General features: G+C 43.4%; 2 protein-coding genes across 3 annotated transcripts in view; both read left to right on the top strand.

Annotated features, from left to right (window-relative positions):
* The first annotated feature begins 932 nt into the window (after positions 1-932).
* Positions 933-75,429, top strand: gramd2ab (GRAM domain containing 2Ab). 2 transcript variants are annotated; one of them, XM_014123957.2, is made up of 13 exons: positions 933-1,285; positions 16,121-16,236; positions 18,017-18,130; positions 45,369-45,426; positions 47,164-47,236; positions 48,492-48,595; positions 57,159-57,257; positions 60,967-61,038; positions 61,738-61,800; positions 63,480-63,660; positions 70,319-70,412; positions 71,113-71,220; positions 73,804-75,429. In XM_014123957.2, the coding sequence occupies exons 2-13, from the start codon at positions 16,205-16,207 to the stop codon at positions 73,805-73,807; spliced, it is 1,002 nt and encodes a 333-aa protein (XP_013979432.1). In that variant the 5' UTR covers positions 933-1,285; positions 16,121-16,204; the 3' UTR covers positions 73,808-75,429. The 2 variants fall into 2 exon arrangements, with proteins under 2 accessions (XP_013979432.1, XP_013979433.1); XM_014123958.2 differs by lacking the exon at positions 16,121-16,236 and having other exon boundaries at positions 934-1,285.
* A 52,965-nt stretch (positions 75,430-128,394) lies between these two features.
* myo9ab (myosin IXAb) overlaps positions 128,395-144,179 on the top strand; it is a 236,284-nt gene continuing 220,499 nt past the window's right edge. Inside the window, exon 1 of the mRNA XM_014123951.2 lies at positions 128,395-128,751. The gene's annotated coding sequence lies outside the window, so the exon portion shown is untranslated. The remainder of the gene's footprint in view (positions 128,752-144,179) is intronic.

The following is a 144,179-nucleotide window of genomic DNA, read 5'->3' on the forward strand; positions in this document are numbered from 1 at the left end:
AAGAAAGTAATACTAAGTGTATGTTGTGTAGTAATCTGTTATTAGCCCATGTGCCTCACCCTAATAATTTGGTCCCTTTCCCCCCTCATAACTTAGCCTACTGTTCTGACTTGGTGGTGCACATGTAGCCTATAGCCTGTTTTAGAGAAATCTAATCATCACATTTATTTATCCTACAGTTTTGACTTGGTGTACAGGGGAAATACTGTAAGAACGGCCCATGTTCTGAATTCTGTCACTGTACATTTCAAAAGTGCTGAACCAATAGTTATATTGAATACGTCCGTCCTAGCTTGGATTGCCTCTTATCCGCTCATTTTTCCCTTATACCATAGTTTGCACATCTCAATTGTCAGTAGAAACCCCATTTGTTTAAGCAAGTCAGCAATATCAGCTATGTTTTTTAAAAAGGCAGTAAATGAGGCTGAATGAACTGTTTCGCTGTTAGACAAGGCTCCACTGATAGCCAGGTGTAGCAGTGGTAAGGATTAACTCCATGGTGCTGAAAGGAAAGCTCTGCTGTTGGGACGACAATTTGTGGGCACCGTTTGTCACCATTACAGTGCAATTAATGTATTGTTTTAGTGTTGTGTAGTGCCTTTGCTGGCATGCATCAAATATATATATATATTCTGCCCCACCAAGATGTACATGCTAAAATTGCCCTAATGTGTTTTACTATCTCCTGCCTTAGTATTCAGTAGGCTCTGAGATTAAATATGCTATGATGTCGGCTCCTATCACAAAGCAATACTGTAACCAACGGTAAATGCATCTGTTAGGCCTACATTTGAATGTTTTTATTAGCCTAACATGATTATAACTCCCGTGCATTAAAACACCTCAATTTTCCCCCAAAGAACAATATTTGCTTGCAGTACAGTTGATCAACCACTAGAAGTTATGTGTTCCGCGTTCTCTGCACGAGTGCACGTAGTAGATGGACCGTAGAGATCACAGTAGTAAGGCACAAAAAAATGCAGGAGGCGGGAACAGTAAATAAATAAGCCAGTGCCCATTGCCACAGCGCTCGTGGATGCTCAGCGCAACAAGTTAGCTTTTTAGTCAGACGAAATTTAATCTACTCGGTGCTCCTGCCTTTGTGTTGACAGCTCGACAACTCTGACAACCGCTTTCCCCACTTCCAATCTTGTCTACCATTTTCCCTTTACCCACGGACTTCTTACTTTAGATTACGATTATGTGGACGTTCGACCCTTATTTCTCCTCTCTGAGTCCGCCGCGGAAATGATATACTCGACAGCATATCTACCCAGTTTCCACGGTAGGTTTTTATCCATGTCGAGACCGCAGACATTGTCAACGAGAGGCAGATTTATTTCTGCTTCGCGGTCCTGGTACTGTATTTACCCGTTATTTTACGAGATAGACACGTTAATTGGAAATATGACACGACAGCTGAAGGTAATGAACAGATGATTCAAGTCGGACAGTGACATTATTATTATTATTATTATGTTATTACATAACGGATAGGTTAGTGCTTGGTAATTGAATTATCCATTTGAATTACATAATGCAAATCTTCGACACTCGTGCCATTGTGCTGTGGTAGTCTGCACTCATCCTGCCCATTTAGCTATACATAATTACAAAGGAAACTAAAAACTGATAAGTCATTCTTCTGTGCCAACTTTGTGCAGTATTCTTCTAGAACAATGAAAGAGGTGTGCAGAGAGATTTCCAGTGTGCTGACAATATGAAATCATGGCTGCTAAAATAGACTGCAAGGATCTCAGTAGTTTCTACTTTGGGAATGGAAACTTGTCACCCAGCACATGATGTTCCACTCATGGGTATGTCAGATATGTAGTTGGGGTATTATGATTAGTTTAGCCAACAGGCCCATGTACATTTAGTGTCTGTCTGAAAGGTAATGACATGCATTTTCTAATTGTTAGTATCAAACGGGTCATACATTCCAGAGAGTGGTTAATAATTAGACACGAGTGTGTTTGAATCCATTTGGCCTACTTTTGTATATATAGTGTAGCTTCCTCTCTGATCTCCATGTAACCACTCATCGACTGAACCACAAGATTATTATTTGTCCCATCTGACACAATGTATTATCCAGCAGCAACATCTTGCCTAGTGCTCCCTTGGGCTTGCATATTATGTAAAAACTTCAAATAAATCATTTTGACGGTATTGAAAAACCATCCTGTGGCTTTTTCCAAATACCGCGGTGTACGGTATATACTGTATATCGCCCAAGCCTATCACACAATACCAATTACAGCCATCAGAATTGTGAAGCCCTCTTTATTGAAAGGTTGGACCATGTTAACATTGCATATGGCCCAACCTCTATTGTGAGTGTTTGAAAGAGATGGATCAATTATTATGTCCTATTATAATGAGGAATAGTCAGTTTTATTAGACTTGTGTTGGAAATGAAAGGTGCTAATTCAGCACTGCCCGGCTATGTTTGGCCAGGCTAATATTCTAAAGTGAAGTAGGTTGGGAGCTTCAAAGAGAACCCATTCATAAAACTGTGGACACAGCTCTCGGCGGCGAGGTAATTTACATCTCAAGGTTCTGTATCTGTTTGTGTTGTAGATAATAACGGCTGTCTGAAAGTCAAGTTGGACAGATCAGCCTCAACTAAACCAAACAGTAAAATGGACTTCGTAGGCGAAGATATTACTTTACTAGTAAACTATTGAATTCATTACTTCTGATATTGGATAATGTGGATACATTCTTTATTGGTTGTCATGCAACTTCCTAAGACCTATCCACCACACATGCCCCCTGTCTATTGGTATGCATCTCCCATAATGACTGATTTACTGTGTGGCCTGGTGTGATGTTGTTTACAAGTTTCCGGTCCACTAGGCTTAAGCCAAAATCTTTTTCTAGTGGGAAATGGTTCCCCTCCACAGAGTTGAGACAGGCACAATGTGGTCGTTTCCCCTAGCGTTGTTTCGGATTGGACTCCTCGTTTGGGGACAGGGAACAACTGAAGGGATGAGATCACTCAAGGACACTTAAACAAGAGACCCATTGAGGAGGTTTAGAAGCATTTTGGCTCTGATTTGGAGTCAGTAGCAGCACTACACAATATAACTGTTTGTGTTTGTTTAGTTGTAAAACCGCCGCCCCTTGAATGTCTTTTGGACTCAAAGTTACTACTCATTAGAACTCCCGAAGAGCAGCCATTATCTATCATTCTATCGTCTGTCAAATAACAGTGAACAGGACTCAAAGATCAAATCAATTTAATTTCAGTGCATGTAGATGGGTGTTGATTCCAGCGAGAGGGGAATATTATTTTCGGAACCATTTTGCATAGTCACTTATTAGCAGTTCAGCACATCAGCGTTTGTCGTACTGTTACGCAAAATCAAGATAAACCTTTACCATCATAGAAGACATTAAACATCCATAACCAAACTGGCTAAAACTCTGTTGTTGGCCGATGGTAGCTATATCTGCACATGTTAACTTGAGTTCTAACGTCACCAACATTACTAGCAGCAGTAACAGTAAATCCAGGTATAATGGCTAACACAAAAATTGACCACATTTACATACGGATAGTATTCCGGATAGTAGCTCATATCCAGATTAAGGTCTTATTCAGGATAAGCTGTTTACATGCACCTTTTGATATCCCACTCACGAGTATCCCTTTAACCATGAATAAACAGAATATTTCTAATTTAAGTTCATATGGGTTAAATAGAATAACTCAAATCTGGACACTGACTGTAGGGCCTATAACCTCTCACATGTAGTCGGATATAATATTAACTCCATCAGAATTATGCATTTCTTGCAGTAAAACGATAGAACAAATGTTAATTTTGTCTCAGGAACAGGATTGGAGAAATATTATTTATTTGTTTCGGCATCTCTTCAGAAAATGCGCGTGTAATGTATTATCTTTGACACTGTTATGCAAGCAGACAGTATTTCAACCACATAAATGATGCACCCAAGATGAACTGAAGTCTTATCAGAAGCGCGTTTCATCGTTTTCTCAGCGTTCCATTTCCTTAAAACCGGTCAAACTGATGACATTTGGACATTTTTCAGAGGACCCAGTCTTTCCACTGTTTTGGAGTTATTGCATTTTTGCCGGTCCCAAAACGCCAACCTAAACGAAACAGACAACTTTACCGGTGTTAACTAGATTACTAATGCATTAATTCTATCAATGTAAGACATTCTTCAGGTGAGCACTACTTTATTTTGTCTTCTGGGGCAACAAGTTATGACAGAAGAGAAGCTGCATGTATCTAACTATAGCTGACAAACAAATGGCCTACCAAGTGTTGGAAATTTGGTATATAGCCTCGTTGTTGTTTTTTTATTGTGTTCCTTTTTCTTGTTTTACTTTAATGTATTTGGTAAATATTTTCTTAACTCTTCTTGAACTGCGCTGTAGGTTAAGTGCTTGTAAGTAAGCATTTCACTGTAATGTCAACACTTGTTGTTTTATAATATGGCCTACCAAATGTCGGAAATTATAAGCAGAAACGTTTCTAAAATAGGGGTGAAAGTAGCCAGCAGGCTTTACAGTCCAGTACGGAGTATCAGCAAAATAAATTATTATGGAATTATTATGGTGGATTTAACTGCGCAGGTGCCCTACTTTTCAAAGTGATTTGTTTGACAATCAGATGAAACATCACACAACAACCATGATATGTGAAACTGAGCCTGCACAGACCACAAAAAACAACAGTAAATGCGATAAGTTGTTTACATGCAACAGTATCCCGTCTAAGACCAGGCATCTTATCCGGGTTTCTCATAACCGGGATACAAGCTTTTTTGGGTTATTGTAAATGGGATATGTTATTGTAAATGGGATATGTTATTGTAAATGGGATATGTTATTGTAAATGGGATATGATGTTTATATGCATCAACTCAAAAACAGAATACTTGAGTATCCCGAATAATAATGGGATATTGGTGTGCATGTAAGTGGCTACCATAATATCCTGCAAGTTATATCAGCCAATAAAGATCAGGCAGTTGAGCAAAAATAAAGACATATCTTGAAATAAACATTGACATTAATCCAATTGGTATTTGACCGTTAATTTCTGCAAAACTTGCAGTGTTGATGGAGTTGTTGTAGCTTACTTGCTAGCTAGCTAGCTAGCTTATTCCATCCCCATACGCCATGCTAAATCCGAGTGGGCCAGTTTGTTTTGCATGGCACGTTTTCTTTAATCATCCACTAGCAACATAACATGACAAAACTCTTTGGGCACTTTAGTACCTACTTCCCTGATTCGCCTCCATCACCGAAGCCACCAGCAGGCTGTTCCTTTCTTGACTTCAAAGCTGCAGTGTATTGTTGGTATGCGAGTTTTTGATAAATGTAATTCAAATTGCGAAAACAGACGTATTTTTTTAATAAACTTTTGCGTAAAGACCGTTTTGAAGGAATATAATCAGTCAACGTTGTTTTAGATTTGTGGAATATATATTGTGCAACCTTTCCTTTCACAGCACGAGTGAGGCTGGATTATTGATAAAGTCTCTGAATGAAATATACTTTTGAACATCCAGTGGTTGTTTTTAATATTGTATCTAGATCATTTTTAACCATCATCTCAATGCTAGCCTGGTCCTAGATGTCTTTCGATCTCTGTGTGACAGTGACGATGGGAGTTGGCAAGACAGCACACACAGATCTGGGACCAGGACATCTCAGTGCATGTCACTCTGGTCCTGGCGGAGCTAGGACGCCAGACAGCCAGTCAGTCACCAAGGGGCTAACTGAACTTCAGAGAACATGACGCTTTGAATAAAAGTGGGAAGAGAAGAGCATGTTTCGCAGATGAAACCAGGAGATACCTGGTCTGGGGAGTAACCGGGCATTCACCTACACTGACCTCAGATCCAGTTCTTCCTACCTGACTACCTGACTGGCAAATTAGGAGAAAGTTCTAGAAAGGAAAGATGGAGAGAGCAAGGTTGTGTAACTAATAAAAGGAAAGTCTTACTAAGCACAGCATATACACAGAGTGTACAAAACATTAGGAACACCTTCCTAATATTGAGTTGCACCCCTTTTGCTCTCAGAACAGCCTCAATTAGTCGGGGCATGGACCCTAGAACGTGTCAAGCGTTCAACAGGGATGCTGGCCCATGTTGACACCAATGCTTCCCACAGTTGTGTCAATTTGGCTGGATGTCCTTTGGGTGATGGACCATTCTTGATACATACAGGAAACTGTTGAGCATGAAAAACCCAGCAGTGTTGCTGTTCTTGACACACTCAAACCAGTGCACCTGTCACCTACTACCATACCCTATTCAAAGGCACTTAAATCTTTTGTCTTGCCCATTCACCTTCTGAATTGCACACACATAATCCACATCTCAATTGTCATAAGTCTTGAAAAGGATTCTTAACCTGTCTCCTCCCCTTCATCTTCACTGATTAAAGTGGATGTAACAAGTGACATCAATAAGAGATCATAGCTATCACCTGGATTCACCTGGTCAGTCTATGTCATGGAAAGAGTTCCTAATGTTTTGTCCACTCAGTGTATCCAGGACCTCTACACCAGGCGGTGTCAGAGGAAGGCCCCAAAATTTGTCAAAGACCCCAGCCACCCCAGTCATAGACTGTTCTCTCTACTACTGCATGGCAAGCGGTACCGGAGTGCCAAGTCTAGGACAAAAAAGGTTCTCAACAGTTTTTACCCCCAAGCCATAAGACTCCTGAACAGGTAATCAAATGGCTACCCGGACTATTTGCATTGTGTGCCCCCCCCAAGCCCTCTTTTACGCTGCTGCTACTCTCTGTTTATCATATATGCAAAGTCACTTTAACTATACATTCATGTACTTACTACCTCAATTGGCCCAACCAACCAGTGCCCCCGCACATTGATTAACCGGGCTATCTGCATTGTGTCCCGCCACCCACCACCCGCCAACCCCTCTTTTACGCTACTGCTACTCTCTGTTCATCATATATGCATAGTCACTTTAACCATATCTACATGTACATACTACCTCAATTAGCCCGACTAACCGGTGCCTGTATGTAGCCTCGCTACTGTTATAGCCTTGCTACTGTATATAGCCTCGCTACTGTTATTTTTCACTGTCTTTTTACTGTTTTATTTCTTTACTTACCTATTGTTCACCTAATACTTTTTTTCCACTGTTGGTTAGAGCCTGTAACTAAGCATTTCACTGTAAGGTCTACACCTGTTGTATTCGGCGCACGTGACAAGTAAACTTTGATTTGATTTCTCAAAGGGGAATGCGTTGCTGTAAGCCGTGTATCCTGATTAAATCCGAAGGGAACAGACAGGTGCAGGCACAGACAAGCTGAATGATAGGTTGTTAATGCTAGGGATGTAACAAATTAAAATGTTTAAACCACCATTTTTTTAAAAATCGGTTTTCCACATTAATTCACAATGCAGCTGCGCTTCTGCCAGCAACAGTTTGGGCCTCACGGTGCGTCCCTTTCAGGTGGTTAAGCATTGAACCTGTGCTACCATTACTATACCTCAATTCCACCTTGCAAAGTTTGCATTTCTTTCTCATTTACCTTCTCAAAGTATTGTCATACAGGACTTCACCGCTGTCCCTTGCCTTTTTCTGCCATTTTTCCAACTGTTAACGACGATGACGTAGTGGTGGAGAGTCGACTCCAATTTAATTGATTTCTCGACTCCTTTTGTGCTGACTCCCGGTGTAAACTCTCATTTCTGAGTTTCAAGATTCGATTCCGCTAGGACTCCACTTCTAAGATTCAGTATTTTTGGAACGGAGGAGACTGATCACATTGCCGTACTTCCGAAAACAGAAACACTTGCATCTTTCATAGCGAGCTAGCGAGGGACGAAGAGGGAGAGGGGAGGGACACAGTATAGGCAGGTAGACCACCAGGCAGACTGAGTCAGAACTGTGCACTAGGCCCATCTATGGACAATCAAAAGCTGGTTCTCGCAATGGACAGCTGTATCTCTTTTTGGCTTGCAATGTCCCGCAACTTCAGTCAAGCAGGGCCTATCATCAATGAATAGGCTAGGATATTGAGATGCAACACTTCGCTCTCCCAGTCACACACAGTGTCTGCGCAAGTGCACGGGTTCGCTTCATGCTGTTCACAGCGTGGTAGCCAGGACACCAGAGCCTCATGCTTCGACACTCTTAGTTGCTGCGGAAATTGACCCACTATACTGTTTACTTTCTGCATCTTCTTTAATCACAGTGGCGTAGGGTGAAGGTGGTTTATTGGTTGATTTGGCCTTGAGTGCGGAGACCTAGGACAGTGTCTAAGCACGGCTTTATCGATCGCAGCTTCCACAGTCATGCTGCTGGTGATGCAGGTTAACTGACTTGCCTAGTTAAATATAAACAATAAATAAATAAATAAATAATGATTTAATATCGCTGAGTCTATATTTAAATTACGCATCTTTCCCTTTATAGCCTATCGTCTAGTTAGGCTAAAGAAATAATAATAATATGTTTTGTGATAACGGCACTGTGTTTTTCGTTTAGGGATTTTTCTTAACGTTAAGGATCCCAATTTCGTTTCAAAGTTTTAATGTTTACACCCCTAGTTCCTGTATCATAGCGATCACACTTCAGTGGTCACACGTCAACCTGCATCACCAGCAGCATGACTGTGGAAGCTGCGATCGATAAAGCCGTGCTTAGACACTCTCCTAGATCTCCGCACTCAAGGCCAAATCAACCAATAAACCACCTTCACCCTACTCCACTGTGATTAGAGAAGATAAATGGGGATGAGACTAATTAGATCTATTTATGTTCCCAGCCACATCACAGGAAATGGGTTTCCAAGAATCAGGGAGCCATGGAAACCGTTGTCATGGTTTGTCTCGATGGAGCTTGTACCTGTCTTCTCAGGCAGTGTGTGTGATGTCCGCAGCTGTTGCAGATAGGATCAGATCAGGAGATGGGTGAAAAGGGTGGACTGGAGAGAAAGGAAAGGAAGGGACAGAGAGGCGTCAACTCTTCTTAAAGATGCTGTCCGGGACCTTAACTTACTTCATAACATATTGTACGGAACATTTCATACGAAATGGATGACGTAGTACACGGTCGTGCACAATTTTCGAGGGACCTGTTTTCGCCTTTGAGCACTACTTCCAAAACTACTGGGTGACAACATACAAAAGCTCTGGAGAATCACTTTAATGACAGCTGAAGCCGACAGGAACAGGAAACCAGATACAGTTATATAGTACGACAACAGACTGACTTATATATTTTTCACATCTTATCCCATGTTTTTACTCTGAAATACATTTCGGCATATTCACTCTACTATTTCTATCCACTATTTCAACACTATCAGAATTCTGTTCCTATGTATTTATTTTTAGAAGTGGGTCTTTGTTCTGTTTAGCACAATTTTTATTGTGACTCCCTTTTGAAGGCATTCATGTTTGTCTAAGGGAACGGAAAGGCTACACTTGCTCACAGATGATTTGTTTCGCAACACTCCCAAGGTCCTCTGTTTTGCGTGCTACCTGACCTTTCGTGAGTTAACCTGCGCTCTTCATATAGCCCAGGTTGTGTTTGCACTGGGTTTCTATCGGTTGACCATTAAACAAGGTGTCTCCTCATGTCCACTTTGGAACTCGGTAACAAGAAGAAGAAAATGCCCGCCTCGAATGGCCTTTTCTCAGGCTGTTGCCATGGCGACTGAGAGAGGAAAATACCTGCATGCATAGCGACCGTACGTGACTGTGTGGCAGAGTGAAATTTTGCAAGCACTGGGGACAAAAGAAAGCCCACTGACAATATGTGCAAAATATGTGCATCACTGTCACAGAACTGCCAAGAGCTTTTTTGTGGTGATGCGTTTGGTCTTTGTCGAGTAAGGAAGCCTTTGTCGATCCATTGTGCAGGGCCACTGGACAGAGAATAATGAGCCAGGCTTGGCATGCAGTAGAGAGGAAGTTCCTTATATTGCTCCATTCTCTTTTCACTGCCATTATTAAAAAACATCATCCCCCGGAACGTCAACTCCTGTAATATTTCCCTCAAACAATAAGATCACTATTCCGTCTCATTTTACCGTTTCTCTATTTTTGAGGTCATGGTGGGGATATAAAACTCCCTTTGTGTCCGGACAGTCCGGGCAGGCAGTGTCTGGTGCCAACTCTATCCCATGGCAGTCCCAACTCCAGTCACATCGCAACTAAAGAAAACACAATGCCAGCTAGTCCCCCGGACCAGCCCTGAGCTTTTCCCTGTGCTGCATTTTGGACATCCTCCAAAAGCACAATTATCTCCTCTTCAGTGTCCTTGGGTGAGGTAGCATTGGTGAGGATTGGGAACCTGGCAAGATATAATTGACTAAATACAGAATACAGAATCTGGGGTTGATAGACCAAGAGCTGTGAATGCCTCGTCTCCCTAGTTAAAGTAGGGCTGATTCAGCCCTTTGAATTCGAATGTGAGCGTAGTTACTTACTTTTCACATTGAATCGTGTGTGTGTGTGTGTGTGTGTGTGTGTGTGTGTGTGTGTGTGTGTGTGCGCATTTCTCATTCTCCCATCTCATAAGGCTCACACGTACAGACTCATCAACCTAGTTACTTTTGGCACTCATTGTGTCTCTGCTGCTTCTCCGTTTGCTGCCACCACGCTATTTACACTCTGCATTACTACCTATCACAGTGTTTGTCATCTCTCGTTGTCAACTAGCTGTCATGCCATGTAATCCTCTGTAGGCCTATCTGTCTCAATGTAAACTCATCGCTGCCTGGCATCCCCGGTTGAACCTTCAGTGTTAACTGTTGACCTTTGAATGCTTGAAAGAATATCTCGAGAATGGGTGTTTATCATGTACACCAATGAAGAATGTGGGGTCTTCAGCATCTTCAGAGGAACCAAGTTGAAGTCCTTGAAAGGCTTTAGGGTGATATGGGATTTTACAGCAGGGGGAGGTTGAAAGACCTTGTTCTTGGTGTGCGTCAAGCATGTATGAAACATGGGATGGAATGGAGACAGGTCAAGCTCAGTGGTGGTCTTATCTCAGATTCACTTCCATCTTATCAGCCTTCCTTGTCTGTTTGAACTGCATCTGCTCAGCAAACCGGCTCTGTTTTATTCCCTTCAGAACACTGAAGGGAAGTTGAAACAATGGTATTTTGTTTGATGCGCCCGCTAATTACTGTTTCTAAATGTGTTCATTGTTCACCCAGTCGAAGGAGTCTACGTGCTTTGCCAAGCTAACGGTTCTGAAACTGTGAGAGCGCCCACGCCTCAACCTTTCTCTCTGCAGCCTTTTAACGATGGTCCAACCTCTATATTTAGTCATTATCTCCCACACTCCCTCCCTCCCTCCTTCCCCTTCCCACCTTTTCAATAAGCTGGGCTGTTAGCTGAACTGACAGCCTGATCATCATGTCACTTCTCCGCCCGTCTTGTCAGTTGTCACCTACCTTGTCTCTCCGTTCCCAGCCAACCAATCAACTGTCACCTACCTTGTCTCTCCATTCCATGCTAGCCAATCAACTGTTAGCGTGCCTGTCTTCCCTCAGACAGCCACCTAGTCTGCTGTGGTTATTCTCATTAGTGACTTTCTACTCTCTTGGAGAATGGTATTAGCTAATGAAAGAGGGCTTTGTTGTTTCAGGTCAGGGCCAGTTTAGTGGATGACAGGAAACCACTAATGACAAGCAGAAAACCACACGTTGTTGCAGTTGTCTCAACTCGTGAGCAGAACAACTGGAATCCTACAGTTATTAGCGCGTGGATACCCAAAGCTGTTCAGCCAAACCAATTCATTAGGGGTCCATCAAGGTGTGACTCTCACTAACCAAACGTTTGGTTTGGAGGTGACAAAGCTGAATACATGTCTGTTCTACGAAATATATTCCCAAATAAATGTATTCTCAAAAATTGCTTTCTCTGTTACGCTGTGTAAACTGAACTGAACTGAACTGAACTGAACTGACACATACTACCATTCAACGTTTGGGGTCACTTAGAAATGTCCTTGATTTTGAAAGAAAAGCTCATTTTTTGTCCATTTAAAATAACATCAAATTGATCAGAAATACAGTGTAGACATTGTTCATGTTGTAAATGACTATTGTAGCTGTAAACTGCTGATTTTGTTATGGAATATCTGCATAGGCATACAGAAGCCGATTATCAGCAACCATCACTCCTGTGTTCCAATGGCACGTTGTGTTAGCTAATCCAAGTATATCATTTTAAAAGGCTATTTGATCATTAGAAACCCCTTTTGCAATTATGTTAGCACAGCTGAAAACTGTTGTTCTGATTAAAGAAGCAATACAACTGGCCTTCTTTAGACTAGTTGAGTATCTGGATCATCAGCATTTGTGGGTATGATTACAGGCTCAAAATGGCCTGAAACAAAGAACTTTCTCCTGAAACTCATCAGTCTATTCTTGTTCTGAGAAATGAAGGCTATTCCATGTGAGAAATTGTCAAGAAAATGAAGATCTTGTACAACACTATGTACTACTCCCTTCATAGAAAAGCGCAAACTGGCTCTAAGCAGAGTAGAAAGAGGAATGGGAGGCCCCAGTGTACAAATGAGCAAGAGGACAAGTACATTAGTGTCTAGTTCGAGAAACAGACGCCTCACAAGTCCTCAACTGGCAGCTTCATTAAATAGTACCCGCAAAACACCAGTCTCAACGTCAACAGTGAAGAGGCGACTCCGGGATGCTGGCCTTCTAGGCAGAGTTCCTCTGTCCAGTGTCTGTCTTCTTTTGCCCAACTGAATCTTTTCTTTTTATTGGCCAGTCTGAGATATGGCTTTTTCTTTGCAACTCTTCCTAATTTGTAAATTTAAGTAGGGGTAAAGTGACTATGTATAGATAATAAACAGGGAGTAGGGGTGTTAATGTAAATAGTGCCGGTGGCCATTTTATTAATTGTTCAGCAGTCTTATGGCTTGGGGGTAGAAGCTGTTAAGGAGCCTTTTGGTCCTAGACTTTGGCGCTCCGGTACCACTTGCTGTGCTGTACCAGAGAGAACAGTCTATGACTTGGGTGACTGTAGTCCTTGACAATTTTTTGAGCTTTCCTCTGACACCGCCTAGTATATAGGTCCTGGATGGCAGAAAGCTTGGCCCCAGTGATGTACTGGGCCGTATGCACTACCCTCTGTAGCGCCTTACGGTCAGATGCCGACCATTTGCCATACCAGGCGGTGATGCAACCGGTCAGGATGGTCTCGATGGTGCAGCTGTAGAACTTTTTGAGAATCTGGGGACCCATTTCAAATCTTTTCAGTCTCCTGAGGTGTTGTCGTGCCCTTTTCACGACTGCCTTGGTGTGTTTTGACCATGATAGTTCGTTGGTAATGTGGACACCAAGGAACTTGAAACTCTCGACACGCTCCACTTTAGCCCCGTCAATGTTAATGGGGGCCTGTTCGGTCCTCCTTTTCCTATTGTCCAAGATTAGCTCCTTTGTCTTGCTCTGCCAGGTCTCTGATCTCCTCCCTATAGGCTGTCTCATCGTTGTCGATAATCAGGCCTACCACTGTTGTGTCGTCAGCTAAATAAATGATGGTGTTGGAGTCGTGTTTGGCCATGCAGTTGTGGGTGAACAGGGAGTACAGGAGGGGACTAAGCACGCACCCCTGAGGGGCCCCAGTGTTGAGGATCAGCGTGGCAGACGTGTTTTTTGCTACCCTTAACACCTGGGGCGGCCCGTCAGGAAGTCCAGGATCCAGTTGCAGAGGGAGGTGTTTAATCCCAGGGTCCTTAGCTTAGTGATGAGTTTTGTGGGCACTATGGAGTTGAACGCTGAGCTGTAGTCAATGAACAGCATTCTCACATAGGCGTTCCTTTTGTCCAGGTGGGAAAGGGCAGTGTGGAGGGCGATTGAGATTGCGTCATCTGAGGATCTGTTGGGGCGATATGTGAATTGGAGTGGGTCTAGGGTATCCGGGATGATGCTGTTGATGTGAGGCATGACCAGCCTTTCAAAGCACTTCATGGCTACCGATGTGAGTGCTACGGGGCGGTAATCATTTAAGCAGGTTACCTTCACTTCCTTGGGAACAGGGACTTTGGTTGTCTGCTTGAAACATGTAGGTATTACAGACTCGGTCAGAGAGAGGTTGAAAATGTCAGTGAAAACACTTGGCAGTTTGTCCAAAGTAATTCAAAGCCTGTACTGTATCACTTAGGATGCAACTTTCCAGTGATACAATTTTTTCCATGTAATGTTGTTATTAAAACAAAATCAGGCAACTCCATAGTAGAGTAGTTTAACTATTTACCTAGTCGGCCTGTTGTTGTGTGCTGTATGCGAGAAAAATGTTCCTCGAGGCGCATTCAAGTTGCGAGAGCCATAGATATGGAGGGAAACATGTAGTCTTTTTAGACAAGCAGTCTTGGCTAAACAATTCATAATACAATCGCTTGAAAACAGTTTTGAAAGCAGTTTTTGCAAATGTATTTTGAAAGCAAAATGATCTCATCATTTTACAATTAGGGCTGGAGATTTCCAGGGATCTCACAATATGATATTATCACAATAATTCTATATGTATTGCAATTCCAATACATATAGAATTATTGTGATTTTATTGTGATTCGATGTTCCAATCATATTGCTCACCATATGCCTACTGCAGAGGGACGAGAGAGAGACAAAATAAAACGAGTTTTGATCAGTCATGGGAATGAAAGTGCTGAAAACAAACTGGCTCCCGATTTAAAAAGAAGATGGAGAACAAGCTATGAAGGCAAGATACTGGACTTTAGGCACAGGTACAGCCAACTAGCAGAAAAATAATATTGTGATGTTGTCAAAACGATACGATATATTGTTAAAATGAATATCCCGATATGTAACTGATTACCCCCCCCACCCCCTTCACTAGTAGTCTTTTGCACAGTGCGACATTTGTCACTGACTTCAGATCTGCTAAGAGTACAGAGAGTACTAAGCCTTTGCAACTGTTTATGAAAGGAAAGGTCCAGGGACAGCAAGGGAAATGCACAAGTGGGAAATTGTGTCTGGGTAAAATTGCATTACCCACACATATTAAGGAGAGTGGGTGTCACTAGCTCTTCCTCAGAAGTGCTTTTCTCGCATTTTTAGCACCCTTCCCACTTTCTAAATAGTTATTGGCATCCTTGATAAAGATGAGCATATTAAACAAGTCAACCGTTTCTTTGTGGATTTTGATTAGTGCTTGGGGTTATCCACTTGCGGCCAAATGTCAGCATCCTGACAGAGGCAACCAAAACATAGACTCTATGGTTGCAAAAATGGTAAGAGACCTATCCATGCTCTGCTTTCTTGACATTTCTGTCGACCAGACAGGTCCTACAGGCCTGGTCATGTGCGGTCAAGAGGGACATAGGTCAATTGCAGTTGGTCCAGAACAGGGTAGCACATATTGCACTTAGATGTTGATGTGTTGAAGGTATCAAACTGTCTGTTCAAGCAGTTGGCACACAGTTCGGACACTCATCGGCAATCAGAAGTCTCTTCACAGTCTCCAGGTTCAGAACAGAGGCTGGGAAACGCACAGTAAAAAATAGAGCCATGTCTACATGGAACTCTCTGCCACCCCAGGTAACTCATGCTGGCAATAAAACCAGATTCAAAAACCAGATAAAATAACACCTTATGGCACGAAAGGGACTTTAAATAGACACGGACGTTTGTATATATTTTTGTATTGTAATTTACACTGTATTATGTATTGTATTATGTAGGTGGGTGGCCTTGCACAAATCCTTGGCTTATGCGAGCCCGAACGGCTCATAGGGCAGGACCCATCTCCTGTTTCTGAAGAGTGAGGCAGAGTCAGGAGATTAAGTATTATTATGTATTTTATTTGTTGTGTTTTATTTCCTGTTTGGACCCCAGGAAGAGTAGCTGCTGCCTTGGTAGCGGCTAATTGGGGAACCCAATAAATACTACTACCTGTTTTTTTGGCTAAAATGTCCTGGTACTTGGTAAATTTCACGTTGACCTTAACATGGGCCCCAGGACCAGTGGAAGCAAAATAGCCTCATAACATCAAAAATCCACCACCATATTTTACCGTAGATATGAGGTACTTTTCTGCATATGCTTCTGTTTTTCAACGCCATACCCACCGTAAACATTTTGCAGTATTCATCTCAGTCTCCGGATTTGAACCCCATTGAAAACCTGTGGTTTGAATTGAAGAGGGCAGTCCATAAGCGCAGACGAAGGATGTCAAGGACCTGGAACGATTATGTATGGAGGTACGGTCTAAGATCCCTCCCAGCGTGTTCTCCAATATCATAAAACATTTTAGAAAAAGGCTCAGTGTCGTTATCAAAGGGTAGGGTGCTGGAGTACTGAAAACGGGTGTTGATAATTTTGTCCCCTATCTTAAAAACAAATATATATACATATATATATATATATATATATATATATACACTGCTCAAAAAAATAAAGTGAACACTAAAATAACACATCCTAGATCTGAATGAATGAAATAATCTTATTAAATACTTTTTTCTTTACATAGTTGAATGTGCTGACAACAAAATCACACAAAAATAATCAATGGAAATCCAATTTATCAACCCATGGAGGTCTGGATTTGGAGTCACACTCAAAATTAAAGTGGAAAACCACACTACAGGCTGATCCAACTTTGATGTAATGTCCTTAAAACAAGTCAAAATGAGGCTCAGTAGTGTGTGTGGCCTCCACGTGCCTGTATGACCTCCCTACAACGCCTGGGCATGCTCCTGATGAGGTGGCGGATGGTCTCCTGAGGGATCTCCTCCCAGACCTGGACTAAAGCATCTGCCAACTCCTGGACAGTCTGTGGTGCAAAATGGCGTTGGTTGATGGAGCGAGACATGATGTCCCAGATGTGCTCAATTGGATTCAGGTCTGGGGAATGGGCGGGCCAGTCCATAGCATCAATGCCTTCCTCTTGCAGGAACTGCTGACACACTCCAGCCACATGAGGTCTAGCATTGTCTTGCATTAGGAGGAACCCAGGGCCATCCGCACCAGCATATGGTCTCACAAGAGGTCTGAGGATCTCATCTCGGTACCTAATGGCAGTCAGGCTACATCTGGCGAGCACATGGAGGGCTGTGCGGCCCCCCAAAGAAATGCCACCCCACACCATGACTGACCCATCGCCAAACCGGTCATGCTGGAGGATGTTGCAGGCAGCAGAACTTTCTCCACGGCGTCTCCAGACTCTGTCATGTCTGTCACGTGCTCAGTGTGAACCTGCTTTCATCTGTGAAGAGCACAGGGCGCCAGTGGTCTCATGCTACCACTAGAGTGAAAGCACCGCCAGCATTCAAAAGTGACCAAAACATCAGCCAGCACGCATAGGAACTGAGAAGTGGTCTGTGGTCCCCACCTGCAGAACCACTCCTTTATTGGGGGTGTCTTGCTAATTGCCTATAATTTCCACCTGTTGTCTATTCCATTTGCACAACAGCATGTGAAATTTATTGTCAATCAGTGTTGCTTCCTAAGTGGACAGTTTGATTTCACAGAAGTGTGATTGACTTGGAGTTACATTGTGTTGTTTAAGTGTTCCCTTTATTTTTTTGAGCAGTGTATATATATTACTTGTTAAAGACAATCTCTTTCTCTGAGCAATTGTATTAATATAAAATACATTTCAAATTGTTTAGAGCATGCAATATATTATTTATTTTATACAGCTTATTTTATATAGTCTTTTTTGCTCATCTTTATCAAGGGTGCCAATAATTATGCACCTAGCTGAAGCTGTGGACAATATCCTGGGAAAGTGGGTTTATAGGCCCTTTCACACCACTGAGCAGAGTGAAACCAAGCTGTACCGAGCTGGCCCTGTAACACATCCACCATTGTAGCTGAAAAAGACAATGTGAAAGGAAAATATCATCTGCCAGCACAGTTTGTCTCCAGTCAGCACTATAGTTAGAAAAGGGTATGTGTATGTACTTGAGTGAAGTGTTTCTGTTGATCATTTAGTCAGTGTGTGAATGGGTTTTGTGTTTTGTTCTGTCCCCTCAGGCTGAAGATGATGGAACACCAGGAGCAGAGTGATGACATCAGTGTCCTGAGCCCGCTGGAGTTGCTGGCAGAGGCCGCCAAGGAGGATGATGGACACTGCCAACCACAGTTCAGGTGAGGCATCTCCACTACCTATGGCACAGATTTAGGATCTGCTAACCCCCTACCCTCTCAATCCTAATCTTAATTGTTGGGTTATAAAACTGAACTAGGGTCACTTCAACCTACTCCCTTCCCATACACGGCTCCTGAGTGGCACAGCGGTCTAAGGCACTGCATCTCATTGCTAGAGGCGTCACTACAGACCCTGGTTCAATTCCAGGCTGTATCACAAACAGCCGGGATTGAGAGTCCCATAGGGCGACTCGCAATTGGCCCAGAGTCTTCCGGGTTAGGGTTTGACCTGGGTAGGCCGTCATCGTAAATACGAATTTGTTCTTAACTGACTTGCCTAGTTAAATAAAGGTTAAAAATAAAATACAGTACACTTATAAGGATCCTGGATATGATATAGTCCATTGCCTTTGAGTGGTCAAGAAAATGTCTGTCCGCCCCTGTTCTTTTAGCAGTTGTTAGGGCAAATAGAAGAGACATCTGACTGTTAGTGTGAAAGTTGCCAGCCTCCCTGCAGACTCCAGAATGATAAACAGATGCATAATGTCACCTCATGCTGTCATGATGTACACACTCTGTCAGTCATGGTTAATGTGGCTACTCTGGTCACACCGCACCCCCAGCGAGCAAAACTAGTTGCAATGACGTCATTATCATGGTTGTATACTGGTTGCATAAGGACATTTCGTTAACATCTTTTTAGCAACCAGAAAATCACATTGTAATCTGTTTATATGACATCTTCTGAATCAGAAAAGCAATTCTCAACCAGAAAAGAATGTAATTAAGATGCCGTGTGCCATTGCCGTCTGCCGCCGTTGCTTTGCCGCGCTGACTAAGGACAGGGAGGCAAATGAGCAACTAGCAGTATGATGTGCAGTGATATGGTCCCGTGTGGCTCAGTTGGTAGAGCATGGTGTTTGCAACGCCAGGGTTGTGGGTTCGATTCCCACGGGGGGCCAGTACGGAAACAAAAAATACAAAAAGAAATATGTATGAAATGTATGCATTCACTACTGTAAGTCGCTCTGGATAAGAGTGTCTGCTAAATGACTAAAATGTAAATGTAAAATATCTCCACCTCTTGTCACCATATTCAACAACACTGTCTTCTTCTCTTCAGTAGCCTACACGTCCCCACTTGCATTCTGCCCCACCTTGCAGTCTCCTCTGCATACAGGAGTGGTATAATTGCCAATGGCTTAGGACACAATAAAAGTCTGGAAAACGCCGGCAGCCTGGCATACAAAGACAGTTAAAGGTCTCTATGGTCTATTTAGTTTTACATTGGTATCGAGCAGAATAGAATCACACCTCGTAATTCAACGTTGATGACTAGGTGCGAATGCTGTCTTGAGGTCTGGGACCCACCCTTTTCCCAAAGTGTAATTATAGTGACATTTTCCTTGACTCAGGATGAGGATTAGCTTTCACATGCTATCCTAGCAATTATTATATAGTATTTCTGGAAAATCTCATTGTTATATTCTACCCATCTGTCAACATGCCGTTTACATCATAGTCTTTTGATACAGTATAGTTGAACTTGTCTATGGGTGTGACAAATCTCAAGTGCACAGAAAAAACACAGACAGACAGACAGACAGACAGACAGACAGACAGACAGACAGACAGACAGACAGACAGACAGACAGACAGACACACACACACACACACACACACACACACACACACACACACACACACACACACAGAGAGACTGTTACGGAGTAATGTCCTGACATAGACCCGTACCTACCCTGGTTTGTGACTCCCAGTCACTGTCAGACCTGGGATAACCTCTCACTGGCAGAGACGAACAGACAGACAGTCACATTCTCTCTGTCAGGAACACAGCCAACAGAGTCAGAGATCACATCAGGCCTTTTAACACAGTGTCCTGGTTTTAACTGTCGGTCCAATAATACTGTACATTGCTAAGCTATGCTATACAATACAACACAATATAATACAATAGAAATCAATGACAATATAACTTAATAAATCCCTCCAGGAGCAATTTTGAAGGCATCAGTGAGAGTACAAATTCGCAATGACATAAATTGTTGGAACTGTCGGAACTAGAAGCACAAGCATTTCGCTACACTCGCATTAACATCTGCTAACCATGTGTATGTGACCAATACAATTGGATTTGATTTGAATTACATCTTGAGCATACAATACAACGCGATAGTCCTAAAATTCATCCATACCATCAGACTATCATATCATATAGTATACACAGCTTGGAGAACTTGGGCTATAGTATGTATAACCAATAATGAACCTTGTTTTTAACAGCTATGTTATTATATGAATTATGAAACATCAGCTCTTTTGCCCCAGTGTTGTTTTGGTTCAGATTCAGTTCATTTCAGCGAGTTGAGGCAGAATTTATAATACCAGCTAGACTCTATTGAGTTTCCTTACAGATAACTATCCACTTAGCACCTTAATGTTAGTAAGTGATGCTATAGGGCTCATTTACCCTTCAGGTGATTGGAGATCTGTCTGAAGCGCTCATAATAACAGCACTAACGGTGAGGCAGCAGTAGTCTGTGCTGTTCTGGGAGTGTGACTGATAAACAGGCTCTCTGGCAGCACATGAAAGCCTAGAAGGGTGCGTGCTGAGGGAGAAAATACAGAGGGAGTTAGGATCATTAGATATGAAAATGGAACCCCCCCCCTCCGCCCCATACACACACACACACATCACACAAACAGAAAAGGCACACACACTCAAAACGCATGCACGCTATCATACACACACACACACACACACACACACACACACACACACACACACACACACACACACACACACACACACAAAGGCGTTGTGTCTCTGCTCACTCAGAGAGTCTCACGTGTAAAGATACTCCCTGTGGTGATACTGTCTGCTCACTGCACTGAGCCAAAGAGGGAAAACCAGACCTGGTCAGAGAGACGAGCTAGCTCTTTAAGAGGGAAAATAAGTGGGCAAAACCATTGTCTATGTTGTCTATGTTGTCTATTGTCTATGTCTAGGTAAATATGTTGTCTATGTCTATGTAGTCTATTGTCTATGATGTCTATTGACTTTGTTGTCCATTGTCTATGTTGTCTAGGTAAATATGTTGTCTATGTTGCACCTCCGTCACTCGGTCGCATCGTTGCCATTGTTATTCGCTTGCTGCAGCTTATTGATGTGTGACTGATGGTTAATACCAAGTCTTTCTGAACGGGGGCTAATGGCTGTTTCGTAAAATGTACACTATTGTGGCCTGGAAATATGATCATTGCTAACATAGACAAATAAAGAGTAGAAAACAACGTTGCCATCATTGTGATGTCGTCAAGTTTAATTTAGAGGAGTGGCAATGTTGCTTTGAGCTAGCAAAGTTAGTCAGAAATAGCTAGCAATGCTAACGTTAGCGAGCTGACATTTCAGCGCTCTCCCCTCAATCTTAGCTAGCTAGCTAAAGTTATACTGCATCTAAAGTCAGTTGTTTGGAGATATCGCAATGATCACAAAAGCTTGCCCTACAAATTATTTGCCTCCTTTTGAAATGTCATCGTGTTTCCAAGCCACAGTAATGCACTTTAGACTAGCACCCATTGAGACTGCATTGAGTAGAATGCTCAGCTGGACATCAGGCCTAAAACGAACGTTCAAAACAATATTGTGATGTAATGTGCAACCCATGAAAATGTTGGCTATGTAAATACAGGTTACTGCCAAAATAAAGGAAACACCAACATAAAGTGTCTTAATAGGGTATTGCGACACCACGAGCCAGAACAGCTTCAATGCACTTTTTACAAGTGTCTGGAACTCTTGGAGGGATGCGACACTAATCTTCCACAAGAAATTCCATAATTTGGTGTTTTGTTGATGGTGGTGGAAAAACACTGTCTCAAGCGCTCCAGAATCTCCCATAAGTGTTCAATTGGGTTGAGATCTATTGACTGAGATGGCAATGGCATATGGTTTACATTGTTTTCATGCTTATCAAACCATTCAGTGACCACTGAAGTGTTTCCATTATTTTGGCAGTTACCTGTATGTACAGTGCATTCAGAAAGTATTCAGACCCCTGGACTTTTTCCACATTCTGTTACGTTACAGCCTTATTCTAAAATTGATAAAATCATTTTTTCCCCCATTTCATCAATCTACACACAATACCCCATAATGACAGAGCAAAAAATACATTTTTGCAAATGTATAAAAAGTAAACTGAAACATCATATTTGAACAAGAATTCAGACCCTTTATTCAGTACATTGTTGAAGCAACTTTTGCAGCGATTACAGCCTCAAGTCTTCTTAGCTATGACGCTACAAGCTTGGCACACCTGTATTGGGGGGAGTTTCTCCCATTCTTCTCTGCAGATCCTCTCAAGCTCTGTCAGGTTGGATGGGGAGAGTCGCTGCACAGCTATTTTCAGGTCTCCAGAGATGTTCGATCGGGTTCAAGTCTAGGCTCTGGCTGGAATACTCAAGGACATTCAGAGACTTGTCCCGAAGCCACTCCTGTGTTGTCTTGGCTGTGTACTTAGGGTCGTTGTCCTGTTGGAAGATGAACCTTTGCCTCAGGTCCTGAGCGCTCTGGAGCAGGTTTTCATCATGGATCTATCTGTGCTTTGCTCCGTTCATCTTTCCCTCGATCCTGACTAGTCTCCCAGTCGCTGCCGCTGAAAAACATCCTCACAGCATGATGCTGCCACCACCATGCTTCAATGTAGGGATGGTGTCAGGTTTCCTCCAGACGTGATACTTGGCATTCAGTCCAAAGTCTTCAATCTTGTTTCAGCAGACCAGAGAATCTTGTTTCTCATGGTCTGAGTCCTTTTTCCAAACTCCAAGTGGGCTGTCGTGCATTTTACTGAGGAGTGGCTTCCATCTGGCCACTCTACCATAAAGGCCTGATAAAGGCCATCGGGTTCTTGGTCACCTCCCAGACCAAGGCCCTTCTCCAATTCCTCAACTTGGCTGGGTGGCCAACTTTAGGAAGAATCTTGGTGGTTCCAAACATTTAAGAATGATGGAGGCCACTGTGTTCTTGGGGACCTTCCATATTGCAGACATTTTTTGGTACCCTTCCCCAGATCTGTGCCTCGACACAATCCTGTGCTCTACGGACAATTCTTTCGACCTCATGGCTTGGTTTTTGCTCTGACATGCACTGTCAACTGTGGGATCTGCCTTTCCAAATCATGTCCAATCAAATAAATTTACCACAGGTGGACTCCAATCAAGTTGTAGAAACATCTCAAGGATGATCAATGGAAACAGGATGCACCTGAGAAAAATTTCAAGACTCATAGCAAAGGATCTGAATACTTATGTAAATAATTTTTTTTTATAAATTAGCAAAAAATGTTAAAAAACCAGTTTTTGCTTTGTCATTATGGGGTATTGTGTGTAGATTGATGAGGAATAAAAATATTTTGTATGGATTTGACAATAAGGCTGTAATGTTGTCTATGTTGTCTACATCTATTTAAATGTGTATATGTTGTCTGTTGTCTATGTAAATTAGCTAGTAGTTATTGAAATAGATGTTTGCATGTGTGTGCATGCAAGCATATTAGCAGGGCTGAAAGTGTGTGCATACATGCACACTGCACACATCTCCTAAAAAATGTGCAGACAGGAGCCATGTCATCTTCGAGCTGCTTGCACACTTAAACGCCATATCAGTGCGGCTGTGGTGTGATCTGAACTGGGCCCCAGCAGAGCTCAAAAACACCTCCCTAAGATAGATCCTACCCCTACAAACACACCACACACACACTCCTCACCCTCTTCTCCTCTCACGCAGCACCCAAGAGGCTGCAGGAGATGCAGAGTGCTGGGAGAGGCAGAGCGAGAGGATCACAGGAGGAGATGGAGAGAGACAGAGAGTGCTGCAGCCCAGCGCACGTGCAGCCTGCACATGTTTACTAGAGAAGAGCGGAGACCCCGTTATGTAACACATATCTAGGGGGAGGGGGGAGGATAAGAGGAAGAGTTAGATGAAAGAGGAAGTGTGAGATGGATAGAAGGGGATTGAGGGAGAAATAGATGGGAAAGAGAGGGGGAGGAGAGATAAATAATGGAAAGAGAGGGGAAAGGGAGAGACATTTATGGAAAAGAGGGGCTAGGAGGGAGAAAGATATATGGCAAAATAGGGAGAAGGAGTGAGAAATACACAAGTATTCACACCCCTTGACTTTTTCCACATTTTGCTGTGTTACAGCACGAATTTAAAATGGATTAAATTGAGATTTTGTGTCACTGGCCTACACACAATATCCCAGTGGAATTATGTTTTTCAAATTTTTTACAAATGAATTCAAATAAAAATCGGAAATGTCAATAAGTATTCAACCCCTTTGTTATGGTAAGCCTAAATAAGTTCAGGAGTAGGAATTTGCTTAACAAGTCACTTAATAAGTTCAATGGACTCACTCTGTGTGCAATAATAGTGTTTAACATGATTTGTGAATGACTACCTCATTTCCGTATCCTAAACATACAATTATTTGTATGGTCCCTAAGTCAAGCAGTGAATTTCAAACACAGATTCAACCAGAAAGACCAAGGAGGTTTTCCAATGCCTCTCAAAGAAGGGCCCCTATTGGTAGATGGGTCAAAAAAAAACTGACATCAAATATCTCTTTGAGCATGATGAAGTTATTAATTACACTTTGGATGGTGTATCAATACACCCAGTCACTACAAAGATACATGCGTCTTTCCTAACTCAGTTGCCGGAGAGGAGGGAAACTGCTCAGGAATTGAGGCCAATGGTGACTTTAACCTGTTAGGGCTAGGGGGCAGTATTGACACGGCCGGATAAAAAAACGTACCCGATTTAATCTGGTTACTACTCCTGCCCAGTAACTAGAATATGCATATAATTATTGGCTTTGGATAGAAAACACCCTAAAGTTTCTAAAACTGTTTGAATGGTGTCTGTGAGTATAACAGAACTCATATGGCAGGCCAAAACCTGAGAAGATTCCATGCAGGAAGTGGCCTGTCTGACAAGTTGTTGTTCATCTTGGCTCTTTTTATTGAAGACTGAGGATCTTTGCTATAACGTGACACTTCCTACGGCTCCCATAGGCTCTCAGAGCCCGGGAAAAAGCGGAATGATATCGAGGCAGCCTCTGGCTGAAACACATTATCGCGTTTGGCAAGTGGCCGATCAGAGTACTATGGGCTTAGGCGCGTGCCCGAGTCGACCCCATGCTTTATTTTCTTTCGTCTGTTTACCTAAACGCAGATTCCCGGTCGGAATATTATCGCTTTTTTACGAGAAAAATGGCATAAAAATTGATTTTAAACAGCGGTTGACATGCTTCGAAGTACGGTAATGGAATATTTAGAATTTTTTGGTCACGAAATGCGCCATGCTCGTCACCCTTATTTACCCTTTCGGATAGTGTCTTGAACGCACGAACAAAACGCCACTATTTGGATATAACAATGGATTATTTGGGACCAAACCAACATTTGTTATTGAAGTAGAAGTCCTGGGAGTGCATTCTGACGAAGAACAGCAAAGGTAATAACATTTTTCTTATAGTAAATCTGACTTTGGTGAGTGCTAAACTTGCTGGGTGTCTAAATAGCTAGCAATGTGATGCCGGGCTATCTACTGAGAATATTGCAAAATGTGCTTTCACCGAAAAGCTATTTTAAAATCGGACATATCGAGTGCATAGAGGCGTTTTGTATCTATAATTCTTAAAATAATTGTTATGTTTTTTGTGAACGTTTATCGTGAGTAATTTAGTAAATTCACCGGCAGTGTTCGGTGGGAATGCTAGTCACATGCTAGTCACATGCTAATGTAAAAAGCTGGTTTTTGATATAAATATGAACTTGATTGAACAAAACATGCATGTATTGTATAACATAATGTCCTAGGGTTGTCATCTGATGAAGATCATCAAAGGTTAGTGCTGCATTTAGCTGTGGTTTGGGTTTATGTGACATTATATGCTAGCTTGAGAAATGGGTGTCGGATTATTTCTGGCTGGGTACTCTGCTGACATAATCTAATGTTTTGCTTTCGTTGTAAAGCCTTTTTGAAATCGGACAGTGTGGTTAGATTAACGAGAGTCTTGTCTTTAAAATGGTGTAAAATAGTCATATGTTTGAAAAATTGAAGTTTTTGCATTTTTGAGGTATTTGAATAACGCACCACGGGATTACACTGGCTGTTGAGTAGGTGGGACGCAAGCGTCCCACCTAGCCCATAGAGGTTAAAACATTTACAGAGTTTAATGGCTGTGATAGGGGAAATCTGAAGATGGATCAACAACATTGTAGTTACTCCACAATACTAACCTATGTTGTGACTTTACTTTCATTAATCTGATGACTGTTATTTATCTAATCAACTAACTCTTTAAAAGTCAATCGATTAAATACATATTGTAACTATTAACTCATTAGGATTTTATGGCAAAACGAGAGTGTTTTTTTAAGAGTTACCATCTCCCGATTAAACTAAAGGTCTTTACCTTTTAAATCCATAAACAGTCAACTCATTAATTGTAACCTCATATCATATCATCCTTCTGAACGGTCGTAACCTCCTGCATCTGCATAAACCCCAGCCTTACTTATGATTCAGTACTACACAAATTGGTTAAATTATTTATTTACTAGCGAACTAAATGATAACACAGGATAAACATACACATTTAATACATTAAAACAGGTCCCTAGCGGACTGACACAATATGGCATTTTGTTACAAAGGAGATGAAGAGTGCGAGAGAGAGAGAGGGGCAGAGACATAATACTTTGGTACATTTAGAAACTACTCCCACTGTAATCATATACTTTGCACACGAACCGCTGCCCATTTGGAGTAATAAATCATGAATGTACACTGCTCAAAAAAATAAAGGGAACACTTAAACAACACAATGTAACTCCAAGTCAATCACACTTCTGTGAAATCAAACTGTCCACTTAGGAAGCAACACTGATTGACAATAGATTTCGCATGCTGTTGTGCAAATGGAATAGACAACAGGTGGAAATTATAGGCAACTAGCAAGACACCCCCAATAAAGGAGTGGTTCTGCAGGTGGGGACCACAGAGCACTTCTCAGTTCCTATGCTTCCTGGCTGATGTTTTGGTCACTTTTGAATGCTGGCGGTGCGTTCACTCTAGTGGTAGCATGAGACGGAGTCTACAACCCACACAAGTGGCTCAGGTAGTGCAGCTCATCCAGGATGGCACATCAATGCGAGCTGTGGCAAGAAGGTTTGCTGTGTCTGTCAGCGTAGTGTCCAGAGCATGGCGGCGCTACCAGGAGACAGGCCAGTACATCAGGAGACGTGAAGGAGGCCGTAGGAGGGCAACAACCCAGCAGCAGGACCGCTACCTCCGCCTTTGTGCAAGGAGGAGCAGGAGAAGCACTGCCAGAGCCCTGCAAAATGTCCTCCAGGAGGCCACAAATGTGCATGTGTCTGCTCAAACGGTCAGAAACAGACTCCATGAGGGTGGTATGAGGGCCCGACGTCCACAGGTGGGGGTTGTGCTTACAGCCCAACACAGTGCAGGACGTTTGGCATTTGCCAGAGAACACCAAGATTGGCAAATTCGCCACTGGTGCCCTGTGCTCTTCACAGATGAAAGCAGGTTCACACTGAGCACGTGACAGACGTGACAGAGTCTGGAGACGCCGTGGAGAACGTTCTGCTGCCTGCAACATCCTCCAGCATGACCGGTTTGGCGGTGGGTCAGTCATGGTGTGGGGTGGCATTTCTTTGGGGGTACGCACAGCCCTCCATGTGCTCGCCAGATGTAGCCTGACTGCCATTAGGTACCGAGATGAGATCCTCAGACCCCTTGTGAGACCATATGCTGGTGTGGTTGGCCCAGGGTTCCTCCTAATGCAAGACAATGCTAGACCTCATGTGGCTGGAGGGTGTCAGCAGTTCCTGCAAGAGGTAGGCATTGATGCTGTGGACTGGCCCGCCCGTTCCCCAGACCTGAATCCAATTGAGCACATCTGGGACATCATGTCTCGCTCCATCCACCTACGCCACGTTGCACCACAGACTGTCCAGGAGTTGGCGGATGCTTTAGTCCAGGTCTGGGAGGAGATCCCTCAGGAGACCATCTGCCACCTCATCAGGAGCATGCCCAGGCGTTGTAGGGAGGTCATACAGGCACGTGGAGGCCACACACACTACTGAGCCTCATTTTGACTTGTTTTAAGGACATTACATCAAAGTTGGATCAGCCTGTAGTGTGGTTTTTCACTTTAATTTTGAGTGTGACTCCAAATCCAGACCTCCATGGGTTGATAAATTGGATTTCCATTGATTATTTTTGTGTGATTTTGTTGTCAGCACATTCAACTATGTAAAGGAAAAATAATTTAATAAGATTATTTCTTTCATTCAGATCTAGGATGTGTTGTTTAACTGTTCCCTTTGTTTTTTTGAGCAGTATATTTACATGTAAATGCCTTGGTTCGCCGGGTATCTCTATCGGGAACCAAGCCTTCTTTGAAAGGTGTTTGGTTGGGCCTTTCCGCGGCACGCTTGTAATGCTCTGATTGTCCAAAAGGGGTCCCCACCCATCTCTTAGGCATTTTTTGCTTTCCTCTGCCGTCGCCCGGCATCCGGCGATCCATCGTGTAGTCCTGAACAGAACAACAGAGCTCACTCTGCTTCCACTCGCTCTGGAAGATGATTCTTTGAAGATAGGCTAGCCAGCCATATCGATGGTTCTCAGTGGGGTGATGAGAGTAGTAGAATACATACGGTGGTTTGAATAGTAGAATGATCCCAGCTAATCAGTCATACCAGTGATTGTCCGAGAGGTGACATTATCGTTTCTACCTCGTGTTGAGATTTCTAACCACTTTGGACGTGAGCTGCAGCTCAACGCCTCTCTGGCCTGGTATGTTAATTCTTAACCCACTGTTTTATACAGTTCATTCAAAAACGCTCTCTGACCTCACTCAAGGGGCGGTGACTACTCACTTGTCCAAAGTTATAGAAACAATTTCCTCTTGTAGTTTCTAAGATCATATCCCTCTCTTAACAAAAACACTTTCATAATTGTTCATATTTTGTACACAATGTTGAAGATACAGACTTCATACATGTAGTGTGTATACTTTTCAAGTTACAGTATTTCCTTTATAACATTTTTAATGACATCACAAAATAACAACCGAAATGACATTATTATTCTTTAGATCGCTTCTGACCATTCTCCACGTTCTATGTTAGAAATATTGTTCCAGTATTCGCTTTAGAATGTGTTACAGTTTCGGCGGGAAAACGTCTGTGAAACAAATTTCATTACATTTCTGTGTGAATTTGGAGAGGGAGATAGCTGAAAGTTCTAATCCTTGATTAAAAAAACATGCATTGTGTTTGCAATAAGGCACTAAAGTCAAACTACAAAAAAATGTGTCAAAGAAATTCACTTTATATCCTGGATAGAAAGTGTTATGTTTGGGGCAAATCCAACCCAACACATCACTTAGTACTACTCTTCATATTTTCAAGCATGGTGTTGGCTGCATTATGTTATGGGTATGCTTGTCATCAGCAACTGTTTTTTATTTATTTTATTAACGGAATATGGCTAAGCACAGACAAAATCCTAGAGGAAAACCTGGTTCAGTCTGCTTTCCACCAGACACATGGGAGACAAATTCACCTTTCAGCAGGACAATAACCAAAAACACAAGGCCAAATATACACAACATTGAATGTTCCTGACTGGTTTTGACTTAAATTGGCCTGACTTAAATTGGCTTGACAATCTATGGCAAGACTTGAAAATGTCCGTCTAGCTATGATCAACAACCAACTTGACAGAGTTTGAGGAATTTAAAAAAGAATAATGCGCAAATATTGTACAATCCAGCTCTTAGCGACTTACCCAGAAAGACTCTGTAATCGCTGCCTAAGGTGATACTAAAATATATTGACTCAGGGGTGTAAATACTTATTTCATTTTCAATACATTTGCTAAAAATGTCTAAAAACATGTTTTCACTTTGCCAATATGGGGTATAGTATGTAGATGGGAGAAAGAAAAAATATATTTAATCCTTTTTGAATTCAGGCTGTGACACAACAGCATGTGGAATAAGTCAAGAGGTATGAATACTTTCTGAAGGCACTGTATATGGGAAAGAGAGAGAATGAGTCTCACACTCACACACACACACACACACACACACACACACACACACACACACACACACACACACACACACACACACACACACACACACACACACACACATACCTTTCAAATACAAAGCAAAGAGCCTCCACTCACCGGCTGGTTAGATCTCAGTCAGTGAGAGCTGAGAGCCTGGAGCCATGCCATTGGAGGTAATGATAGCCCTGTCACACACACACACATTCACACACAGAGACATTAGACACCACAAACACACTGAGATTAGACACCATACACCTGCTTCTAATCCACTGCCAGGGAACACAGAGAACTGCCAGCTTTTGACTCGAGAAGCATGGCTCAGCATCTATATCAGGGGTGCTGGGAAAGCATGGGAACCAAGTACCTTAAGGAAAATCACTTTGACACGTAAAACAGTTTTTTTTCACAGTGAATTCTATAGGACTATTCTATTTTGCATTGGGGAGTTCCCAAAAGTGTCATTTTCCAATTCCACATCTTTTTTTGTACTAGCTACTGAATTCTATCAGAGATGGTATTACTAGTGAACAACGTTGGCTTTGATGTAGGTAAACACTGATTTTCCTGCCAGAATGATGAGAAAAAGACAACCATTGGCTGTGTGCGTTTCTCTAATGTTTACCCACACCTGATTTGGTATATCAGTGGCATTTTGAATGGGGGACTCAAATCCTGGTAGCACGCTATCTATTGTACACCATTCCTAGCATAGTTGACAGTAGCATGGGTGCAGAGAAACATTTGGTACGCTGGCCCAGGTTGTGTTGGTTGTGCCGAGTCTTAATTAAAAGCTGTTTAATAATGGAGGACGATGCAGCTCACTCGTCCCCACGGAGCGCCAGTGTTTTTCTATTAGTGGCCTCGGTGCTGCCTGGGTACTGGCAAGGGACCTAGCACTGCCTGTTTACAGCACGGAAGAAATGGAGGCACAAGTGCGCACAGAACACACGCAGGCACAGACCCATTGCGTCAGCGGCAGTGGTCCCTTAGCAGTTGAGGATTACATCAGTCAGGCTGACACACACACACATACACACACACACACACACACACACACACACACACACACACACACACACACACACACACACACACACACACACACACATGCTACTTACAAACCATTTTCTTTCTTTCTTTTGCTACTTACAAACCATTTTCTTTCTTTCGCTCTCCCTCCCTCTTTCACTCTCACACACACAAACCACTCATATGTCCCACACACCCGCACATACATGCCACTGACTCTCTCACACGTCATATATTGGCATTTAAATGTCTCTATCTACCCTCAAGACTGATTCAGTGCCCGTCTCAAAGTAAGCCACTCTAGATAATGCTTTTAACATGTTCCCAAATTGATTGAAACAAATACATTAGAATGACTTTAATAATGACTCATCGATTTCCCTCCCCTTCCTATTTATAGCCCAGGGGAGAACGACTGCCCCCTCTCATTGAAGCCACAGAAGTTCAAGGCCGACCGCGGTATTGCAGGCATTGTTAGCAGAAAACAGGATCCCCCATTATAGTGAATGGAATATCAAATCCCCAAAATATATATACAGTATATACAACTATGAAATAACACATATGGAATCATGTAGTAACCAAAAAAGTGTTAAACAAATCAAAATATATTTTATATTTGAGATTCTTCAGAGTAGCAGGCTACGAGGTAATTGAGGTAGAGATGTATATACTGTCTAGGAAGAGATAAAGTGACTAAGCAACGGGATAGATAATCAAAATGGCAATCTTCGTACCAATAATTGCTTCTATTACACCAGTTGTATGTCCTTGAACCAATTATAAAAAATTGCATACAGAAGAAGTTATAAGCATAATTTAGTTGCTATTCAGCCTGCAGTACCCCGGCCGGCCTTCAGCTGGAGTTACTTAATAACCTTTCTGGGACATGTGGGACGCTAGCGTACACGGTACACGCGGTACACACTATTCAACAGCCAGTGAAATAGCAGGGCGGCAAATTCAAAACAACAGAAATCTCATAATTCAAATTTCTCAAACATACAACTATTATATCCCATTTTAAAGATACATTTCTCATTAATCCAACCACATTGTCCGATTTCAAAAAGGCTTTTCGGCGAAAGCATAACATTAGATTATGTTAGGACAGCGCCTAAACAAGAAAAACCACACAGCCATTTTCCAAGCAAGGAGAGGCGTCACAAAAACCAGAAATACAGCTAAAATTAATCACTAACCTTTGATGATCTTCATCAGATGACACTCCCAGGAATCAATGTTACACAATACATGTATGTTTTGTTCAATAAACTTCATATTTATATCCATAAACCACATTTTACATTGGCGCATGATGTTCAGAAAATGTAATGCCTCCAAAACTTCCGGTGAATGAGCACATCAATTTACAAAAATACTCATCATAAACGTTGATAAAATTTACAACAGTTATTGAAAGAATTATAGATACACTTCTCCTGAATGCAACCGCTGTGTCAGATTTCAAAATAGCTTTACGGCGAAAACACATTGTTCAATATTCTGAGTACAGAGCTCAGCCATCAAAGCAAGCTATACAGTTACCCGCCAAGTTCTGGAGTCAACTAAACTCAGAAATAGTATTATAAATCTTCACTTACCTTTGCTTATCTTCGTCGGAATGCACTCCCAGGACTCCCACTTCCACAAGAAATGTTCGTTTTGTTTGATAAACTCCATATTTATGTCCAAATACCTCCGTTTTGTTCGCGCGTTCAGATCACTAATCCAAAGGCATAATGCATGAGCGCAAAACCCAAGACGAAAAGTCAAATAGTTCCATTACCGTTCGTAGAAACATGTCAAACGATGTTTACAATCAATCATTAGGGTCTTTTTAACATAAATCTTCGATAATTTTCCAACCGGACAATAGCATATTCATTACAGAGGAAAAAGAAGGAACGGCGGCGCGCCTGTGTGCCCGCGCAGTAAACAATTCGTTGGTCTCAGGCTTGAGACAGCTCTTATTCTCTTCCCAGTAACAGTAGAAGCATGAAACAAGGTTCTGAAGACTGTTGACATCTAGTGGAAGCCTTAGGAAGTGCAAAATGACCCCACAGACACTGTAGTTTGGAAAGGCAATCAGTTGAAAAACTACAAACCACTTCCTGGTTGGATTTTTTCTCAGGTTTTTGCCAGCCATATGAGTTCTGTTATACTCACAGACATCATTCAAACAGTTTTAGAAACTTCAGAGTGTTTTCTATCCAAATCTACTATGTAGATATCTTAGCTTCTGGGACTGAGTAGCAGGCAGTTTAATTTGGGCACGTTATTCATCTGAATTTCCGAATACTGCCCCCTGTCACCAAGAAGTTAATGGGAGGGGACAGCACTGAGCTAGCCTGCAACGTCACTTCCTGGAGTAGCTCAAACTGCGCATGTTATGTCTCCATGAGACGCCATCTTAACCGACTTCATTTTGCTTCAAATGCGCTGTTGAGTCTTCACATAGGAATGAATGGTGTTACGTGATCGATGGCTTTGTCCATTCATATATACCCATTGCTATACCCCCCCTCTCCCTCTCCTTTTGACTCTCATCCCCCTCCCTATACCTCCCTTTCTCTCCTTTTTTCCTTCCTTTCTATTTCTTTCGCTTTCTCTGTAGCTGTGTGTGGCTGGGTGTCTGTTGGTGTAGTGTCTTTGTACTAAAGTGTCTTTGTACTACCAGGGAGCCAGAGGGCACACTGCTGCAACAGCCACTCTCTCCCTTTCCCTCTAATGAGAGTGTGCCATAGAGATGCCCACGTGAGGCTGGGTTACACACGCGCCTGCCTGAGCGCGCGTGCACACACACACGCCCTCCACACATACATCAAATAAAATGTTATTAGTCACATACTTCGTAAAACAACAAGTGTAGACTAACAGTGAAACACTTACTTATATACAGTGCCTTGGGAAAGTATTCAGACCCCTTGACTATTTCCACATTTTGTTACTTTACAGCCTTATTCTAAAATGGATTAAATAAAAACATTTCCTCAGCACACTACCGCGTAATGACAAAGCAAAAACAGGTTTTTAGACATTTTTGCACATTTATTACAAGTAAAAATAGAAATTCCTTATTTACATAAGTATTCTTACCCTTTCCTATGAGACTCGAAATTGAGCTCAGGTGTATCCTGTTTCCATTGATAATCCTTGAGATGTTTCTACAACTTGATTGGAGTCCACCTGTGGTAAATTCAATTAATTGGACATGATTTGGAAAAGCACACACCTGTCTATATAAGGTCCCACAGTTGACAGTGCATGTCAGAGCAAAAACCAAGCCACGAGGTCGAAGGAGTACTTATGTAAATGTAATATTTCAGGTTTTATTTGTATAAATGAGTAAACCTTTCTAAAAACCTTTTTTTGCTTTGTCATTATGAGGTATTGTGTGTATATTGATGAGGAAATCAATTTTAGAATAAGGCTGTAACATAACAAAATGTGGAAAAAGTCAAGGGGTCTGAATACTTTCCGAATGCACTGTATATAGAAATAGTGACATGAGGAATGAAGAAATGCACTCACACACACTTGCACGTGCCCATACACACAGACAAACACACACTCTCCATACACACATACACACACACACACACACATATACACATAGAGCCATCTCTGTCTCAGTGGGACTTCTGTACTGGGCCACAGGGCTAGAGTACAGCCAGTCTCTGTTTGTCTTGGGCCGGCCTGATGCCACTGCCTGCAGAAATATCTTCTCTTCTCTTCCTCTGCTGTCTGTCTGCTACTCCCTCATTATAGAAGCCAGCGGGTTGCAGAACGGGTGGACAAACAAACAGTTTGGGATTAACTGGCTCCCTCTCATCTCTTTCACTAGACCAGTGGTTTTCAAACCTCTCCTCGGGAACCCTTAGACATTTCACCATTTTGTCGTAGCCCTTAACTAGCTCACCCGATTCACCTATTCAAGCGCTTGACGATTAGTTGACAAGTTGAATCAGGTGTGCCCGCTGTCGAATTGTTCAAACACATGGAACTGCCGAGGGTGCCTGAGGAGAGGTTTGAAAACCCTTGGACTAGACAAGAGGACCACAGTACTGCAGCTTGTATCCTAGCTAGGTTGTGCAGAGCCGTGGTTTAGTGGGTAACTCTACCGGCCCAATCTGCATATGCCTCCCCACTGGAGACTGGGGTTCCATCCCTGTTTCCTCTTATGTCTCCCTTCTCACTATATCCCCTACTACCGGTATATACAGTATACCTGTCTATTAAACCAGGAAAAAAATACTAGGCTGAGTGAAATTCAGTCTTCCATTACCATAATTGAATGGCTCGTTTTCGCTCTGTTATTCTTAGAACGAAAGTTCGACAACCTGGAAATCGAGGTCCGCCGTGTGCTACCAACAAGAAAAAAAATCATATGAAATGTGCAAATGCTTGCTATTCCTGTCCGCCGGTTCAATTTAAGGCCCCTCTGTTATGTGTCGTTAATTTGTGGTGGAATTCCAACTGAAAGTATACACAGATAACGGTACACAGCAGTTTACTGGAAGTGAGTTGTTAATTGCAGGAATTACAGGAGGGACAGTTAGTCTGTGAAGGGCAGTGTGAGTGAATGACCTCTCAGTACTCAGGGCTATAGAGCCTCAGTGAATAGGCAGTAGAACAGCTCTAGGGCGTGTGTGTGTGTGTGTGTGTGTGTGTGTGTGTGTGTGTGTGTGTGTGTGTGTGTGTGTGTGTGTGTGTGTGTGTACCAGAAATTGTCTCCTGTGAGAACAACATGTAGGCCACCCAAAAGTTCCTGAGGACAACAAATGCCGCATTCACCACTACGGACAAACTGACGCCGCTTACTCACCCACACTCAGGCTGTGGCCTACACACACACACGCACGCAGGCACGCACGCACACACACACACACACACACACACACACGACAGATAGGCACACACAGACTGACACGCAAACACACATATACACACAAAAACACACACTTTTACCCCTTCACACCTCTCACAAACACAGAAAAGCAAACACAGAAAAGCACCCTTGCAACAACAGAAAAGAGGAGAGTAAATAATTCCCTGTCATACTGAACACAGTTCTATGTTGTGGGAACTAACCTCATTATGCAATGCAGTTTACATCTTGTATAACCCACATAAGAACTGGAGACTGGAGTCTATCTCTCAGACCACCTGACATCAATTCCTTACCTGAGGGTCTGTGTCCAATAACTTTGTTAGTCTGTGCACTCCTCCTGTTGACAGTGTCTGAGAACTCTGATCGCACACACACACAGTGTCTGGGAACTCTAAAGCTGACTATCTATTTATCCTCTGGTGTTTAGTATTGTTCTACTTTGATTTTCTCCTGGTCTCTGTTTGCACTAGATTAGAATATTAACAATGGTTTCTGTGTATGAATAAGAGTGTGCTTAGGTGGAGGTGTGTGTTTGTGTGTGTGTGTGTGTGTGTGTGTGTGTGTGTGTGTGTGTGTGTGTGTGTGTGTGTGTGTGTGTGTGTGTGTGTGTGTGTGTTAGAGAGAGAGAGAGAACTTCTCTGTTGTGTATATATACTGTATGTACGGTGCATTCGGAAAGTATTCAGACCTCTTGACTTTTCCCACATTTTGTTACGTTACAGCCATATTTTAAAATGTATTAAATATTTTTTTTCCTCATCAATCTACACACAATACCCCATAATGACAAAGTGAAAACATTTTAATGTTTTATTTTAGCACATTTATTAAAAATAAAAAACAGAAATGCCTTATTTCCATAAGTATTCTGACCCTTTGCTATGAGACTCGAAATTGAGCTCAGGTGGATCCTGTTTCCATTAATCATCCTTGAGATGTTTCTACAACTTGATTGGAGTCCACCTGTGGTAAATTCAATTGATTGGACATGATTTGGAAAGGCACACACCTGTCTATATAAGGTCCCACAGTTGACAGTGCATGTCAGAGCAGAAACCAAGACATGAGGTTGAAGATATTGTCCGTAGAGCGCCGAGACAGGATTGTGTCGAGGCACAGATCTGGAGAAGGGTACCAAAAAATGTCTGCAGCATTGAAGGTCCCCAAGAACACAGTGGCCTCCATCATTCTTAAATAGAAGAAGTTTGGAACCCCCAAGTCTCTTCCTAGAGCTGGCCACCCGCCCAAACTGAGCAATCGGAGGAGAAGGGCCTTGGTCTGGGAGGTCTCTCTGACAGAGCTCCAGAGTGCCTCTGTGGAGATGGGAGAATCTTCCAGAAGGACAACCATCTCTACAGCACTCCACCAACCACTCTGGTAGAGTAGCCAGACGGAAGCAACTCCTCAGTAAAAAGCCCATGACAGCCTGCTTGGAGTTTGCCAAAAGCCCCCTAAAGGAGTCAGACCATGATGAAACCAAGATTGAACTCGTTGAGCTGACTGCCAAGTATCAGGTCTGGAGGAAACCTGTCACCATACCTACGTTGAAGCATGGTGGTGGCAGCATCATGCTGTGGGGATGTTTTTCAGCGGCAGGGACTGATAGACTAGCCATGATTAAGGGAAAGATTAACGGAGCAAAGTACAGAGATATTCTTGATGAAACCTGCTCCAGAGCGCTCAAGAAGGTTCACCTTCCATCAGGACAATGACCCTAAGCACACAGCCAAGACAATGCAGGAGTGTCTTCGGGACAAGTCTCTGAATGTCCTTGAGTGGCCCAGCCACAGCCCGGACTTTAACCCCATCGAACATCTCTGGAGAGACCTGAAAATAGCTGTGCAGCAATGCTCCCCATCTAACCTGACAGAGAGGGTCTGCAGAGCAGAATGGGAGAAACTCCCCAAATACAGGTGTGCCAAGCTTGTACCGTCATACCCAAGAAGACTCAAGGCTGCCAAAGGTGCTTCAACAAAGTACTGCGTAAAGGGTCTGATTACTTATGTAAATGTGATATTGCGGTCCTTTACTTTGACTACATTTGCTAACATTTCTAAAAACCAGTTTTTGCTTTGTCATTATGGGGTATTGTGTGTTGATTGATGAGGGAAAAAAACAATTTATTCCATTTTAGAATAAGTGTCACGTCCTGACCAGTATAGGGGTTATTTTGTTATTGTAGTTTGGTCAGGACGTGGCAGGGGGTATTTGTTTTATATGGTTCGGGTTGTATGTGTATGTAGAGGGGTGTTTGGTTTATGTATTCCGGGGTTTTTTGTATTGTTCTATGTTAGTATAGTTCTATGTTCTGTCTAGTCTATTGTAGTTCTATGTTTAGTTTATTGGGGTTGGACCTTCAATTGGAAGCAGCTGGTAATCGTTGCTTCTGATTGAAGGTCCTATAATTAGGAGTTTGTTTTCATGGGAGTTTTGTGGGAGGTTGTTCTTGTTTTGCTGTATGTTGCCTTCAAGACAGTTTTTTCATCGTTTTTGTTGTTTTTGTTTGTTAATAAGTGTTCACGTTAAAAGTTCATTTTGAGCACTCAACCCGCTGCGCCTTGGTCCATTCCTCACAACGAATGTTACAATAAGACTGTAGCGTAACAAAATGTGGATAAAGTCAAGGGTTGTGAATACTTTCCGAATGCACCGTGTATATACAGTAGTGTGTCTCATAAATGGAGTACATTACAGAGGACTGTGGTGAAAGGAAGCCGTTTAATACTTGTTTCAGTTTAGATCAGCCTTCTCTTTTCCCTGAAGGCAGGGAGTGGGGGGAGGTCTGGTCTGGCAATGTTGGCACGGCCCAAAGTGGTGTCATCATACCTACCTAGCCTCGTGATCCACGGTTGGCATTTCTTTAAAGGAAGGCATCTCCGCAAGCAACAAGCAAACTGTGGTTGGCCTCAGAAATCCAGGGAATATAGAGGCTTTCTGTTACACTTTATAATAATAGCGTTCACAAATAATCCATTTAAAAGCTCATGAACGTTTAAATGCTTATGAATTGTAATGATTATAAAAAGTATAAATGCCTTTACGTGTATATTAATGTTTATAAATAATAAAATACTTAAAGGGAGGCTGAACTTCCTGATATAGCCTCTGTTTCAATTCTCCTCATTAGGAAATGCGCCTGAGAACAAGATTTGGGTCTTGGAGGTGTGCTTTGATGTGGGGATCTTTTGTGTGTGTGTGTTCGAACGTGGGAAGCGTTTGAACTTTCACTCTGCCAAAACAGTACACAGTTAGTCACTCACCCTTCTAGATAAACTGAAACAGTCTAACCAGGTCTTGTGTCTGGAAGTAGCCTATACTAGCTAGCAAGCTAGCCAACTAATTTTGCCAATTAGCTTCAGTGTGCGACTGTGGCAAAGTTGGTTTTTACTTTGGATAGCCTATCTGTGGGGCTAGTTAGGGACAGTCAATAAATTACACAATGTAAATGGGACAATATGGGTAATTAGCTCACATTATCTCAAATTCTTTATTTCATATGACAGTACACCTACTTTAATATAAATATGGTATCAAAGCAAGTACTGTTGTTATGACACACAGTACAATACTGTAAAATTGACTGTATTATACTGTAAAAATGTAAATGCTACCGTAATCTGAATGAGTGACTGGATGAATGAATTAAATTCATTGAGGGGAGGGGTTTAAATTCATTGAGGGGAGGGGTTTGAATTTCACAGTATTTAACTGTAATTACGAGGGATTGGTGCAAGCAGGTTAGCAGATAGGTAAACTGCTTATACATTAAAGCATATTAATTCATATTTGGTGTTTTATATTGCTTGCACTTTAGAGGCCATAACATAGACTTCCAAACTGGCAGCTACTACAGGGCAAAACAGACCAAAAGGACATGGCAAAATGCCCAATCATTTAAGGTTTAAGACTTGCTGCCACTCCAATCTGTATACATTTTAAATTGATGGTGCACTATAACCACATAGGGGTTAAATTGGTACAGCATTCTCACTCACGGGGGCAAAAAATATAGTGTCTTACAAGGTAGGGCTGGGAATTGCCAGGGACCTCACGATACGATATTATCACAATACTTAGGTGCCGATACAATATGTATTGCTATTCTCATGATTCTATATGTATTGTGATTCGATACTGGGATTTTATTGCAATTCAATGTTCCAAACATATTGCCCACTATGTGTCTGCTGCAGAGGGACAAGAGAGACACATGAGAAAACTATTTTTGATCAGGGTCTGATATACCACGATATACAACATATTGACTCACTGTTTAAAAAAATACCTGCGTTTTGGAACAGGTATAGCCAACTAGCGCAAAAATGATATTGTGACGTTGTAAAGAAGAATGTTGCGATATATCCTCAAAAATAATATCCCGTTATGTAACTGTGTCGATTTTGTCCCCCATCACTATTACAAGGCACACTTCTAAATATGTTAATGAGACAGAAACAACAATCAGCCAGGTCACCAGTGATACAAGTCAGTACTCGACAACCATCCATGCCTGAGGACGTCTGGAGATGGCGTATTTTTCTGTTGAGAATACCCCAAATTACAGTATAAATTACAGTTTTCTGTTGCATTTCAGTTTTCTGTTGCATAACATCAACATGGACAACCCCAAAAACTGTAAAAATATCCACATTGGATTGGAGCGCTATTTTTAGGTCACTTTTAGGAGTCAGTATGTAATTCAAACCCTGGCAGTTATCAAATCGGTTATATAGGGCTTGAACCGAGACCTTGCACGTGACTATGCCTTACAGATATGATTTGATTGGATAATTAATATAAATAAACAAAAAAGCTGTTCCAATTGAGGACAGACACACATTTTAAAACCATTTAGGATCAAATTCAAAATGATTATTTACACAGTATTATTATACAGAATCATGTGACCCTGCCTGCACCTTGCTGGTACCAGAGTCAAATCTTTTCGAATATATTTTTTTATTTTCTGCATTCTTAGATACAGTGTTCTTGGTTTCAGTCAGAGACAGACTCAACCTGTCACCTTGACTATGTTGTCAATCAGCTACTGTTGACCCCCCTGTTAGACAGCCCCTGCTGTCCTCTCTGGTCCTTGGCTCCTGTCCTCATTTCTTTCTCTCCGCTCTCCTCTGAAAATAATACTGTATATGCGATTTAGCAAACGCTTTTAGCCAAAGTCACTTACAACAGTGACTCACTTACAACATACGTTGTCTCATTGGTGGTAGAGGGGGCCTCACCTCACCTCCTGGCTGACAGAGACACAGATGGAGAGAATGACCCCCGACTGGGTACATGTGGCCTGACACCAGCTGACTGGCAGGTATCCGATGGCACGTGACAGACAGGATTGTCCCAACATGGGGTTAAACACTGTCACTGCTCTTTAGAAGATGCTATTTTGGGGACCGCTTCAGTTGTTGCGGTGGTGAAGGGGAGTGACAGAATCAGACCACAACACTAGCCATATAGGGAAAGGAAAGCTGGACACGCAGAGATCTAGGTATAGTATAGTGCTGCTGTTTCCTTAATAGAATATATATTATATTATAAACTGGGTGGTTCGAGCCCTGAATGCTGATTGGCTGACAGCCGTGGTATATCAGACCGTATACTATGGGTATGACAAAACTTTTATTTTTACTGCTCTAATTATGTTAGTAACCAGTTTATAATAGCAAAAAGGCACCGCGTTGCGTTGTGCATATGAACAGTCTTTAGCCGTGGTATATTAGCAGTGGTATATTATATTAGCCATATACCACGCCCCTTCGGGCCTTATTGTTTGTTTCTATAGCAGCCTACATCTAGTGAAAACCAATTATTGTGCAGTTTGTTTTGGTATCATGTTGTCACGTCCTGACCAGCAGAGGGCGTAATTGTGTTAGTCTTGGTCAGGATGTGGCAGGTGGTTTGTGTTTGTTAAATGTTGGGTTGATGATTGGGACTTCCAATTGAAGGCAGGTGTGTATAGTTGCCTTTGATTGGAAGTCCTATATAGGTGTGTGTGTTTTTCTTTGGGGTTGTGGGTGGTTGTTTTGCACTGCGTTTATTAGCCTGCAAACTGTTGCTGCTGTCGTGTTTATTGTTTCCTGTGGATGCTTTACTCCTTTTGTTGGTTAATTAAATATGAGTATTCACATACCTGCTGCGCCTTGGTTCATTTCTGAAGACAGCCGTTACAGAACCACCCACCAAACCAGGACCAAGCAGCAGAAGAGGAGGAAGCCACAGGAGAAGAAAATGGAGGAATGGACCTGGCAGGACGAAAGACAATTCTGGGAGGACAAGTTAAGGGAGCTAAGGAAACCCGAGAGGCACCCCCAATAATTTTTTTGGGGGGGGCACATGGGTAGCTTGGCCAGGCCAGGGAAGAGCCGTAAGCCAGCTACCCGTGACTACAGGGAGGTGCGTATGAGGTGGAGGGCGCCATGTTACGCTGAGGTACGCACCATCTCGCCTATACGGACGCACAGCCCAGTTCGCCCAGTACCAGCGCCCCGCAGGTGCCAGGGCAAGGTGAGCATCGAGCCGGAAGGGGTGATGCCAACCCTGCAATCAAGACCGCCAGTGCGCCCTTTCGGTCCGGTGTTTCCCGCTAGACGCACTAGCATGGAGGTGCGTGTCTCCAGGCTGGCACGTCCAATACCAGCCCCACGCATCAGGAGTCTAGTGTGTCAGCCCAGCCTCGCCAGTCGCCAGAGCTGCCCGCCAGTCGTAAGTCGCCAGAGCTGCCCGCCAGTCGTAAGTCGCCAGAGCTGCCCGCCAGTCGTAAGTCGCCAGAGCTGCCCGCCAGTCGTAAGTCGCCAGAGCTGCCCGCCAGTCGTAAGTCGCCAGAGCTGCCCGCCAGTCGTAAGTCGCCAGAGCTGCCCGCCAGTCGTAAGTCGCCAGAGCTGCCCGCCAGTCGTAAGTCGCCAGAGCGGCCAGACTGCTCGGCGCTGCCAGGGCGGCCAGACTGCCCGGCGCTGCCAGGGCGGCCAGACTGCCCGGCGCTGCCAGGGCGGCCAGACTGCCCAGAGCGGCCAGACTGCCCGGAGCTGCCAGAGCGGCCAGATTGCCCGGCCCTGCCAAGCCCGAGTGTCCCTCCTGCCCGGCCCTGCCAAGCCCGAGTGGCCCTCCTGCCCGGCCCTGCCAAGCCCGAGTGGCCCTCCTGCCCTCCGGCCCAGCCCGAGTGGCCCTCCGTCCCAGCCCGAGTGGCCCTCCTGCCCTCCGGCCCAGCCCGAGTGACCCTCCTGCCCTCCGACCCAGCCCGAGTGGCCTGCATGCCCTCCGACCTAGCCCGAGTGATCCGTCTGCCAGGGTCAGCCCGAGTGGCCCGTCTGCCCGGCGCAGCTATCAGCGCCACCAAAGTGGGCGACGCCGAAGGTGGAGCAAGGTCCACGTCCTGCACCTGAGCCACCTCCAGGATAGGTGGCTTGGGGAGGGAGGGTGTAGCACAATGACGGCAACCACCCTCCCTTCCCTCCCTTATTGTTTAGGGGTTATTGTTTGTTGGTTTTGTTGGGGTATTGGGGATTTTCTTGTGTTTTCTTTTTTTAGGTCCATCCCGGGGTCTGTACCTTGAGGGGGGGTACTGTCACGTCCTGACCAGCAGAGGGCGTAATTGTGTTAGTCTTGGTCAGGATGTGGCAGGTGGTTTGTGTTTGTTAAATGTTGGGTTGATGATTGGGACTTCCAATTGAAGGCAGGTGTGTATAGTTGCCTTTGATTGGAAGTCCTATATAGGTGTGTGTGTTTTTCTTTGGGGTTGTGGGTGGTTGTTTTGCACTGCGTTTATTAGCCTGCAAACTGTTGCTGCTGTTGTGTTTATTGTTTCCTGTGGATGCTTTACTCCTTTTGTTGGGTAATTAAATATGAGTATTCACATACCTGCTGCGCCTTGGTTCATTTCTGAAGACAGCCGTTACACATGTAGAAACCATTCAGAATGTTCTCTGTTTGCATATACAGTAGGTGGTTCCCTGTCACATTAGACTGTCACTATGACGTTCTAGTCTAGCCCCTGAACCACAATAGAATACCTGGAGAGAGTGATAATGACACAGTGGCCTATCAATGAAAACCAGTCACAACCTGTCTGAAGGCTTTATTCTCCCTCATTGACCACCGTCCAAAATCTATAGAGCTGAAATTATTATTATGGTTTAGGAGTAGTTCTGTTTTTACAACCAAATCTCTGTTTTTGATTTAAATGGCATGTTATAGAAGGGTCCAGACACCTTTTGTGTGATTTCATGTTTTTGAAAAACTTACCCGAACAGCAAATTACTTGCTCGTCTTCATTGTGTAGTATTGTGGCCCCGAAGACACAAACAGTACAATATGCCAGGCTTGAGCTGTGAATGGGAAGTAGCCTCTCCAAGCTATAATAGGCCCTTAGGGATATTAGAGGGAGTCTACTTTGGGCTCTAGTGGTCAGTATCAATCACTTTAGGTGTGTGTGTGTGCGTGTCCGTCCGTCTGTCTGTGTGTGTCTGTCTGTGTGTGTGTGTGTGTGTGTGTGCGCGCATGCGGGTGTGTGCGTGTGTGTGTCGGGTCAGGACTTGGCCAATAGAGACATCTGCTAAACTGTTTGTCTTTTACTTGACTTTCACAATCTGACTTTACATAAACACACTTTTCATATTACCTAAGCATTTACATTCACACCGATGACCTGTTTGAGGTGTGTGTGTGTGTGTGTGTGTGTGTGTTTGTCTGTGTGTGTCCATTTGCATGTCCCTGTCTTTTATTAATGGTTGTAATGATTGTTTAGGTGGTGTGTGTGTGTGTGTGTGTGTGTGTGTGTGCGTGCCACTCAAATATAAGGCTCATTTTGTCCATCATCGGCAGTTCAACAGTACATGCTATCATAGTCGTCCTCTGCTTAAAGACTATATGGAGGATACATTTAAGAACAAATGCATCATCATCATCATCATCATCACAGCTTTTGCTCTGTACTGAAAGTCCTGTATCTTGTAGACTTGGGGGAGATTGTAACCATCCGGACTGAGCTGAACATGGCACAACAGTCAGATTATTCTTTTTTTTCCTACATATTTCTTTTTCTGACAGTGACAAACCATAGAAACTGTGTCACCACTCCTAAAACTTCTCGGTGTTTCTCTCCTCTACAGGCTGCAACTGATTGATGACCTGACCTATGAAGATGTCAAGAAATGCTACAGGGGCTCGGTGAGTCATTATTCCCGTGTCTGGATTCCCACTGTTTGTCATCGTTTACACGGTATTGTCAGCATAAAGAAGTAATGGAGCGCTTCATTCATGTGTAAGAAAATATATAGGAGAGACAAAGTAAGGACGCATGTAGTTGTACTTGAACTATCACACAGAAATACTGTCTTTACCCGATTGTAAGCAAGACATGGTATTTTGTCATAACAAAGGAATGAGTTTATGGCAAGTTATTTAGCATGGTAATAGTAAGTTCACCAGTCCACAGAATATTGTATATGCATAGTATAAGTGTCAGCTAATACATTTGAAATCTTATGAAGTATTTATTTTCAATGATTTTAGCACGCTCACAAGTCCACGTAATATTGTACGCATACAGTATGAGTTTCAGGGATTTGCATTTGAAACGATTTCAAATGTTTATTATTGTCCAAGGTTTTCTAGTGCAAGCTTCACATACAGGTTTAAAAAGTATGTGAGGGTTAAATTAAGCTCTGAATGGATCAGACCATATGTCTTCTGATTTAAATACCCATTTCTCCAGTCTTATACGCACACAGACCCACGCCGACACACGCACACCTGCAATCGAACTGATTCAAACAATCACTCCCCTTCAGAATGGCTGATGAAAATGATCCCTTGGAAATAACCCACAGATGTTTCCAGCACAGATGTTTCCGTCTTTATCTATTATTGTGACATGGTGAGGTTGGACCCAGGTGCAGAGAAGAGACCAAATGAGGAATCAGTGGTTAAGGAGGAACATAATATTTTACTGAGAAACGGTAACAGAAGGATCACAGTAACGCTGGGGAAACCAACACACTAAGTCTCGAAAACTCACTCAGGCGACAAACACACACGGCACATAACTCAAGCTTCAGCAAAGGACAATAGAAAACACGCCTCTTTTAAACAGGGAAATCATAACGAGTAAATAGGACACACCTGAGTGTTGTTAATGTCTCTAGGACGATCTCTGCCGCCCTCTGCTGACAGGTGGAACCATGACAATTATAAGTTATAACCCAGGTTGAGGCAAAGAGGAGAAGGGATTGTCTGTGGCACCACTACAGAGGAACAGAGAAGGGAAGGGAACACTGTTAGATGTTACGCAGGATAAACAATTGGGTCAGAACACATTGTGACATAGGAAGTGTGTCTGAGTTATGAAACAACTCAGTGTAACAGAGAGGGTGTGGGACTAGTGTATAGTGATCGACCAGCACCAGGGGAACAGGTGTGTGTGTTTTTGTGCGCTTGCCTGCTTTTGTGCGTGCACGTGTGTGTGAATGGGTGTGCGGAAGAGTGCATTTTTTATGTGTGTGTGTGTGTGTGTGTGTGTGTGTGTGTGTGTGTGTGTGTGTGTGTGTGTGTGTGTGTGTGTGTGTGTATGATCCTGTAGGGTAGCATGCCAAAGCTCCAGCCCCCATAGGGAAAGGACAGGGCAGGATCACGTGGCTGAGAGGAACCTAATTGATTGGAAAGGGTTTTATGCACTTCCAAAATAATAACAGGAGCTGAATCATAATCTGTTAAAAAAGCTTAGGTGATATAGTCACATGGCCATCAACTTTATTACAAGATTCCGTTTGGGAGAAGTAAAACAGTGAGTGGACATTTTCTGAAAGGAACCTCCCCCGTCTCCCCCTTGTCTCCCCTTGTCTCACCCCTGTCTATCCCCTGTCTATCCCCGTCTATCCCCGTCTCACCCCTGTCTCCCCCTTACAGACCGTCAGCAAGTACAATTCCCAGTACCACAAGCTGTTCCAGACCGTGCCCAAGGAGGAGATCCTCATGAAAGGTAAGTCAGGGGAAATTGAACACTGTCTATACATCATATACTCTGTCTATAATACTAGAATACTCCTGTAGTTAGAATGCATGCCCAGTACATTGCTTCATACAAGGTGGTATGCCATCTGATGGCTTGGGATGAATGTGTGCATGACATTTGTGGGAAGATCAAATACAGTGCAAGAAAATACCATTTGAATTGGGAGTGCTGAACTGCACTTTGTTTGAATAGGGTTTGCATCACTCTAATGTGCAAGGGTTGACTTGACACTAAACTAGATATGGCTGTGCAGCTACAGTACCACAGTTGAGATGTAGGCTATTCATATAACTTGCAATGCCTTACTTCTTCTGCCGCATATGGACATTCACACTATCATAAACCACGCCAAACCCGCTAGTCGCTAAAAAGCCGGCAAAGTGGTATTTTTAGGTTACCAATTCATTTGGGATTATGTGACTTGAGCCAAAGTCAATCAATTCCTTTTTCATTGCAAATCACTGTCAGCTGGCTGTTAGAATCACGTCCTCATCTCCTTACAGCAGGCTTCACAGTGCTTCCTAGCCAGCTGCTTTCCACTCCACAGAGTGTCTTCCTCTCCCTTCTCTTTCATTACTGTTCTCTCTTTCCATCTCTCTCTCTCTCTCTTTTGACCACTCTCCCTTTTCTCCTCTCTGTGAGGAACCCTGTACCAGCCTGCTGCATTCAGCTGGAAATGGAAGTTGGACAACTGAATGCATTGAACCGCATTTAAGCCAAAAGCCCTCTGAATCAGAGAGGTGCGGGGGCCATAATGAGGCCATGATCAAAAGCCTCTCCAATCACACATTGCCATTTTGGACTGTTTGTTTGTGTTTTGGTCATGAGTCATATTTTGTGACGTTAGTTCATAATCTGTGTTAGAACAGAAGTGAGTTTATTTTTGGTTCTTTCGTAATTTGTGGTATGGGCGTCTACAGATTGACGTGTTAGTATGCATGCCCTAAATGACATAATGATATTTCAAGTTGAGTTGTGTTTCTATACTAAAGGGAATCATCACTAGCCAACGGTGGTCCACAATCCCATACACTTCAGCTGTATCCCACTGCCACAATGTGTAGGTTTGAAGCCAACTCGTATATATCCCACGCTAGTCTCCAGCTCTGTGCATTCTCCCTCTGGGGTGTGTATTCCCCACAGAATGAAATAGAACATTATTATACTGTATCTCTATGGTATTCCTGGTCTTATTTGTGGTTCTTTTCCCTCCCATTTCCAGTGTATTCCTGCGCTCTTCTCCGAGACATCCTACTTCAGGGCCGCCTCTACATCTCCCGCAACTGGCTGTGTTTCTATGCCAACCTCTTTGGGAAGGACATCAAGGTGAGTGTCAAACAGCCATGGTGATGTGGTGGTTCATTGGCTCCAGTGGGTCTTCCCTGGTTAGCAGTTACGCTGATGCTGCCTGGTTCACAATGGGAAGGAATTGCAACTGCCCTCAGCCTTGACACAAAATGGCTTCTCTCTTCTAACAATGGGTGCGTTCGTAAATTCACTCTGGCTATCTACTCCGATTTCAGAGCACTCTCGTTTGAGTGTGCCAGAGCGCAAAATAACTGATGAATTTATGAACGCTCAACACCTGTTGTTTATGGCCCGTGTCAGTAAACGTCGGTAAAAAAGTGTCATTAAATTGTTGCCAGCAGCACAGTTACAGTCACCAATGCTCTAGATAACATGAAAACAGCCTAACCAGCTCTGCTAGGGTGAGTAAAATGGTCAGAGTGAGGTGTTCTCTCATTTGAGTCTGGAAGTAGCTAGCGAGCTAGCCAACATTAGCTTGCTAGCGCACTCTGGCAGATTTAATTTACAAACACACCAAATATGAAGACCTGTGTTGAAAATAAATAATAGACTTATCATCATCATACCTATCAATGCTTATATAGCATTGTTGGTATGATCATTCCCGTTGATAACAGGTTCTCATTTTTACCTCCACACTTTCCATTGACTAGAGATCATTCAACATAAATGGATGTTTCTCTGTTCAATTGCTGAAGGTTTCTCTCTTTGAAATAGAGAATTAGGATGTCTGATAGAGACTTTTATCCTCTGCACTTAACAACCTGAACACAAAAGACATTCAAATGAATCGCACTGCATGCAGGTTTCCCTCTATTATGTCCATCGTTGAAACTGCTTATTCGCTCACGTTTCCTAGTTCAGATAATTGAGCTTGAAAAATGAAATGTTACAAGAGTAACGTTCAACATGAGATATGGCCTGTTTGATGTAGGTATTGAAATAAGTACAATAAAGTGACATGATAGTCAGGTTATTTATTGAACAGCAAACAGTTTTACAAGATGTTGAGTCCATTTACAGTAAAGGAAATTAAGTTGAGCACCAATTTCCTTATTTACAAATCATTACTTTCCATGACATCACGGAATACAACATAAAATGTAGTTGTGAAAGGGATAATAAGTTCTGAATAATACAATTGTTGGTCAGTCAAGTGTAAAAATGTTTTCAAGAGGAAAGGGTATTTGGCACCAATTCTAGAATATTTGTATTGTATTTCTATGAAATAACAGAATTCTATTGAACTGATAAAGCATAAACCTAACAAGGCTATTTTAAGCTCAAAGACCCATTAACCAGCCAGTCATTTGAAGTGACTGAAGATTAAGCACGGTGTCAACTCACCCTGAACCCAACTATCAAGCACTCACTGTGTGTACACTCCCGCTGGAATAGACCTTTATTTGTTCCTTTTCTCACACTGTTTGTTTTGACCCGTTCTACTCCCCCTTTCTTTAAATGGGCACAAAGTCCCAAGATTGGGGTGCATAGTTATGTAGCGTAAAGGTCACACAGCTCATTTTTGTCATGTGCCGTATGTCTACTCTTAACTAACCTAATGGCATCCCAAACACTGTTCTGTACAGAATAAAATGCTTGTTCGAAATGTTTGCAAGTCATCCGGCTCAGATTTCCCATGTATGAATGGATTGGGTAGAATATAATGTCCATGTTAGTGGCTCTCAATATGCAACAATAATGCTATTGCAATGAGAATGTGCAAATAACAATGTTACCTTAATGTGTCCTTGTTGACTGACTGATCACTAAGGGAGTGAAGGGATGCTACGCTTAACACTAGAAAAGCCTGGCCCCATTGGTCCCCCCTCCGGGCCAATGACGTGTCTTTTGAACGTCAACATTCTAGTAAATACATTTCATATACAGTACCAGTCAAAAGTTCAGACACACCTACTCATGCAAGAGTTTCTTTATTTTTACTATTTTCTACATTGTAGAATAATAGTGAAGTCATCAAAACTATGAAACAACACATATGGAATTATGTAGTAACCAAAAAAGTGTTAAACAAATTAAAATATATTTTCTATTTGAGATACTTCAAAGTAGCCACCCTTTGCCTTGATGACAGCTTTGCACACTTGGCATTCTCTCAACCAGCTTCATGAGGTAGTCACCTGGAATGCATTTCAATTAACCGGTGTGCCTTGTTAAAAGTTAATTTGTGGAATTTATTTTGTTCTTAATGAGTTTTAGCCAATCAGTTGTGTTGTGACAAGGTAGGGGTGGTATACAGAAGATAGCACTATTTGGTAAAAGACCTATTCCATATAATGGCAAGAACAGCTCAAATAAGCAAAGAGAAGTGACAGTCCATTATTACTTTAAGACATGAAGGTCAGTAAATGGAGAAAATGAACTTTGAACGTTTTTTCAAGTGCAGTCGCTGAAACAATCAAGCGCTATGATGAAACTGGCTCACATGAGGACCGCCACAGGAAAGGAAGACCCAGAGTTAACTCTGCTGCAGAGGATAAGTTAATTAGAGTTAACTGCACCTCAGATTGCAGCCCAAATAAATGCTTCACAGAGTTCAAGTAACAGACACATCTCAACATCAACTTTTCAGAGGAGACCTTCATGGTCGAATTGCTCCAAAGAAACCACTACTAAAGGACACCAATAAGAGGAAGAGACTTGCCTGGGCCAAGAAACACGAGCAATGGACAAATATTTTTTTATTTCAGTTTATTTTAGTAAATACTTTTAAAAAAAATTCTTAACTGCATTGTTGGTTAAGGACCCATAAGGACCCATAAGTATTCAGCGCATTCACGTCTGTAGCGATGAAATGCTTTGAAAGGCTGGTCATGGCTCACATCAACACCATTATCCCAGAAACTCTAGACCCACTCAATTTGCATACCGCCCCAACAGATCCACAGATGATGCAATCTCTATTGCACTCCACACACTGCCCTTTCACACCTGGAGAAAATGAACACCTATGTGAGAATGCTATTCATTGACTACAGCTCAGCGCTCAACGCCATAGTGCCCTCAAAGCTCATCACTAACCTAAGGACCCTGGGACTAAACACCTCCCTCTGCAACTGGATCCTGGACTTCTTGACGGGCCGCCCCCAGGTGGTAAGGGTAGGTAACAACACATCTGCCACGCTGATCCTCCACACGGGGGCCCCTCATGGGTGCGTGCTCAGTCCCCTCCTGTACTCCCTGTTCACTCATGACTGCACGGCCAGGCACGACTCCAACACCATCATTAAGTTTGCCGATGACACAACAATGGTAGGCCTGATCACCAACAACGATGAGACAGCCTATAGGGAAGAGGTCAGAGACCTGACCGTTTGGTGCAAGGACAATAACCTCTCCCTCAACGTGATCAAGACAAAGGAGCTACAGGAAAAAGAGGACTGAGCACGCCCCCATTCTCATCGACGTTACACCACGACAGTCGTGAAGAGGGTACGACAAAACCTATTCCCCCTTAGGAGACTGAAAAGATTTGGCATGGGTTTTACAGCTGCACCTTCCTGACTGGTTGCATCCCTGCCTGGTATGGCAACTGCTCGGCCTCCGACCGCAAGGCACTACAGAGGGTAGTGCGTACGGCCCAGTACATCACCGGGGCCAAGCTTCCTGCCATCCAGGACCTCTATACCAGGCGGTGTCAGAGGAAGGAAGGCCCTAAAAATTGTCAGACTCCAGCCACCCAAGTCATAGACTGTTCTCTCTGCTACTTCATGGCAAGGGTTACCGGAGGGCCAAGTCTAGGTCCAAGAGGCTTCTAAACAACTTCTACCCCCAAGCCTTAAGACTCCTGAAAATCTAATCAAATTGCTACCCAGACTATTTGCATTGCCCCCCAACCCCCCTTCTACGCTGCTGCTACTCTCTGTTATTATCTATGCATAGTAACTTTAAGAACTCTACCTACATGTACATATTACCTCAATTACCTCGACACCGGTGCCCTGCACATTAACTCTGTATCGGTACCCCTTGTATATAGCCTCGCTATTGTTATTTTACTGCTGCTCATTAATTATTTGTTATTTTTTTTATTGCTTACTTTTTTTTAGGTATTTTCTTAAAACTGCATTGTTGGTTAAGGGCTTGTAAGTAAGCATTTCACAGTAAGGTCTACACCTGTTGTATTCAGTGCATGTGACAAATACAATTTGATTTGACAAATATGATTTGATTTGATTAGACAGGTGGAAATCTGTCCTTTGGTCTGATGAGATTTTTGGTTCCAACTGCCGTGTCTTTGTGAGACACAGAGTAGGTAAACGGATGATCTCCGCATGTGTTGTTGCCACCGTGAAGCATGGAGGAGGTTGTGTGATGGTGTGGGGGTGCTTTGCTGGTGGCACTGTCTGAGATTTATTTAGAATTCAAGGTACACTTAACCAGCATGGCTACCACAGCATTCTGCAGCGATATGCCATCCCATCTGGTTTGCACTTAGTGGGACTAGCATTTGTTTTTCAACAGGACAATGACCCAACACACCTCCAGGTTGTGTAAGAGCTATTTGACCAAGAAGCAGAGTGATGGAGTGACGCATCAGACCTGGCCTCCACATTCACCCAACCTCAAACCGATTGAAATGGTTTGGGATGAGTTGGACCGCAGAGTGAAGGAAAAGCAGCCAATAAGTGCTCAGCATATGTGGGAACTCCTTCAAGACTGTTGGGAAAGAGAATGCCAAGAGTTTGCAAAGCTGTCATCAAGGCAAAGGGTGGCTACTTTGAAGAATCTCAAATATAAAATATATTTTGATTTGTTTAACAATTATTTGGTTACTACATGATTCCATGTGTTGTTTCATAGTTTTGTTGTCTTCACTATTATTCTACAATGTAGAAAATAATAAAAAGAAAGAAAAACTGTTGAATGAGTAGGTGTGTCCAAACTTTTGGGCGTTGTCGTGCACTTGTCAGCACCCTTTTACATTTCACAGGGTTGTTAACCCCTTTGACGCTCCACAAAATGTACTTGATGGTATTATTTTGGCCACCCTGAGCAATAATTTGTCTGAGTAATAATGCGTGGTGTAAAATACTTGGGAAAAGTACAGAAAAAAACTACAGAATGACATTAGAACTAAACAATTCACTCTGTGATGAAGCTGAGACTTGTAGGCCGGCTTTTCCCAAAGTCGGATTTTTGGTCTTATGTTCGTTGTCATGCTGAAATTTTGAAATAAAGTAGTCTTGGGTACTTCAGAAAGGGATCACCAAAAATTCACATCAATGTAACACTTAAGAACCCATAGTGGCCACCAGCCGTCTTTCTTCAAATTACTATAGCGTTGTTTTTCTAACAATAATATCTGTGTCAATATCGCAAAATTAACTTTCGAACAACCTGTTGTCGTATTCGCGTGGCTGTTGTCATCAACCGGAAACAGAGTATGCTGTCATTTGACTTTTTATAGGGGGAAAAAATCACTTAATTACTCAAAATTACGGTACTGAAGTGGCCACGACTTTTCACTGTGGAAGAGGCTGTATCTATGTTGGTTGGTGATAAGGATTCGGACACGTCTTTGCACTTTGAAAGTGATGATGTCGAGGTGAGTGAAATAAGTAAACAGCAGATGTATGTTTGGTGTTGTTGACGTTTGATGCTATGAAACTTGGGGAATAGCTCTCATATTAGCAAATCCTGTCATGATCACTTGCTTGGTACAGTCGAGTACATCAGCGGCGGAGCAGGAGCTTGAATGATTGCTCTCTCATGGAAATAGTTGCGGTGTTTGAATGGAATTTATTTTGGGCAACAGACATATACAGCGAAATGAGGATATCACTTGAAAGTATTCATTGAAACGCTTGTTTCCAATGTGGTCCTCGATTTTCAAGAACAACACAAATGATTAAAAGACAAGACAAAATTACAAACAACTATAAATACAGTAATTTATATTGACATCCTAAAAAGTGGCACTATTCACAGCACTTCTCCCTAACCTTAAAAAATCAACCATGTTAATTTCACATTTAAACAATCTTTTAATTGCACATCATACCGATCCTTCAAATAAATACACCTGGCCAGCAGTAGGGGGCACAAGGGGCAGCGGAGTGGTTTATCTGTATATAGTCAGCTAACTAATTTGTTGTTATGTCTTGTTTCTACTGATGTAATTGATATGGAAACGGCTCAAGCGGCTTGCTATAGCTAGCTAGCCAGCTAGTTTGTCAGGCAAGAAAAGTTGTGTGTGGCGGTAAATTTGGAAAGCGTCAACCTCAGCTGTCACTTTCACTAGCTAGCCTTACAGACAACCAGCTAACTAGCCATCGAAATTAGAGTAATTCGCATTTATCTGTTGGGTTTAAGTCATGGTTTGTCGTGTTTGCTAGATACAGATATTCATAGGCCATACATTGCCTAGTTTTCCTACTATTTCACAGCTTACGTGTCGCGTTAAGGTAGATGCCCGTGCAGTTTAGCTCATATGATATTGAGTTGCAGTGATATTTGTTTACATAGCCAGCTAGCAAGTTGCTTGTTTTGTTGTTGTGTTTCTACCGATGCAATTAATCTGGAATCTGTCACAGCTCCGTAACTAATCAGCTAACATTGGCGAACTCTGTACCACATACTTTGACCTCTTACCATCTATGAAAGTAATCTGACCATGGGTATTGAAGTGTGTACCCTATATAGCCTTTATGTTTATAACCTGACCCATCTATGAACATATTCATGAACGTCTTTTTCGTGTACTCTCTCCTGTCTGATTATCCATCCGTCTGATAGACATTGTATCCCAGTTCATAATCTGGCCACTAAGGGCTTCATTAAAAAAATATATTATATATAGTATAGTGTCATGATGATGATGTGTGTTTGTGTGTGTGTGACCCCAATACAATTCTATAATGCTGCTGTAGATTATTGAGAATTTTCAAAATAATGCACATTTTCTCACACATTTCAAACAAACAGACACAGCTCAAAAACAAAGAACAAATGACAATTACAAATGATCTTAGTTTTAAAGAGCACAACATCTTATTTGATATTACACTACATTCATGTCAATAGGAAAAAGACAGATTTTGTCAATTGTGTAAAGACACTCACTATCAAAAAACGATTAACACGCAACCCAACAAAAATCCCTAGAGTATTTACATTGTAGTAAATTTGTAGTAAAAATGCTAACAACTATTCAGAGACTATTTCAAAATGCAGATAACCTCTCTCAATAAGATTTAGTACAGACCAGGCTGGACACAAAATGTAGAAATAGTAGCCTACTTTGACAACAATTCAGTGAATGCAATAAGTATTAGGTAGAGACAAGAAACAAAACAACTGTTCAGAGACAATTTTAAAAAGTAAAAAGCCCTTCAAACTTCACCTGCTTTTAAATTATGAGTTACAACTCGGTCCACACGCCCTGGTGCCACCCTCTTGGGTCCCCTCTTCCTTCCACTGTAGTCATATCACAAAGTGAATACACAGCTGCATTTTGAATGCCTTCAGGGACCAGCACCTGCGGTTTCTGGGAAGGGGCCTTTGCAGGGTCCCGCAAACAATGTACGCATTTATGATGGACATTTTGAGCGTCCCCAAAACATATTCTTCCACCATTTTTTGCCTGTGGATCCAACACTGTAATTGCTCCTCAGTTGGTCAAGATGGTCAACCACACTCCTCATTTTCTTGTTGTAATCCATTACAAGGTCTGGAAGAGATAGAAGTTTCTACCACTTTTAAAAACAACTCCAAACCCCCTGCCTTTCACTTTAGGCACATGTTGTGTGGTAAAAGGGTGAATGTTGTGACTTGGGGCAGACAAACTCCATGGAAACGTAGGCTCCCCTCTCGGGTGTGCTCTCCCTCTTCCTCCTTCTCTCACTCTGGTTCCTCCTCTCCTCCTGTCCCTTTTCCACTTCCTCTTCCTCCATGTTCCTCTTCAAGACAAAACAGCCAACTAGTTAGCTGACTACACTATACACAGCTAAACACTGTAACTATTTCAGAGACAGAGAGCAATCATTCGAGCTCCACCGCTGATGCTCTCACCTGTACCAACCAAGTTATCGTGACATGACTTGCTAATCTGAGAACGAATCCACAAGTTTCACAGCATTAAACATCGACAACACCAAAAATGTATCTGCTGTTTACTTATGTCAATCATCTCGACATCATCGCTCTTCTGCCCCAAATATATAAAAATTAAATGACAGAATACCCTGTTTCCGGTTTCTGCTTGATGACAATAGCCACGCGAATATGACAACAGGTTTATTAGTAAGTAAATTTTGCGGTACTGACAGAAATATTATTGTTAGATAAGAAAGGCCATTGACGGCCGCTATGGTTTTTGAGTTAAATATATTACTGTGCTTTGAGTGTTGCGAATTCAAGTATTTTTTGGGGGAAAGTATTTTTTAGGAATTGTCAAGGATGGGGGGGAGACTTTAACAATGGCAGAGTCATTTAAAAAGTTAACTTGTTTTTAGTCAACATGACACTCTTGGCTCTCCTAGTGCTGCGGGAGTAAAGGGATGCTATGCTATTATGCTATGAAGTGCAGGTGCTAACCATGTTTGCTTTTCCTCTACAGGTGGCCATTCCGGTGGTGTCAGTACGGCTGGTGAAGAAACACAGGACAGCGGGCCTAGTACCTAACGGGTTGGCCATCACTGTGGACACCAGCCAGAAGGTATGGCTCAGCATAGTACAGCAGCACAATGCAATATGGCTCTACCACTCACAGACAGCTAGCATTATCTAGGTGTTAACCCTAACACTTTAAGAGTTTTTTCTGCATAGAAGAGTATTGAGCAGGCCAGGTAAGTGTTTTTTCGGGACGCCTATGTCCAAACAGTATAAAAAATATTTTTTTAAATATATATACTGTATATACACTACCGTTCAAAAGTTTGGGGTCACTTAGAAATGTCCTTGTTTTTTAAAGAAAAGCACATTTTCTGTCCATTTAAAATAACATCAAATTGATCAGAAATACAGTGTAGAAATTGTTAATGTTGTAAATGACTATTGTAGCTAGAAACGGCAGATTTTTTTCAATGGAATATCTACATAGGTGTATAGAGGCCCATTATCAGCAACCATCACTCCTGTGTTCCAATGGCACGTTGTTAGCTAATCCAAGTTTATCAATTTAAAAGGCTAATTGATAATTATTAAACCCTTTTGCAATTATGTTAGCACAGCTGAAAACTGTTGTCCTGATTAAAGAAGCAATAAAACTGGCCTTCTTTAGACTAGTTGAGTAACTGGAGCATCAACATTTGTGGGTTCGATTACAGGCTCAAAATGGCCAGAAACAAAGAACTTTCTTCTGAAACTCGTCAGTCTATTCTTGTTCTGAGAAATGAAGGCTATTCCATGCGAGAAATTGCCAAGAAACTGAAGATCTCGTACAACGCTGTGTACTACTCCCTTCACAGAACAGCGCAAACTGTCTCTAGCCAGAATAGAAAGAGGAGTGGGAGGTCCCGGTGCACAACTGAGAAAGAGGACAAGTACATTAGTGTCTAGTTCGAGAAACAGACGGCTCACAAGTCCTCAACTGGCAGCTTCATTAAATAGTACCCGCAAAACACCAGTCTCAACGTCAACAGTGAAGAGGCGACTCCAGGAAGCTGTTTTAAGAAGGTCATACCGAGGATCATTTAGCTATTTGATTTTGAATTTGAAGACCCCTTGAAGTATCAAAATAAATATATAAAAAAATTATTTGATGGAAAAATTGTATTTGGCCCTATCTGGTAAAGACCAAATCCATATTATAGCAAGAACAGCTCAAATAAGCAAAGAGAAATAACAGTCCATCATTACTTTAAGACATGAAGGTCAGTCAATGCGGAACATTTCAAGAACTTTGAAATTTCTTCAAGTGCAGTCGCAAAAAACATCAAGAGCTATGATGGAACTGGCTCTCATGAGGACCGCCACATGAAAGGAAGACCCAGAGTTACCTCTGCTGCAGAGGATAAGTTCATTAGAGTTACCAGCCCAAATAAATTCTTCAGAGTTCAAGCAACAGACACATCTCAACATCAACTGTTCAGAGGAGACTGCATGAATCAGGCCTTCATGGTCAAATTGCTTCTCTTTGCTTATTTGAGCTGTTCTTGCCATAATATGGACTTGGTCTTTCACCAAATAGGGCTATCTTCTCTATACCAACCCTACCTTGTCACAACACAACTGACTGGTTGAAACGCATTAAGAAAGGAAAGAAACTCCACAAATGTACTTTTAACAAAGCACACCTGTTAATTGAAATGCATTCCAGGTGACTACCTCATAAAGCTGGTTGAGAGCATGCCAAGAGTTTGCAAAGCTGTCATCAAGGCAAAGGGTGGCTACTATGAAGAATCTAAAATCTGAAATATATTTGATTTTTTTAACACTTTTTTGTTTACTGCGTGAGTCCATATGTGTTATTGCATAGTGTTGATGTCTTCACTATTATTGTACAATGTAGAAATTACCCTTGAATGAGTAGGGGTGTCCAAACTTTTGACTTGTACTGTATTTCCATAATTTTATTTTACTGGTACTGGGTGACCTTCAGACGAGTCTTGTGAGGCCTGTGGGCATCCTAGAGCCAAATAAACTAGGGGTCATAGTGTGTAGGTCAAACTGTTCGGACGCTGCAGACAGAAGTTGGCAGATCGGCTGCGCCGACTTCAGACGAATCCCAAAACGCTTGTGGGAGTCGTAGAGCAAAATGGAGAGCACCATCATGTTCATGAGTCTCACCATAATAGTCTGGAGGCCTAACCGTTCAGAAACTACAGACGATTTTGTGAGAAGTCCGATTTTCAGGATGTCTCATGGTCTGACAAACACCGCTCTAGGTCTGTCACCTTTCACCGCAGATGCGGAAGTGTGACATCGGCGGATGCGGTGGATTGAGACGCGTCCAATGCAAATATCAGATATCTTTAGCTTAAACCAACATATTTTTATGTAGATTTTTTTTTTTTCCACTCAAGGTGGTTAAGACACTTTATGTTGATGTGTCCTTTATTTTGGTAGTTACTGTACCTGTAGTTTGTTCTCAACAGACACTGCTCTGATTTGAGAACATACAACATATCAGGTTAAAGACCCAGTTCAGTCAAAAACGTGATTTACCTGATTTTCCACACTATGAGGTAGGAATAATAATGTAAAATTGTGAACATTTGTGTGAAAAGACCACCTGAAATTTCAGCCTGTTTTTGTAGGATGGAGTTTTGGTGACCAGGCATTAAATGTGTTAATATACCAATAAGAAAGAGTTCCAAACCTCTCTGCCAATAATAGCTAGGTTTCCCCTCCCGAACTCTGACCACTCCCAGACAGTCCTAGCAAAATTCTTGCTTGAAAAATTGCTCTTTGCTCATAGCTATTTTTGTTCCTTTTTTACTATTTTAATGGAAAACAATCACAGTAAGGTACTTAATTGTTACTCAGAAATGATTTGATATTGAGATAAAAATGGTGCTATTGGACCTTGAAAGGTCAAAGGTCACATCCATGTTCACCTTATTGACAATATACAGTTCTTCAGAGGTGTTTGCTTTGAGGATATGAGTAGTTTATTTGTAAAGTAATGAACAGCTGTTTCTGTACTTAATTTATCTCTGTGTCAGAAGCCCATTCTTCTTGCTGTATGATGGAAGCCTCCACACTGAATGAATCTTAATATTTTTGGATGTGATTTATATGGAGTAGTCTACAGCTCGCATTCACAGAGCTTAAAGAAGACACGTTGACCCAATGGCTTCTTGCTACTTAATCACTTTGGGATGTATTGCTTTTGAGTTTTTTGGTTTTGTTTGTTTTTCTTTATTTAATTAGATCCATTGGGTCCTCAATGGGGTGGGATTGGGTTGGGGGGTTGTAACTTCATTCTGTGTATCTGTATTCTTGTTTTCTAACAGTTATTATTATAAATAAAAACATTTGATTATAAAAAGGAATGTACAGCGATCAGGGTGCTTGTGTTTTGTTTCAAACGGTAACTTAATAGTCTGTTCTTGTTCTTGTACAAGTTAGTGGTGTGATGTAACAGGGCTCCTGACACAGCAAACACCTTTTATGGGGTTTTATGGTCCTTAGTGATGATGGCTAAAGCTGCTGGCTGCCACCTGGCTTTGTTTTGTCTTTCATGAATTAGTGAAACTGAGTGGCAGAGACAGCTCTCAGATAACTGTTTCATTTATCTAGTGCACAGCTGGATTGGCTGAAGCTACTCAGGCGTTGCATGTCATACAAATGTCAGTTGACAAGTGAGAAATCTAACTTTGTTGATAACCTGTGCATCTTCACATCTGCTGTAATAGATTATCAAAGATAGTGGAGCTAAAGTTTTTTTTTTTTTTACCCAAGTGTCTTGTTCTGTCTTGCAGTATGTGTTTGTGTCCTTGCTGTCCCGAGACAGTGTCTACGATGTCCTCAGGAGGATCTGTACACACCTTCAGGTACGAAATAACCTCATAATATGCCATTGGCAAAGGTATACCAATAGATGTGGTAAAAAGGTCAATGGAACGCAGACCTTGGGGGAGAGAAGAAGTTTGCCGGATTGGCGCACACTAACCAGGTTGATATTTGCCAAATCCATCATGGTTGCTGTATTGTAACGGGCCCACAATGTGGTTACTAAAGTCCCATTTGGATACATTTGGCTGTTTTCAGTGCATAACATTTAGAAAGTTGTGCCTTTTCAGGTTTAGAAAAAGTGGTTGCTAAATGCTAGCTCCCGTTCGTATAAGCTGATGGCATAGCTAGCATACAGAAATTGTTGGTGGCAGTCAAATGTTTTTTACTGAAATGTAGATGATTGGTGATGATGATATGTACATGTATTGGGGTTGACATCCACACAAGCATTATACACCGATTTCTACCTCAACATAGTGTGAAATACACATAAACAATAGCTTAAATGGGCTAATTTTGCTTGGGGGCAATGAGGCAATTCTGGATCTTTCCCCCACCCGTTTCCATGGCATTTCCATTGTTTTGGTCGAGTTCCATTGACCTCTTTACCTCATCTATGGTCTGTAAGATTGAGCAGATATCGTGGATATCAATACTGTTGTGTAGTTACATTGTAGTTACACAATAGAGAACTAATAATTACTGCAGTTACAATGTAACCTTATTTTCCTCCTTAGGTGAATGGGAAGAAAAGCCTTAGCCTGAAGCAGTACATGGAGGAGCCTAGCTCACTATCTATGGTAAGCCCAGCCAGTACACTAAACTACACTACTCTGGGTGCAGTACAGTAGGATAGATATGGTAGCCTGGGTGACAGGCAGTTCTGCTCTCTTACCAACTCTTCATGGAATGAGTGACAAGGAGTTAGCAAGAGATCAAACACAGACCCGCACCCAGGATACAGTTGTGGTGCAACCCACCCTGCTTTACACAACAGTCTAGATCCATCTGCTACTGTTTGTTGACCAGCTGCCAAGGACCATAAATTGAACTTGGCAATGTGCAATTTACAGCATCCCTGTACTTTATAGTAAGTGTGTGTAGGGTCAAAGAGATAGATGGGGTAATGTAGTGTAGCATTAGCGTTATGCAAGTCAGAGTTAGGCATTTGTTAAAGATGTCTATTTTTTTACTTTTAGTGTTGAAAAGCAATATCCCAAGTATGAGCACAGTAAAGTACACACACTATGGTAAAAAAAAATGTTTGAGCAAAATGGTTTTTTTTAGACACTACTGCAAGGAGACTGGAGTGCTAACTTTAAGTGTTTTGAATATGCCCCTACACATTACTCAACGTGACTCTCATAGTAGTAAATTGCACTACTATACTGAACAAAAATATAAATGCAACATTCAATCATTTCTAAGATTTTACTGAGTTACAGTTCATACTGTATAAGGAAATCAGTCAATTGAAATAAATTCATTAGGACCTAATCTATGGATTTCGACGATGGAGGCGGTTTATGGTAGAGAGATTAACATTAAATTCTCTGGCAACAGCTCTAGTGGACATTCATGCAGTCAGCATGCCAGTTGCATGCTCCCTCAAAACTTGAGACACCTGTGGCCTTTTATTTTCCCCAGCACAAGGTGCACCTGTGTAATGATCATGCTGTTTAATCAGATTCTTTATATGCCACACCTGTCAAGTGGATGGATTATCTTGGCAAATGCTCACTAACAGGGATGTAAACAAATTTGTGCTGAAAAATTTCGATCGATGAGCTTTTTGTGCATATGGAAAATGTCTGGGATTTTTTATTTCAGCTCATGAAACATGGGACCAACACTTTAATATTTTTGTTCGGTGTATATACACTGAAGCATGCTTCTGGCCTTCCTTGTCAATTGTAAGTCCTATTAAGAATAAGATAAGCGGAGTGCCTCAAACTTCTGTTTTTTGCATCTGTTTTTAATCCTTTAGTAGACCCTTTTGTGATTGACGTCATCATGGGTTAAGGGCATCATGGGTTAAGACGCTTAGCATGCTGGTATTTTACTCAGGCGAAAGTCAAATGTTTTTTAGAGCTACTAAAGCAATAATAATCCACTCAGTGATGTGAGTGCTTAAAAGGGACCTCATACTCAAACTGCCCTTCCAGCCTTTTCTCCTCTTGATCTTTTTACTCACTGGCATAATGGTAGGTTCCAATTCGGTTTTTTTAAAGCATATCCAAATTAATAACAGCCGCTGGGGAAAAAATAAGGCCAATGTATAGAAAAAGAGAATGCCCACTCACTGTTTCGCTTATCCCAAATGTCATAATTTAATAAAGCTTAGGCAATACAATCCCTAACGTGTCAACCAAAACATTGTGATTATATCACCTAAACTTAATTAAAGATACCTTTTCCTTTCAACCTCTCTCAACTCCATCTCCTCTCTTCCTCTGCTGGCCTCTCCTCTCTCATTCAGGATGAGTTCCCTGTGGTCAATGACTTCCCTCCAGTGTTGAAGTGGAGGAGAAAGCCGTCCATTCCGTCCGTGTCCTCATCTCTCCCAGACCTCCTGGGGAACTCCACCAGCAGCCTGAGTGCAGTGGACACCCCCTACCTACCCACTGAGGTTCCACTGACATTGAAGAGTAAGATCAAAGGTAAGCCCCGCTCGATCATTAATCATCATGGGGCGACAGGTAGTAATTTTTGGGGTGGGAAAGGATTATTTTGGATAAAACAATTACTGCAGGCTGCACATAAACGTCTAAAACCTGATAGAAAGTATGTAGAAATTATAATGGACCTATATATTTGGAAATAACTGCCCTTTTTCCAGCCCACAAATAGATTTTGACAAACAAATCAGTCCAAACAAAAGTATTCACAACCTTCCTTTTGTCTTTTTCAATCCTTATGTGGCCCTCAAACCCTCGATGTTGCTTGCCCCTAGAGGTTAGAGAGGTAAACCGACTACAAGAGGGTTGCCAGTTCGAAACTTTGAATCCCGGGTCTTATGGGGAAAATCTAAAAGGAAGTGAGCAGGCAACTGGAGGGTTGCTGTTGTCAAGTCCTACAAATGGTGTACATGTTTTAGGACCTCTGTCAGGTCTGAGTTCAAAGCCTAAATCATACAGCAGGTATCCTAAAACAGTGGACAATAACCTAACCACTGGTCCAAGGTCAGATATTTTCCAGCCCTTTTATGGCCTAGGTTAGGAATGGGATGATGGTAATCTGATCCATGGAGGCAACCTTTCATCCATCACACTGTCAGGACTTTCACAAACAGCCTGTCATGTTTCTTTCCCTCTCACTTCCCACACACACACACAGCGGTGGCAGGCTCTGAATAGACTCAGCTCAGTGGTAGCTTGCATGGGTGCCTGACTAACTGATTTGTTTTATTTATCCAACAAAATACCCTTGGCAAGATGGGCAACGACAAGCTAACTAAAACAGAAACAGGCAAACTTAGCTAAAGGACTAAATTATACATACTTAATGACTAACATTTAAATGTAAGTTAGGCTCTGTTTTGGTTCTCTATGCCTGACGTAGTCTCTCATGACAGACGGGTACCGAGATAATTCTTGACAGAAAAGAGGACTATTAGCCGATATCTCTTCCTTCCTCCACACGCAAGCTGATTTGCTAATGTAGCCATTGGAGTCACCTTTTGGGCCAAAAGTCACACGCTATTGACTCACACACTGATAAGTAGGGATCTATGGCTACTAATTACCCAGCTGATAGTCTTTTTTTTTAACCAGCGTGCATAGAGCCATGTACGTTCTCCAATAAACTACCTGAACTCTTGATTTTTGTATGAGCCCAATTTTTTTTTCTTCTCCCCTTCTACTGGCTAGAGCAGGGATGGGCAACTGGTGCCCCTCCACCCCTTTTTTTTAGGCCCGCGGACCAATTAATAAGAGGAAAATATTTTTTTTTTAAATTTGAACTCAACATACTTTTCCTTGAGAGTTAGAGTAGTAGAGTACATAAGGTGCAATTTCGAAATTTGGTTGTGCATCAGCAGATTGGTAAATTAGTCTAGTGGCCAGCTATCTAAACTTCTAATAAGCAGTTTACATTTACATTTAAGTCATTTAGCAGACGCTCTTATCCAGAGCGACTTACAAATTGGTGCATTCACCTTATGATATCCAGTGGAACAACCACTTTACAATAGTGCATCTAAATCTTTTAAGGGGGGGGGTTAGAAGGATTACTTTATCCTATCCTAGGTATTGCTTAAAGAGGTGGGGTTTCAGGTGTCTCCGGAAGGTGGTGATTGACTCCGCTGTCCTGGCGTCGTGAGGGAGCTTGTTCCACCATTGGGGTGCCAGAGCAGCGAACAGTTTTGACTGGGCTGAGCGGGAACTGTGCTTCCTCAGAGGTAGGGGGGCCAGCAGGCCAGAGGTGGATGAACGCAGTGCCCTTGTTTGGGTGTAGGGCCTGATCAGAGCCTGAAGGTATGGAGGTGCCGATCCCTTCACAGCTCCATAGGCAATCACCATGGTCTTGTAGCGGATGCGAGCTTCAACTGGAAGCCAGTGGAGAGAGCAGAGGAGCGGGGTGACGTGAGAGAACTTGGGAAGGTTGAACACCAGACGGGCTGCGGCGTTCTGGATGAGTTGTAGGGGTTTAATGGCACAGGCAGTGAGCCCAGCCAACAGCGAGTTGCAGTAATCCAGACGGGAGATGACAAGTGCCTGGATTAGGACCTGCGCCGCTTCCTGTGTGAGGCAGGGTTGTACTCTGCGAATGTTGTAGAGCATGAACCTACAGGATCGGGTCACCGCCTTGATGTTAGTGGAGAACGACAGGGTGTTGTCCAGGATCACGCCAAGGTTCTTAGCACTCTGGGAGGAGGACACAAGGGAGTTGTCAACCGTGATGGCGAGATCATGGAACGGGCAGTCCTTCCCCGGGAGGAAGAGCAGCTCCGTCTTGCCGAGGTTCAGCTTGAGGTGGTGATCCGTCATCCACACTGATATGTCTGACAGACATGCAGAGATGCGATTCGCCGCCTGGTTATCAGAAGGGGGAAAGGAGAAGATTAATTGTGTGTCGTCTGCATAGCAATGATAGGAGAGACCATGTGAGGATATGACAGAGCCAAGTGACTTGGTGTATAGCGAGAATAGGAGAGGGCCTAGAACAGAGCCCTGGGGGACACCAGTGGTGAGAGCGCATGGTGCGGAGACAGATTCTCGCCACGCCACCTGGTAGGAGCGACCTGTCAGGTAGGACGCAATCCAAGCGTGGGCCGCGGCGGAGATGCCCAACTCGGAGAGGCTGGAGAGGAGGATCTGATGGTTCACAGTATCAAAGGTAGCAGATAGGTCTAGAAGGATGAGAGCAGAGGAGAGAGAGTTAGCTTTAGCAGTGCGGAGAGCCTCCGTGACACAGAGAAGAGCAGTCTCAGTTGAATGCCCAGTCTTGAAACCTGACTGATTAGGATCAAGAAGGTCATTCTGAGAGAGATAGCAGGAGAGCTGGCCAAGGACGGCACGTTCAAGAGTTTTGGAGAGAAAAGAAAGAAGGGATACTGGTCTGTAGTTGTTGACATCGGAGGGATCGAGTGTAGGTTTTTTCAGAAGGGGTGCAACTCTCGCTCTCTTGAAGACGGAAGGGACGTAGCCAGCGGTCAAGGATGAGTTGATGAGCGAGGTGAGGTAGGGGAGAAGGTCTACGGAAATGGTCTGGAGAAGAGAGGAGGGGATAGGGTCAAGTGGGCAGGTTGTTGGGCGGCCGGCCGTCACAAGACGCGAGATTTCATCTGGAGAGAGAGGGGAGAAAGAGGTCAAAGCACAGGGTAGGGCAGTGTGAGCAGGACCAGCGGTGTCGTTTGACTTAGCAAACGAGGATCGGATATCGTCAACCTTCTTTTCAAAATGGTTGACGAAGTCATCCGCAGAGAGGGAGGAGGGGGGGGGGAGGGGGAGGAGGATTCAGGAGAGAGGAGAAGGTAGCAAAGAGCTTCCTAGGGTTAGAGGCAGATGCTTGGAATTTAGAGTGGTAGAAAGTGGCTTTAGCAGCAGAGACAGAAGAGGAGAATGTAGAGAGGAGGGAGTGAAAGGATGCCAGGTCCGCAGGGGGGCGAGTTTTCCTCCATTTCCGCTCGGCTGCCCGAAGCCCTGTTCTGTGAGCTCGTAGTGAGTCGTCGAGCCACGGAGCAGGAGGGGAGGACCGAGCCGGCCTGGAGGATAGGGGACATAGAAAATCAAAGGATGCAGAAAGGGAGGAGAGGAGGGTTGAGGAGGCAGAATCAGGAGATAGGTTGGAGAAGGTTTGAACAGAGGGAAGAGATGATAGGATGGAAGAGGAGAGAGTAGCGGGAGAGAGAGAGCGAAGGTTGGGACGGCGCAATACCATCCGAGTAGGGGCAGAGTGAGAAGTGTTGTATGAGAGCAAGAGGGAAAAGGATACAAGGTAGTGGTCGGAGATTTGGAGGGGAGTTGCAATGAGATTAGTGGAAGAACAGCATCTAGTAAAGATGAGGTCAAACGTATTGCCTGCCTTGTGAGTAGGGGGGGAAGGTGAGAGGGTGAGGTCAAAAGAGGAGAGGAGTGGAAAGAAGGAGGCAGAGAGGAATGAGTCAAAGGTAGACGTGGGGAGGTTAAAGTCACCCAGAACTGTGAGAGGTGAGCCATCTTCAGGAAAGGAACTTATCAAGGCGTCAAGCTCATTGATGAACTCTCCAAGGGAACCTGGAGGGCGATAAATGATAAGGATGTTAAGCTTGAAAGGGCTGGTAACTGTGACAGCATGGAATTCAAATGAGGAGATAGACAGATGGGTCAGGGGAGAAAGAGAGAATGTCCACTTGGGAGAGATGAGGATTCCAGTGCCACCACCCCGCTGGCTCGATGCTCTAGGGGTATGCGAGAACACGTGGGCAGACGAAGAGAGAGCAGTAGAGGAGTAGCAGTGTTATCTGTGGTAATCCATGTTTCCGTCAGCGCCAGGAAGTCTAGGGACTGGAGGGTAGCATAGGCTGAGATGAACTCAGCCTTGTTGGCTGCAGACCGGCAGTTCCAGAGGCTGCCGGAGACCTGGAACTCCACGTGGGTCGTGCGCGCTGGGACCACCAGGTTAGAGTGGCAGCGGCCACGCGGTGTGAAGCGCTTGTATGGCCTGTGCAGAGGGGAGAGAACAGGGATAGACAGACACATAGTTGACAAGCTACAGAAGTGTTGTTTCTTGTATTATTGTCTCTTGTGTCTTTAGAGAACTGTTTCACTTTGATATCCTTTTTCTTCTGTCCTGATTTTCTCTTTCTTTTCTTCTGTTAACTAGATATTCTTTGTTGTTCTTCGTTAGCTAGCTAGCTTCTTCCAAAAGACTCCCTAGCAACTGCTTAGCAACTGGTAAACAATTCAGCTAGCTAAGATAACTACAATTTTATGAAAAATAGTTATTTTTCAAAAGCCTATCTTCTTTGTTTGTTGCTTGTTTTTTCTCCTCTTCAGTCTTGCAGTTTTCTTTTGCTTTTTCCGATGTTTAGATAGTTAAAACTGCAAACGTTTGCCTCCACCCTATGGCAAAATGTGTAGAATTGCAGCAAATTAGCTGTAAAACTGAAGAAAAAAAATTCTCCGCCCCGTGGCAAAATGAGAAGAATTGCTTGAAATGAGTTATAAAATAGCAAAGTCTTCTCTCCGCCCCATGGCAAAATGTGTAGGGTAGCAGGATTATAGCATTAATTATTAAGCCAGTGAGGAGTTTTTGTATGGGGGGCAATGAGAGTGTCGAATTTAGTCAAGATAAACTTTTATTGCTATTTTGATACGCAAGGCATATTTACTGTTATAGAAGGAACATAATGCTTAGGTTGTTACGAGTGTACTGATATAAGTGTGATGCACGTGACATCCCGGGAACTTTGAGAAGAAAAAAAAACACTTGACATCGGAGTTGTCCCTGTTGAAATTCGAGACGTTCTGTACATATTCATGAGGCTAGCTTAGCATCTCACTCTCCATTGAATACAGGCGGTTGACGTCAACACCCCTCATCGAAGAGTTCCAAAAAGTATTCAAATAACGAGATGTATCCACCAATCCAAAGACAGGAATAGGCGGGAGATTGACATCCCGCTGTTCCGCTCTGTGGACAACAAATCCCATTGTTACGGCGAAGACACAAGCATCTCGTCATTATTTCCAGTATCTCTGGTTGTACTTAAGGCATGCCTGTAGTTCTAGAAGTATGAGAGGTGCCCTCAGAGTGGCGGGAAAAACACAGAACACTCCTTTCATACATAATTGTACCTTCTCTCAGATCATTAAAAGCTCCGCTGTGTGGAGTTTTTAGCAGGGTCCTGTTCATTAGGCACCAAATGGAAGAAAGTGGACTGAAAAATGGAGGGACTACGTTTTTTGTTTGCCGTTGCAAAACATTTTGAAACAATTTCCATAGCGTGACATAATGAACAAGACCCTGTAGAGGCCAACCCCAGCCCTGTTAAAAAAGATGGGTAGAATGAAACGTTAGCACAATCAACACATACAAATGTACAAAATATATCCTACTGTAAGACTAGCTCCGAGACTAGTATTGTTACTTTCTATGTGGAAGCACCACTTTAAAGCAACGATTATGGTTTAAAGGGTCTTGTGTAGGCTAAGTAAGGTTGGAAATAAGTAAGGTTGTAAATGGATCCCCTGAGTTTCTCCAACGTGTCTGCCTTCAAGTTTAATTCCTGCTGCATTGGTGTCAGACTTGGGATAGGAGACAGACAGTGGCGCTTAGCTGTTAGCCACCCACATACTCAGCGCTGTGTTGACTGTGTAGTCTATAGAGAAAGAAAAGCTCAATGATAACACTAATGCCATTATGCTCTGGTGTGTTGTCTATAGACGGGTTGGTTGTTTAGCAACAAAACCGGCACTTGCGCAATGGTTACTGAAAACATAAATACATATGTGAGCACTTGTTGTCTCTCAAATATATTGTTACAGTTGTTGGTTAGCTAGCTAGCAATTATTTTACCATATTAGCAAAACAAGACATGGTATCAATAACAAGATACAACGAGCTGTAACAAGCCACCTACGATTCCCCACATGGCAGCGTCTTGTCATTGTTGCTAGCTATCTGACCATTCAGAATCACAACGCCAAACAGCCTTCTGCCTCATCGATGTGCGCGCATCATTTTTTTGTGACGTTGTCAGCCAACCCGTGTATAGAGACAGAATAGCTTAATGCTAACACTAATTAGCATTGCTCTCTCTTGTGGTATTGTCTATAGAGACGCAATAGCTCAACGCTAACGCTAACCCATTTTGGTCTGTTGTGTTGTGTGCAGAGCGGAGTCTGGAGACAGAGAAGATCCTCCTGACAGAGCCAGTGCCAGAGCTGGGCCACATGGAGTACCAGCTGCTCAAGTTCTTCATCCTTCTGTGAGTACTGGACAAACTAACCTGGTGCTGTTTGTGTTCTCGTGGCGTAACAATCACCATAGGAGTTGGCAAGGCAGCCCAAACAGATCTGGGACCAGGTCTGGGACGGACCACAATGCACTCACATCACACACAGGGCGAGTGTCCTGTTACTATGCACTTAGGAAGAATATAAATTGCATTGCCTTCTTTCCTGGTGTCCCCTCTCCTCACCTCCTTCTCAAAACCCATTGGATGAGAAGGTCAGAGGTCCCGCCACTCAGACCTTCTCATCCAATGGGTTGAGAAGTTAAGAGGTCCCTACCCTCTGACCTTCTCGTTCCATGGGTATTGAGAAACACGAGGAGCGAAGATGTGAGGAATCAAGGCGATGCAATTGCGATTCTCCCTTGCTGTCATACTGCCACCTGCTGGTCATAGTAATTCTGACCAGTTCATATTTCACTTAGTGTACATATTACATCTCTTTAAATTTAGACATTTGTCTTTTTTGTAAATGGCATTACGCTGTTATTTTTCATGGCTGTTAAGATTTTTATGAATTTTATAGCATGCTTGGGGGAAAAAACTATGTTGAAGCTCATGGCACGTCACTCACATAATGATCCATAGGCCTTTTATTATAGCTGTCGGTGTACACGTGTGTGGAAAACAATGTGGTAATTGTGTGGTGAAAGTGTATGTCTCCTGTCTCCCTCAGTATCATTCTGCTCATCATGTCCTCTTGCTACCTGGCCTTCCGTGTGTGTAGTCTGGAGCAGCAGCTGTCCTTCCTCAATACACACCCGACAGTGCACATGAGAGAGAGGTGAGGGACACGCACGGGCACACACATACACGTGCATTGGTTCATACACACAAACACACACGAGAGCACACACAAACACACACACACACATAAAGGCATGGGCACACACACACACACACACACACACACACACACACTGAACACACATGCACAGCAGTGGCAGTCGGTGCCGTTCAAGATGAGCGAGGGCGATTCTTTTTTTAATGAGCTTAGCCTTATATCTATTACAGCATATTGGATACCTGTCATTCATATTCCATTCACCCAGTTCAATGTAACATCGATAGGTTTAGGCTACTACATGATACTCGAATTTACATGATACTATACCCATCATGAGGTTGCTACAACCTAGCCTAAAAATGACTTTATAACGTAGGTGCACAGGTCGAGAGACAAACTGGAGTAATCAAGGTGACAGACAGTGACACACATTCAATACCACCTTGCACACTCTTGCTTGCATCTAGCTGATCTGGAGTGTCACCATTAGTCCAAACCGTTGCAACTGAAAGGAGAGCTTCTATTGGACAAATTCAGGTTGGTCCCTCTAGGGTTACGCAATATGGCCAAAATATCATATCACGATATTTGTCAAATTTATTACGATATGACGGTATTTTAGGTTTTTGTATAATACAAGTTCTAAATATGTTTAATGAGTAATGCATAACCCGAGGGTGGCAACACATACATTTGAAATGTTTTTTAATGGGGATTTCTACATTCTGATTGTTTTATACTGTTCAATCAAACTTCAACCAAAAGTTGGAATATATTGGATACAGTGTTGTTTGACATGACAACGAATGAAAAATCCAGGGAGGGGTTATTTTAACCGGGTTGGAACCAAAGTGATGGTCAGTGTTTCCCAGTGGACCCTAATTAGAGGTTACATTATGATGTAGCTAAAATATTAATGTTTTGCCTATTCCTCTCTGATTTAGAATATAAAGTTGCACAAATGACATGCTGATCTAGGCCTACACCAGCACTGGTATCAGGCTGTATTTTCTAGCTAGCTAGCTACGTTTGCTCTGACTTAGGACATTTAGCCAGCTAACTATCGATGAGCATTAGTGGCTAACACAATTTATTTTAGCCACAACTTGCTAAGAAAAGACAAACTAGTTGTTTGCAGACAGTAAGACACACAAACTAATAGTGTCATCATAGAAGGCTTGTGGATTTACAGTATGTTAAGAAGCGAAGTGGAAAGCAGCGCCGCCATCACCATCTTGTTGCATCTGCAGAATTGACCATGCAGACAGTCACAGCAAGTGAAGTGGCTGTGACTCGTGGTAGAGCACTCTCCTTGGGTGACAGGGGGTGGGGCTTGGCGTGTGTGGAAGGAGAGCGGGAGAGAGACGACTCAAATGGCAAAATGAGTAAACTATAAAAAAAAATGTCATTACACACGGCGGAGTGGTAGGGTAGCCTAGTGGTTAGAGCGTTGGACTAGCAATCGAAAGGTTGCAAGTTCAAATCCCCAGCTGACAAGGTACAAATCTGTCGTTCTGCCCCTGAATAAGGCAGTTAACCCACTGTTTGTCATTGAAAATAAGAATTTGTTCTGACCTGCCTAGTTAAATAAAGGTAAAATAAAAATAACACATTAAACCAACCATACATTGAAATACCGTAATACAAGGTAAAGTAAAAACCCAAACTGGTACGTGCATCAATACCGGTATATAGTCAAATACGGTATGCCGCCCAGCCCTAGGTCCCTTCGTTCAGAAATGTTTTGCGACAGAATCGGTGTAATAAATACAGTCGAAAGCTTACCTTGACTTGGAAGAGTTGCGGTGTTGGATAGCCTTAGCCAGCTAGCTAACATAAATAGCATTCCTTTCTGTTTGATTCAGGTTGGTGAATAGGCTAAATTAGCTGCATTAGCTAAGTAAGTGAAAGGTAAACTATGCTTCTTCTCCTGGCGTCACCAGAAAATGCTAACATACGTTTTTCAGGGATACAGTATTTGCAACCTAACTTCTGTTTCCCCTGAAAAACGGAACGGCGTCTTTCTACGCCTGCCACATTAGTTTAGTGAAAGGTAAACTAGTAACTATCTCTCTCTCTCTCTCTCTCTGCTGCTTCTCCTTAATTTTTCAATAAATTAATTTGTTGAAAACTGTTCAACTATTGTCTTTCTCTGTCTGTGAGTCAACTACTCACCACACTTTATGCACTGCAGTGCTAGCTAGCTGTAGCTTATGCTTTCAGTACTAGATTCTTTCTCTTATCCTTGGATGGACAAGTTGTTAATTCATACTGCAAGAGCTTTTGATAGATTGAAGAACGTCCTCCGGAAGTCATCATAATTACTGTGTAAGTCTATGGAAGGGTGTGTGAACCATGAACCTCCTACGTTTTGTATTTGAAGTCAATGTACCCAGAAGACGGAAAACGAATCTTTGTCCCCTAGTCCCTTTGCTAATTTCCTATCTCAAGAGAGTGCTGAATGCTTTGATAAGTCATATTTGCTGTATAGTCATATTTTACTAGATATAACATTATATTCCCACTTCAAGATCAGATAGTGTTATTGCTATGCCAACGTGCATGTTTGTCTCCTCCCAGGTAACACTTGCTGTATGCTGCGTCCCCATTGGACAGATGTCCTGTCAGTCACGAAGGTTCTCCTGATGATTTGGCAAACAGAGACTCGGTTCTTTTACCTGTCCCACCATGTAGGTGTGGAGGAGTGCCCTGCTGGTTCAATGAGAAGACAATGACTTGAGAAAAGCCAAGACCTGAAGCAAACACTGCACTTAAACAGACAGCCTAGTAGGGGGTGCCAGTGAGTCAATAATCCTCTTGTCATTCCCTAGAAAGACTATGGACCCCTCGGACAATAGACTTGGATGTAATGAGGAGAATGGAGGAGGATTGGAAGTAGAGGACTACAGAGTAGATGTCAATAGGGCCGTGCCAACCAAGTTCACCTGATTTTGACCTTTGACCTCAATGTCCTTATTTTACTGCCAAGGAATTACAATTCCAGTCGACTGATCAGACACTTTCGCATTCAGGATTTCAGAGACTAGAGCCTTTTTTTCCCCAGAGACTTTTTCAACAGGAACAGACAACAGTGGGGGTTTTTGTGTACATTTTTGTGGAGAGTTGCTGCCAGAGAGACCGAAGACAAGGCATTCCATTCCGATCAGGAACTCAAACCTGACCTGGTCAAACAGTTCCCACCGCAGCCCACCCGGTTTACTGAGCACGGTCACTAAGGCACGAACTCTCCTGTACCCTAATGAAGAAACTATTTCAATAGACATTATTATCAGAACTTTATCTGTCTGCCAGAATTGTGAGATGATATGCTAGCGTTACGGCTGAATTATAGCGGTCTTGTCATGCAAACTGAAAACATGGTACCGTGTGTGTCAGGTGAGGTCGACAAGTCATGAAGTGAAAGGTGCGTGTGTGTATGTGTCGGTCTGGGTGCGTGTTTATGTGTGTATGAGTGTTTTCAACATTATGTGTGCAACTTAACAAGTGTCTAGGACTATCTCAAGGTAGCGTGTATCTTCACCACCTGACAAACGATGCCTGCATGTAATGTAATACTAGATATTGACCGAATTGTAAAGCCATTGTCTGTGACACTGTTGCATGGATGTTTATCGATGGAGTGGAACTAACGCAGAGTAAAGCAGTGAAGGTATTGAGAGAGATGCAGGTTGACAGTGAATGTCGTTGCTGTTCACTTGTTCTTTAATGTTCCATGTGGAGGTGTGTACTATTGAGATTGTACAGTACTTGAAACCTAATCATGCATTTCATAGGAGATTATGTATTTATGTAATCCATGACGTGGAAAAATATGGCCTCCACTTCAGCTACTAGGTGCACCTTTAAAGCGTATCCGAGGCTGGGCAGAGAGAATTGTGTAGACTAGAGTGTATTTACTACTAGAGCCTGTATGTATTTATTTGTGTGCAATTTTGTACTGAGTCAGAAAGGCATGTTGTTTTTAGTGAGTCGGTATGGGTGTTTGTTCACTGACGTATTTCTGACATGGGTCGTGTTCAGTTTGCACAAAATGGGGGGAAAAAACTGATTTGAAATGAACTACTTGGATTTGTCCAATCATGCCCTAATGAATACGACCCTGTCTTGCAGTAGGGCTGGAGTCACAGCAGTACCATGCGTAACTGTGAGACAGCAGTGACTAATAAACAGCCTTCCTTGCCCGTGCCTCTTGTGACCTTTGACCTCTTGTGCACACACTTCCTTGCCCGTGCCTCTTACGACCTTCCACCTCATATAACTGGATCCCAACACTGAAAATGGAAACATCTGGAAGAAATAATGGAGGAACATCAACACTAGGTCTTCCCCCTACTGACCTACAGCCTATTTACCATGCAGGGGTTACTTTATTACAAGTGTGTGGGATGTTAGTTTAGTTGGGAGAGACTATGGTAAACACAGTGATGAAATGTCCACTCCCTTTTTATGTATCAGAGGGTTTAATGTATGTATTTATTGTTTGCCGATGTGTTCTAATACGTACAGTGCATTCGGAAAGTATTCAGACCCCTTGACTTTTTCCACATTTTGTTATGCAACAGCCTTATTCTCAAATTGATTATAAAACATTCTACACACAATACCCCGTAATGACATAACCTGTTTTTGCTTTTATACATTTTTGCAAACATATTAAAAGTAAAAGAGTGATATATTACATTACATAAGTATTTAGACCCTTTACTCAGTACTTTGTTGAAGGACATTTGGCAGCGATTACAGCCTCGAGTCTTCTTGGGTATGACGCTACAAGCTTGGCACACCTGTATTTGAGGAGTTTCTCCCATTCTTCTCTGCAGATCCTCTCAAGCTCTGTCAGGTTAGATGGGGACTGTTGCTGCACAGCTATTTTCAGGTCTCTCCAGAGATGTTCGATCGGGTTCATGTCCAGGCTCTGCCTGGGCCACTCAAGGACATTCAGAGACCTGCGTTGTCTTGGCTTTGTGCTTAGGGTCGTTGTCCTGTTGGAAGGTGAACCTTCGCCCCAGTCTGTCCTGAGCAGGTTTTCATCAAGGATCTCTCTGTACTTTACTCCGTTAATCTTTGCCTCGATCTTGACTAGTCTCCCAGTCCCTGCTGCTGAAAACATCCCCACAGCATGATGCTGCCACCACCATGCTTCGCCGTAGGGATGGTGCCAGGTTTCTTCCAGATGTAACGCTTGGCATTCAGGCCAAAGAATTCAATCTTGGTTTCATCAGCTCAGAGAATCTTATTTCTCATGGTCTGAGAGACTTTAGGTGCCTTTTGGCAAACTACATGTGGGCTGTCATGTGCCTTTTACTGAGGAGTGGCTTCCGTCTGGCCACTCTACCATAAAGGCCTGATTGGTGGAGTGTTGCAGAGATGGTTGTCCTTCTGGAAGGTTCTCCCATCTCCACAGAGAAACTCTAGAGCTCTGTCAGAGTGGCCATTGAGTTCTTGGTCACCTCCCTGACCAAGGCCTTTCTCCCCCGATTGCTCAGTTTGGTCGGGCAGCCAGCTCTAGGAAGAGTGGTTCCAAACTTCTTCCATTTAAAAATAATTGGGACCACTGTTTTCCTGGGGACCTTCAATGCTGCAGACATTTTTTGGTACCCTTCCCCAGATCTGTGCCTCGACACAATTCTGTCTCAGAGCTCTGCAGACAATTATTTCCACCTCATGGCTTGGTTTTTGCTCTGACATGCACTGTCAACTGTGGGACCATATTTAAACAGGTGTGTGCCTTTCCAAATCATGTCCAATCAATTAAATTTACCACAGGTGGACTCCAATAAAGTTTGGAATCATCTCAAGGATGATCAATGGAAACAGGATGTACCTGAGCTCAACTTCGAGTCTCATAGCAAAGGGTCTGAATACTTATGTAAATAAGGTATCTGTTTTTGTTTTTAATGCATTTGCAAAAAAGCTAAAAACCTGTTTTCGCTCTGTCATTATGGGGTATTGTGTGTAGATTGTCGAGGAACATTTTTATTTAATCCATTTTAGAATAAGGCTGTAACGTAACAAAATGTGGAAAAAGTCAAGGGGTCTGAATTCTTTCCCAAGGCGCTGTACATTACTACTACTACTAAAGTACTACTTCATAACATTGTATGCAACAAATCTGTTTGTGTTACTCAGCAATACGTTATGGATAAGACAAAGAGCTGATTGTCTATGAGGGGAGGCACATAGGCCGTGTTACTTACTCCATACAATCAGATGGTCTCTCTCTCATGAGTTTTTGGATTGTGTTGGACTTCAAGAAACCCTATTGGATATTAACAGTGTCAGATTCTACTCGACATGTATTTTCCTCCCAGCTAAAGAGCCAGATTGGTGTGACCCCCCCCCCCCCCAGGAAGTGAGCTGGCAATCAAAGGGTTGCTGGTATCAAATCCTGGATGCCATTGCCTGCCGTTATGCCCTTGATCAAGGCACTTAACCCCCACAACAACAGCTCCCAGGGCGCCCAGTGTGGAAGCCCCCCGCACCTCTCCCCCCAAAAATTGTGTCTCTCTTTTGGAGGGGTTGGATTAAAAGTGGAAGTTAAATTTCGGTTGGTCCTTGTATGCAATGACCAATAAAGGGATCTTCACCTCAGTCAATGGGAGCCTTTGATGGTGGATGTACAGAAGGTTTTTTGCTGACACACCCATGACACTGGCTACACATTGGGAGAGGCACCACTGACAAAGTTGGGGGAAAATCGCTGGAGTTTCGCTATTGGTTACATAACATTGCATACCCAATGGAAATACGATCCCCATTTTCTGTGGACGTATATTATTCAGCAAAAACAGACCCAAACTAAGTAGATATAGTTGATATAGATAGTTATTGTTATGGGCTTATGAAAAGTTCAGTGGTAAATCTAGACTTGGTTGTTGGCTGTTCTATGGCTTCTAGCTGTAGAAAATTCATCCGGAGTCTAGTACAGCTCTGGGTTTTATGAATTACTGTCTGCAGTCCATAAGTAATACTGCAAGCAGCAACAGTATTTGGAGCAAACATTTCCAGCCTACTTGTGTGAAGTTGCTTGTGTCTCTTATCATCGCAAAAAGAACCGCACTATGGCCGGGATTCAGTCAAACCCGTCTTTGTTTACAAACTTCACCCTGTGCACACACTACACGCTAAGTTAAAGCATACCTGTGAGGGGAGTCTACCTGGTTGTCGCTCTGAGTGGTCAAGTAGTGGGATTGTACAGTAGCGGCCACTTCATTCAAGCAAGCGTTCATATTTGTTTCCATCCACATAGAAGAAATAACACAGAAATTAGAGGAGACCATCGAAATTGACCCACTAAAATAGATCTCATTCTCCTCAAAGCATTTCTCCAGAAGGATATCTACTTATCTGTTTTAGATCAGTAGATGCACTGTGTCCATCAATTGTCATTTTTGTTTTTATGCTCTCTTGTGCTTTCTCCGATCTTGTGTTTTGCCCGAGCAGTATCAAGATATGTCAAAAATAACTCTCCCTACCTATTAACTATCTGCGTGACACAACTATTCAACAGGTCATTTTTCTTGGAGGTGAGCGAGAGGATACCTTGGGTGCGGTAACCTGCCGCTGTTTGTATAAAGAACGATTATGGAGCATGTTTCGTGGAATGATAGACGTACCACCGGACAAAGAACAGGGTGCGCTGTCAAAGTTTTATACATTTAAAAATAAATAAAAAATCTTTCAAAAACCTCCTGGGATTCTCTCCCACTTGCGGTAAGAAATGTTTTCAGATATACACAGGTGAAGCTGAGGTTCACGTCGGTAGATTTATGACGGACGTTGATGTTTATGCTACATTACTAGTCTCCCGTCTACCAGACTCGAGGCCTCTTCTCATGGTCAACAACTACACAGCTCTGCGCAGAGAGGAACTGGAGATGCTGCTGTGAACATATATCTGCTTCTCTGCTGATAAATCTACAGCAGGTCCATTGCCCCGATTCCAAATTCACCGCTAGACCCTACGCCTGATGCGCTTGTGGATAGCGGAGGGGATCGGACAGCTATAAGCAATAGGGTGAAACGTATTACCATATTGCTTACACACATCAAATCCTCTCATATCTTCATAGGTGCATAGGTTCTAGGGCTGGATTTGAGATTGCGCAACTCCAGGAACACTCCTAATATCAACATGACAAGGTGGGTTGAGGCGACTGTACAGTCAGAAGGGTCTGTATGATTTAGTATTTGTATCCACCTTAGCTTTTCGGTAGGAGCCAGAGGGTAGTTAGTCTAATGATCAACAGAAGAAACGTCAACATGACATTCCTGTGCGTGCATGTGTGGATGTGCGAGAAGCTGTGTAATGGGGCTGGGACTGTGTGTGGGTGGTGATGGGGACAGTATAGGGTTCCGCACCCCTCCTTCCTCCTCCTCTCCAGTTAATATGCACTGGGAGGGAGTTTGACTAGGACATTCCTGCCTGGTGGCTAATGGCTGCTGGGGTTCAGAGGACAGTCTTTATGAGCCTCTCCCCAGGGAGTTGGGGGCGTTCGGGAGGAGAGCAGAGCAAGTGGAGGGCAACCAACCATCAGTGGTGGAGGATGTCTGGGTGGGTGTCGTGTTCAACCTTCTTTTTCCATTCTATATAAGACTTGACCAAACGACAGAGTCAATGTGCGGGGGCACCAGTTAATCGAGGTAGTTGAGGTAATATGCACATGTAGAGATAAAGTGACAATGCATAGATAATAAACAGAGAGCCGCAGCAGGGTAAAAGAAGGGTCTGTGTAGCCCTTTGATTAGCTGTTCAGGAGTCGTATGGCTTGGGGATAGAAGCTGTTAAAAAGCCTTTTGGACCTAGACTTGGTGCTCCGGTACCGCTTGCCGTGCGGTATTAGAAAGAACAGTCCATGACTAGGGTGGCTATAGTCTTAACAATTTTTAGGGCTTTCCTCTGACACCGCCTGGTATAGAGGTCCTGGATGGCAGGAAGCTTGGCCCCAGTGATGTACTGGGCCGTATGCACTACCCTCTGTAGTGCCTTGCGGTCGGCGACCGAGCAAGTTGCCATACCAGGCAGTGATGCAATCAGTCAGGATGCTCTTTGAGGATCTGAGGACCCATGCCACCCCTGAGGGGCGCCCGTGTTGAGAATCAGCGCGGCAGATGTGTTGCTACCTACCCTCACCACCTTCAGGAAATCCAGGATCCAGTTGCAGAGGGAGGTGTTTAGTCCCAGGGTCCTTAGCTTAGTGATAAGCTTTGAGGGCACTATGGTGTTGAACGCTGAGCTGTAGTCAATGAACAGCATTCTCACATAGGCGTTCCTTTTGTCCAGGTGGGAAAGGGCAGTGTGGAGGGCGATTGAGATTGCGTCATCTGTGGATTTGTTGGGGCGATATGTGAATTGGAGTGGGTCTAGGGTATCCGGGATGATGCTGTTGATGTGAGGCATGACCAGCCTTTCAAAGCACTTCATGGCTACCGATGTGAGTGCTACGGGGCGGTAATCATTTAGGCAGGTTACCTTAGTGTTCTTGGGCACTGACCACTGTTGAGAGTCTAGACCTTGGGCTGAGTACCATGGGGCTAGAGTGGTTAGGCCAGATATGCTCCAAACACCGCTGTCCAGACAAACAATGAAGCGAAGGAAAAATACCATGCATGCTGCAGCCAATGTGGCCCTTGGGTGTAATTTGCTGTAGAGCCAGGGGTCACACACACACACCTCAGTGTGGGGGGCAGCACGTGCCACAAATTCAATAAAACGGGAAAACAACCAGGGAGGACAACCATGTCTGTGGGTTAACTATCCATGACCTGACAGTGTCTGTTTCCTTGCAGGGAGTCTGTCTGACATGGGATCTGTGTCTATCTATGATGGTATCTATGTAGAAACTAACTGAACTGAGATCCATTTTTGTGTTTGTGTCGAGCCATACTAGTATCTGTGTGAGGCCTGGCTGTTTCAGAATCAGTGGATAGAGGCAACACAGTGCCGCTCGGGAATGGGGAATGTGCTGACTCAGCAGATGGAAGTCTCGACTCGGCCTCTAGCTCTCCCCGGAGTCCCTTCAGCCTCTGGAATGTTCTTCCAGGGACCTTTGCTCTGCTCAGTCTGTCTGTACGAGATGAGGCAGCCGTGGGCGAGACAGCGGATGACAAATTAAATGACTGACACCGTCTCAGTCTTTCTCTTCCATTTAGAACAAGCAGTGAAGAAACAATACACCAGAATGAACCAAATCAGCGCACATACACTACATGACCAAAAGTATGTGGACACCTGCTCTGCGAACATCTAATTCCAAAATCATGGGCATTAATATGGAGTTTGTCCCCCCTTTGCTGCTATAACAGCCTCCACTCTTCTGGGAAGGCTTTCCACTAGATGTAGGAACATTGCTGCGGGGACCAGTCAGCCACAAGAGTATTAGTGAGGTTGGTCACTGATGTTGGGCGATTAGGCCTGGTTCACAGTCAGCGATCCAATTCATCCCAAAGGTGTTCGATGGAGTTGAGGTCAGGGCTCTGTGCAGGCCAGTCAAGTTCTTCCACACCGATCTCAACAAACCATTTCTGTATGGACCTCGCTTTGTGCATGGGGGCATTGTCATGCTGAAAGGAAAGGGCCTTCCCTAACTGTTGCCACAAATTTGGAAGCACAGAATACACTAGAATATAATTGTATGCTCTAGCGTTAAGATTTCCTTTCACTGGAACTAAGGGGCCTAGTTCGAACCATGAAAAACAGCCCCAGACCATTATTCCTCCTCCACCAAACTTTACAGTTGGTGCTAAGCATTCGGGCAGGTAGCGTTCTCCTGCCATCCGCCAACCCCAGATTTGTCCGTAAGACTTCCAGATGGTGATTCATCACTCCAGAGAACGCGTTTCCACTGCTCCAGAGTCCAATGGTGACGAGCTTTACACCACTCCAGCTGACGCTTGGCATTGCGCATGGTGATCTTAGGCTTGTGTGTGTGGCTGCTCGGCCATGGAAAGCCATTTCATGAAGCTCCCGACGAACAGTTCTTGTACTGACGTTGCTTCTAGAGACAGTTTGGAAGTCTGTAGTGAGTGTTACAACCGAGGACAGATGATTTTTACACCCTACACGCTTCAGCACTCGCCGGGCCCGTTCTCGGAGCTTGTGTGGCCTACCACTTCACGGCTGAGCAGTTGTTGCTCCTAGACGTTTCCACTTTACAATAACAGAGCTTACAGTTGACCGCGGCTGCTCTAGCACCTAGAACCGACTTGTTGGAAAGTTGGCATCCTATGACTGTGCCATGTTGAAAGTCACCGAGCTTTTCAGTGAGGCCATCCTACTGCCAGTGTATTTCTATGGAAATTGCATGGCTGTGTGCTCGATTTTATACACCTGTCAGACCCTGACATTGGCTTATATGGATAGGGCTACATTTAAATGTTTTTTTTTACAGAAGAATTATGAAATGCATATGCATAACCATGGTAGCAATTGAAAGGGAACAGTTTGGAGATCATGGGGAAATGATTTTACCAAAGGTGAGGACACAACAGTTCACCTTAAACAAGAAGAAATATGCATTTTACATTTACTGTACTTTTCGCCACATTTTCTTTATAACGAAATCTGAAAATACTCTGGATACATTCAGTAACATGATAAGAATATTCCTGGACAATGTCGGGTAGATGCGACATAAGACCAACCAAAAAAAATCACAATGGTTTTTAGTGAGAGGACTAACTTGTGTCTCCAATTGGCCGCACAGCTCTCCAAAGTGTGCACTAAGTCATTTCAATGGACTTTTATGACTCAAAGAAGAGTCTTCAACTATCAGGTACTGTGTTGAGCTCTCCTAGCTGTGCCGTTGAGGAACTAGAGAACACTTGCAGTTGTTTTGTTTGGAACACAACCCTGCATCCCCGCCATCACACAATTACTGTCGTTGTTTTATGCAAATAAATCCCAATCTGGGTCAGGTGGGCATCATTTGTAAGCCTGTTCTATTGCCAACATGACTAGCTAAGTTATAAAATACAATATTCCAGTGTTAGGCTTTCACAATGCAATTCAAGGAAACCGATACGCTTGGTGTGCATAGAAAGGAGTCCTGAGTGCATTCAGGTGTGCGTGCCGTGGCAAATGTTCTTCACAATACACAAACATAAGCTCATTCTGTTCAGAACAACCCATGGTGTGACGTCATGTCATCTTGTAACTAACTGTACATCAAACATAGTGATCATAAACATTGACACTGTATATGACATGAGTTTTATTTGAAGGAAACGTGAAGTGCACATTTGGACTCACGGGTTTTTGGCTTGCTTGTATTGACATCAAAGCGGTATATATTATCAAATCCCATCAAATCCAATTTTATTGGTCACATACATGTGTTTAGCAGATGTTATTGCTGGTGTAGCGAAATGCTTATAATCCTCAGTGTCTCATCTTTCAAAATACGTAGAGTCATCTTAATTTACAACATGTCCCCGCACTCAGACAACAAAAAATGTGCTAAAGTTGCCCAGTTAGTGGGTGGGATGCGGTGCTCAAGTTCAGAACGGCTGTCAGTCAAAACCCATACAGGGCTGTGAAGCGCAGAGCCAGAGCTCTGACGTCATGTATAGCATGTTACTGTACAGGCACTGCGCTCCATTTTCAACCCGTATATGGGTAACAAATGTAAAGGGTTAGGCCCCAGTAAACTGGCCTCAAAGTGATACATCTGGTCAAGGATCAGTGTTATAGGGGCACTTGAACTCATTTTGAATGAAGGGTTGTGTAATGGAGGATTTTCTTCTCAAAAGTACCCTGCTAGTAAACTATTCCCTGATAAGCCAGTCAACCGTCAGCTTAAAGACCACCAGGCCAGCAGGGGATGCTCCATATATTATATATACGATGATAAAGTTAGTCAATTCGCACAACTGTAATGGACACACAAAGCTTACTGTAAAGTATTTCCTTACTGGTATTCTTTCAGGGTCCTTTACTAAACACATCAAATAAAATCCAAATGATGCGTTTCTCTGTATAACAGAATGACCCATGGTGATGTAAAAGCCTGACTGCTTCAGAGTCATGCCCTGTTTCTTCTACTCCAAGGATCATCAACTAGATTCAGCCGCGGGGCAGATTTGTTTCTTAAGCGGATGTTCAGGGGGCCGGAACATAATTACAAATCATTTGTAGACTGCAAATTGACCGCAAGAAGCCCAAACAGATATGTTTGACTAAAACATAATCATTTCAGACCTTGCTTACATTTGTATACGATCCCATATCTCTCTGTTATGCGTGGGAATACTTTGGAACAGGTTTTCAAAATTAAAATCACTTGGAGCTGATTTGCTAGTGTTTTTACAGTTTTTTTTTGCTCAGAAAACTTGGGTGGGGGGTAAAAAAAAAAAAATCACTACTCTATCATTTTCCACAGGTATACTGCAGACGCTGGGACACTTATGGGCAGCCTAAAAGCTGCAAACACCCCCCCCCCCCCCCCTCCCTCAGCTCTATGATAAACATGGGTCTTTTCTGGCGTATTTATTTTCCTGATGTAGATCTAGCAAGACGATACCTCTCTATCCTCCAGAACGAAGCGTTGCCTTGTCTTACAGTCGAATGCCTGAAAATAAATAGTGCCTCCGGGATATTTGGGCAGATTCTTTGTGTTTAAGGCAGTTGTACATCCTATGTCCACAGTGTTATGTTCTGTGAGTGTAAATTAACCAATCAGATGTCTCAAGCTGGACCATAACAGGAACATAACGTAACTGTTTGATTTGATAGGGGCTCTTGTTCAGTTACGGGAGCAAAGGACAAAAAAGGCCTTTCGGTTTTTCTTGGCAGCAGAAGCATGAGAGTGAAAAGCATGCGACGACCAGCAACGGTTTTCAAATGATGAATCTGATCTCATATTGACGTAATAGACGTTCCTCTAATGTGTGGATGATATGTGGAGCACATGTGCACGTGTTCAGCCGTTGACTATAGCGTCGGCACGTGGTTTCTGAAATGTGTTTTCCATCAGATACGTGGCTGAATGTGGGGCTCCTCAAGCTCTTCTGAAATCTCTAAACCCGGTCGAGGCCTTAGGAAAACCAGAGGGCAGGCGTGGAGGCGTCGGGACGGGTGAAGTTGAGTGATAAAGTCAGGAGAGAACATGCCTTGCCTCCCGTCCCTCTCAGCGCACACACACACGTCCACACGCACATGTGCTAATGCGCAGCAACGCACACACATCTTCAAGGCACTGGATCATAGCTGAGGTGTGCGTATGTGTGTGTGTGTGTGGGGTGGGGGGGGCATAGGGGGGATTGGGACGCATGAAATTGAGTGAAAGTTATAAAGAACGATTAATTAGGAGAGAACATGCCTTCCATCAACTGATCACGCACACACACACCTCAAGGCACTTGATCATAGCTGAGGTGCATTTGCCTGTGTGCGGGGCCCATTTCTGCTGCTTTCGATATGCCTAATGGGGAGAGACGTTTGGGGGTTTGGGGGGTTGGCGAGGTAGTCAATGAGCCGTCAGCCATGGAACTGGACTGTTTCCTCATATTAAAGCTGTCTAATTCTAACCATAATTCACCCGCAGAGAGCTCTACCTTTCAGAGGGCATTAATGAATTTTCTACAGACCCTCTAGTCTGTGTCCCAAATGGGCCCACAGGGCTCTTGGTCAAATGAAGTGCACTATGTAAGTAATAGGGTGCCGTTTGGGATCTCTAGTCCACCCCCCCACCCCCATCCTGAGACTGTGGAGGCGCCAAGGCCGCAAGTGGCGACAGAGACAGGGGAACTCGAACCTGCAGCACCTGGTTGCCTGTCACCACATGCTAATGAACACCACCTGCTGGAGAGAGAGAGTGAGAGAGAGAGGTGTTGGAGGAGTACATGTCCTAAACAAATTACCTCAGGCAGTGACCCATGGGTGCTATGGAGGTATGTTGTATCACACTCGTGATAGTTACTACATATGACCATAGACAGATCAGTGTGTGTGTCATTTCTGTCTCTACGCTGGGTTGGTTGCAAAGCAATTCTGAATGTTATTTCCCTTTCTTTTTAGCCTAGGCCTAGTGGGCTATATTCTTGTATAAATTAGAAAATGCAAATGAGATATGCTCAAGGCATTGGAATATATTAAATTCTTTCCACCCATCTTAGAGTGAAGCGAACACGGTACAGACTCCAACCGAAGGTTTCAAATCAAAGTTTATTGGTACACAGATTTGCAGATGTTATCGCCGGTGTAGCAAAATGCTTGTGTTTCTAGCTCCAACAGGACAGTAATAATACCTAGCAATACGCACATAATCCAAATTATCCAAGTTGAATGAAAGAAAATGCAAAATATCAGAACGAGCAATGTCAGAGTCAGGAATATTATATATATATATATATATATACAGTACAGGTCAAAAGTTTGGACACACCTACTCATTCCATTTTTTTTTTATATATATATATAGTTAAACAAATCAAAATATATTTTATATTAGAGATTCTTCAAAGTAGCCACCCTTTGCCTTGATGAAAGCTTTGCACACACTTGGCATTCTGTCAACCAGCTTCATGAGGTAGTCACTAGGAATGCATTTCAATTAACAGGTGTGCCTTGTTAAATGTTAATTTGTGGAATTTCTTTCCTTCGTAATGCGTTTGAGCCTATCAGTTGGGTTGTGACAAGGTAGGGTTGGTATACAGAAGATAGCCCTATTTGGTAGAAGCAAGTCCATATTATGGCAAATAAGCAAAGAGAAAGGACAGTCCGTCATTACTTTAAGACATGAAGGTCAGTCAATCCGGAAAATTTCAAGAACTTTGAAAGTTTCTTCAAGTGCAGTTGCAAAACCCATCAAGCGCTATGATGTACCTGGCTCTCATGAGGACTGCCACAGGAAAGGAAGACCCAGAGTTACCTCTGCTGCAGAGGATGGAGTTAACTGCACCTCAGATTGCAGCCCAAATAAATGCTTCAGAGTGTAACAGACAAATCTCAACATCAACTTTTCAGAGGAGACTTATTGGTCGAATTGCTGCAAAGAAACCACTACTAAAGGACACCAATAAGAAGAAGAGACTTGCCTGGGCCAAGAAACACAAGCAATGGACATTAGACTGGTGGAAGTCCAAATTTGAGAATTTTGGCTCCAACCGCCGTGTCTTTGTGAGACGGATGATCTCCGCATTTGTGGTTCCCACCGGAGGAGGAGGCGTGAGCATGGAGGAGAAGGTGTGATGGTGTGGGGGTGCTTTGCTGGTGACGGTGTCTGTGATTTATTTAGAATTCAAAGCACACTTAACCAGCATAGCTACCACAGCACTCTGTAGAGATACACCATCCCATCTGGTTTGCACTTAGTGGGACTATCATTTGTTTTCAACAGGACAATTACCCAAAACACACCTCCAGGCTGTGTAAGGGCTATTTGACCAAGAAGGGGAATGATGGAGTGCTGCATCAGATGACCTGGCCTCCACAATCACCCAACCTCAACCCAATTGAGATGGTTTGGGATGGATTGGACCACAGAGTGAAGAGAAACCAGCCAAAAATTGCTCAGCATATGTGGGAGCTGAACGTATCCTCTGCAGCAGAGGTAACTCAGGGTCTTCCTTTCCTGTGGCGGTCCTCATGAGAGCCAGTTTCATCATAGTGCCTGATGGTTTTTGCAACTGCACTTGAAGAAACTTTTAAAGTTCTTGAAATGTTCCCTATTGACTGACCTTCATATCATAAAGTAATGACGGACTGTTGTTTCTCTTTGCTTATTTGAGCTGTTCTTGCCATAATACGGACTTGGTCTTTTACCAAATAGGGCTATTTTCTGTATACCACCCCTACCTTGTCACAACACAACTGATTGGCTCAAACGCATTAAGAAAGAAAGAAATTCCACAAATTAACTTTTAACAAGGCACACCTGTTAATCGAAATGCATTCCAGCTGACTACCTCATGAAGCTGGTTGAGAGAATGCCAAGAGTGTGCAAAGCTGTCATCAAGGCGAAGGGTGGCTACTTTGTATCTTGATTTGTTTAAGCCTTATTTGGTTACTACATGATTCCATATGTGCTATTTCATAGCTTTGATGTCTTCACCATTATTCTACAATGTAGAAAATAGTAAAAATAAAGAAAAACCCTTGAATGAGTAGGTGTGTCTAAACTTTTGCTGGTACTGTGTATATATATAAATAATGGTATAAATAATGGTGTGTGTATAGACAGTATGGACAGTATATGAATTGAAACGGTTTTTAGGAATAATTATATAGGATGAGCCATGACTAGTAGAATACAGTATATACATACAGTATCTTCAGAAAGTATTCAAACCCCTTGACTTTTTCTACATTTTGTTATGGTTACAGCCTTATTATAAAATTGATTAAATTGTTTTTTTCACTCATCAATCTACACACAATACCCCATAATGACAAAGCATAAACAGATTTTTAGAAATATGTTTGCTAATAAAAAAAAAACTAAAAAAAACACACATTTACATAAGTATTCAGACCCTTTACTCAGTACTTTGTTGAAGCACCTGGCAGTGATAACAGCCTTGAGTCTTCTTGGGTATGACGCTACAAGCTTGGCACACTTATATTTGGGGAGTTTCTCCAACGCTTCTCTGCAGATCCTCTCAAGCTCTATCAGGTTGGATGGGGAGCGTTGCTGCAAAGCTATTTTCAGGTCTCTCCAGAGATGTTCGATCGGGTTCATGTCCGCGCTCTGGCTGGGCCACTCAAGAACATTCAGAGACTTGTTCCGAAGCCACTCCTGCGTTGTCTTGGCTTTGTGCTTAGGGTCGTTGTCCTGTTGGAAGGTGAACCTTCGCGCCAGTCTGAAGTCTTGAGCGCTCTAGAGTAGGTTTTTACCAAGGATCTCTCTGTACTTTGCCCGTTCATCTTTACCTCGATCCTGACTAGTTTCCCAGTCTCTGCCTCTGAAAAACATTCCCATAGCATGATGCTGCCACCGCCATGCTTCACCGTAGGGATGGTGCCAGGTTTCCTCCAGATGTGACGCTTGGCATTCAGGCCAAAGAGTTCAATCTTTCTTTCGTCAGACCAGAGAATCTTATTTCCCATGGTCTGAGATTCTTTAGGTACCTCTTTGGCAAACATAGCAGGCTGTCATGTGCCTTTTACTGAGGAGTGGCTTCCATCTGACCACTCTACCATAAAGGCCTGATTGGTGGAGTGCTGCAGAGATGGTTGTTCTTCTGGAAGTTTCTCCCATCTCCACAGAGGAACTCTAGAGCTCTGTAAGAGTGACCATCGGGTTCTTAGTCACCTCCCTGACGAAGGTGTTTAGCTTATCCGGGAGGCAGGCGTCGGTGTCCGCAACATGGCTGACTTTTTCTTTATAATCCGTGATTGTCTGGAGTCCCTGCCACATACAGTGAAGGAAAAAAGTATTTGATCCCCTGCTGATTTTGTACCTTTGCCCACTGACAAAGAAAGGATCAGTCTATAATTTTAATGGTAGGTTTATTTGAACAATGAGAGACAGAATAAACAACAAAAAAATCCAGAAAAACTCATGTCAAAAATGTTATAAATTGATTTGCACATACCATTCAAAAGTTTGGGGTCACTTAGAAATGTCCTTGTTTTTGAAAGAAAAGCTCATTTTTAGTACATTAAAATAACATCAAATTGATCAGAAATACAGTGTAGACACTGTTCATGTCGTAAATGACTATTGTAGCTGGAAATGGCTGATTTTGAATGGAATGTCTATAGAGTTGCATAAAATGGGCAAAAGAACACAGACACTGGCCAGAGGAACTCTGCCTAGATGGCCAGCATCCCAGACTAGCCTCTTCACTGTTGACAGTGAGACTGGTGTTTTGCGGATACTATTTAATTAAGTTGCCAGTTGAGGGCATCTGTTAAATTATTCTTTATTACCAACGCGGTATTGTAAACACATCATTCGTGGCCGATGTTTGCTTGTTTGCAGACTTTTTTGTACAGCATTAACAGTGCTACTGTATCTTTTTTGACACACAAAGACCCAAACGGCATTCCATAGTATGTATATCGTGAAGCTAATAGCAGTAACACTATTACTGTGTAACTCCGGTATGGCAACATCTGAAAAATAGCGCACTTGGTAGTGCGTACCTATGCTCGACCAGTCGGTGAAAGCCAACATCACCCACAATAGAGAATGGTTGATTGTCAAGGGCAATGGATTCCATTATATTGGCTTTAATGGATTCTCGCTGAAAATGTCTTACTCTTTCAAATGACTGCTAGACTTGTTGACTGCTCGATCCACACAGCAGACATTGTGGGCTAGGTTAGGAATGCTGTGTTGCACGTGTTGCGCAAAATTTTAGGTGGCGTCATTAGGTATGCACGGTAGCTTTGCCATCGGTTTTTAACGTCGACGTTAAACTAGACATCGGGCCGATACCGATGCTGGCATTTTTAGCTAATACCGGCTGATTCCGATATGTTCACCGATATATCGTGCATCCCTAAAAATAGGTTGGGGGCTGTGAATTTATGCACAGTCTTTAACTAGGGTGTTGATTTGAGAGGCAATGTTTTTTTCGGAGGGGGGCAAAGAAAAGGGAAAGGGGGATACGATTAGTACCCATGTCCTCGTGCAAGGGACTCGAGTCCAAGGCACCTGTTTTGTATTAACACCCCTCCGTGGGTGTGTTTGACAGGGACAAGGTGCTAGCAGAGGGCAGAGTGTAGCAAGGGAGCAGACCCGAAAATAATTTCAAATACTTTAGCTTTCCTGGCGCAATGGAACCTATAGAATAGTAGCAAATATGCAATCACTGCCCATCTGGCACTCCAGGCAGACTTAAGCAAACGCTAAAAATATTTGAAAAATATTAAATAGTATTTGAACACAGGTCTGCAGATGAGAAAGATCTTCTGTCGTCTCACCCACATTACGGCTTCCCACGATGCTCAGCCATTGGCCGTGACACATGTGGAGTTGATTGTAACGTTTCTTGTCTCTTGGAATGAGCCAATTATTTACACACCGTGGTTCAAAGCTGGTTGTGTGTTTACTAGACCACAGATCTCATCAAAGGAAGGAGGACTTTGGTTAAATCGGGCTTCCAGGAAAAGTAAATCACATTTAGGAGGAGCCTAACTGATGTCAGCAAGAGGCTTATGATTTTGGTATGAGCCATGTGTTTGAGCCTCAAGTGTGGAGACTGGTTTCCCAGCACACCATCATGTGTCAATCTTCACTTAGGTGGTAAATGTCATTAACATAACTCCTGTACAGGACTTAATCCCTTTGTATCCAACTTCCCTTAGCGCTCTGGGAGAGTTACTGACAGTCTCTTTCATACCGGATTTCTCACACTGTCTGTCTGCGGACAACAGGTGTATTCTAGCTCCCTAGCCTGGAGAGTAAATACACAAATGTGAAGCAGCAAAACCCTTGAGGTCTTACTGTGACAGTTTGGTTGTGGTATTGCTGGGTATCAGTGGCGGTCAGTGCCGTTTATGATGAGAGAGGACACTTTTTTTTTCTTCTCATGAGCATGGCCTTATTTCTTTTACAGCATGTTGATGACTGTCATTCATATTCCATTCATATAACATCGATAGGTTTAGGCTACTATATGACACTCAAAATGTTCCCTATACCCATCATGAGGTTGCTACAACCTAGCCTATGAATGAAAGTTTACAACGTAGGTGCACACATGTTGAGAATGTTTTTGAGGTGACAGACAGTGACGCATGAACAGACAGTGACACATTCAATACCACCTTGCACACTCTTGCCTGCTTCTAGCTTATCTAAGGTGTAATCATTAGTCCAACAGTTGCAAACGAGAGTTTTTATTGGACAAATTCAGGTATTTTTATCCCCGTTTCATTTGCTTCCGTTTAAGAAACATTTTTTTCAACAGAATCGGAGGAATGAATACACCCCTGATCACGCAAACACAGTTCACTTTCATAGCAGCCACGTTGTATTCATTCTAGCCTCTATGCACTCTCCTCTCACCTTTTCGCTTCATTTGAGGACTTCAGTGAACAACACATCAGCTGTATGTGACCAGACGAAAAAACCTTTCCAAGCCAAACCATGTCATAACCACTGCACACAGCCTATGTCGTTGTCCCCATATTAGCTAAAGTAACATCCTAGTCAACATAGCTAATAGAACTAATGCATAAGTAAACCCGCTACAATCATGCAGTAATTTTACAGTGTATATTCAGTAAGCAGTTAGACCGGAGGGCCCCGGTGGCAATTAATTAATAAAACTTACCTTGACTTGGAAGAGTTCCATTGTTGTGTTGGATAGTCATAGCCAGCTAGCTAACATAGCATCCCTCTGTTTGAGCCGGGTGTTTCAGTAGGCTAAACTAGCGAGCTGCATTTGCAAGTTAAGTAAGTGAAACTGAAAGAGGAAAAAAGGACAAAATCTCTCTCAGAAATTCATTTGTCGTTGTCTTTCTCTCTCTTTGAGTCAACTACTCTCCACATTTTATGCACTGCAGTTCTAGCTAGTTGTAGCTTATGCTTTCAGTACAGGATTCATTCTCTGATCCTTTGATTGGGTGGAGGACATGTCAGTTCATGCTGCAAGTGCTCTGATAGGTTGGAGGATGTCCTAATTAGAAGTTGTCATAATTACTGTGTAAGTCTATGGAAGGGGGTGAGAAACAAAAGCCTCTTAGGTTTTGTATTGAACTCAGTGTACCATAAGGAGGATGGAAGCTAGCGGTCCTCCGGCTACACCATGGTGTTACCCTACAGAGCGCTATTAAGGCTACAGTAGACCCTTCTTTGCAAAACAATGTGTTATAAAAAAGTATAACTTTTTCAGTGTTTTACATGTTTTATTTTTATGAAATTCACTGAGAAGGATGGTCCTTCCCTTCCTCCTCTGAGGAGCCTCCACTGCTGGGTATTGTCAATAAGGAGCAGCAACAGTAGACACGGCAGAGTTTAGGGTTGAAAATATCACAGTTGTGATATTGAGTGCTGGGTATGATGAAACAAGTGAAGCTACAAGTAAAATCCATTAGACTCACAACTCTCACCAGAGGAACATGTCACTCTGGGCCTATGGGGGGTTTCTTATCCTTTCATAGCACTACACACCCCCACCACCAGAGGTCAAAGTGGTCCAGTCCCCTAGTTCACACCTCGTCTTGTAGGAAACAGACATGAGAAGAGAGACACCATGACAGCTTGTTGATGCTCATAGCGCCCTCGGAACATGATGCTAGAAAGCCAGCCGTGTCCTCAACCATCTCGAGCCCCACAAACTCTTGTTACCGAACAACACCATCGTCACATTGAGAAGACCACAGAACGTGGTAGAGAAGAGGGTGTTTTTGCTTCGTAATCCAGTACCATTTTGACATTACCCCACAGCTTCATGTTCCCATAACCATGGTTGCGTAGGGTCAACCACGTTGTGACCACAGGAGGTTAGTAGCACCTTAATTGGGGAGGACGGGCTCGTGGTAATGACTGTAGCGGGTTCAGTGGAATGGTATCAAATACAGCAAACACATGGTTTCCAGGTGTTTGATGCCATTCCATTTGCTCCATTCCGGACATTATTATGAGCCGTTCTCCCCTCAGCAGTCTCCACTGGTTGTGCCTGACAAACACTTGTTATCGAACAACAACCATCTTCAGAAGCGTTCCAGAGAAGAGAGTATTTTCCGGCCCTACTTAAACAAAATCAAACCCAAAGCCTATTCATGTTCTTATAACCAGCCGTGTTCGGGGCTCTTGTGCTTTATCCACACAATAACCCCTGTTCTTTTTATGTAAACTATATGTCAAAGTTTGGTAAACTGACCTTGGGATTACCACAAATAATCATATCCGCACATTGTTCTCCTGGGCTGAGATTGGCTGGGAGCCAGGAAGGGGAGGTCCAGATCCACTGCTGCTGCCTGCACCACAATTAACAACATGTAACTGCTTTGTTTTACAGGAAGAAAGTGAAAGTGAATAATACATGGGATTTCGATTAGAATTTATAATGTCACGTCGACATTCCGTCAAGCAGGAAGCTAGATACTCTAGTGTATATAGACAGTATTGTCAGTGGAGGAGGAGAGAGAGTGTCAAGTGACACACACATCATTTGATTTTAGCTTCCGTTGACGGGCAGGACTTGCGTTGTGTTTGTAAATGAATTTGATCAAGTTATGTAGCCTATTGATTCCTTCTTGATGAATAAATACAATTAAAATGTTTTGTTGTTTCTCTGTAATACTAGCCACCTAACAAGTTTATGAAGTTGGCATTAGCTAGCCAGCTAGACAGATTCCCAATCTCCCAACCTCATAGCTACAAAACCATTTAAGGCTATCAATCAAGTCTTAGCTGGCATGCCTACTGGCAAGTTTGCTAGACTTTAGAAAAAAACAAAACTTGCTTTAATTCCAACAGAGATTAGATATCACATTACAAACCACCATTATGTGACACATTAAGAAATATTGAAATAAGACTCAAAGGAAGAAAAAATGTACTCTAATGGAGTTGATTGTTCATTCAAAATTAATTTTAGTTAAATTTAAGTAAGTCTGAGAGTTGGATATTTACTCCATTTAGTGTTTTAACTCCAAAAATATCAACACCATGACCAGAGTAGTTTTAACACAAAATGGGGGTGGGACCATCTAAACCCCAAAATAGTGTTACATTTGACTCCATATATGTTGAATTAACTCTTGCGATTTTACTGTGTATGTATTACATCTAATTTAATTGCCAAATGTAGTTAAAGACAAATTTCACTGCTGCTCTTTCACTGCATATGTCATTAATATAATTATAAATGTATATCATACATATGTGGACACCTGCTCGTCGAATCTCATTCCAAAATCATGGGAATTAATGTGGAGTTGGTCCCCCCTTTGCTGCTATAACACCCACCACTCTTCTGGGAAGGCTTTCCACTAGATGTTGGAACATTGCTGCAGGGGCTTGCTTCCATTCAGCCACAAGAGCATTAGTGAGGCGGGCACTGATGTTGGGCGATTAGGTCTGACTCGCAGTCGGCGTTCCAATTCATCCCTAAGGTGTTTGATGGGGTTGAGGTCAGGGCTCTGTGCAGGCCAGTCAAGTTCTTCCACACCGATCTTGACAAACCATTTCTGTATGGACCACGCTTTTTGCATGGGGGCACTGTCATAAAGAGCCTTCCCCAAACGGTTGCCACAAAGTTGGAAGCACAGAATCATCTAGAATGTCATTTTATGCTGTGGCGTTAGATTTCCCTTCACTGGAACTAAGGGACCTAACCCAAACCATGAAAAACAGCACGAGACCATTATTCCTCTTCCACCAAACTTTACAGTTGGTCCTATGCATTGGGGCATGTAGCATTCTCCTGGCATCGGACTGCCAGATGGTGAAGCGTGATTCATCACTCCAGAGAACACATTTACACTTTTCCAGAGTCCAATGGCGGCGAGCTTTACACCACTCCAGCCAACATTTGACATTGCACACAGTGATCTTAGGCTTGTGTGTGTGTGCTCGGCCATGGAAACCCATTTCCTGAAGCTCGTGATGAACAGTTCTTGTGCTGACGTTGCTTCCAGAGGTTGTTTGGAACTCTGTAGTAAGTGTTGCAACCGAGGACAGATGATTCTTACACGCTTCAGCACTCGGCGGTCCCGTTCTGAGAGCTTGTGTGGCCTACCACTTTGCGAGCGTCTGAGCCGTTGTTGCTCCTAGACGTTTCCAATTCACAATAACAACACTTACAATTGACCAGAGAAGCTCTAGCAAGGCAGCGCTCTGACGAACTGATTTGTTGAAAAGGTGGCATCCGATGATGGTGCCACGTAGAAAGTCACTGAGCTCTTCAGTAAGGCCATTCTACTGCAAATGTTTGTCTATGGAGATTGCATGGCTGTGAGGTCGATTTTATACACTTGTCTTAGACTGACCAGGTGAATCCAGGTGAAAGCTATGATCCCTTATTGATGTCACCTGTTAAATCTGCTTCAATCAGTGTAGATGAAGGGGAGGAGACAGGTTAAAGAAGGATTTTTAAGCCTTGAGACAATTGAGACATGGATTGTGTATGTGTGCCATTCAGAGGGTGAATGGTCAAGACAAAAGTTTTAAGTGCTTTGAACAGAGTATGGTAGTCGGTGCCAGGCGCACTGTGTCAAGAACTGCAATGTTGCTGGGTTTTTCACACTCAACAGTTTCCAATGTGTATCAGGAAAGGTCTATCACCCAAAGGACAGCCAATTAAACCTTAAAGAAGAAGACATTCCCATCAAATGTGATCTAATCATCACATTAGGAATAGTAAATCAAATCAAATCAAATGTATTTATATAGCCCTTCTTACATCAGCTGATATCTCAAAGTGCTGTACAGAAACCCAGCCTAAAACCCCAAACAGCAAGCAATGCAGGTGTAGAAGCACGGTGGCTAGGAAAAACTCCCTAGAAAGGCCAAAACCTAGGAAGAAACCTAGAGAGGAACCAGGCTATGAGGGGTGGCCAGTCCTCTTCTGGCTGTGCCGGGTGGAGATTATAACAGCACATGGCCTAGATGTTCAAATGTTCATAAATGACCAGCATGGTCAAATAATAATAATCATAGTAGTTGTCGAGGGTGCAACAAGTCAGTAACACAAGAGTAAGTGTCAGTTGGCTTTTTCATAGCCGATCTTTGAGGCAGTAGTAGGCAAGTATGCATGGAATGCTTTAATAAAATGACACATGTTTATGGGGAAAATTAGTTTCCCAAACCTCAAACCCACGCACGGCCTATGTTAAAAGGTATTGCATGTTAAATGTGATATGACACATCTTTGAGGCACAGAGATCGTATATGAAATTAATAGGGATTCTATATGTATGTAATTCCATGATTACACCTAGGCTTACACCTTGCTTCTGCCTGTAAACACAGTCCAGTTCAAATGAATGATCGCAGGCCCATGTAGCAAATTGATTATTACTGATTATTACTGCAAATCACTACTACTGTAGCTCTGATTGGCTATGGAACATCTGCGTAGATTCTTCTTCTTCTTGGCAGATCGCATCCAACTTTTAAGGTGCATACACCCCCACTTACTGTACATTAAATTCTCTTCATTATCCCTGTTCCCTGAAGAAAGTGAAATAGAGCCCTAGACACCACTTTCCTCCCCCCACTACACCACCCAAACCCCAACCCCGTCCAAGCCTCTCTAACCCTTTCACACAATCTCTCCCTATCTACGTCATACAGTTCACAAAAAATCAACACGTGCTCCACTGTTTCCTCCACTAAACAAACAGAACTGTTTCATGTCTCCCTATCATCCACACTGTGGCATTCAAACCTGTGTGCCCCAACTGTAGTCTACTCCACACAACTTCCTCTCTCCTAGATCCCATACTCCCCACCTCCTCCTTTACTGACTGATGCATGCAATAAAATTGCCTCCCCTTACTACTAGCATCCCACTCCCTTTGCCAAAGATCGAGCCCTTTTGCCCGGATCAAGGACTTGACTTCCCTGCGGCCCAGCGGGACCTTAATATCTACCCCCTCTCTCCTCAACGCACTCTTAGCCAATACATCAGCCTTCTCATTACCCTCCACACCCACATGGGCGGTAACCCAGCAAAAGCTTACCTCCAATCCCATTACCACCACCATCATCTCCACAAACGAGTCTCCCCTATCCGACCTGCCCGTTTTCACACTTCCTCAACACTGCAGCCGAATCAGAACATATCACAACTCTGAGTGGTTTCACCTCCATCCATCTCAAACCTAGAATCATGGCCATCAACTCGGCCGCATACACTGACACAATCAGTTAACCGAATTTTCACAAATGCCTTACTCTGTCATTCCCAAACATTCTATGAATGTTTTGAATACATTCTATAAACAGATTTGAATAAGATTTCATGTTGCTAAAACGCTGTCAGTTCCACTTTAGGCTTGCTTAAATGCAGCAGGACAGTTATTTCATTGTTGAATCACATAAATGTGTATAGTTAATTCGGTATCAGTGTTGAAAAATCATAATCGGCCGACCTCTGGTATATACAGTTGAAGTCGGAAGTTTACATACACCTTAGCCAAATACATTTAATCTCAGTTTTTCACAATTCCTGACATTTAATCCAAGTAAGAATTCCCTGTCTTAGGTCAGTTAGGATCACCACTTTTATTTTAAGAATGTGAAATGTCAGAATAATAGTAGAGAGAATTATTTATTTCAGCTTTTATTTATTTCATCACATTCCCAGTGGGTCAGAAGTTCACATACACTCAATTAGTATTTGTTAGCATTGCCTTTAAATTGTTTAACTTGGGTGAAACGTTTCGGGTAGCCTTCCACAAGCTTCCCACAATAACTTGGGTGAATTTTGGCCCATTCCTCCTGACAGAGCAGGTGTAACTGAATCAGGTTTGTGGGCCTCCTTGATCGCACACACTTTTTCAGTTCTGCCCACAAGTCTTCTGTAGGATTGAGGTCAGGGCTTTGTGATGGCCACTCCAATACCTTGACTTTGTTGTCCTTAAGCCATTTTGCCACAACTTTGGAAGTATGCTTGGGGTCATTGTCCATTTGGAAGACCCATTTGCGACCAAGCTTTTTATCTTGCAACACTTTTTATCTTGCAGATGATTGAAAAAGCAGCCCTTATAGAGACTCACCACTGTGATTTATCTAAATTGTGTCACAACCAGAGGGGTAGTGAAGGGTTATGAAACTAGAAGCAAAACACAAAGAGCTACTGGGAAAAGTTAAATAACATAAGATTAATCAACATTATCACAACAGCAGAGAATAGGATCCAGGATTTGCCTCTTATTTTTTCATGAATTTGAAGTCATATCTCTCTGATAGCTAGACAAGGGGAAGGGGTAGGCGTGGGGAGTGCATGAATGGAATTCATTCATTCATTCATACTTCATTGTTCCATAGCGGTATTTGTTTAGGAATAATTTCACATGTAACATCACATGACATTAAACACTTCACCTAAATACAACACATATCACATGACATATTTCACAAGACAAAATCAGACAGATATATACTGAACACGTAAAAATCTAAATGATTAAAATCTCAAAGATAAAATTCAACCAGAGAGCGCTATTAGATCATGGGAAAAGGCTGCAATTGTCCGTTGCACTTGAATCATTCCCACGGTAAATTGCTAGGCCCGCTATGCTATGAAACCACACATTATTGCTGTCCCACTCTGATCTGTTTCACCTGTGTTTGTGCTTGTCTCCACCCCCCTCCAGGTGTCGCCCATTTGCCCCATTATCCCGTGTCACGTTCTGACCAGTAAAGGGGTTATTTGTTATTGTAGTTTGGTCAGGACGTGGCAGGGGGTGTTTGTTTTATGTGGTTCGGAGTTTGTTGGGTTATGTTATTATGTAAGAGGGGTGTTTGTTTAGAGTGTTCCAGGGTTTTTCTGCTATGTTCTTGTTAGTTTTTTTCTATGTTAGTTCTAGTCTTTCTATGTCTATGTTTAGTTAATGGGGTTGACCTTCAATTGGAAGCAGCTGCTCCTTGTTGCTTCTAATTGAAGGTCTTATTTAAGAGGGGTGTTTTTGGTGTCTGTGCACCTGACAGGACTGTTAGTGTCGTTCGTTGGTTTGTATATGTGATTTGTTTGTTTTTCCTTCTTTTGATTTAATAAAGAAGATGAGTATACACATTCCCGCTGCACCTTGGTCCAATCCTTACGACGCCCGTTACAGAACTACCCACCACCAAAGGACCAAGCAGCGGAGGAAGGAGCAGCAGGTGGACTACAGGGAGTCGTGGACATGGGAGGAAATTCTGGACAGGGCTGGACCATGGCACCAGGCTGGTGAATACCGTCGCCCACCGGAGGAGATAGAGGCAGCCAAGGCGGAGCGGCGCCGTTATGAGGCTTTATACGCGCTGATTGGGAAGCACGAGAGGCACCCCCAAGAAAAATGTTTGGGGGGGCACACGGGTAGTTTGGCTGGGCCAAGGGTGAGCCCTAAGCCAACTCCCCGTGCTTATTATGGGGAGCGTGTGGAGACGAGCGCGCCGGTGTATGCGGAAGTGCGCACGATCTCGCCCATGCGCACGCACAGTCTGGTGCGAGTGATCCCGGCCACTCGCAAGTGCCGTGCTAGAGTGGGCATCCAGCCTGGAAGGAGGATGCCTGTGCAGCGCATCTGGCCACCAGTGCGCCTCCTAGGCCCAGGCTACCCTACGCCTGCTCTATGCACGGCAACCATCAGGCCTCTGCACAGCCCAGTTCGCCCTGTGCCAGCACTCCACTCATGCAGGGCTGCTGTTACCATCCAGCCAGGACGGGTTGTGCAGGAGGTGCGCTCCAGACCTCCAGTGCTTACCCATGGCCCGGTGTATCCAGTTCCTGCTCCTCGTACTAGCCCTGAGGTGCGTGTCTCTAGTCTGGCGCCTCTAAAGCCAGCACCACGCACCAGGCCTTCAGTGCATCAGCCCAGTCTAGTACGTCCTGTTCCCGCTCCTCGCACTAGCCTTGGGTGTGTGTCTCCAGTCTGGTACCTCCACTACCAGCCCCACGCACTAGGCCTCCAGTGAGTCAGTCCAGTCCAGCTCGTCCTGCTCCTGCTCCTCGCACTAGCCCTGTGGTGCGTGTCCCTAGTCTGGCACTTCCTAAGCCAGCTCCACGCATCAGGTCTTCAGTGCGCAGTCCCTGTCCAGAGCTTCTGGCAACAGTGCCTCGTCCAGAGCGTCCGGCGACAGTGCCTCGTAAAGAGCGTCCGGCGATAGTGCCTCGTCCAGAGTGTCCGGCGACAGGGCCCCGTCCAGAGCCGGCCCACAGTCCGGAACCGAGAGAGACGGCCCACAGTCCGGAGCCAGCAGAGACGGCCCACAGTCCGGAACCGAGAGAGACGGCCCACAGTCCGGAACCGAGAGAGACGGCCCACAGTCCGGAGCCGAGAGAGACGGCCCACAGTCCGGAGCCGAGAGAGACGCCCACAGTCCGGGCCGAGAGAGACGGCCCACAGTCCGGAGCCGAGAGAGACGGCCCACAGTCCGGAGCCGAGAGAGACGGCCCACAGTCCGGAGCCGAGAGAGACGGCCCACAGTCCGGAGCCGAGAGAGACGGCCCACAGTCCGGAGCTGAGAGAGACGGCCCACAGTCCGGAGCCGAGAGAGACGGCCTACAGTCTGGAATCGGCGCAGCCAGAGTCGCCCTTCAGCCCGAGGTCTCCAGCGACGCGCATCAGCCCGAGGTCTCCAGCGACGCGCATCAGCCCGAGGTCTCCAGCGACGCGCATCAGCCCGAGGTCTCCAGCGACGCGCATCAGCCCGAGGTCTCCAGCGACGCGCATCAGCCCGAGGTCTCCAGCGACGCGCATCAGCCCGAGGTCTCCAGCGACGCGCATCAGCCCGAGGTCTCCAGCGATGCGCCATAGCCCAGAGACTTCGGGAGGGGTAAAATGTAATAAGTATTTAGCGGGGGTAGACAGGTTAGGTTGGGGAGTAAGGCCGGAGCCTGAGCCACCTCCATAGTAGGTGGGTTGGGGAGAGGGGGGTGTAGCACAAGAACTCCAATTTGAGCAGCAGCAGCTGAAAAATGAGCTCCTACAAATATTGAAATTTACATGGTTTTTAGAGTGAAGTACATCGGAAAAAAGCTAAAGAAAACTGCAAGACTGAATAGGAGAAAAAACAAGCAACAAACAAAGAAGATAGGCTTTTGAAAATAACTATTTTTCATAAAATTGTAGTTATCTTAGCAAGCTGAATTGTTTACCAGTTGCTAAGCAGTTGCTAGGGACTCTTTTGGAAGAAGCTAGCTAGCTAACGAAGAACAACAAAGAATATCTAGTTAACAGAAGAAAAGAAAGAGAAAATCAGGACAGAAGAAAAAGGATATCAAAGTGAAACAGTTCTCTAAAGACACAGGAGACAATAATACAAGAAACAACACTTCTGTAGCTTGTCAAATATGTGTCTGTCTATCCCTGTTCTCTCCTCTCTGCACAGGCCATACAAACGCTTCACACCGCGTGGCCGCTGCCACTCTAACCTGGTGGTCCCAGCGCGCACGACCCACGTGGAGTTCCAGGTCTCCGGCAGCCTCTGGAACTGCCGGTCTGCAGCCAACAAGGCTGAGTTCATCTCAGCCTATGCTACCCTCCAGTCCCTAGACTTCCTGGCGCTGACGGAAACATGGATTACCACAGATAACACTGCTACTCCTACTGCTCTCTCTTCGTCTGCCCACGTGTTCTCGCATACCCCTAGAGCATCGAGCCAGCGGGGTGGTGGCACTGGAATCCTCATCTCTCCCAAGTGGACATTCTCGCTTTCTCCCCTGACCCATCTGTCTATCTCCTCATTTGAATTCCATGCTGTCACAGTTACCAGCCCTTTCAAGCTTAACATCCTTATCATTTAACGCCCTCCAGGTTCCCTTGGAGAGTTCATCAATGAGCTTGACGCCTTGATAAGTTCCTTTCCTGAAGATGGCTCACCTCTCACAGTTCTGGGTGACTTTAACCTCCCCACGTCTACCTTTGACTCATTCCTCTCTGCCTCCTTCTTTCCACTCCTCTCCTCTTTTGACCTCACCCTCTCACCTTCCCCCCCTACTCACAAGGCAGGCAATACGCTTGACCTCATCTTTACTAGATGCTGTTCTTCCACTAATCTCATTGCAACTCCCCTCCAAATCTCCGACCACTACCTTGTATCCTTTTCCCTATTGCTCTCATCCAACACTTCTCACTCTGCCCCTACTCGGATGGTATTGCGCCGTCCCAACCTTCGCTCTCTCTCTCCCGCTACTCTCTCCTCTTCCATCCTATCATCTCTTCCCTCTGCTCAAACCTTCTCCAACCTATCTCCTGATTCTGCCTCCTCAACCCTCCTCTCCTCCCTTTCTGCATCCTTTGATTTTCTCTGTCCCCTATCCTCCAGGCCGGCTCGGTCCTCCCCTCCTGCTCCGTGGCTCGACGACTCACTACGAGCTCACAGAACAAGGCTCCGGGCAGCCGAGCGGAAATGGAGGAAAACTCGCCTCCCTGCGGACCTGGCATCCTTTCACTCACTCCTCTCTACATTCTCCTCTTCTGTCTCTGCTGCTAAAGCCACTTTCTACCACTCTAAATTCCAAGCATCTGCCTCTAACCCTAGGAAGCTCTTTGCTACCTTCTCCTCCCTCCTGAATCCTCCTCCCCCTCCCCCCTCCTCCCTCTCTGAGGATGACTTCGTCAACCATTTTGAAAAGAAGGTTGACGATATCCGATCCTCGTTTGCTAAGTCAAACGACACCGCTGGTCCTGCTCACACTGCCCTACCCTGTGCTTTGACCTCTTTCTCCCCTCTCTCTCCAGATGAAATCTTGCGTCTTGTGACGGCCGGCCGCCCAACAACCTGCCCACTTGACCCTATCCCCTCCTCTCTTCTCCAGACCATTTCCGGAGACCTTCTCCCCTTCCTCACCTCGCTCATCAACTCATCCTTGACCGCTGGCTACGTCCCTTCCGTCTTCAAGAGAGCGAGAGTTGCACCCCTTCTGAAAAAACCTACACTCGATCCCTCCGATGTCAACAACTACAGACCAGTATCCCTTCTTTCTTTTCTCTCCAAAACTCTTGAACGTGCCGTCCTTGGCCAGCTCTCCTGCTATCTCTCTCAGAATGACCTTCTTGATCCTAATCAGTCAGGTTTCAAGACTGGGCATTCAACTGAGACTGCTCTTCTCTGTGTCACGGAGGCTCTCCGCACTGCTAATGCTAACTCTCTCTCCTCTGCTCTCATCCTTCTAGACCTATCTGCTGCCTTTGATACTGTGAACCATCAGATCCTCCTCTCCACCCTCTCCGAGTTGGGCATCTCCGGCGCGGCCCACGCTTGGATTGCATCCTACCTGACAGGTCGCTCCTACCAGGTGGCGTGGCGAGAATCTGTCTCCGCACCATGCGCTCTCACCACTGGTGTCCCCCAGGGCTCTGTTCTAGGCCCTCTCCTATTCTCGCTATACACCAAGTCACTTGGCTCTGTCATATCCTCACATGGTCTCTCCTATCATTGCTATGCAGACGACACACAATTAATCTTCTCCTTTCCCCCTTCTGATAACCAGGCGGCGAATCGCATCTCTGCATGTCTGTCAGACATATCAGTGTGGATGACGGATCACCAGCTCAAGCTGAACCTCGGCAAGACGGAGCTGCTCTTCCTCCCGGGGAAGGACTGCCCCTTCCATGATCTCGCCATCACGGTTGACAACTCCCTTGTGTCCTCCTCCCAGAGTGCTAAGAACCTTGGCGTGATCCTGGACAACACCCTGTCGTTCTCCACTAACATCAAGGCGGTGACCCGATCCTGTAGGTTCATGCTCTACAACATTCGCAGAGTACGACCCTGCCTCACACAGGAAGCGGCGCAGGTCCTAATCCAGGCACTTGTCATCTCCCGTCTGGATTACTGCAACTCGCTGTTGGCTGGGCTCCCTGCCTGTGCCATTAAACCCCTACAACTCATCCAGAACGCCGCAGCCCGTCTGGTGTTCAACCTTCCCAAGTTCTCTCACGTCACCCCGCTCCTCCGCTCTCTCCACTGGCTTCCAGTTGAAGCTCGCATCCGCTACAAGACCATGGTGATTGCCTACGGAGCTGTGAAGGGAACGGCACCTCCATACCTTCAGGCTCTGATCAGGCCCTACACCCAAACAAGGGCACTGCGTTCATCCACCACTGGCCTGCTGGCCCCCCTACCTCTGAGGAAGCACAGTTCCCGCTCAGCCCAGTCAAAACTGTTCGCTGCTCTGGCACCCCAATGGTGGAACAAGCTCCACCTCTTTAAGGAATACCTAGGATAGGATAAAGTAATCCTTCTAACCCCCCCCCCTAAAAGATTTAGATGCACTATTGTAAAGTGGTTGTTCCACTGGATATCATAAGGTGAATGCACCATTTTGTAAGTCGCTCTGGATAAGAGCGTCTGCTAAATGACTTAAATGTAAATGTAAATGTAACTGTCGGTGGCGGCGGCCACCCTCCCTTCCCTCCCTTTAGTTATTTTTTTGTTTATGTTTAGAATTATTGGATTAGGTTTTGTTTTGTTGTTTTAGGTGCATCCGGGGTTTGCACTTTGGGGGGGGTACTGTCACGTTCTGACCAGTAAAGGGGTTATTTGTTATTGTAGTTTGGTCAGGGGGTGTTTGTTTTATGTGGTTTGGGGTTTGTTGGGTTATGTTATTATGTAAGAGGGGTGTTTGTAGAGTGTTCCGGAGTTTTTGGGCTATGTTCTTGTTAGACTAGAACTAACAAAGAAATAAACTTTCTATGTTTAGTTAATGGGGTTGACCTTCAATTGGAAGCAGCTGCTCCTCGTTGCTTCAAATTGAAGGTCATTTAAGAGGGGTGTTTTTGTCATGGGATTTGTGGGTAGTTGTCTCCTGTTTTGTGTCTGTGCACCTGACAGGACTGTTAGTGTCGTTCATTGTTTTGTATACGTGATTTGTTTGTTTTTCCTTATTTTAATTAATAAAGAAGAAGAGTATACACATTCCTGCTGCACCTTGGTCCAATCCTTACGACGCCCGTTACACCCTGTGTATTTATACCTGTGTTCTCTGTTTGTCTGTTGCCAGTTTGTCTTGTCTCGTCAAGCGTACCAGTGGTTTTCCCGTACTCCTGTTTTTGCTCTAGTCCCTGTTTTCTTGGTTTTGACCATTCTGCCTGCACTGACCCTGAGCCTGCCTTCCATTCTATACCTTGTGACACTACCCTGTATTATTGATCTCTGCCTGCCCTGAGCCTGCCTGCTGTTCTGTTCCTTTTGGACACTGCTCTGGATTACTGACCTCTGCCTGCCCTTGACCTGTCGTTTGCCTGCCCCCTGTTTTTGTTATAAACTTTTGTTACTTCAAACTGTCTGCATTTGGGTCTTATCCTGAGGTCTGATAATTGCAGAGACTTTGATAATACCGGCCGCAATTGATATAGTGAAAACAATGTGTGGGGCAGAGGCACAGAAACTCACATCAATACCTTTGTCACATAACACTGTTAAAGAAAGAACTTATGCTCTGACTGAATGACTCAAACTCTCCGGCTTATGCTCTCCAAATGGACGTTAGCTGTGAGGGCAGAGATGCCGAAGCATTGACTTTTGTTCACTATATATTTGGGAGATGCATCAGTAAGTTACCCACACGAGTGATGACTGCTCATCTCCCTTGCTTGGAATAGCACTTTGGGACCTACTTCCAAATCCGTTTGGTTGTGATCCTGGCTCAGTTGATATGCCGGTAAGTGAAATCGAACAGTTGATCGAATGCTGCAGAGAACGCATTCACAGGTCACTACGGAGGAGTTTTGGTTCCTGACTCAAAACGGAACACCCTGCTGTCAAAACAACTTGGAACTCGGAACTTTGACTTCAGTGCGTTCAAGATGACTGGGATCTCTGAAAGAAACGAGCTCCAACTGGAAAAAATATTTTTTAACGATTCTCCAACTCGGAACTCCAACTCAGGAACTCCGACCTGTTTCTAGAGCTCTGACTTTCCGACCTAAAGATCACTGACATCATGATTTGATCTAGTATTTTTCAGAGTTTCCAGGGGTCTTGAAAGCACCATAAAACTCATGGTAGGCTACCCTTCACCAGCTCATGTCTGTGTGAAGCTGGATTCAGTGCTCTCGTCTGCATTAAAACCAAATATCGATTCAGAGAAGAGGTGCGCATTGTTGACCACAGACGGCTTAGTCATGCTCATGTACAATCTGCGATGTAGGAATTTCCAACTTTAATTACTGAGCAAGTAAGCAGCAGTCTAAAAATGGCACCATTGCGACAGTCTATAGCTTCGTGAAATGTTATGCTTAACATGGAGAAAATTACGACCATATAGGCCTACCAATAAACATTTATCCATTTTCTAAAGCAAAGCTATATAAACACTGGCAACACAGAGAGCCTATCATCGATACGATAGGCATGCAGCATCATAGACGCGTTTCAGCACCATGGACAGTGATTGGTAGTCTATAGGCCGACTTTGTGATTGGCTGACACATTATTTATTTTTTTAGGGGAGGGGTGAGTTCCGACCTCGCGGGGGTCCAGAGAAACTGCATTACGCCCATGTGTCTGATTCATATCGTGTGATTTCTAATAGTTCACGATTATATCGACTGATTCACTTTGGATATCTGTGGGGATAGTTAGGGGCCATCAATAAATTAAATAAATAGTACCCGCAAACACCAGTCTCAACGTCAACAGTGAAGAGGTGACTCTGGGAAGCTGGCCTTCTAGGCAGAGTTAGAAAGAAAAAGCCATATCTCAGACTGGCCAATAAAAATAAAAGATTAAGATGGGTAAAAGAACACAGACACTGGACAGAGGAACTCTGCCTAGAAGGCCAGTATCCCGGAGTCGCCTCTTCACTATTGACGTTGAGACTGGTGTTTTGCGGGTACTATTTAATGAAGCGCCAGTTGAGGACTTGTGAGGAGTATATATAAGATCTTGTTACCATGGAAAGGAATATACCTGTCAATTTGTGGAAAAAAATCACCCTGATTAACTCTTTAGTCATATCCCAGTTTACCTATTTGCTGACGGCCTTGCCTACAGCTAGCGACTCCAGTATATTTGGAATGGCAAACCAGACAAAAAAACTAACAGGCCTATTTATATCATGAATATGAATTCAGAGGGCAGAAATGATTAAATATTAAAGCGTTATACCTCTCACTAAAGGCTTCAGTCATACAAAACTTCTCTGGCAGATTAGTAAGAATGTCTCACCCCATGTTCAAGAATGCCCTTTTTCCATTTATTTAGATTCAACCTCTTACTTTTGGTTATTTGAAAATGAAATAATCTCCAAAATGTCAATAAAAACAAGCCATGCGAAGTTGGTTGCAATTTCTGTTTAAGCCACAAGAATAGACAGAACAATGGTAGGGTAGGTAAGACTCGGCAACAACATGTCTGCCATGCTGATCCTCAACACTGGGGCACCTCAGGGGTGTATATTTAGTCCCCGACTGAATACCATCATTAAGTTTGTTGACGACACAACAGGCCTGATCACCGACAACGATGAGACAACATATAGGGAGGAGGTCAGAGACCTGGCTGTGTGGTGCCAGGACATCAACTTCCCCTCAATGTGAGAAAGACAAAGGAGCTGATCGTGGACTACAGGAAAAGGTTGGCCGAACATGCCCCCATTAACATCTACGGGGCTGTAGTGGAGCAGGTTGAGAGTTTCAAGTTCCTTGGTGTCCACATCACCAACAAACTATCATGGTCCAAACACACCAAGACAGTCGTTAGAGGGCACGACAACACTTTTTCCCCCTCAGGAGACTGAAAAGATTTGGCATGGGTTCCCAGATCCTCAAAAGGTTCTACAGCTACACCATCGAGAGTATCCTGACTGGTTGCATCACCGCCTGGTATGACAACTGCTCAGCATCTGATCGTAAGGCACTACAGAGGGTAGTGCGTACGGCCCAGTACATCACTGGGGCCAAGCTTCCTGCCATCCAGGACATACAGTTGAAGTCGGAAGTTTACATACACTTAGGTTGGAGTCATTAAAGCTCATTTTTCAACCACTCCACAAATTTATAGTTAACAAACTATAGTTTTGGCAAGTCGGTTAGGACATCTACTTTGTGCATGATACAAGTAATTTTTCCAACAATTGTTTACAGACAGATTATTTCACTTTTATAATTCACTGTATCACAATTCCAGTGGGTCAGAAGTTTACATACACTAAGTTGATTGTACCTTTAAACAGCTTGGAAAATTCCAGAAAATGATGTCATGGCTTTAGAAGCTTCTGATAGGCTAACTTGTTATGGATAGGGGGCAGTATTTTCACGGCCGGATAAAAAACTTACCTGATTTAATCTGATTATTACTCCTGCCCAGAAGCTAGAATATGCATATAATTATTAGCTTTGGATAGAAAACACTCCAAAGTTTCTAAAACTGTTTGAATGGTGTCTGTGAGTATAACAGAACTCATTTGGCAGGCCAAAACCTGAGAAGATTCCAAACAGGAAGCGCCCTCTCTGACCATTTCTTGGCCTTCTTTGTCATCTCTATCCAAAACAGGAGATCTCTGCTGTAACGTGACATTTTCTAACGCTCCCATAGGCTCTCAGAAGGCGCCAGAACGTTGAATGATGACTTTGCAGGCCATGGCTGAAAAACAGTAGCGCATTTGGTAAGTGGTCGATCTGAGAACAATGAGACTGGTGCGCGCGTGCACGAGACGACTCCATGTTTACATTTTCAGTCTTTGAACGAAAACAACGACTCCAGGTCGGAATATTATCGCTTTTTAACGCATAAAAATTGATTTTAAACAGCGTTTGACATGCTTCGAAGTACGGTAATGGAATATTTTTAAATATTTTGTCACGAAACGCGCCGGGCGCGTCACCCTTCGTTACCCTTCGGATAGTGTCTTGAACGCACAACAAAACGCCGCTATTTGGATATAACTATGGATTATTTGGAACCAAACCAACATTTGTTATTGAAGTAGAAGTCCTGGGAGTGCATTCTGACGAAGAACAGCAAAGGTAATCCAATTTTTCTTATAGTAAATCTGAGTTTGGTGACTACCAAACTTGGTGGGTGTCAAAATAGCTAGCCCGTGATGGCGAGCTATCTACTCAGAATATTGCAAAATGTGCTTTCACCGAAAAGCTATTTTAAAATCGGACACCGCGATTGCATAAAGGAGTTCTGTATCTATAATTCTTAAAATAATTGTTATGTTTTTTGTGAACGTTTATTGTGAGTAATTTAGTAAATTCACCGGAAGTGTTCGGTGGGAATGCTAGTTCTGAACGTCACATGCTAATGTAAAAAGCTATTTTTTGAAATAAATATGAACTTGATTGAACAAAACATGCATGTATTGTATAACATAATGTCCTAGGAGTGTCATCTGATGAAGATCATCAAAGGTTAGTGCTGCATTTAGCTGTGGTTTTGTTTTTTGTGACATTATATGCTAGCTTGAAAAATGGGTGTCTGATTATTTCTGGCTGGGTACTCTGCTGACATAATCTAATGTTTTGCTTTCGCTGTAAAGCCTTTTTGAAATCGGACAGTGTGGTTAGATAAAGGAGAGTCTTTAAAATAGTGTAAAATAGTCATATGTTTGAAAAATTGAAGTTTTGGGATTTTTGAGGAGTTTGTATTTCGCGCCACGCCCATCATTGGATATTGGAGCAGGTGTTCCGCTAGCGGAACGTCTAGATGTAAGAGGCTAATTGACATCATTTGAGTCAATTGAAGGTGTACCTGTGGATGTATTTCAAGGCCTACCTTCAAACTCAGTGCCTCTTTGCTTGACATCATTGGAAATTCAAAAGAAATCAGCCAAGACCTCAGAAAAAAAATTGTAGACCTCCACAATTCTGGTTCATCCTTGGGAGCAATTTCCAAACGCCTGAAGGTACCACATTCATCTGTACAAACAATAGTATGCAAGTATTAACATCATGGGACCACGCAGCTGTTATACCGCACAGGAAGGAGACGCGTTCTGTCTCCTAGAGATGAATGTACTTTGGTGCCAAAAGTGCAAATCAAACCCTGAACAACAGCAAAGGACCTTGTGAAGATGCTGGGGGAAACAGGTACAAAAATATCTATATCCATAGTAAAACGAGTCCTATATCGACATATCGTGAAAGGCCGCTCAGCAAGGAAGAATCAACAAAAAGTTCTGTGGATATATTGAAGCAACATCCAAAGACATCAGTCAGGAAGTTAAAGCTTGGTCACAAATGGGTCTTCCAAATGGACAATGACCCCAAGCATACTTCCAAAGTTGTGGCAAAATGGCTTAAGGAAAACAAAGTCAAGGTATTGGAGTGCCCATCATAAAGCCCTGACCTCAATCCAATTGAACATTTGTTGGCAGAACTGAAAAAGCATGTGCGAGCAAGGAGGCTTACAAACCTGACTCAGTTACACAAGCTCTGTCAGGAGGAATGGGCCAAAATTCACCCAACTTATTGTGGGAAGCTTGTGGAAGGCTACCCGAAACGTTTGACCCAAGTTAAACAATTTAAGGGCAATGCTACCAAATACTAATTGAGTGTATGTAAACTTCTAACCCACTGGGAATGTGACGAAATAAATAAAAGCTGAAATAAATCATTCTCTCTACTATTATTCTGACATTTCACATTCTTAAAATAAAGTGGTGATCCTAACTACCCTAAGACAGGGAATTTTTACTAGGATTAAATGTCAGGAATTGTGAAAAACTGATTTTAAATTTATTTGGCTAAGGTGTATGTAAACTTCCGACTTCAACAATGTATATACTAGAGGTCGACCGATTTAGATTTTTCAACACCGATACCGATACCGATTATTGGAGGACCCAAAAATGCCGATTCCGATTAATCGGTCGATTATATATATATATATATATATATATATATATATATATATATATATATATATATATATATTTGTAAAAATGACAATTACAACAATACTGAATGAACAATGACCACTTTTATTTTAACTTAATATAATACATCAATAAAATCAATTTGGTCCCAAATAAATAATGAAACATGTTCAATTTGGTTGAAATAATGCAAAAACAAAGTGTTGGAAAAGAAAGTAAAAGTGCAATATGTGCCATGTTAAAAAGCTAACGTTTAAATTCGTTGCTCAGGACATGAGAACATGTAAGCTGGTGGTTCCTTTTAATATTCCCAGGTAATAAGTTTTAGGTTGTAGTTATTATAGGACTATTTCTCTCTATACCATTTGTATTTCATATCCTTTTGACTATTGGATGTTCTAATAGGTACTTCAGTATTGACAGCCTAATCTCGGGAGTTGATAGGCTTGAATGCTTACGAGCCTGCTGCTGCCTACCACTGCTCAGTCAGACTGCTCTATCAAATCATAGACTTAATTATAATATAATAACACACAGAAATACGTCATTAATATGGTCAAATCCGGAAACTATCATTTCCAAAACAAAACGTTTATTCATTCAGTGAAATACGGAAACGTTCCGTATTTCATCTAACGGGTGGCATCCATAAGTCTAAATATTGCTGTTACATTGCACAACCTTCAATGTTATGTCATAATTATGTAATATTCTGGCAAATTACTTCACAACGAGCCAGGTGGCCCAAACTGTTGCATATACCCTGACTCTGCGTGCAATGAACGCAAGAGAAGTGACACAAATTCGCTAGTTAATATTGCCTGCTAACATGAATTTCTTTTAACTAAATATGCAGGTTTAAAAATATATACTTCTTTGTATTGATTTTAAGGAAGGCATTGGTGTTTATGGTTATGTACATTCGTGCAACGTTTGTGCTTTTTTTGCAAATGCGCTTTTGTTAAATCATCTCCCGTTTGGCGAAGTTGGCTGTCTTTGTTAGGAAATGGTCTTCACACAGTTCGCAACGAGCCAGGCGGCCCAAACTGCTGTATATACCCTGACCCTGTTGCACAGAACGCAAGAGAAGTGACACAATTTCCCTAATTAAAATAATTTCATGTTAGCAGGCAATATTAACTAAATATGCATGTTTAAAAATAAATACTTGTGTATTGATTTTAAGAAAGGCGTTGATGTGTATTGTTAGGTACACATTGGTGCCACGACAGTGCTTTTTTTCGCGAATGCGCTTGTTAAATCACTTGTTTGGTGAAGTAGGCTGTGATTCAATGATAAATTAACAGGCACCGCATCGATTATATGCAACCCAGGACAAGCTAGATAAACTAGTAATATCATCAACCATGTGTAGTTAACTAGTGATTGTTAAGATTGATTGATTGTTTTTTATAATATAAGTTTAATGCTAGCTAGCACCTTACCTTGGCTCCTTGCTGCATTCGCATAACAGGTAGTCAGCCTGCCACGCAGTTTCCTCATGGAGTGCAACGTAATCGGCCATAATCTGTCTCCAAAAATTCCGATTACCGATTGTTATGAAAACTTGAAATCGGCCCTAATTAATCGGCCATTCCGATTAATCGGTCGACCTCTAGTATATACTAGGCGTTGTCAAAAGAAAGCCCATAAAATTGTCAGAGATTCCAGTCCGCTCCCCACCCACCCACCCACCCACCCATTTGTTTTGTACACTGCTGCTACTCGCTGTTTATTATCTATGCATAGTCTCTTCACCCCTACCTACATGTACAAATTACCTCGACTAACCTGTGACCCCGCACATTGACTCGGTACCGGTACCCCATGGATATACAGTTGAAGTCGGAAGTTTACATACATCTTAGCCAAATACATTTAAACTCCGTTGATAAACATGAGCAAAAATGACTATAAAATAAATAATACAAACACTGAGCTGTATTGTATGCTAAATATATATATATATTTTTTACGTATTCTTTTATACTAATACAATTGCTCAGAGAAAGAAATGTTTAACAAGTAACAAAACATTTTGGTAAAAAAGATAGGGGTCAAAATGATTGGATCCTCAGTTTTCAATACTCCAGCATCCTCCCCTTGCCAGAATAATGACACAGACAGCAAGGGGAGGGTGCTGGAATATTGAAAACAGGGGAGCCAATCATTTTGGCCCTTATCTTTCAAAAAAATATACAGTGGGGGAAAAAAGTATTTTATCCCCTGCTGATTTTGTACGTTTGCCCACTGACAAAGAAATCATCAGTCTATAATTTAAATGGTAGGTTTATTTGAACAGTGAGAGACAGAATAACAACAAAAAAATCCAGAAAAACGCATGTCAAAAATGTTATAAATTGATTTGCATTTTAATGAGGGAAATAAGTATTTGACCCCCTCTCAATCAGAAAGATTTCTGGCTCCCAGGTGTCTTTTATACAGGTAACGAGCTGAGATTAGGAGCACACTCTTAAAGGGAGTGCTCCAAACCGCAGCTTGTTACCTGTAAAAAAGACACCTGTCCACAGAAGCAATCAATCAATCAGATTTCAAACACTCCACCATGGCCAAGACCAAAGAGCTCTCCAAGGATGTCAGGGACAAGATTGTAGACCTACACAAGGCTGGAATGGGCTACAAGACCATCGCCAAGCAGCTTGGTGAGAAGGTGACAACATTTGGTGCGATAATTCGCAAATGGAAGAAACACAAAAGAACTGTCAATATCCCTCGGCCTGGGGCTCCATGCAAGATCTCACCTCGTGGAGTTGTAATGATCATGAGAAAGGTGAGGAATCAGCCCAGAACTACACGGGAGGATCTTGTCAATGATCTCAAGGCAGCAGTGACCATAGTCACCAAGAAAACAATTGGTTACACACTACGCCGTGAAGGACTGAAATCCTGCAGCACCCGCAAGAATACATATACAGGCCCGTCTGAAGTTTGCCAATGAACATCTGAATGACTCAGAGGACAACTGGTGAAAGTGTTGTGGTCAGATGAGACCAAAATGGAGCTCTTTGACATCAACTCAACTCGCCGTGTTTGGAGGAGGAGGAATGCTGCCTATGACCCCAAGAACACCATCCCCACCGTCAAACATGGAGGTGGAAACATTATGCTTTAGGGGTGTTTTTCTGCTAAGGGGACAGGACAACTTCACCACATCAAAGGGACGATGGACGGGGCCATGTACCGTCAAATCTTGGGTGAGAACCTCCTTCCCTCAGCCAGGGCATTGAAAATGGGTTGTGGATGGGTATTCCAGCATGACAATGACCCAAAACACACGGCCAAGGCAACAAAGGAGTGGCTCAAGAAGAAGCCCATTAAGGTCCAGGAGTGGCCTAGCCAGTCTCCAGACCTTAATCCCATAGAAAATCTGTAGAGGGAGCTGAAGGTTCGAGTTGCCAAACGTCTGCCTCGAAACCTTAATGACTTGGAGAAGATCTGCAAAGAGGAGTAGGACAAAATCCCTCCTGAGATGTGTGCAAACCTGGTGGCCAACTACAAGAAACGTCTGACCTCTGTGATTGCCAACAAGGGTTTTGCCACCAAGTACTAAGTCATGTTTTGCAGAGGGTCAAATACTTATTTCCCTCATTAAAATGCAAATCATTTTATAACATTTTTGACATGCGTTTTTCTGGATTTTTTTGTTGTTATTCTGTCTCTCACTGTTCAAATAAACCTACTATTAAAATTATAGACTGATCATTTCTTTGTCAGTGGGTAAACGTACAAAATCAGCAGGGAATCAAATACTTTTCCCCCCCACTGTATACTGTATAAACAAAATCAAAATCTCCCTCTAAGCAATTGTATTACAATAAAAGTGTATAATTGATAACATTTTGACCATACAATACGTATACAGTTTTATACCGTTTTTATTTGCTCATCTTTATCAAGGGATCCAATAATTCTGGACCCCACTGTACATGTTAAAATATACTGGTAACTGCCAAAATAAGCACCAACATAAAGCTTCCTAATAGGGCGTTGGGCCACCACGAGCCACCAGAACAGCTTCAATGTGCCTTGGCATAGATTCTACAAGTGGAACTCTATTGGAGGGATGTGACAATTTTCTTCCACAAGAAATTCCATAATTTTGTGTTTTGTTGATGGTGGTGGAAAAACGTAGTTGCAGGATCTCCCATAAGTGTTCTATTGGGTTGAGATCTGGTGAATGACTGACACACACACTTTAAACCCCTTATGCTCCTTTGAGAGCCCTCTTTCAAAGTCACTGAGATCCCTTTTTCTAGCAATGGTAGCCAAAATAATTTATGCATGACGGGATGCTAATAGCTTAATTGAAAGCACCTGCTTTCAATATACTCTGTATCTCTCATTTACTAAAGTGTTTCCTTAATTTTGTCATATATATATATATATATATCATCCATACATACATACATACATACATTACATACATTACATACATACATTACATACATACATACATACATACATACATACATACATACATACATACATACATACATACATACATACATACATTACATACATACATAGTGGAGAGAGATTGAGAGAAGAAACATGGTATAAAGGTGACTGGTTGCCCTCTAGGTTATAGAGAGCTGGTAGTCCCATCTATCAAGTGTGAAACAGGGAAGAGACTCAGGGGATATGCTAATTTGGTATAGAGCAGACCTAACCCACTCTATTAAATTAGTCAAAACAGGAACATTTTACATCTGGCTAGAAATTAATAAGGAAATGACTTCAACAGAGAGAAATATCCTCATGTGTGCTACCTATATCACACCAATAGAATCCCCATACTTTAACGATGACAGCTTCTCCATCCGAGAGGGGGAGATCAAACATTTACAGCCCCAGGGACATGTACTAGTCTGACACCCTTAACACACAGGGGAACAAACACCTGCCTGGAGGTGACAACATTCCCTCCCCCATATCCCCCCTTAGACACAACCACGACAACATAACCAACAGAAATGGGTTACAACTCCTGCAGCTCTGTCGGACACTGGGTATGTACATAGTCAATGGTAGGCTTCAAGGGGACTCCTTTGGTAGGTACACAATTTGGCAGTAGTACTGTATACCAGCCTGCATCCCTCTGCTGGCTTGCTTCTGAAGTTAAGCAGGGTTGGTTCTGGTCAGTCCCTGGATGGGAGACCAGATGCTGCTGGAAGTGGTGTTGGAGGGCCAGTAAGAGGCTCTGGTATTAAAAAAATATCCCAGGGAAGTGAATTGGGATATTGCAATGTGTAGTGTAGGGTGCTGTCTTTCGGATGGGATGTTAAATGGGTGTCCTGACTCTCTGTGGTCACTAAAGATCCCATGGCACTTATTGTAATTCCCACTCTGGCATTCATACCTTCATGGCCACCTAATCCTTATAATTGGCTCATTCATCTCTCCCCTGTAATTTTTCCTCAGGTTGTTGCTGTAAATGAGAATGTGTTCTCAGTCAACTTATCTGGTTAAATAAAAGAAGAGTACTTTATCACTGACCTCAACCCAAAGGGTTCACAGTCAGTCCACTGACACCCCTATCAGATCACAGCAAAATAACATACTACTTGAACAGAGCTATGCTCAATCATGAGGCATCAAAGACAAGGGAACTGAATACTATTAAGAAATGCTATAGATGCAAGAAAAGTAGAGTGGAAATGTACCAAAAAACTATTAGGCAACAACAAATGCAATCCCTTCTAGACAATTTCCTGGACAAAATATTTCACTGTAATAGTGAAGGTGTAAACTTAGCAGTAGAAAACCTAGATAGTATATTTGACGTCTCAGCTTCCCTATCAAATCTAAACATTTCAAGCAGACAACCTGTGCTTCCCTGTGGCTCAGTTGGTAGAGCATGGTGTTTGCAACGCCAGCATGGTGTGTGCAACGCCAGGGTTGTGGGTTCGATTCCCACGGGGTGCCAGTACAAAAAAAAAAAAAAAAGAGGATGAAATGTATGCATTCACTACTGTAAGTCGCTCTGGATAAGAGCGTCTGCTAAATGACTAAAATGTAAATGTAACCTAAGAAAATGTATGAGAAATGGTTGGATGAAGAATGCAAAAACCTATGAAAGAAATTGAGAAATCAATCAAACCTAGTCATAGAGACCCAGAAAACCTGAGTCTACGCCTTCATTATGGTGAATCACAATACAGAAATACACAACAGAAAAAGAAGGAGCAGCACGTCAGAAATCAGCTCAATGTAATTGAAGAATCCATAGAATCTAACCACTTCTGGGAAAATTGGAAAACTCTAAACAAACAACAACACGAAGAGTTATCTATCCAAAACAGAGATGTATGGATAAACCACTTCGTCAATCTTTTTGGCTCTATAACAAAGAACAAACAGCCAAAACATATACATTATCAAATACAAATATTACAATCAACAATTAAAAACTACCACAACCCACTAGATTCTCCAATTACAATGAATGAACTACAGGACAAAATACAAACCCTCCAACCCAAAAAGGCCTGTGGGGTTGATGGTATCCTAAATGATAAAATATGCAGACCACAAATTCCAATTGGCTATACTTAAACGTGTCACGTCCTGACCATAGTGAGTGGTTATTTTCTATGGAAGAGTGGTCAGGGCGTGACAGGGGGTGTTTGTCTGTTTTTGTATGTCTATGTTCAGTTTCTAGTTTTGCATTTCTATGTTGGTGTTGTTTGGCATGACCTCCAATTAGAGGCAGCAGGTTGTCATTGTCTCTAATTGGAGGTCCTATTTAAGTTGATGTTTGTCCCACATGTGTTTGTGGGTGATTATTCATTGTGAGTGTATTTGATCCTCCTGCGTCATGGTTTGTTGTTTTGTGTATATTTTGAAGTGTTTAATTGCTGCATTTGGTTTCACTGGTTAAATAAATATGTGGAACTACGAAAACGCTGCATCTTGGTCCGCTCCTTCTAACAGCCTTGACAGAATCACCCACCAAAGAAGGACCAAGCAGCGTGGTAAGGAGCAGCAGAAGTATCTGGAGGAATGAACTTGGGAGGAGATTTTGGATGGTAATGGACCCTGGAGGCTGGCTGGGGAGTATCGTCGTCCGAAGGAGGAAATCGAAGCAGCGAAAGAGGAGTGACGATACTACAAGGCTCTATATGCACCGAAAGGCAAGGCTGAGGCAGCCCCCCAAAAAATGTAGGGGGGGGGGGCACAAGGGGAGTTGGGCAGAGTCAGGATGGAGTCCTGAGACAACTTCCCGTGCTTACTGTGGGGAGCAAGTGATGGAGCAGACACCGTATCTTGTGGTGAAGTGCGCTGTGTCGTCAGGGCGCATTCAAAGGCTGGTGCGAACTGTGCCCGCACCCCGCAGTTATCGAGTGGAGTTGAGCATCCAGCCAGGATGGGTTGTGCAGGCCGTGCGCTCCAGACCTCCAGTGCGCCTCCAAGACCCAGTGTACCCTGTGCCTGCTCCGCGCGAGTGCGCCACCATAGCCCAGTACGTCCTGTTCCTGCTCCCCGCACTAGCCCGAAGGTGCGTGTTACTAGCCTGGCGCCTCCTATGCCAGTCCCATGTAGCAGACCTCCAGTGCACCTCCAAGGCCCAGTGTTCCCTGTGCCTGCTCCGCGCACTCCTTCCTCCAGTACGCCTTCATAGCCCGGTAAGGCTGGTGCCTGCTTTGAGCACGCGGTCTGCAGTGCGTCTCCCCAGTCTGGTGAGACCAGTTCCAACGCCCCGTAGGAAGCCTCTAGTGGTGGTCAATGGTCCGACGTCTCCAGTGATAATCCATGGCACGAAGCCTCCAGTGATGATCCATGGCCTGGAGCCTGTGGTGTTAATCCAAGGCACGAAGCCTCCAGTGATGATCCATGGCCCGGAGCTTGTAGGGATGATCCATGGCACGAAGCCTCCAGTGATAATCCATGGCCCGGAGCCTCCAGTGTTGATCCATGGCACAAAGCCTCCAGTGATTATCCATGACGCAGAACCAGTAGTGATGATCCATGGCACGGAGCCTGCAGCGAAGGTCCCCAGTCCGAAACCTACAGAGACGCTCTTCAGTCCGGAGCCTCCAGCGACGCTCTTCAGTCCGGAGCCTCCAGCGACGCTCTTCAGTCCGGAGCCTCCATCGACACTCTTCAGTCCAGAGCCTCCAGCGACGCTCTTCAGTCCGGAGCCTCCAGTGACGCTCTTCAGTCCGGAGCCTTCAGCGGCGGTCTTTAGCCCAGAGTTTTCAGCGGCGGTTGGTGGTCCAAAGCATCCGGCGAGGATCCATGGTCTGGTTCCTCCGGATATACAGAAGCGGGGGGATCAGCGGGCAGTGGGGGTACCACGCCCGGAACCAAAGCCGCCGCCATGGACAGTTGTCATCCACCCTACCCTCCCTTTGTGTTGTGTTGTTTTTTTAGGCGCGGTCGGAGTCCGCACCTTTGGGGGGGTACTGTCACGTCCTGACCATAGTGAGTGGTTATTTTCTGTCAGGGCATGACAGGGGGTGTTTGTCTGTTTTTGTATGTCTATGTTCAGTTTCTAGTTTTGCATTTCTATGATGGTGTTGTTCGGCATGACCTCCAATTAGAGGCAGCAGGTTGTCGTTGTCTCTAATTGGAGGTCCTATTTAAGTTGATGTTTGTCCTACATATCTTTGTGGGTGATTATTCGTTGTGAGTGTATTTGATCCTCCTGCATCACGGTTTGTTGTTTTGTGTATATTTTGAAGTGTTTAATTAATTGTTGCATTCGGTTTCACTGGTTAAATAAATATGTGGAACTACGAAAACGTGCATCTTGGTCCGCTCCTTCTAACAGCCGTGACAAAACTCTTTAACATTATCCTCAGCTCTGGCATATTCCCGAATATTTAGAACAAATTTGACCCCAATAACTACTGTGGGATATGCGTCAACAGCAACCTTGGTAAAAACCTCTGCATTATCATTAACAGCAGACTCGTACATTTCCTGAGCGAAAACAATGTACTGAGCAAATGTCAAAATTGGCTTTTAACCAAATTACCGTAAGACAGTCCACATATTCACAATGCACACCCTAATTGACAAACAAACAAACCAAAACAAAGGCAAATTATTCTCATGCTTTGTTGATCTCAAAAAAGCTTTCGACTCAATTTGGCATTAGGGCCTACTATACAAATTGATGGAAAGAGGTGTTGGGGGAAAAACATACGGCATTATGAAATCTATGTACACAAACAAGTGTGCGTTTAAAATTGGCAAAAAAACATTTCTTTCCACAGGGCCGGGGTGTGAGACAGGGATGCAGCTTAAGCCCCACCCTCTTCAACATATCAACGAATTGGTGAGGGCACTAGAACAGTTTGCAGCACCTGGCCTCACCCTACTCGAATCTGAAGTCAAATGTCAAAGGTGTGCTGATGATCTGGTGCTTCTGTCCCCAACCAAGGAGGACCAACAGCAGCACCTAGATCTTCTGCACAGATTCTGTCAGAACTGGGTCCTGACAGTAAAGTTCAGTAAGACAAAAATAATGGCGTTCCAAAAAAGGTCCAGTTGCCAGGACCACAAATACAAATTCCATCTAGACACCGTTGCCCTAGAGCACACAAAAAACTATACATACCTCGGCCTAAACATCAGCGCCACAGGTAACATCCACAAAGCTGTGAACGATCTGAGAGACAAGGCAAGAAGGGCGGTTGCCATCAAATGTAAAATAAAATTTGACATATCAATTAGGATCTGGCTAAAAATACTTGAAAGTTATAGAACCCATTGCCCTTTATGGTTGATAGGTCTGGGGTCCGCTCACCAACCAAGAATTCACAAAATGGGACAATCACTAAATTGAGACTGCATGCAGAGTTATGCAGAAATATCCTCCATGTACTGTACAACGTAAAACACCAAATAATGTGACTGACCCAAAATTAAGGAAATCTTTGACTATGTACAGAATCAGTGAGCATAGCTTTGCTATTGAGAAAGGCCCGTCGAAGGCAGACCTGGCTCTCAGGAGAAGACATTGAAGTATTGAAGTCAATTTAACCATAGGAGGACAGAAACTAGCTGTCCTACAGCTACACCAGGGTGTTACCCTACAGAGTGCTGTTGAGGCTACTGTAGACCATTGCAAAACAGTGTTTTAATCAATTATTTGGTGACGTGAATATATTTAATAGTTTCATCTAAAAATTATCATTTTTAAATGTTTCACTACTTGAATTTTTATGAAATTCACTGAGGATGGTCCTCCCCTTCCTCTTCTGAGGAGCCTCCGCTTATGTCAATACACATCCAAGAGTACAACCAGTTTTGTTAGACACTTGCTGCTGATGAGTATTTTCTATTTTCTTCTGGCTGAGACAGTTTGTTTGGATTGCCAATAATAATAATCCTTGATAATTGAACTACTATTAGGGGCGGTAGGTACCCCAGCGGCTAGGAAGTTGGACCTGTGTCCAAAAATTGACAATACAGTTAAATTGTCCACAACAAATAAGAGTGAGATATACCTTATTAGTCCATACATGATGGACATTTTTCCGCTGCTTTTAACCCAACCCCTCCGATGTACACACACACATCAGGTTTGAACCACTGGATCAGAAGGCAGCCGCAGTGCAGCACCCAACGAGCAGTTTAGGTGGTTAATTTCCTTGCTCATGGGAACATCGGCAGTAGGTGGCACCTGAGATCTGTCTGAGATATTGATGCCAGTAACCCTCCGTTTGTTGGCTCACTCCTACCAGCCCCGCAAATAGCGAATGAAGGGGGACATTGCTCCACCCACACCCCATTCGATGCATTGACCGGATGTGGGTGGATCAATGTCTACATAAGGGTACACATTAAAAACACTCACAGAAGCTCTGACGAAGGCCTTGAGGCCGATACGTAAAGCTTAATTAAGAGCAGTGATACTAGCAAGAGCTGTGTGCGGTTTCTTCTTTTTTCTCTCATTTTATTCAATTGTTACCATGCACCTGAAAGAAAGATATCTCAGATGTGGGAATCCCATTTGAATTTTGAATCACAGCTAAACATAATTAAATGTTATGTAGGCATAGTTACACTTGCAGCGCATTTTCTGAGATCTCCAAGATCCATGATTCATACAGGGTTCAAGTTCAATGTTTTATACTGAGCAAAAATATATACGCAACATGCAACAATTAACAATATTACTGAGTTACAGTTCATATAAGGAAATCAGTCAATTGAAATAAATTCATTAGGCCCTAATCTATGGATTTCATATGACTGGGCAGAGGCGCAGCGATGGGTGGGCCTGGGAGGGAAAAGGCCCACCCACTACGGAGCCAGGTCCAGCCAATCAGAATACATTTTTCCCCACAAAAGGGCTTTATTACAGACAGAAAATACCCCCCTCTCCCCTCAGACAATCCCGCAGGTCAAGTAGCCGGATGTGGAGGTCAGGGCTAGCGTGGTTACACATGGTCTGCAGTTGTGAGGTCGGTTGGATGTACTGCCAAGTTCTCTAAATCGACGTTGGAGGTGTCTTATAGTGGAGAAATGAACATTCAATTCTCTGGCAACAGCTCTGGTGGACATTCCTGCAGTCAACATGCCAATTGCACACTCCTACAAAACTTGAGACATCTGTGGCATTGTCTTGTGTGACAAAACTGCACATTTAAGAGTGGCCTTTTATTGTCCCCAGCACAAGGTGCACCTCTGTAATGATCATGCTTTTTAATCAACTTATTGATATGCCACACCTGTCAGGTGGATGGATTATCAAAGCAAAGGAGAAATGCTCACTAACAGGGATGTAAACAAATCCCGTATCTGTCGCAGAATGTTGCTGCTAACCTTGTGCGACAGCAAGCCTTTTCCTTTTGGCCAGAAATTATAAGAATATGGAGAGTTATGAAGCTATGAAAACTGGGTGTTTTCCAAATGTTGAACTTAAATGGCTACTAATACTGGAAAAGCTAAATCAAGGCCCAAGTATACAGATTTGACGATATTCTTGCAGAAAAATGTAATTTCAATGTAAATGTCTCCTTCACAATTTGCCCAAATGTACCTGGGTGACTTCACACTAAATATCATGTAGTTTGCTCATACTTCAAGTTATCCGTCTGAAACTTTGCACATACACTGCTGCCATCTTGTGTACTGCATCGGAATTACAACCAGAGTGATGGCTAGATTTGGGGCCTTTCTGTTGCACTTCAAAGATGGTGGTAGAAAAACATTTTAAACGGTTGGTTTATTCTTTGTATTTTCTTCTACTAGATCTATTGTGTTATATTCTCTTACATTCAATCCACATTTCCACAAACTTCAAAGTGTTTCCTTTCAAATGGTACCAAGAATATGCATATCCTTGCTTTAGGGCCTGAGCTACAGGCGGTCATTATGCAAACATTTTGGCATTTTGTAACAGATGTCTATTTCCACTCATTAAATAGCGTGAGTATACAGTACATGCAGTTTGGATGCTGGAATTATTTGGGAGAGAACAAACATGCCCTTTTTGAAGTGATTCGCTCGAAAATATCATGACTGATTATGTTCATGCCAAATTGAAAGGTAATACATTTTTACCGTTTAAATTACATCTTTATTAATAGGCCCATAAAAAGAATGTGCGTGCACTCAATAGAGACTCCCGAATCTCAAGGTGTAATTAGCACTTCCTCTTTCCTTCCATTCACCATATGATTCAATTGACATGCTTCCACTCCTGGTATGTGGTGCATAATAACAATTTACACCGCAACGCTAGAGATGACATCTTTTTCTGAAAATTCCCTGAGACACAATGCACTTTCCTTTTGTTCTCCTGACGTACAATAAATCAACACCACACCACTCCTGGTCACTGATTGACTCCACCTTCCCAATTGCGTCCGCACAACTCGTCAATCCTTTTTGACGGATGAGTTACTGCAGCAGACGGCCACACCGGGTTCCACTCCTATCAGCAAAAAACAAGGAGAAGCGTCTCCAGTGGGCAAGCGATCACCAACACTGGACAGCTGAGGAGTGGAAAAACAATCACCAGGTCTGACGAATTGCCAGTTCAAATCAAATCAAATCAAATGTTATTTGTCACATCGAATAACAGGTGTAGACCTTACAGTGAAATGCTTACTTACAAGCCCTTAACCAACAACACAGTTTTAAGAAAATACCGAAAAAAGATTAAAAATTAAAAAGTAAGAGATAAGAAAAACAAATAATTAAAGAGCAGCAGTAAAAAAAAACAATAGCGGCGCTATATACAGGGGGTACCGGTTCAGAGTCAATGTGTCAATGTGCAGGGGCACCGGTGTCGAGGTAGTTAAGGTAATTATGTACATTCAGGTAAGGTTATTAAAGTAGCTATGCATAGATGATAACAGAGAGTAGTAGCAGCATAGGGGTGGGGGTGCAAATAGTCTGGGTAGCAATTTGATTAGCTGTTCAGGAGTCTTATGGCTTGGGGGTAGAAGCTGTTTAGAAGCATCTTGGACCTAGACTTGGCGCTCTGGTATCGCTTGCCATGTGGTAGCAGAGAGAACAGTCTATGACTAGGGCGCCTGGGGTCTTTAACAATTGTTAGGGCCTTCCTCTGACACCGCCTGGTATAGAGGTCCTGGATGGCAGGAAGCTTGGCCCCGGTGATGTACTGGGCCGTACGCACTACCCTCTGTAGTGCCTTGCAGTCGGAGGCTGAGCATTGCCATACCAGGCAGTGATGCAACCCGTCAGGATGCTTTCGATGGTGCAGCTGTAAAACCTTTTGAGGATCTGAGGACCCATGCCAAATCTTTTCAGTCTCCTGGGAATAGGTTTTGTCGTGCCCTCTTCACGACTGTCTTGGTGTGCTTGGACCATAGTTTGTTGGTGATGTGGACGCCAAGGAACTTGAAGCTCCCAACCTGCTCCACTACAGCCCCATCGATGAGAATGAGGCATGCTCGGTCCTCCTTTTCCTGTAGTCCACAATCATCTCCTTAGTCTTGATCACGTTGAGGGAGAGGTTGTTGTCCTTGCACCACCAGGTGAGGTCTCTGACCTGCTCCCTATAGGCTGTCTCATCGTTGTTGGTGATCAGGCCTACCACTGTTGTGTCATCAGCAAACTTGATGATGGTGTTGGAGTTGTGCCTGGCCGTGCAGTCATGAGTGAACAGGGAGTGCAGGAGGGGACTGAGCACGCACCCCTGAGGGGCCCCCGTGTTGAGGATCAGTGTGGCGGATGTGTTGCTACCTACCCTTACCACCTGGGGGGTTGCCCATCAGGAAATCTAGGATCCAGTTGCAGAGGGAGGTGTTTAGTCCCAGGGTCCTTAGCTTAGTGATGAGCGTTGAAGGCACTATGGTGTTGAACGCTGAGCTGTAGTCAATGAATAGCATTCTCACATAGGTGTTCCTTTTGTCCAGGTGGGAAAGGGCAGTGTGGAGTGCAGTAGAGATTTCATCATCTGTGGATCTGTTGGTGACGTATGCAAATTGGAGTGGGTCTAGGGTTTCTGGGATAATGGTGTTGATGTGACCCATGACCAGCCTTTCAAAGCATTTCATGGCTACAGACGTGAGTGCTATGGGTCCGTAGTCATTTAGGCAGGTTATGTTAGTGTTCTTGGGCACAGGGACTATGGTGGTCTGCTTGAAACATGTTAGTATTACAGACTCAGACAGGGAGAGATTGAAAATGTCAGTGAAGAAACTTGCCAGTTGGTCAGTGCATGCTCGGTGTACACGTCCTGGTAATCAGTCTGGTAATCAGCGGTCTTGTGAATGTTGACCTGTTTTAAGGTCTTACTCACATTGGCTGCGGAGAGCGGGATCACACAGTCATCCGGAACAGCTGACTCTCTCATGCATGTTTTAGTGTTACTTGCCCCGAAGCGAGGATAGAAGTTATTTAACTTGTCTGGTAGGCTCGTGTCACTGGGCAGCTCTCGGCTGTGCTTCCCTTTGTAGTCTGTAATAGTTTGCAAGCCCTGCCATATCCGACGAACGTCGGAGTTGGTGTAGTACGATTTAATCTTAGTCCTGTATTGATGCTTTGCCTGTTTGATGGTTCGTCGCAGGGCATAGCGGGATTTCTTATAAGCTTCTGGGTTAGAGTCCCGCTCCTTAACAGCGTCAGCTCTATCCTTTAGCTCAGTGCAAATGTTGCTTGTAATCCATGGCATCTGGTTCGGGAATTTATGTACAGTCACTGTGGGAACAACGTCATCGATGTACTTATTGATAAAGCCAGTGACTGATGTGGTGTACTCCTCAATGCCATTGGAAGAATCCCGGAACATATTCCAGTCTGTGCTAGCAAAACAGTCCTGTAGTTTAGCATCTGCTTCATCTGACCACTTTTTTTATAGACCGAGTCACTGGTGCTTCCTGCTTAAATTTTAGCTTGTAAGTAGGAATCAGGAGAATAGAGTTATGGTCAGATTTGCCAAATGGAGGGCAAGGGAGAGCTTTGTACGTGTATCTGTGTGTGGAGTGAAGGTGGTCTAGAATTTTCTTCCCCTCTGGTTGCACATTTAACATGCTGATAGAAATTCGGAAAAACGAATTTAAGTTTCCCTGCATTAAAGTTACCGGCCACTAGGAGCACCGCCTCTGGATGAGCGTTTTCCTGTTTGCTTATGGCGGAATCCAGCTCATTGAGTGTGGTTTTAGTGCCAACCTCACTGATATGTAGACAGCTACGAAAAATACAGATAGAAACTCTCTTGGTAGATAGTGTGGTCTACAGCTTATCATGAGATACTCTACCACAGGCGAGCAAAACTTGGAGACTTCCTTAGATATCGTGCACCAGCTGTTGTTTACATAAATGCATAGGCCCCCACCCGTGTCTTACCAGAGGCTGCTGTTCTGTCTTGCCGATAGAGTGTATAACCCACCAGCTGTATGTTCTTAATGTCGTCGTTCAGCCATGACTCTGTGAAACATAAGATATTACAGTTTTTAATGTCCCATTGGTAGGATATACGTGCTTTCAGTTCACCCCATTTATTTTCCAGCGATTGAACGTTAGCTAGCAGAACGGAAGGTAAAAGCAGATTAGCCACTTGTCGCCTGATCCTCGCAAGGCACCCTGATCTTTTGCCTCAAAATCGCTGTTTCCTTCTCCAGCAAATCACTGGAATAGGGGCCTGGTCAGGTGTCTACAGTATATCCCTCGCGTCTGACTCATTGAAGAAGAACCCCTCGTCCAATTTGAGGTGAATAATCCCAGTTCTGATGTTCAGAAGCTCTTTTCGGTCATAAGAGATGGTAGCAGCAACAAAATGTACAAAACAAGTTACGAACAACACGAAAAAACAAACAAAATCATATGCTTGTTTGAGAGCCGATATGACGGCAGCCCTACCCTCCGGCGTCATCATCATGTTGCGTTAGCTGATGGCAGAGTCAAGATTTGGCGTAAGCAGCATGAGTCCAAGGCCCCATCCTGCCTGGTGTCAACGATACAGGCTGGTGGTGTAATGGTGTGGGAAATGTTTCCCTGGCACACATTAGGTCCCTTGATACCAACTGAGCAACGTTTCCATGCCCCTAAGAATTCAGGCTGTTCTGGAGGCAAAGGGGAGTCTGACCTGGTACTAGATGAGTGTACCTAATAAACTGGCCACTGAGTGTATATCTAGTCGTATCGCATGCCTGGGATACTATAGGCTACAGCAAAAGCAGAAAGCTTACTCTTAATTTTCAGAATGGATATGATACAGTAGCCTATCTTCAGGTTGTATTACTCTGGAGACCCCTCCCTTGTTGACGCCCATTACCAGCACAACTCCCTCCCACCAAACTGTAGGCTACCTCCCATAATACGATACAATGAAATGATAAAATAGAGGTCGCGCGCTCAGAAGTTTACACCTATTAACACGAAAAAGACCAAGCTGGTGGCTGGTGACACAGAGCTCTCAAATACGCAATATTCTGGAGAAAAAAAAAGAAGGGAAATTTGGATTCTCTACTAGTTGACACCTGTACTGAGTAAGATTTATATTGAAGAAGCTAACCAGGGGGTGCCGTTTGGAAAGCAGTCACATTGTCATTCGTGGAAAGGGAATTAGTATGGGTTTGAGTGCGGTAGTGTATTTGTAAGCAGACGGAGCGCACGCCTTCCTCATTAGAAAAGGTATCGGGAGCTGGACTACAGGAGTGGATTCGAGCAACAGTGGAGGTAAACCCGTTTGATAACGTTACTCACACTTTACATACGAGGGCATAGATTATATCGTCTATGGCAAGCACCAAATCTACCTAACTGTCCCTGTGCAAAGCTATTGGCATCAAGTCGAATGTCAAATCGCTCTTCCAAGCTGCTGTCTCGCTGCATAGCGTTGAATGGCATATCTATCGTGGCCGTTCAATTCCAACACACAGACGCTTGGTAGGGTAGTAACGTTATTACGTCGAGAAAATAACGTGACAACATTCAGGTTATCTTTAGGTTTGCTTTGTGTGGTCGAAAACCACTAGCTCAGTCACCCAAACAGGCTCGGAAAATCATCATTTTCACCCCTTTGCCTTTGATTATGTCATGATTGCGGTTTTAAAACAGAAACGTAACACATTTTCCCCAAAACTGTTAGGTACTAGGTCGGTTAGATTTGTTGACCCCACCTATCAAACGTGTAACGTTATAATAATACAGTGTCACATTCTCAATGGACAAGCAACAGTGAACGTGACGCATTTGGTTTAGTTACTTTGTATCTGACTAGTTGCCTTCCATGTCGTGGGGGGTGGGGGTGTAATTACTCTTTGACTTGTATTGTTACACATGTAGCTCAACAGGGCTTATTCAGTGTGGTTGGGTTTGGTGTATGGAGATGCTTGCAGGATGGGCATCATAAGCGTTTTGATGAGGGGGAAACGGCACTTTCCAGAGCAACAATGTATTCATTATCTATAGTAACTATATTATAGCATCATGCCATTTTATTGTAAGGAAGCATTGCCATACTCTACAAAGCACATGGGTTAGTTTAACATTTTTTGATATTAACCTGAACCCCCAAGGAGCCTTAAAGGGGAAAACCATCAAGCTATTCAGCAAAGAGCGCAATAGGTGACTGCAGAACCTCAATAGGGAATATGGTACCTTAGTCCTAGCTTGTATTCCGCTCTACACTGTGTCAATGTCTCATAGTGAGGGAAGACATGGGCATAGAGACCCACATTCCCCAACAACTCTTAATTGGCGACATTGAGCAACAGTCCTCTCAAAGCCCATGTCACGAGTCGCTATGGGCCTTGGTCAATCCTCATGAAATACCACAGTGATGTCATTCTCAGCAGGGAAGACAGGCTAAAGTTGTTATGGCATGGAGAGGTGACATCTCAACAAAGGTTACATGCAACTGTATCTACACTAGGACTGTCCCCGACTAAAAAATGATCATGGTTGGTCGAGAGTAGTCTGTTCTTTCGACCTATTAGTCAACATTTTTTAACACATATTTTCCCCTAAATAGACACACCCTATGTGTTAATAAAATCAACCAGATGTAGGCTACTGAGCTTGTCTGATGCTTTTACCACACTGTGATTAAATAATTAAGGCACACCAATGACTCGAGGGTGCCAGAGATCAAGATCGCCTAACCAGAATAAAAAAATCTGTTCCCGATTTCCCCCCCCTCCTCCAGCAGCTGCTGGCCTTGGCAAATTCTGCCATTTAAGTTCCTGAAGTTGTCGGTAATAGGCTACACCAAGGGTCGGCATCCTTTTCCATTTGGAGTGCCAATTTATCTTAACATTTATACTGATCTGCATGCCAGTTATGATTGTCATATGCACATTTTCGTGTAACAGTTTCATTTATAATACTCTTCCCATCTAAAAATTCCAAAAGTGACTTCTATTGCCATTAGAAACTATGTAAAAATAGCCTACATAAAGCCAACAAATAAAAACATTGAAGCCTGCAGGTAGAAAATATCCTGATAATAAATATCCTATAAATCACATTGGCTACGCATGGCCTGTCTGCAAGGAACTTGAAACATTGTATCAACTTAGTCTGGCCCGAAGCTTACATTTACAAAATTGTATAAAATATTCTGCGCCCTCAGTTTCCAGCGCCATTGATCTCCGGACAGAGACAGCTGTAGGCTATTTGAGCAAGGGCTAAAAAGTAATCAGGTAGGCCTATTTTATGATGTTTCCACCAGATCTGAGCATTACATTTTGTCCCCCTTTCACACCAAGTGGTTATCGAAAGAGCTGGAAAGATTTTTCAAATGGGCTACGTTGAGGAACTATTGTCTTCCTCAATGACTTTGAGAAGCTCCACAGTGGTGGTGCGTTAAGACAATCAGAAATACTATCAGATCCAAAAATGGGCACATTTTTTAATAGGCCTACATTTGGATGCAGGCCAGGTAGCCTAGGCCAACTTCTATGCATAATCAGGTGCGAGTCCTTACTCAGCATTGACCGGAGTTGTACAAATAAAATACAAAGAATACATTGACAACTCGTAAATAGAATGAAATAAACCAAAACTTGTTCCTCACAAGTGTAGCCTAGGTTGTGCGGTCCGCAAACAACGTGTCCACTCCGACAATAAGAACGGTAAAATACTAATAATAATATTAGAGGAATTAGTGGTAAATGTACCACTGGTGATACTGGTGTGCCATCCTGCGGCCTCCAATGGATTAGTCCACCGAGACATGCATGAATCAAACAGGTGTCCATCGTTTTTTTTTTTATTCAGCAGAAAAATCCAGGACACTGTCTTTCAAAGGTAATTCATAAAAATCCAAATAACTTCACAGATCTTCATTGTAAAGGGTTTAAACACTGTTTCCCATGCTTGTTCAGTGAACCATAAACAATTAATGAACATGCACCTGTGGAACATCATTAAGAGACTAACAGCTTACAGAAGATAGGCAATTAAGGTCACAGACATAAAAACTTAGGACACTAAAGAGGCCTTTCTAATGACTCTGAAAAACACCAAAATACAGATGCCCAGGGTCCCTGCTCATCTGCGTAAACGTGTCTTAGGCATGCTGCAAGGAGGCATGAGGACTGCAGATGTGGCCAGGGCAATAAATTGCAATGTCCGTACTGTGAGACGCCTAACACAGCGCTACAGGGAGACAGGACGGACAACTGATTGTCCTCGCAGTGGCAGACCACATGTAACAACACGTGCACCGGATCGGTACATCCGAACATCACACCTGCGGGACAGGTACAGGATGGCAACAACAACTGCCCGAGTTACACCAGGAACGCACAATCCCTCCATCAGTGCTCAGACTGTCCGCAATCGGCTGAGAGAAGCTGAACTGAGGGCTTGTAGGCCTGTTGAAAGGCATGTCTTCACAAGACATCACTGGCAACGACGTCGCCCATGGGCACAAACCCACCGTTGCTGGACCAGACAGGACTGGCAAAAAGTGCTCTTCACTGACGAGTCGCGGTTTTGTCTCACCAGGGGTGGTGGTCGGATTCGCATTTATCGTCAAAGCAATGAGCGTTACACCGAGGCCTGTACTCTGGAGAGGGATCGAGGTGGAGGGTCTGTCATGGTCTGGGGCGGTTTGTCACAGCATAATCGGACTGAGCTTGTTGTCATTGCAGGCAATCTCAATGCTGTGCGCTACAGGGAAGACATCCTCCTCCCTCTTGTGGTACCCTTCCTGCAGGCTCATCCTGACATGACCCTCATGACAATGCCACCGGCCATACTGCTCGTTCTGTGCGTGATTTCCTGCAAGACAGGAATGTCAGTTCTGCCATGGCCAGCGAAGAGCCTGGATCTAAATCCCATTGAGCACGTCTGCGACCTGTTGGATTGGAGGGTGAGGGCTAGGGCCATTCCCCCCCAAAAATGTCTGGGAACTTGCAGGTGCCTTGGTGGAAGAGTGGGGTAACATCTCACAGCAAGGACTGGCAAATCTGGTGCAGTCCATGAGGAGGAGATGCACTGCAGTACTTAACCTCTCTGGGCTAGCCAGTTGAATCCCGTGGCGCGATTTTCAAATACCTTAGAAATGCTATTACTTCAATTTCTCAAACATATGACTATTTTACAGCCATTTAAAGACAAGACTCTCGTTAATCTAACCACACTGTCCGATTTCAAAAAGGCTTTACAACGAAAGCACAACATTAGATTATGTCAGCAGAGTACCCAGCCAGAAATAATCAGACACCCATTTTTCAAGCTAGCATATAATGTCACATAAACCCAGAAGACAGCTAAATGCAGCACTAACCTTTGATGATCTTCATCAGATGACACACCTAGGACATTGTTATACAATACATGCATGTTTTGTTCAATCAAGTTCATATTTATATCAAAAAACAGCTTTTTACATTAGCATGTGACGTTCAGAACTAGTAACTAATTTACTAAATTACTCACGATAAACGTTCACAAAAAACATAACAATTATTTTAAGAATTATAGATACAGAACTCCTTTGTGTAATCGAGGTGTCCGATTTTAAAATAGCTTTTCGGTGAAAGCACATTTTGCAATATTCTCAGTAGATAGCCCAGCCATCACGGCTAGCCATTTAGACACCGACCAAGTTTAGCCCTGACCAAAGTCAGATTTACTATTACAAAAGTTTGATTACCTTTGTTGTCTTCGTCAGAATGCACTCCCAGGACTGCTACTTCAATAACAAATGTTGGTTTGGTCCAAAATAATCCATCGTTATATCCAAATAGCGGCGTTTTGTTCGTGTGTTCCAGACACTATTCGAAATGGTAAATCAGGGTTACGAGCATGGCGCAATTCGTGACAAAAAAATTCTAAATATTCCATTACTGTACTTCGAAGCATGTCAACCGCTGTTTAAAAACCATTTTTATGCCATTTTTCTTGTAAAAAAGCGATAATATTCCGACCGGGAATCTCCGTTTAGGTAAACAGAGGAAAGAAAACAAAGCATTCGGTCGACGCGGACACGAGGCTGAGTCTCACAGTACTGTAACCAGCCACTACCCAAACGCGCTACTTTTTTTCAACCAGAGCCTGCAAAGCCACGATTCAGCTTTTTGCCGCCTTCTGAGAGCCTATGGCAGCCGTAGGAAGTGTCACGTAACAGCAGAGATCCTTTGTAATGGATAGAGATGGCAAAGAAGGCCAAGAAATGGTCAGACAGGGTACTTCCTGTACAGAATCTTCTCAGGTTTTGACCTGCCATTTGAGTTCTGTTATACTCACAGACACAATTCAAACAGTTTTAGAAACTTTAGGGTGTTTTCTATCCAAAGCCAATAATTATATGCATATTCTAGTTACTGGGCAGGAGTAGTAACCAGATTAAATCGGGTACGTTTTTTATCCGGCCGTGTCAATACTGCCCCCTAGCCCTAACAGGTTAATTGAAATGCATTCCAGGTGACTACCACATGAAGCTGGTTGACAGAATGCCAAGAGTGTGCAAAGCTGTCAAGGCAAAGGGTGGCTATTTTGAAGATTCTTCAATATAAAGTATATTGTGATTTGTTTAACACTTTTTTTTGGTTACTACATGATTCCATGTGTTATTTCATAGTTTTGATGTCTTCACTATTATTCTACAATGTAGAAAATAATAAAAACCCTTGAATGAGTAGGTGTCAACTTTTGACTGGTACTGTATATATTTACTACTGCTCGACTAAAAAAAATCTTGGTCGACCAACAGTCTATCGACAAACCAATCGACCAGTCGATTAAATGTGGTCAATGCACACTCCCTCAATTTGAGACCTCTGTTGCATTGGATTGTGACTAAACTGCACCTTTTTGTGGCCTTCTGTCTCCAGCACAAGGTGCACCTGTGTAATGATCGTGTTGTTTAATCAGCTTCTTCATATGCCACACCTGTCAAGTGGATGGATTATCTTGGCAAAGGAGAAATGCTCATTACCATTGATATAAACATATTTGTGCACAAAATTTGAGCAAAATATGCTGTGTATGGAACATTTCTAGGATCTTTAATTTTAGCTTATGAAACATGGGACCAACACGTCACATGTTGCGTTTTTATATTTACAGCTCAGCGTTTATGGCAAAAATTCAATTGTTTCACAAGCAAAATGACAACCTGACACTGCTAGCCTGACAGGGAATGATTCAAAATGTTGGCGTTTGCTGTATTTCTTTAACATTTTACGCAGGTGATTGCATAAGCGAGCAAATGAAAAGCCTTGGAGAAAATAACTGAAACGTCAGTTTGACAGTGTACTTAAAAATGTTGAAACAAATGCCTAGTACACATTGCCACAACAGCAGTGGCTTACCTCAGTGGCAGACATTTTCCCTCAACACACCTGGTTTTAAATGCCATGTGTTAATTAGCTCAATGACTATCACCTGTGACAGTGAGCCACTGTTCCAGCTCCTCCAATCGAAACACACAGACAATCGATGCAAAAAGGCTTGTCCTTCACAAATGTTTTTTGCCGTTTGTTTTTGATTTGAAAGCGTCACCTAGGACCGGGTTTCCCAAACTGTTGGGGGGTACTTGATGACTGGAGTTGGGAAACACGGACTTAGGACATGTATTTGTTCACTTATCCCTGGTCACACCCATGCATTCCTAGTTTACACCATATTTATAACATTGAGCAGGGAATGTGAATATATTTATGGTCGCTTTACTACCTTCCAGTTGGCACTATATCTTGATGCCCTTGCTTTTTCATTTGGCTCATGCAGTCTTTCCAGTTGCAACATTTAAGGCTTGGTGCATAAAACAAGACCAGGATGAGTTCCTCTCATACTATAGGCCTACTCTGTCACCGGAGTTAAATGCATCTTATACTGTGTATTTATAGGCCTACCCCAATGGAGGGAGATCTCAAATAGAACTGTCTTTGTCTTAACATGGCCAACGGGATGTGAGAACATACTATGGTAAGGGTCATTGACGCGTTCAGCCAGCGACAGGGCAAGATATCTCAGAGGTGGCGGAAGTTGTGTTCTAGTGATTTTGTCGCATCACGATGCACGTATAGCCTGTGCTTTTGACCATGTAGGCATTTTCTGAATTGGCCCAACATATTTGTTCCAAGAACTGTATGACATTTTGCTTACAGGTAGAAAAACATAAAGGAATTGAATCAAGCGTGCGTCCGCCCAAGCTATTTATTGAATGTACAAAACCATTATTTATTTTTCTGTAATTCATTTTGTCAGAGTTTGCCCACGTTGCAGTCAAAGCAAAATATAAAGGATTATTTCAAGAAGAAGAAAACAAATCTGACTGTTTCCCATCGTTGCTGTCCAAGGATATTAGAGGATTTTCCATTTGTGAGAGCGCTCTTCAAAGGACAGTGTCGCTGGCACAGATTGTTAGTGTAATATCAGCATTCCGTTTGATTTCGACATGGCCTGATTCTTATTGGGGCGCTTGTTTTCTTGTCTGTCTTCACTGAATCTCTGCATCTTATCTACTTGTATTCATAATTTAACCTAAGTATTATGGTTGCAAGAAGATCAACCAATTGTTATTTTACTGCGGGTAGGCATACTGTTAAACAACAATGTCCCCTCTGCCAATGTTATCATGTGCCAGGCCCGTCTTGCAATGTATGCTCCTGTCTGTGGCATCAGGCAGCAGCTGGGGAGGAGAGGGGAGAGAGGGAGAGAGACTGTCTCATACTATTATCATTATGTAGCCTACCTGAAAGATGTCAAGGGTCTTAACTACGTTGAGTTGCAGGAAATGAGATTCAAAACAACAAATTAAACAAAATCAAGCTGGTTGTGTTTTTCATAGCCTATAACTCAATAAACAATTTAAATCAACAATTTGAAAAAGGGGGCAGGCTGGTAAGCCCTGGTATAGGCGTACTACTATAGATGGCTATGCCATGGAGGTCTGTAGATACAGCGTTCTACATTGTGTGTACAAAACAGTAGGAACATCTTCCTGATATTGAGTCGCCCCCCCCCCTTTTGCCCTCAGAACAGCCTCAGTTCGTCGGGGCATGGACTACAAGGTGTCAAGCGTTCCACAGGGATGCTGGCCCATGTTGACGCCAATGCTTCCCACAGTTGTCAAGTTGGCTGGTTATCCATTAGGTGGTGGACCATTTTTGATACACACAGGAAACTGCTGAGCATTAAAAAAAACAGCAGCGTTGCAGTTCTTGACACAAACCAGTGTGCCTGGCACCTACTACTATACCCCGTTCAGGCACTTCAATCTTTTGTCTTGCCCATTCACACTCTGAATGGCACACACACAATCCATGTCTCAATTGTCTCAAGGCTTAAACATTTTTATTTAATCTGTCTCCCCCCCTTCATCTACACTGATTTGAAGTGGAAGTGACATCAATAACAGGATCGCAGTTTTCACCTGGATTCACCTGGTCAGTCTATGTAATGAAAAGAGCAGGCGTTCCTAATGTGTTGTACACTCGGTGTATATCCAGCCATATAAACTCCTGTTGATGTTTACCCACTCAGGAAGCTTCCTTTGATTCTGTTTAGGCCATGAGTCGGTGGCTTAGCGTCGCTTGAAGCCAAATCCCAGCTCGTTTGTTTGGACGGCAGTCTCCCCATGACACACAAGAACAATGGCAGGAGGAGACTCCGAGGATGTGGAGAAAGTCAATAGGGCTTAATGGCCATTGTGACACACAATCACAGTCTACCATTAACTGCAGTGGGAGCTATCTAAGCTAAAGTAATGCTAACATCAAGAAGTTAGCCTAGCCATTCAATGTGATTGGAAAGACTGCTTAGAGATGCTAGTGGTAAACTAATATAGCTTCCTTTCATTGAGTGACACTTAGGTTCAGCTTATTCACTGAGGAGTTGATTGTAGGGGGTCTATTTGGTCTTTAGTCAGTCAATTTAGCAGCGAACGCTGATGTTAGCATTTTTGCTCTCGTTCCGTAGCTAGCTGATGGGTAGAGTTGTTGGTGGGATTGACAGTTCTTGTCTAGCGCAGCACTTTTGTAAGGCAAACACAATCTTCCCTTTTTTTAAGTTGGCACCATGTCATTTGGGTTTTGAAGGCAACCTGGGTTTTGAAGGCAAGCCTGTTACCACTGACAGGGTGGTAACATTCTTTAATACTTGTTTATTTTCCATTAGTGCTGAATCACTGTCTGTAATAAGTACTGTCGTTTTTCTGCATTACTTGTCTGGCCAGTGTTGGTCAGCCTGTGTTACAGTCAGTGTTTTTAATTCAATAATTAATTGGTGGGTGCTTATTTGTCATATTTCCTTTTTATTTTTTTTATCCCAACCCTTCCTGAGACACCTTCTGAGATTGGCGTCACAGCCAGGGTCTTCCATTATCAATGGTGACCCTGGAGCAATTAAGGTTAAGTTCCTTGCTCAAGGCCACATCAACATTGATTTTTTTATTTTTTGCTTTGGGGATGGTTCGGGCTAGCAACCTTTCAGTTTGTGGCCTAATGCTCTAACTGCTAGGCTACCTAGTGTGGGTAGTCTGGTCTGGTACAGTCATAGGGGGTGGCAGTTTGTCCCTGTAGCCCAATGACAAACGAGAGAAGGGTGGTGTCGACAGACCGACACCCCCCTCCTCTCACCCAGTCTCTTTAGCAGTGTATTGGAGGAACAGCGTGACAGACAGTGGGAGGGCGGTGGCCAGTCAGTCACCAGGCCTGCGTCACCGAGCTGGCACAATGCAGACCAGTGCCTGGGTGTGGCACCACAGCTTGATGTGGAGCCCTGCTGTCCTAGCGCACTAGGAATGGTGTGTGTGTGTGTGTGTGTGTGTGTGTGTGTGTGTGTGTGTGTGTGTGTGTGTGTGTGTGTGTGTGTGTGTGTGTGTGTGTGTGTGTGTGTGTGTGTGTGTGTGTGTGTGTGTGTGTGTGTGTGTGTGTGTGTGTGTGTGTGTGTCACTCACGTTTGGTTGTAAAACAAACAGTTGATTCCTATTTTAAAATCTGATTTTCCTTTACCTAACTCCTAACCCTAATGGTAAGCCTAAAATAGCATTTTTCCTTGAAATGGCCCATATTGTCAGAATGTATTGTTTTACTATCTTGTGAGGACTTCTGGTCCTCATAAGGATAGTAAAACACATACACACAAACAAACATACAGCTCAAGTGACCTTTCTCTCAATTTCTCTGTCCCTGACTCAAACTGTAACACTGTTTCTCTCACTCACTCTCACTCACTCACTCACTCACTCACTCACTCACTCACTCACTCACTCACTCACTCACTCACTCACTCACTCACTCACTCACTCACTCACTCACTCTCTCACTCTCTCACTCTCTCACTCTCTCTACACTCAGCTGATGGGACTCTGAAAGTGTAGTCAAGGTTCTGTGAAAGTTGTTTTGTTCCCTATTACAGGTGTCCTACTTGTGTGAGCAGTGTCGAGGTTAATCTGGGAAACTGGACTATAAATATAGTAGGTTATGGGTAGAACATAATAATTCCTCCTCACGCAGTAGCTAAGAGAGGACATGTCATGTGTATCGTTGTTGAAAGGGCCAGTTGAAAGATTCCATCTTAGAAACAGCACTTCCCATTTCATGTGGAAACTGTGATGGAAAAGCCATTCACTTACATGGTAAGCTGTCAGTCAACAGTTAAGTTTATCTTGAATGATTCTACCATACTTGGCCTACTTCCACAATGCAAAGAGGAACGTATAAGTGCAATTTTAAAGATTTGTGGTACTGTAGTTTCTCTTTTACTATCGAGTGTATGTCCCCCCCGCACACACAAACACACACACTTACCCCCTCCACACATACACCCCTCTAGCTCATCTGTGTCTCCCATGAAGCTCTCTGTCTGTGGCTCTAGATCATTTGATGTTGAGGGATGTTCAAAGGCGGAATACCCACTCACTGTGCTCCGTCACTGATCAGAGCCCCAGGCATCACCCCCCCCCCCCCCACACACACAGTCACGGCTGTCTTGGACACCCTTTTTAATACCGCTTCACAAATTTATTTAGGCCCTTCACGGTGTCATGTTTGTTTAACACACAATTCACTCCCATTCATTCACCCACAGATTCCTGTCCATTTCAGAAGTTACATGGTACATCAACCTTGTCCACTACTGGGAAGGAGCTGTTGCTAGGAGCTCTACAAAATAATTTTATTGCAATGTTTAGTCTGGGTCTGAATGGTAAAACGGGTCACTAATTAGTCTATAGTGTTACCATAGAGATGTATAGTCATATGTAAATTCATGCCAATGTGCCGCATGAAGAAGTAGAGGTGTATAATGTTCAAACGCTCAGCCCATACATTCTTATTTTCTTCCTTTCACAAAGGGTGTCATGAAATGGGCAATAGAATATAACTATATGACTGCTTACATTTTAATGAATACATGTATCTCTCCACTCAAAGCGACTGTGTTTCAGGGTCTATTTTGAATAATGTGGGGAGATAGTGCAGTAAGGGAGTGTAATCTATAGAGCTGATGAAAGCTGCATTGTCTACACCAGCTCCAGACTGAGCTGTCCTATTGGCCGGTGTGCACAGTGGCGGGGCAGATGATTGGCTCGTGGCTGTGATGTCTGGTTGTTCAGTGTTTTCCTGGAGTAGCCAGCCAAATAGAAAAAGTATTTAGCCGGGCTGGTTCTTAAGACATTTTTGCAGAAGAAGCTATATTTTGCTGGGCTCTGGTACATTCTAATGCTAGATTCTATTTCAGCCAGCAACTCATGTTTTTACAGTGTTAGTTTTATTAGCTGTTGTACAACAACGGAAAATGTCATTTTGACTACACTGGGTCTTTAATGAATCCTGTAAAAGTATGCTGACTTCCATGGGCTTCAAGCTTCTTTTGAAGAGGCATTTTCTCAGCTATCTGCATTACAGGATTGATTGAAGAATGAAGCAAGTATTAAACATGGACTTTGCTACACAGAAAGCAGCAGTTGACGACTCTATTGTCAACAGTTTGATTTAAATCAGTAGACTTACAGTATCAGTCAAAAGTTTGGACACCTACTTTTGGACACAACCCAATTCAAGGGTTTTTCTTTATTTTTGCTATTTTCTACATTGTAGAATAGAAATGATGAAATAACACACATGGAATCATGTAGTAACCAGGGTTGTGTAGTTACTTTCTAAATGTAATCCGCTGGTTACTTGTTACCTGTCCAAAATTGTAATCGGCAATTTTGGATTGCCCAAACTCTGTATTGTAATCTGATTACATTCCTTTACTTTTAGATTACTTTCCCCTCAAGAGGCATTAGAAGAAGACGACAAACATGTATGTTACCAATTGAATGACATCTTTTGCAGGATAAACCAATGTTCAAGTTTTACATAGCTGGCCATATATGGATGTAAAATTTTACTTTATGGGTTGGTTATGTAGGCTTCTTTAATTCATCGCTTTCTACTACATATAATAATACAATTAAATTATAGACTTTGATTTTTAATGTAAAGATATCAGAATTCCAGTCATTCCAAAAAATCTTCAAGAATAGAACTTGGAAATATAGATTAGCCAAATTGTTTTACCTGAGTATAACCCCAAAACTAAGGACTTATTAGCCAGCCCTACTCTGTTGTTTATGATTGTGTTGTCATGGAGGACTGATTGGGCTCATTGATTTGAGTTGAAAAATCAATGCTGCGCTCATGGAATGGCATGATTTGAGCACTACTGAAAAGTGCTATTTACATGTGAAAAACGAATGCCATATGCTGCATTTGCTATAGGCCTATTGCTTACCTTATGTTGGTGACACTTTGATATCTTGATAATATGCAGCTGTTTAAAAGGAAAATCCACAGATGAAACAATAACAAAATGGAGGCCCCGCATCTGTTTTGGTAAAAAGCTGAGGGATGAGCCTGGAGAAATGTAACCACTCTCAGATTAATAGACCGCTGTGGATGCAAGGACTGACCGTCCATGATATCAAAACTATTGTTTTAACCATGTTATGAGGCTATACAGTGTTTGTTTACATTTTCAATGTTTACCAACATTGGAGAAAAACAAGCTTATATGTTGGGTTCTCATGGAGTGTGACAGTTGAACTAAGCTCACGAGGCATTTATAAGTCCTTCTCTTCAAGAATCAATGGATATATATATATATATATAAGCTCCAAAAAATAAAGGGAACACTTAAACAACACAATGTAACTCCAAGTCAATCACACTTCTGTGAAATCAAACTGTCCACTTAGGATGCAACACTGACAATAAATTTCACATGCTGTTGTGCAAATGGAATAGACAACAGGTGGAAATTATAGGCAATAGGCATGACACCCCCAATAAAGGAGTGGTTCTGCAGGTGGTGACCACAGACCACTTCTCAGTTCCTATGCTTCCTGGCTGATGTTTTGGTCACTTTTGAATGCTGGCGGTGCTTTCACTCTAGTGGTAGCATGAGACGGAGTCTACAACCCACACAAGTGGCTCAGGTAGTGCAGCTCATCCAGGATGGCACATCAATGCGAGTTGTGGCAAGAAGGTTTGCTGTGTCTGTCAGCGTAGTGTCCAGAGCATGGAGGCGCTACCAGGAGACAGGCCAGTACATCAGGAGACGTGGAGGAGGCCATAGGAGGGCAACAACCCAGCAGCAGGACCGCTACCTCCGCCTTTGTGCAAGGAGGAGCAGGAGGAGCACTGCCCGAGCCCTGCAAAGTGACCTCCAGCAGGCCACAAATGTGCATGTGTCTGCTCAAACGGTCAGAAACAGACTCCATGAGGGTGGTATGAGGGCCGACGTCCACAGGTGGGGGTTGTGCTTACAGCCCAACACCGTGCAGGACGTTTGGCATTTGCCAGAGAACACCAAGATTGGCAAATTCGCCACTGGCGCCCTGTGCTCTTCACAGATGAAAGCAGGTTCACACTGAGCACGTGACAGACGTGACAGAGTCTGGAGACGCCGTGGAGAACGTTCTGCTGCCTGCAACATCCTCCAGCATGACAGGTTTGGCGGTGGGTCAGTCATGGTGTGGGGTGGCATTTCTTTGGGGGGCCGCACAGCCCTCCATGTGCTCGCCAGAGGTAGCCTGACTGCCATTAGGTACCGAGATGAGATCCTCAGACCCCTTGTGAGACCATATGCTGGTGCGGTTGGCCCTGGGTTCCTCCTAATGCAAGACAATGCTAGACCTCATGTGGCTGGAGTGTGTCATCAGTTCCTGCAAGAGGAAGGCATTGATGCTATGGACTGGCCCGCCCGTTCCCCAGACCTGAATCCAATTGAGCACATCTGGGACATCATGTCTCGCTCCATCCACCAACGCCACGTTGCACCACAGACTGTCCAGGAGTTGGCGGATGCTTTAGTCCAGGTCTGGGAGGAGATCCCTCAGGAGACCATCCACCACCTCATCAGGAGCATGCCCAGGCGTTGTAGGGAGGTCATACAGGCACGTGGAGGCCACACACACTACTGAGCCTCATTTTGACTTGTTTTAAGGACATTACATCAAAGTTGGATCAGCCTGTAGTGTGGTTTTCCACTTTAATTTTGAGTGTGACTCCAAATCCAGACCTCCATGGGTTGATAAATTGGATTTCCATTGATTAATTTTTGTGTGATTTTGTTGTCAGCACATTCAACTATGTAAAGAAAAAAAGTATTTAATAAGATTATTTCTTTCATTCAGATCTAGGATGTGTTATTTTAGTGTTCCCTTAATTTTTTTGAGCAATGTGTATATGTGTGTGTGGTGTGTGTGTGTGTGTGTGTGTGTGTATAAATACACATACATACATGCATACATGCATACATGCATGCATGCATGCATGCATGCATGCATGCATGCATACATACATAGTTCCAGTCAAAGTTTGGGCACATCTACTCATTGAAGGGTTTTTCTTTATTTTTACTATTTTCTACATTGTAGAATAATAGTGAAGACAAAACTATGAAATAACAAATGGAATCATGTATTAACCAAAAAAGTGTTTGAACAAATCAAAATATATTTTAAATTCTTCGAAGTAGCCAATCTTTGCCTTGATGACAGCTTTGCACATTCTTGGCTTTCTCTCAACCAGCTTCATCGAGCTGGCCAAGGCTTTCGACTCTGCCAATCACCGCATTCTTATCGGCAGACTCAACAGCCTTGGTTTCTCAAATGACTGCCTCGCCTGGTTCACCAACTACTTCTCAGATAGAGTTCAGTGTGTTAAATCGGAGGGCCTGTTGTCCAGACCTCTGGCAGTCTCTATGGGGGTGCCACAGGGTTCAATTCTCGGGCCGACTCTTTTCTCTGTAGACATCAATGATGTCGCTCCTGCTGCTGGTGATTCTCTGATCCACCTCTACGTAGACGACACCATTCTGTATACTTCTGGCCCTTCTTTGGACGCTGTGTTAACAAACCTCCAGGCGAGCTTCAATGCCATACAACTCTCCTTCCATGGCCTCCAACTGCTCTTAAATGCAAGTAAAACTAAATGCATGCTCTTCAACCGATTGCTGCCCGCACCCGCCCGCCCGACTAGCATTACTACTCTGGACGGTTCTGACTTAGAATATGTGGACAACTACAAATACCTAGGTGTCTGGTTAGACTGTAAACTCTCCTTCCAGACTCACATTAATTAAGCATCTCCAATCCAAAATTACATCTAGAATCAGCTTCCTATTTTGCAACATGCTGCCAAACATACCCTCGT

The sequence above is a fragment of the Salmo salar genome, chromosome ssa10, assembly GCF_905237065.1.
Source record: "Salmo salar chromosome ssa10, Ssal_v3.1, whole genome shotgun sequence".
Classification (NCBI taxonomy): domain Eukaryota; kingdom Metazoa; phylum Chordata; class Actinopteri; order Salmoniformes; family Salmonidae; genus Salmo; species Salmo salar.

Bases quoted from the DNA above. Each gene is read 5' to 3' on its own strand.
- gramd2ab (XM_014123957.2), top strand. From the start codon at position 16,205: ATGTCAAGGACCTGGAACGATTATGTATGGAG. The intron at 57,258-60,966 runs GTATGGCTCAGC...TCTGTCTTGCAG, and splicing joins CTGTGGACACCAGCCAGAAG to TATGTGTTTGTGTCCTTGCT. The intron at 61,039-61,737 runs GTACGAAATAAC...TTTCCTCCTTAG, and splicing joins GGATCTGTACACACCTTCAG to GTGAATGGGAAGAAAAGCCT.